General features: G+C 38.7%; 2 protein-coding genes across 7 annotated transcripts; one reads left to right on the top strand and one right to left on the bottom strand.

Annotated features, from left to right (window-relative positions):
* The first annotated feature begins 69511 nt into the window (after positions 1 to 69511).
* SOD1 (superoxide dismutase 1) lies at positions 69512 to 77725 on the top strand. The gene is made up of 5 exons (XM_037832675.1): positions 69512 to 69663; positions 73046 to 73139; positions 75236 to 75305; positions 76158 to 76275; positions 77358 to 77725. The coding sequence occupies exons 1-5, from the start codon at positions 69592 to 69594 to the stop codon at positions 77463 to 77465; spliced, it is 462 nt and encodes a 153-aa protein (XP_037688603.1). The 5' UTR covers positions 69512 to 69591; the 3' UTR covers positions 77466 to 77725.
* A 1143-nt stretch (positions 77726 to 78868) lies between these two features.
* On the bottom strand, positions 78869 to 141113 carry SCAF4 (SR-related CTD associated factor 4). Of its 6 annotated transcripts, none has more exons than XM_037832662.1 (20): positions 140645 to 141113; positions 115283 to 115366; positions 113815 to 113859; positions 112084 to 112245; positions 110735 to 110870; positions 110317 to 110450; positions 109529 to 109702; positions 105527 to 105705; positions 105081 to 105189; positions 103223 to 103390; positions 102781 to 102854; positions 101917 to 102107; positions 100900 to 101000; positions 100355 to 100468; positions 99283 to 99439; positions 97387 to 97544; positions 95550 to 95715; positions 95378 to 95464; positions 95031 to 95156; positions 78869 to 81122 (listed from the first exon to the last, which is right to left on the bottom strand). In XM_037832662.1, the coding sequence occupies exons 1-20, from the start codon at positions 140672 to 140674 to the stop codon at positions 80191 to 80193; spliced, it is 3327 nt and encodes a 1108-aa protein (XP_037688590.1). In that variant the 5' UTR covers positions 140675 to 141113; the 3' UTR covers positions 78869 to 80190. The 6 variants fall into 6 exon arrangements, with proteins under 6 accessions (XP_037688590.1, XP_037688556.1, XP_037688548.1 ...); XM_037832628.1 differs by having other exon boundaries at positions 95031 to 95222; positions 102769 to 102854; positions 109529 to 109696; XM_037832620.1 differs by having other exon boundaries at positions 95031 to 95222; positions 102769 to 102854; positions 140645 to 141112.
* Positions 141114 to 144179: the final 3066 nt, after the last annotated feature.

Genomic DNA, 144179 nt, shown 5'->3' with positions numbered 1-144179 from the left:
GAAGCCCAGAGTCTGCCCCAGAGATGCTAAGAGGGGACCCCCAGATGCTTAGAGAAAAATGCCCTGGGAGAAAGAAGCAAGGATACACAAGTTGCTGACACAGAACAGCAAAGGCAGAAGCCCAGAGACATTTTGGAGAAAGCCATTTTGAAACACAGCCCAGGAGCTAAGGACCAGCTGATGCCAGCCATGTGCCTTCCCAGCTTACAGTGGTGTTCCAGATGCCATCAGCCATTCTTCAGTGAAGGTATCCTCTTGATGATGCCTCAGTTTGGACACTTTTATGGCCTTAGAACATTAAATTTGTAATGAATAAATCCTCTTTATAAAAGCCAATCCATTTCTGTTATTTTGCATAATGGCAGCATTAGCAAACTGTAACAGCATATATGAAAAAAACACAGCTAACCATCATACTCAACAGTGAAAGACCAAAGGCTTTCCCCCTAAGATCAGGAATGAAATAAGGGTTCCCACTATCACCACTGTTACTCAACATTGTCCTGGAAGTTCTAGCCAGATTCGGAAGACCAACCACTAGCCTGGGAATTTCAGCTGAAGTCTCAAATCAAGAATATAAGTGATGAATGAACCTTGAAGACGCCAAGTCAAATGAAATAAGCCAGACACAAAAGGACCAATATTGTATGAACTTACTTATTTGAAACAATTAGAATAAGCAAATTCATAAATTCAGAAACTAAAATACAGGTTACCAGGAGCCAGGCAGGGGTAGGGAATGGGAGATAATGCCTAATCGGTATGGAATTCTTCTCTGGGGTAATGAAAAAGTTTTGATAATGGATAGTTGTGATAGTGGCACAACATTGTGAATGTAATTAAAACAACTGAATGATAAAATTTGAAAGTGGTAAAATGGAAAAATTTAGGCTTATATATGTTATCAGCATTAAACAAAACAAAAACCATGGGACTATCCAACAACAAAAACAACACCAAAAGGATATAATTGACAAGTGACAAGTTCCTGACATCCCAGAGAGGTGAGTGGACATCCCCACATAACCTGCTAAGAGGTGGCTGGACCAGCCTTTGACCTTGAACCCATCATCCTCCTGCCCCAAAACAAAACTCTCCTAGAGGCCAGGGTTGCCTGCCAGGATGGGACTCCAGGGCCATCTGAACTTGAAGAGGTTCAGTGAGTGCTATAGGGAGGGTAGGATGGGAACAAAGTGTTGTGTGATGAAAGGAGATGTTTGCTGTTCACTTTTTGCTCTGTTCTGTTCATTTTTTCTTTAACTGTGACTATGGACACTTGTAAGTTTTAAAAGCTAATTAGATTTATATTAATATTTGTCATCTCTTTTATTGAGGTGAAATTCACGTAACAAAATTAATCATTTTAAGTATACAATTCAGTGGCACTGTACATTCACAATGATGTGCATCCACCATGTCTATCTAGTTCCAAAACATTTTCATCACCCCAAAAGGGAATCCCATTAATAGTCACTTCCAATACCCTCCTCCTCCAGCCCCTGGCAACCACTATCTAGTTTCTGTTTGTATGGCGTTACCTATTCTGGATATTTCATATAAATGGAATCATGCAACATGTGACTTTGTTTCTGACTCTTGCACTTGGCATGGTGTTTTTTGAAGATCATCCACATTATAGCATGTATCAGCACTCCAAGTTCATTCATGTTTACGCTTGTATCAGGACTTCATTCCTTCTTACAGCTGAATAATATTCCATTGTATGTATATACCACATTTTACTTATCCATTCATTGGTTGATGGACAGTTAGGTTGCTTCCATCTTTGGCAATTGTGAATAATGCTGCTGTGAACATTGGTGTGCAAATATCTGAGTCCCTGCTTGCAATTCTTTTGGGTATATGTCTAGTAGTGTGATGGCCAGGTCATATGTTAGTTCTATAGTTAGCTTTTTGGGAAACTGTATTCCACAGTGGCTGCACAATTTTGCATTGCCACCAGCAATGAATGAGTGTTCCTATTTCTCCACATCCTCTCCAACACTTGTTGTTTTCTGTTTTTTAATAGCAGCCATTCTGATATATGTGAGATGGTATCTCATTGTGATTTTGATTTGCATTTCCCTGATGGCTAATGATGTTGAGCATCTCTTCATGTGCTTTCTGTCAGTCTGTGTATCTTTGGAAAGATGTCTGTTCAAGTCTTTTGCCCATTTTAAAACTGATTTGTCTCTTTTTGTTAAGCTGAAAGATTTCTTTATATATTCTGGATGTTTAAACTTTATCAGATATGTGGTTTCCAAATATTTTCTCCCATTGTGTGGGTTGTCTTTTTACTTTCATGATAAAGTCCTTTGTAGAACAGAAGTTTTATATTTTGGTGAGGGCCCATTTATCTATTTTTTTTTTCTTTCGTTGCTTGTGCTTTGGGTGTAAAGTCTAAGAAACCATTGCCTAACACGAGGTCCTGAAGATGCTTCCCTACATTTTCTTCTAGGAGCTTGATAGTTAAAGATTTTATATTAAAAGGTAATTGGTCCATTTTGAGTTGACTGTTATATATAGTGCGAGATAGGAGGCATCTTTTTTTTGCAAATGGAGATCCACTTTTCCTGGCACATTAGTTAAGAGACTATTATTTCCCAAATGTGTGTTTTTTGCCACCTAGTCAAAAATCAGTTGGCCATAAATGTGAAAGTTGATTTCTGAGCTCTCAATTCTTTTTCATTGGCCTATATATCTGTCCTTGTGCCACTACTATGCTGTTTTGATTACTGTGGCTTTGATTGGGAAATGTGAGTCTTCCAACTTTGTTCCTCTTTTTCAGGATGGCTTTGTCTATTTGAGGTTCCTTATTCTTCCATATGTATTTGATAATTGGCTTTTCCATTTCTGCAAAGAAGGTTGTTGGAATTTTCATTGGGAGTGCACTGAATCTAAAAATTACTTTGGGTAGTATGATACTTTTATGATATTTATTCTTCCAATCCATAAACGCAGAACTTCCTTCCATTTATTTAGGTCTTCTTTAATGTCTTTCAGCAATGTTTTGTAGATTTCTGTAAACAAGTCCTTTACATCCTTGGTTAGATTCATTCCTAGATAATTGATTCTTTTAGTTGCTCTTGTGAATGGAATTTATTTTTTTTGATTTCTTCTTCTGATTGTTTAATGCTTCTGTATAAAAACACTACTGATTTTGGGGTGCTGATCTTGTACCCTACCACTTTTCTAAATTAACTTATTAGCTCTAGGAGTTTTGTTGTGAATTTTTCAGGATTTTCTGTATATAGGATCATATCATCTGCAAATAGGGAAAGTTTTACTTCTCTTTTCCAATTTGGATGCCTTTTATTTCTTTCTCTTGCCTAATTGCTCTGTCAGGAACTTCCAACACAATGTTAAATAACAGTGGTGATTGTGGGCATCATTGTCTCATTCCTGATCTTACAGGAAAAGCTTTCAATCTTTCACCATTAGGTAGGATATTAGCTTTGGGCTTTTCATATCTGCCCTTTATCATGTTGAGGAAGTTTCTTCTATTCCTAGTGTTCTAAGTGCTTTTATCAAGAAAGGGCACTGCATTTTGTCAAATGCCTTTTCTGCATCAATTGAGATAATCATGTGGTTTTTTTCCCTTCTTTGTGTTAATGAGGTGTGCTACATTAATTGATTTTCTTGTGTTGAACCACCCTTGCATACCAGAGATAAATGCCACTTGATCATGGTGTATAATTTTTTTAAATTTTAATCATATTTTTTATTATGGAGTAACATATGTACATAGAAGTGCTAACTTTCCAAGTGCAACTTAACAAGTAGTTAGGGAGAAAATTTCAAAGAATTTTATGGGTTATAGTTCCACAGTTTCATTATTTCCTTATTGTGAAATATAACATATATTCAAAAAGGTGATAACTTTCAAATTACAATTTAACCAGTAGCCATAGAGCAAATTTCAAAGAATGCAATGAGTTACATCTCCACTAATTCAATTCTTTCCTTCTAGCTATTCTAGTACCCAAGCAACTAATAAAAAGAAAATTATACAGAGATTCAGTATTCATAATTTTTGTTAAATTCCATCTTGTCTGTTTCTACCCCTTCCTCTAGTTTAATCACTTTCCCAATCTTCAGGGTTGTCTAGGCAGTGACCACCCTAAGTTGTTCATGCTGAAAAGGGGAGATGACATTATGGGAAAAGGGGACACATCTGGCTGATGTTCTTAAGAGGCTATTGCCTCTGTGTTTTGGGACTTAGCTGGGATAGGAATTCTCTGGAAGATTTAAGTTTCTGAAGAAAAAACTTAGTGAGTGAAATTTTATAGTCTCAGATAGAGATCTGGGTATTCTTTAGGGTTTTCAGGACTACTGTTGACTTGGGCTTATCATACTGTGGTAATTTGGCAAATTTAGGTGAAGCTTGCATAGGAGTGACCTCCAGGACAGCCTCTTGATGCTAGTTGAATTATCTTGACCATTGAAACCTTCCTTTTTCGACTTTCTTTTCCCCTTTTTGGTCAAAAAGGCATTGCTCAAGGGGATCATGGGGAATGCGATGAATTTATTTACAGAGTTGGACTGAGAGAGAGAAAGTCCACATTTGGGCAACAAAAGAGGTTTGCTGGAGGTGACTTCTAGGCATAATTATAGGGGGGCTTAGCCTTCCCTTTACAACTATAAGTTTCAAAAGAGCAAACAAGATTGAGGGCTTGACCTAAGAAGTAAGGGGCTCCTAAGTTCACATATGTTATGTACACAATAATCTATCCATATCTCACAATATCACCACTTAGTGGTTCAATCTTCATCATTCTCCATTCTGAACAATTCTCATGACCCAAAACATCCCATAACTCTTTTCGGCCCTTAATTATTTGTCCCTTGTATTCTGTGGTACTAGTAAGGTATTCCTATTAATTATAGTCCCTAGTATGCAATAGGTAGATTTTTTTCCCATATGCCCTTCTGTTTTCAACTCTCTGCACTAGTGTCATACCTTAGAAGTATATCATGCAGACACCTATCTGTATTTGTAGTGCTGATCTGTGGGATATATGCCTTTAAACAACCCCTTTCAAGCCTATTCACCATCAATACAGCTCTGATACTTATACTCCTATTAACAATCATCAGTCCTATCCATACCCATACTGTTGCATTCATCCTCATTAACATATCTGAACATATTATCATTCCCCCTCCATTAGCTTCTGTCTATCACTAGGTCCCCAATATTCTACATTATAATTCATTGATTTTACATTTTTCAGGGAGTTCATGGTAGTGGTAACATATGATATCTCTCCTTTAGTGTTTGACTTATTTCACTCAGCATTATATCTTCAAGGTTCATCCACGTTGTCACATGTGTCAGGACCTTGTTCCTTCTTACTGCTACATAGTATTCCATCATATGTATATAGCACATTTTGTTTATCCACTTGTCTGTTGAAGGACACTTGGATTGTTCCCATGTCTTGGCAACTGTGAACAATGCCGCTATGAACATTGGTGTACAAATGTCTGTTTGTGTCATTGCTTTCAAATCTCTGGGTATATACCGAGAAGTGGAATTATCAGATATTAGGGTAATTCAGTTTCTAGTTTTCCGAGAAACTCCCAAACTGTCTTCCACAGAGGCTGTACTATTATACAGTCCCACCAGCAATGAATAAGAGTTCCAATTCCTCCACATCCTCTCCAGAATTTATTGTTTCCTGTTTGTTTAATGGCAACCATTCTTATTGGTGTGAGATGGTATCTCACTGTGGTTTTGATTTGGATTTCCCTAATAGTGATTGAAGATGAACAATTTTTTCAAGTGTTTTTTAGCCATTTGTATTTCCTCTTTGGAAAAATGCCTTTTCATATCTTTTTCCCATTTTATAATTGGGCTTTTTGTACTATTGTTGTGGAGTTGTAGGATTTCTTTATATATACAGGACATCAGTTTCTTATCAGATATATGGTTTCCAAATATTTTCTCCCATTGTGAAGAAAAGGCCACCTCTTCACCTTTTTGACAAAATCTTTTGATACACAGAAGCTGTTAATTTTGAGGAGTTCCCATTTATCTATTTTTTTCTTTTGTTGTTTGTGCTTTGGATGTAAGGTCTAAGAAGCTACCTCCTATTATTAGGCCTTGAAGATGTTTTCCTATATTATCTTCTAAGAGTTTTCTTGTGCTGTTTCTTATATTGAGGTCTTTGATCCACTTTGGGTTAATTTTTGTATAGGGTTTGAGGTAGGGGTCCTATTTCATTCTTTTGGGTATGGATATCCAGTTCTCCCAGCCCCATTTGTTGAAGAGTCTGTTATGTCCCAGTTCAGTGGATTTGGGGGCATTATCAAGATCAGTCAAACATGGATCTATTTCTGAACTCTCAATTCGATTCCATTGATCAATATGTCTGTCTTTGTGCTAATACCATGCTGTTTTGACTACTGTGGCTTTATAGTAGGCATCAAAAGTCATGAAGTGTAAGTTCTCCCGCTTTGTTGTTCCTTTTTAGGATGTTTTTGGCAATTCGAGGCCCCTTTCCCTTCCATATAAATTTGATAACTAGCTTTTCCAAGTCTGCAAAGTAAGTTGTTGGAATTTTGATTGAAATTGTGTTGTATCTGTAGATCGGTTTGGGTAGAATTGACATCTTAATGACATTTAGCCTTCCTATCCATGAACATGGAATATTTTGCCATCTTTTAAGGTCCCCTTCTATTTCTTTTAGTAGAGTTACATAGTTTTCTTTGTATAGGTCTTTTACGTCTTTGGTTAAGTTTATTCCTAGGTACTTGATTTTTTTAGTTGCTATTGAAAATGGTATCTTTTTCTTGAGTGTCTCTTCAGTTTGTTCATTTCTAGTGTATAGGAACATTACTGACTTATGTGCATTAATCTTGTATCCCGCTACTTTGCTAAATTTGGTTATTAGCTCTAGTAGCTGTGTCGTCGACTTCTCAGGGTTTTCTAGATATAAGATCATATCATCTGCAAACAATGACAGTTTTACTTCTTCTTTTCCAATCTGGATGCCTTTTATTTCTTTGTCTTGCCAGATTGCCCTGGCTAGCACTTCCAGCACAATGTTGAATAACAGTGGTGACAGCGGGCATCCTTGTCTTGTTCCTGATCTTAGAGGGAAGGCTTTCAGTCTCTCACCATTGAGTACTATGCTGGCTGTGGGTTTTTCACATATGCTCTTTATCATATTGAGGAAGTTTCCTTCAATTCCTACTTTTTGAAGTTTTTTTTTTTTAATCAAAAAGGGATGTTGAATTTTGTCAAATGCTTTTTCAACATCTATTGAGATGATCATTTGATTTTTCCCTCTTGATTTGTTAATGTGTTGTATACACTGATTGATTTTCTTATGTTGAACCACCCTTGCATGCCAGGAATGAACCACACTTGGCTGTGGTGTATAATTGTTTAATGTGTTTTTGGATTCCATTTGCAAGTATTTTGTTGAGAATTTTTGCATGTATATTTATTAGGGAGATTGACCTGCCATTTTCCTTTTTTGTAGTATCTTTATCTGGTTTTGGTATCAGAGTGATATTACCTTCATAAAATGAGTTAGGTAGTTGTGCCAGTTTAAATGTATTATGTCCCCCAAAATGCCATTTTCTTTGATGCAATCTTGTGTGGGCAGATGTATTAGTGTTGATTAGACTGTAATTCTTTGATTGAGTGTTTCCATGGAGATGTGACCCACCCAACTGTAGGTGATAGCTCTGATTAGATAATTTCCATGGAGGCGTGCCGCCCCCCCCCCCATTCAGCATTGGCCTTGATTAGTTCACTGGAACCCTATAAAAGCTCAGACAGAAGGAGCAAGCTTGCTACAACCAAGAAGGACACTTGGGAGAACTCACAGGAGCTGAGAGAGGAATGTCCTGGGAGAAAGCCATTTTGAAACCAGAACTCTAGAACAGACCCAGCCATGTGCCTTCCCAGCTAACAGAGGTTTTCCAGACACCATTGGCCATCCTCCAGTGAAGGTACCCAATTGTTGATGCCTTACCTTGACACTCTATGGCCTTAAGACTATAACTGCGTAACCAAATAAATCCCCTTTATAAAAGCCAATCCATTTCTGGTATTTTGTGTGATGGCAGCATTAGCAAACTGGAACAGTAGTGTTCCTTTTTCTTCAACTTTTTGATATAGTTTAAGTAAGATTGGTGTCAATTCTTTTTGGAAGTTTCCTAAAATTCTCCTGTGAAGCCACCCGGCCCTGGGCTTTTATTTGTAGGTAGATTTTTGATGACTGATTGGATCTCTTTGCTTGTGATTGGCTTGTTGAGGTCCTCTATTTCTTCTTGGGACAGTCTAGTTTGTTCATGTGCTTCCAGGAAATTGTCCATTTCCTCTAAATTGTCTTGTTTGTTGGCATACAGTTGTTCATAGTATCCTCTTATGATTATTTTATTTCCTCTGGACCTGTAGTAATTGTCCCCTTCTTATTTCTGATTGTTTATTTGGGTCTTCTCTCTTTTTGACTTTGTCAGTCTAGCCAAGGGTTTGTCAATCTTGTTGATCTTCTCAAAGAACCAACTTTTGGTTTTATTTATTCTCTCTATTGTTTTTTTTGTTCTCCAACTCATTTATTTCTACTTTAATCTTTATTATTTCTTTTCTTCTACATCCTTTAGGGTTAGTTTGCTGATCATTCTCTAGCCTCTTCAGTTGTTCTGTTAGATCTTTGGTTTAGCTCTTTCTTGCTTTTTGATATATGCGTTTAGAGCTATAAATTTCCCCTTTCAGCCACCTTCACTGCATTCCACAGGTTTTGATATGTTGTATTCTCATTTTCATTCATCTCTAGATATTAACCTATTTCTGTTGCAATTTCTTCTTTGACCCACCGGTTGTTTAGAAGTGTGTTGTTTAACCTCCATATATTTGTGAAAGATCTGGTTCTTTGGTGGTTATTGATTTCTAGTTGCATTCCATTAAGGTCAGAGAATGTGTTTTGAATAATTTCAATCTTTTTAAATTTATTAAGACTTGTTTTGTGCCCCAGCATATGATTTATCCTGGAAAACATTCCATGGGCACTAGAGAAGAATGTATACCCTGGTACTTTGGGATGTAATGATCTATATATGTCTAAGTCTAATTCATTTATCGTATTGCTGAGGTTCTCAATTTCCTTATTGGTCCTCTGTCCAGTTGTTCTATCTATAGAAGAGAGTGGTGTATTGAAGTCTCCCACTATTATTGTAGACATCTCTATTGCTCCCTTCAGTTTAGCCAATGTTTGTCTCATGTACCTTGGAGCTCCTTGATTGGGTGCACAAGCATCTATGATTGTTATTTTTTCTTGGTGAATTGTCCCTTTTATTAGTGTATAGTGTCCTTCTTTGTTTCTTATGACATCTTTGCATTTAAAATCTGTTTTGTCCAATATTATTAAAGCTTTCTTTTGGTTCCAGTTTGCATAGAATTTTATTTCCATCCTTTCATTTTCAACCTCTTTCTGTCATAGGGTCTAAGATGAGTCTCTTGTAAACAGCATATCTATGGTTCATAGTTTTTAATCCATTCTACCAGTCTGTATCATTTAATTGGAGAATTTAATCCATTCACATTCAAAGTTATTATTGTGAAGGGAGTTCTTGAAACAGCTATCTTACCTTTGTTTTTTACTTGTCAGATCTATTTTCTATCTCTCTCTTTTTTTCCTGTAAGTTACCCTTACTAATACTCTTCAGCTCTGTGCCTTTCTCCAGACCTCTCTCTCCTTTCTTTTTTTCTCAGCTGGTAGAACTCCATTTAGTATTTCTTGCAGAGCAGATGTGCTGGTTTGAATGTATTATGTCCCCCAGAAAAAGCCATATTCTTCAATGCAGTCTTGTGGGGCAGACATATTAGTAGGGATTAAGTTGGAACGCTTGGATTAGGTTGTTTGCATGGAAATGCGCCCCACCCGACTGTAGGTGATAACTCTGATGAGATAATTTCCATGGAGGCATGGCCCCACCCATTCAGGGTGGGCCTTGATCAGTGGAGCCATATACATTAGCTGACAAACAGAAGGAACTCAGTGCAGCTGAGAGTCACATTTTGAAGAGGAGCTACAGCCAAGAGGGACACTTTGATGAATGCACTGGAACTCAGAGAGGAGCTTCAGCTTAGAGAGACATTTTGGAGATGGCTTTTGAAAGCAGACTCTTGCTCTGGAAAAGCTAAGAGAGGAGAAACACCCCAAGAGCAACTAAGGGTGACATTTTTGAGGAACTGTAGCCTAGAGAGGAACGTCCTGGGAGAAAGCCATTTTGAAACTAGAACTTTGGAGCAGAAGCCAGCCATGTCCCTTCCCAGCTAACAGAGGTTTTCCAGACACCAATGACCATCCTCCAGTGAAGGTACCCTGTGTTGATGCCTTACCTTGGATACTTTATGGCCTTAAGACTGTAACTGTATAACCAGATAAACCCCCTTTATAAAAGCCAATCCAGAGGAGGCGGGGCAAGATGGCAGACTGGTGAGCTGTATGTTTTAGTTACTCCTCCAGGAAAGTAGGTAGAAAGCCAGGAACTGCGTGGACTGGACACCACAGAGCAATCTGACTTTGGGCATACTTCATACAACACTCATGAAAACGTGGAACTGCTGAGATCAGCGAAATCTGTAAGTTTTTGCGGCCAGGGGACCCGCGCCTCTCCCTGCCATGCTCAGTCCCGGGGGAGGAGGGGCTGTCAGCTCCGGGAAGGAGAAGGTAGAACTGCAGTGGCAGCCCTTATCAGAAACTCATTCTACTGATACAAACTCCAACCATAGATAGACTGAGACCAGACACCAGAGAATCTGAGAGCAGCCAGCCCAGCAGAGAGGAGACAGGCATAGAAAAAAAACAACACGAAAAACTCCAAAATAAAAGCGGAGGATTTTTGGAGTTCTGGTGAACATAGAAAGGGGAAGGGCCCTGAGGCGCATATGCAAATCCCGAAGAAAAGCTGATCTCTCTGCCCTGTGGACCTTTCCTTAATGGCCCTGGTTGCTTTGTCTCTTAGCATTTCAATAACCCATTAGATCTCTGAGGAGGGCCCGTTTTTTTTTTTTGTTTTTTGTTTTTTTTTGTTTTTTTTTTTTTTAAATACTTTTTTCTTTTTCTAAAACAATTACTCTAAGAAGCCCAATACAGAAAGCTTCAAAGACTTACTATTTGGGCAGCTCAAGTCAAGAGCAGAACTAGGAGAGCTCTGAGACAAAACGCAATAATCCAGTGGCTGAGAAAATTCACTAAACACCACAACTTCCCAAGAAAAGGGGGGTGTCCGCTCACAGCCATCATCCTGGTGGACAGGAAACACTCCTGCCCATCGCCAGCCCCATAGCCCAGAACTGCCCCAGACAACCCAGTGTGACGGAAGTGCTTCAAATAACAGGCACACACCACAAAACTGGGCGTGGACATTAGCCTTCCCTGCAACCTCAGCTGATTGTCCCAGAGTTGGGAAGGTAGAGCAGTGTGAATTAACAAAGCCCCATTCAGCCATCATTTCAGCAGACTGGGAGCCTCCCTACACAGCCCAGCAGCCCAGAACTGCCCTGGGGGGGCACTCACCTGTGACATAGCACAGTCATCCCTCAACAGAGGACCCGGGGTGCACGGCCTGGAAGAGGGGCCCACTTGCAAGTCTCAGGAGCCATACGCCAATACCAAGGACTTGTGGGTCAGTGACAGAGACAAACTGTGGCAGGACTGAACTGAAGGATTAGACTATTGCAGCAGCTTTAAAACTCTAGGATCACCAGGGAGATTTGATTGTTAGGGCCACCCCCCCTCCCTGACTGCCCAGAAACACGCCCCATATACAGGGCAGGCAACACCAACTACACACGCAAGCTTGGTACACCAATTGGACCCCACAAGACTCACTCCCCCACTCACCAAAAAGGCTAAGCAGGGGAGAACTGGCTTGTGGAGAACAGGTGGCTCGTGGACGCCACCTGCTGGTTAGTTAGAGAAAGTGTACTCCACGAAGCTGTAGATCTGAGAAATTAGAGATAAGGACTTCAATTGGTCTACAAATCCTAAAAGAACCCTATCAAGTTCAGCAAATGCCATGAGGCCAAAAACAACAGAAAATTATAAAGCATATGAAAAAACCAGACGATATGGATAACCCAAGCCCAAGCACCCAAATCAAAAGACCAGAAGAGACACAGCACCTAGAGCAGCTACTCAAAGAACTAAAGATGAACAATGAGACCCTAGTACGGGATACAAAGGAAATCAAGAAGACCCTAGAAGAGCATAAAGAAGACATTGCAAGACTAAATAAAAAAATGGATGATCTTATGGAAATTAAAGAAACTGTTGACCAAATTAAAAAGATTCTGGACACTCATAGTACAAGACTAGAGGAAGTTGAACAACGAATCAGTGACCTGGAAGATGACAGAATGGAAAATGAAAGCATAAAAGAAAGAATGGGGAAAAAAATTGAAAAACTCGAAATGGACCTCAGGGATATGATAGATAATATGAAACGTCCGAATATAAGACTCATTGGTGTCCCAGAAGGGGAAGAAAAGGGTAAAGGTCTAGGAAGAGTATTCAAAGAAATTGTTGGGGAAAACTTCCCAAATCTTCTAAACAACATAAATACACAAATCATAAATGCTCAGCGAACTCCAAATAGAATAAATCCAAATAAACCCACTCCGAGACATATACTGATCACACTATCAAACACAGAAGAGAAGGAGCAAGTTCTGAAAGCAGCAAGAGAAAAGCAATTCACCACATACAAAGGAAACAGCATAAGACTAAGTAGTGACTACTCAGCAGCCACCATGGAGGCGAGAAGGCAGTGGCACGATATATTTAAAATTCTGAGTGAGAAAAATTTCCAGCCAAGAATACTTTATCCAGCAAAGCTCTCCTTCAAATTTGAGGGAGAGCTTACATTTTTCACAGACAAACAAATGCTGAGAGAATTTGCTAACAAGAGACCTGCCCTACTGGAGATACTCAAGGGAGCCCTACAGACAGAGAAACAAAGAAAGGACAGAGAGACTTGGAGAAAGGTTCAGTACTAAAGAGATTCGGTACGGGTACAATAAAGGATATTAATAGACAGAGGGGAAAAATATGACAAACATAAACCAAAGGATAAGATGGCTGATTCAAGAAATGCCTTCACGGTTATAACGTTGAATGTAAATGGATTAAACTCCCCAATTAAAAGATATAGATTCACAGAATGGATCAAAAAAAATGAACCATCAATATGTTGCATACAAGAGACTCATCTTAGACACAGGGACACAAAGAAACTGAAAGTGAAAGGATGGAAAAAAATATTTCATGCAAGCTACAGCCAAAAGAAAGCAGGTGTAGCAATATTAATCTCAGATAAAATAGACTTCAAATGCAGGGATGTTTTGAGAGACAAAGAAGGCCACTACGTACTAATAAAAGGGGCAATTCAGCAAGAAGAAATAACAATCGTAAATGTCTATGCACCCAACCAAGGTGCCACAAAATACATGAGAGAAACACTGGCAAAACTAAAGGAAGTAATGGATGTTTCCACAATAATTGTGGGAGACTTCAACACATCACTCTCTCCTATAGATAGATCAACCAGACAGAAGACCAATAAGGAAATTGAAAACCTAAACAATCTGATAAATGAATTAGATTTAACAGACATATACAGGACATTACATCCCAAATCACCAGGATACACATACTTTTCTAGTGCTCATGGAACTTTCTCCAGAATAGATCATATGCTGGGACATAAAACAAGCCTCAATAAATTTAAAAAGATTGAAATTATTCAAAGCACATTCTCTGACCACAATGGAATACAATTAGAAGTCAATAACCATCAGAGACTTAGAAAATCCACAAATACCTGGAGGTTAAACAACACACTCCTAAACAATCAGTGGGTTAAAGAAGAAATAGCAAGAGAAATTGCTAAATATATAGAGACGAATGAAAATGAGAACACAACATACCAAAACCTATGGGATGCAGCAAAAGCAGTGCTAAGGGGGAAATTTATAGCACTAAACGCATATATTAAAAAGGAAGAAAGAGCCAAAATCAAAGAACTAATGGATCAACTGAAGAAGCTAGAAAATGAACAGCAAACCAATCCTAAACCAAATACAAGAAAAGAAATAACAAGGATTAAAGCAGAAATAAATGACATAGAGAACAAAAAAACAATAGAGAGGATAAATATCACCAAAAGTTGGTTCTTTGAGAAGATCAACAAGATTGACAAGCCCCTAGCTAGACTGACAAAATCAAAAAGAGAGAAGACCCATATAAACAAAATAATGAATGAAAAAGGTGACATAACTGCAGATCCCGAAGAAATTAAAAAAATTATAAGAGGATACTATGAACAACTGTATGGCAACAAACTGGATAATGTAGAGGAAATGGACAATTTCCTGGAAACATATGAACAACCTAGACTGACCAGAGAAGAAATAGAAGACCTCAACCAACCCATCACAAGCAAAGAGATCCAATCAGTCATCAAAAATCTTCCCACAAATAAATGCCCAGGACCAGATGGCTTCACAGGGGAATTCTACCAAACTTTCCAGAAAGAACTGACACCAATCTTACTCAAACTCTTTCAAAACATTGAAGAAAATGGAACACTACCTAACTCATTTTATGAAGCTAACATCAATCTAATACCAAAACCAGGCAAAGATGCTACAAAAAATGAAAACTACCGGCCAATCTCCCTAATGAATATAGATGCAAAAATCCTCAACAAAATACTTGCAAATCGAATCCAAAGACACATTAAAAAAATCATACACCATGACCAAGTGGGGTTTATTCCAGGCATGCAAGGATGGTTCAACATAAGAAAATCAATCAATGTATTACAACACATTAACAAGTCAAAAGGGAAAAGTCAATTGATAATCTCAATAGATGCTGAAAAAGCATTTGACAAAATCCAACATCCGTTTTTGATAAAAACACTTCAAAAGGTAGGAATTGAGGGAAACTTCCTCAACATGATAAAGAGCATATATGAAAAACCCACAGCCAGCATAGTACTCAATGGTGAGAGACTGAAAGCCTTCCCTCTAAGATCAGGAACAAGACAAGGATGCCCGCTGTCACCACTGTTATTCAACATTGTGCTGGAAGTGCTAGCCAGGGCAATCCGGCAAGACAAAGAAATAAAAGGCATCCAAATTGGAAAAGAAGAAGTAAAACTGTCATTGTTTGCAGATGATATGATCTTATATCTAGAAAACCCTGAGAAATCGACGATACAGCTACTAGAGCTAATAAACAAATTTAGCAAAGTAGCGGGATACAAGGTTAATGCACATAAGTCCGTAATGTTTCTATATGCTAGAAATGAACAAACTGAAGAGACACTCAGGAAAAAGATACCATTTTCAATAGCAACTAAAAAAATCAAGTACCTAGGAATAAACTTAACCAAAGATGTAAAAGACCTATACAAAGAAAACTACATAACTCTACTAAAAGAAATAGAAGGGGACCTTAAAAGATGGAAAAATATTCCATGTTCATGGATAGGGAGACTAAATGTCATTAAGATGTCAATTCTACCCAAACTCATCTACAGATTCAATGCAATCCCAATCAAAATTCCAACAACCTACTTTGCAGACTTGGAAAAGCTAGTTATTAAATTTATTTGGAAAGGGAAGATGCCTCGAATTGCTAAAGACACTCTAAAAAAGAAAAACGAAGTGGGAGGACTTACACTCCCTGACTTTGAAGCTTATTATAAAGCCACAGTTGCCAAAACAGCATGGTACTGGCACAAAGATAGACATATAGATCAATGGAATCGAATTGAGAATTCGGAGATAGACCCTCAGATCTATGGCCGACTGATCTTTGATAAGGCCCCCAAAGTCACTGAACTGAGTCATAATGGTCTTTTCAACAAATGGGGCTGGGAGAGTTGGATATCCATATCCAAAAGAATGAAAGAGGACCCCTACCTCACCCCCTACACAAAAATTAACTCAAAATGGACCAAAGATCTCAATATAAAAGAAAGTACCATAAAACTCCTAGAAGATAATGTAGGAAAACATCTTCAAGACCTTGTATTAGGCGGCCACTTCCTAGACTTTACACCCAAAGCACAAGCAACAAAAGAGAAAATAGATAAATGGAAACTCCTCAAGCTTAGAAGTTTCTGCACCTCAAAGGGATTTCTCAAAAAGGTAAAGAGGCAGCCAACTCAATGGGAAAAAATTTTTGGAAACCATGTATCTGACAAAAGACTGATATCTTGCATATATAAAGAAATCCTACAACTCAATGACAATAGTACAGTCGGCCCAATTATAAAATGGGCAAAAGATATGAAAAGACAGTTCTCTGAAGAGGAAATACAAATGGCCAAGAAACACATGAAAAAATGTTCAGCTTCACTAGCTATTAGAGAGATGCAAATTAAGACCACAATGAGATACCATCTAACACCGGTTAGAATGGCTGCCATTAAACAAACAGGAAACTACAAATGCTGGAGGGGATGTGGAGAAATTGGGACTCTTATTCACTGTTGGTGGGACTGTATAATGGTTCAGCCACTCTGGAAGTCAGTCTGGCAGTTCCTTAGAAAACTAGATATAGAGTTACCATTTGATCCAGCGATTGCACTTCTCGGTATATACCCGGAAGGTCGGAAAGCAGTGACACGAACAGATATCTGCACGCCAATGTTCATAGCAGCATTATTCACAATTGCCAAAAGATGGAAACAACCCAAATGTCCTTCAACAGATGAGTGGATAAATAAAATGTGGTATATACACACGATGGAATACTACACGGCAGTAAGAAGGAACGATCTCGTGAAACATATGACAACATGGATGAACCTTGAAGACATAATGCTGAGCGAAATAAGCCAGGCACAAAAAGAGAAATATTATATGCTACCACTAATGTGAACTTTGAAAAATGTAAAACAAATGGCTTATAATGTAGAATGTAGGGGAACTAGCAATAGAGAGCAATTAAGGAAGGGGGAACAATAATCCAAGAAGAACAGATAAGCTATTTAACGTTCTGGGGATGCCCAGAAATGACTATGGTCTGTGAATTTCTGATGGATATAGTAGGAGCAAGTTCACAGAAATGTTGCTATATTAGGTAACTTTCTTGGGGTAAAGTAGGAACATGTTGGAAGTTAAGCAGTTATCTTAGGTTAGTTGTCTTTTTTCTTACTCCCTTGTTATGGTCTCTTTGAAATGTTCTTTTATTGTATGTTTGTTTTCTTTTTAACTTTTTTTTTCATACAGTTGATTTAAAAAAGAAGGGAAAGTTAAAAAAAAAAAAAAAAAAAAACAAGGAAAAAAAAAAAGATGTAGTGCCCCCTTGAGGAGCCTGTGGAGAATGCAGGGGTATTCGCCTACCCCACCTCCATGGTTGCTAACATGACCACAGACATAGGGGACTGGTGGTTTGATGGGTTCAGCCCTCTACCACAGGTTTTACCATTGGGAAGACGGTTGCTGCAAAGGAGAGGCTAGGCCTCCCTATGGTTGTGCCTAAGAGCCTCCTCCCGAATGCCTCTTTGTTGCTCAGATGTGGCCCTGTCTCTCTAGCTAAGCCAACTTGAAAGGTGAAATCACTGCCCTCCCCCCTACGTGGGATCAGACACCCCGGGGAGTGAATCTCCCTGGCAACGTGGAATATGACTCCCGGGGAGGAATGTAGACCCGGCATCGTGGGACAGAGAACATCTTCTTGACCAAAAGGGGGATGTGAAAGGAAATGAAATAAGCTTCAGTGGCAGAGAGAAACCAAAAGGAGCCGAGAGGTCACTCTGGTGGGCACTCTTACGCACACTTTAGACAACCCTTTTTAGGTTCTAAAGAATTGGGGTAGCTGGTGGTGGATACCTGAAACTATCAAACTACAACCCAGACCCATGAATCTCGAAGACAATTGTATAGAAATGTAGCTTATGAGGGGTGACAAGGGGATTGGAATAGCCATAAGGACCACACTCCACTTTGTCTAGTTTATGGATGGATGAGTAGAAAAATAGGGGAAGGAAACAAACAGACAAAGGTACCCAGTGTTCTTTTTTACTTCAATTGCTCTTTTTCACTCTAATTATTATTCTTGTTATTCTTGTGTGTGTGCTAATGAAGGTGTCAGGGATTGATTTGGGTGATGAATGTACAACTATGTAATGGTACTGTGAACAATCGAAAGTACGATTTGTTTTGTATGACTGCGTGGTATACGAATATATCTCAATAAAATGAAGATTAAAAAAAAAAATGTAGCTTATGAGGGGTGACAAAGGGATTGGGAAAGCCATAAGGACCACACTCCACTTTGTCTAGTTTATGGATGGATGAGTAGAAAAATAGGGGAAGGAAACAAACAGACAAAGGTACCCAGTGTTCTTTTTTACTTCAATTGCTCCTTTTCACTCTAATTATTATTCTTGTTATTCTTGTGTGTGTGCTAATGAAGGTGTCAGGGATTGATTTGGGTGATGAATGTACAACTATGTAATGGTACTGTGAACAATCGAAAGTACGATTTGTTTTGTATGACTGCGTGGTATATGAATATATCTCAATAAAATGAAGATTAAAAAAAAAAAAAAGCCAATCCATTTCTGGTGTTTTGCATTCCGGCAGCATTAGCAAACTAGAACAGCAGGTCTCTTGTTAACAAATGGATGGAGTCCAAACTGGGTGGGGAGCCAGTCAGTGCACCAGTTCTCTGTGTGTTTTGGGGAATGCCTGCCCTGGGGGTGCAATGTGGGCCCTATTCGACAGGGAGTCTGCTCAAGGGCCCCCTCCAGATCAAACATGCCCCATTTCCTGCCTGCTGTGCATCTGTGAGCCTCTGCAGTGTGGGAGGGCCTCCTGATGTCTCTGTATGGTGCCCTCACCTATTCCCACTTCTTGCTGGTGCACCCCCCCGACTTCCATGGGGGAGAGTAAATGCTGCCTCCCAGGTTCCCTCATGGGAGCTTCCAGCTGTGTGGATGTGGTGGATCACCTCCCCAGCTAACCGCCAAGGTGAGTGCATGGGAGTGGACATCTGCTGCTGACTCCCTTGCCCATCAGCCATATCACTGCTGCCTGCCTGGGAGGTGGTCCCGCCCCGAACCAACTCACCCCATCACTCAAGGTGCTGTCTCTCCAAGTTTTTGTCCACATCTCCACCAGGTACTGTAGGTGCCCCTCCGTGGCCACTTATACCCTGAAACCGTGGTCCTGGGCATCCTCCAGCCCCTTTCTGGCTTCTTTTATGGAGGAGAAGCCTGCTCTACCTCACTGTCTCTGCCGTCTTCCTGGAAATCCTGAGACTCATATAATTCTTTTAATATGCTGTTGGGTTCAGTTTGCTAGTATTTTGTTACGGAATTTTGCCTCTATAGTCATTAGAGAGATTGGTCTGTAATTTCCTTTTCTTTTATGATATCTTTATTCGGCTTTGGTATGAAGGTGATTTTGGCTTTGTAGCACGAGCTAGGGAGTGTTCCCTCCTCTACAATTTTTTTGGGAGAGTCTGAGCAGAATTAGAGTTAAGTCTTCTTGGAATATTTGGTAGAATTTCCTTGTGAAGCCATCTGGTCCTGGCCTTTTCTTTTTTGGTAGGTTTTTGATGATTGATTCAATCCCTTTACTAGAATTGGTTTATTGAGATCTTCTACTTCTTGAATCAATGTAACTACTTATATTAGATAACCTGTCCATTTAATTTAGGTTATCTAACTTATTGGCATACAGTTGTTCATGGTATCCTTTTCTACTTCTTTTTTTTTTTTTTATACTGTAACTTAGTTTATTTTATTTATTTTTTTATCTTCATTTTATTGAGATATATTCACATACCATGCAGTCATACAAAACAAATCGTACTTTCGATTGTTTACAGTACCATTACATAGTTGTACATTCATCACCTAAATCAATCCCTGACACCTTCATTAGCACACACACACAAATAACAAGAATAATAATTAGAGTGAAAAAGAGCAATTGAAGTAAAAAAGAACACTGGGTACATTTGTCTGTTTGTTTCCTTCCCCTGTTTTTCTACTCATCCATCCATAAACTAGACAAAGTGGAGTGTGATCCTTATGGCTTTCCCAATCCCATTGTCACCCCTCATAAGCTACATTTTTATACATCTGTCTTCGAGATTCATGGGTTCTGGGTTGTAGTTTGATAGTTTCAGGTATCCACCACCAGCTACCCCAATTCTTTAGAACCTAAAAAGGGTTGTCTAAAGTGTGCGTAAGAGTGCCCACCAGAGTGACCTCTCGGCTCCTTTTGGAATCTCTCTGCCACTGAAGCTTATTTCATTTCCTTTCACATCCCCCTTTTGGTCAAGAAGATGTTCTCCGTCCCACGATGCCAGGTCTACATTCCTACCCGGGAGTCATATTCCACGTCGCCAGGGAGATTCACTCCCCTGGGTGTCTGATCCCACGTAGTGGGGAGGGCAGTGATTTCACCTTTCAAGTTGGCTTAGCCAGAGAGAGAGGGCCACATCTGAGCAACAAAGAGGCATTCGGGAGGAGGCTCTTAGGCACAACCATAGGGAGGCCTAGCCTCTCCTTTGCAGCAACCGTCTTCCCAAGGGTAAAACCTATGGTAGAGGGCTCAACCCATCAAACCACCAGTCCCCTATGTCTGTGGTCATGTTAGCAACCATGGAGGTGGGGTAGGCGAATACCCCTGCATTCTCCACAGGCTCCTGAAGGGGGCACTACATATTTTTTTTTCCCCTTGTTTTTCTTTTTTTTTTTTTTTTTACTTTCCCTTCTTTTTTAAATCAACTGTATTAAAAAAAAGTTAAAAAGAAAACAAACATACAGTAAAAGAACATTTCAAAGAGACCATAACAAGGGAGTAAGAAAAAGACAACTAACCTAAGATAACTGCTTAACTTCCAACATGTTCCTACTTTACCCCAAGAAAGTTACATAATATAGCAACATTTCTGTGAACTTGTTCCTACTATATCCATCAGAAATTAACAGACCATAGTCATTCTTGGGCATCCCCAGAACGTTAAATAGGTTATCTGTTCTTCTTGGATTATTGTTCCCCCTTCCTTAATTGCTCTCTATTGCTAGTTCCCCTACATTCTACATTATAAACCATTTGTTTTACATTTTTCAAAGTTCACATTAGTGGTAGCATATAATATTTCTCTTTTTGTGCCTGGCTTATTTCGCTCAGCATTATGTCTTCAAGGTTCATCCATGTTGTTATATGTTTCACGAGATCGTTCCTTCTTACTGCCGCGTAGTATTCCATAGTGTGTATATACCACATTTTATTTATCCACTCATCTGTTGAAGGACATTTGGGTTGTTTCCATCTCTTGGCAATTGTGAATAATGCTGCTATGAACATTGGGGTGCAGATATCTGTTCGTGTCACTGCTTTCCGATCTTCCGGGTATATACCGAGAAGTGCAATCGCTGGATCGAATGGTAACTCTATATCTAGTTTTCTAAGGAACTGCCAGACTGACTTCCAGAGTGGCTGAACCATTATACAGGCCCACCAACAATGAATAAGAGTTCCAATTTCTCCACATCCCCTCCAGCATTTGTAGTTTCCTGTTTGTTTAATGGCAGCCATTCTAACCGGTGTTAGATGGTATCTCATTGTGGTCTTCATTTGCATCTCTCTAATAGCTAGTGAAGCTGAACATTTTTTCATGTGTTTCTTGGCCATTTGTATTTCCTCTTCAGAGAACTGTCTTTTCATATCTTTTGCCCATTTTATAATTGGGCCGACTGTACTATTGTCATTGAGTTGTAGGATTTCTTTATATATGCAAGATATCAGTCTTTTGTCAGATACATGGTTTCCAAAAATTTTTTCCCATTGAGTTGGCTGCCTCTTTACCTTTTTGAGAAATTCCTTTGAGGTGCAGAAACTTCTAAGCTTGAGGAGTTCCCATTTATCTATTTTTTCTTTTGTTGCTTGTGCTTTGGGTGTAAAGTCTAGGAAGTGGCCGCCTAATACAAGGTCTTGAAGATGTTTTCCTACATTATCTTCTAGGAGTTTTATGGTACTTTCTTTTAAATTGAGATCTTTGGTCCATTTTGAGTTAATTTTTGTGTAGGGGGTGAGGTAGGGGTCCTCTTTCATTCTTTTGGATATGGATATCCAACTCTCCCAGCCCCATTTGTTGAAAAGACCATTATGACTCAGTTCAGTGACTTTGGGGGCCTTATCAAAGATCAGTCAGCCATAGATCTGAGGGTCTATCTCTGAATTCTCAATTCGATTCCATTGATCTTTATGTCTATCTTTGTGCCAGTACCATGCTGTTTTGGCAACTGTGGCTTTATAATAAGCTTCAAAGTCAGGGAGTGTAAGTCCTCCCACTTCGTTTTTCTTTTTTAGAGTGTCTTTAGCAATTCGAGGCATCTTCCCTTTCCAAATAAATTTGATAACTAGCTTTTCCAAGTCTGCAAAGTAGGTTGTTGGAATTTTGATTGGGATTGCATTGAATCTGTAGATGAGTTTGGGTAGAATTGACATCTTAATGACATTTAGTTTTCCTATCCATGAACATGGAATATTTTTCCATCTTTTAAGGTCCCCTTCTATTTCTTTTAGTAGAGTTATGTAGTTTTCTTTGTATAGGTCTTTTACATCTTTGGTTAAGTTGATTCCTAGGTACTTGATTTTTTTAGTTGCTATTGAAAATGGTATCTTTTTCTTGAGTGTCTCTTCAGTTTGTTCATTTCTAGCATATAGAAACATTACTGACTTATGTGCATTAATCTTGTATCCCGCTACTTTCCTAAATTTGTTTATTAGCTCTAGCAGCTGTATCGTCGATTTCTCAGGGTTTTCTAGATATAAGATCATATCATCTGCAAACAATGACAGTTTTACTTCTTCTTTTCCAATTTGGATGCCTTTTATTTCTTTGTCTTGCCAGATTGCCCTGGCTAGCACTTCCAGCACAATGTTGAATAACAGTGGTGACAGCGGGCATCCTTGTCTTGTTCCTGATCTTAGAGGGAAGGCTTTCAGTCTCTCACCATTGAGTACTATGCTGGCTGTGGGTTTTTCATATATGCTCTTTATCATGTTGAGGAAGTTTCCTTCAATTCCTACCTTTTGAAGTGTTTTTGTCAAAAAGGGATGTTGAATTTTGTCAAATGCTTTTTCAGCATCTATTGAGATGATCAATTGATTTTTCCCTTTTGACTTGTTAATGTGTTGTAATACATTGATTGATTTTCTTATGTTGAACCATCCTTGCATGCCTGGAATGAACCCCACTTGGTCATGGTGTATGATTTTTTTAATGTGTCTTTGGATTCGATTTGCAAGTATTTTGTTGAGGATTTTTGCATCTATATTCATTAGGGAGATTGGCCGGTAGTTTTCCTTTTTTGTAACATCTTTGCCTGGTTTGGGTATTAAATTGATGTTAGCTTCATAAAATGAGTTAGGTAGTGTTCCATTTTCTTCAATGTTTTGAAAGAGTTTGAGTAAGATTGGTGTCAGTTCTTTCTGGAAAGTTTGGTAGAATTCCCCTGTGAAGCCATCTGGCCCTGGGCATTTATTTGTGGGAAGATTTTTGATGACTGATTGGATCTCTTTGCTTGTGATGGGTTGGTTGAGGTCTTCTATTTCTTCTCTGGTCAGTCTAGGTTGTTCATATGTTTCCAGGAAATTGTCCATTTCTTCTACATTATCCAGTTTGTTGCCATACAGTTGTTCATAATATCCTCTTATAATTTTTTTAATTTCTTCAGGATCTGCAGTTATGTCACCTTTTTCATTCATTATTTTGTTTATATGGGTCTTCTCTCGTTCTGATTTTGTCAGTCTAGCTAGGGGCTTGTCAATCTTGTTGATCTTCTCAAAGAACCAACTTTTGGTGATATTTATCCTCTCTATTGTTTTTTTGTTCTCTATGTCATTTATTTCTGCTTTAATCCTTGTTATTTCTTTTCTTCTACTTGGTTTAAGATTGCTTTGCTGTTCATTTTCTAGCTTCTTCAGTTGATCCATTAGTTCTTTGATTTTGGCTCTTTCTTCCTTTTTAATGTATGCGTTTAGTGCTATAAATTTCCCCCTTAGCACTGCTTTTGCTGCATCCCATAGGTTTTGGTATGTTGTGTTCTCATTTTCATTCGTCTCTATATATTTAGCAATTTCTCTTGCTATTTCTTCTTTAACCCACTGATTGTTTAGGAGTGTGTTGTTTAACCTCCAGGTATTTGTGAATTTTCTAAGTCTCTGATGGTTATTGACTTCTAATTGTATTCCATTGTGGTCAGAGAATGTGCTTTGAATAATTTCAATCTTTTTAAATTTATTGAGTCTTGTTTTATGTCCCAGCATATGATCTATTCTGGAGAAAGTTCCATGAGCACTAGAAAAGTATGTGTATCCTGGTGATTTGGGATGTAATGTCCTGTATATGTCTGTTAAATCTAATTCATTTATCAGATTGTTTAGGTTTTCAATTTCCTTATTGGTCTTCTGTCTGGTTGATCTATCTATAGGAGAGAGTGATGTGTTGAAGTCTCCCACAATTATTGTGGAAACATCAATTGCTTCCTTTAGTTTTGCCAGTGTTTCTCTCATGTATTTTGTGGCACCTTGATTGGGTGCATAGACATTTACGATTTTTATTTCTTCTTGCTGAATTGCCCCTTTTATTAGTATGTAGTGGCCTTCTTTGTCTCTCAAAACATCCCTGCATTTGAAGTCTATTTTATCTGAGATTAATATTGCTACACCTGCTTTCTTTTGGCTGTAGCTTGCATGAAATATTTTTTTCCATCCTTTCACTTTCAGTTTCTTTGTGTCCCTGTGTCTAAGATGAGTCTCTTGTATGCAACATATTGATGGTTCATTTTTTTTGATCCATTCTGTGAATCTATATCTTTTAATTGGGGAGTTTAATCCATTTACATTCAACGTTATAACCGTGAAGGCATTTCTTGAATCAGCCATCTTATCCTTTGGTTTATGTTTGTCATATTTTTCCCCTCTCTCTATTAATATCCTTTATTGTACCCATACCAAATCTCTTTAGTACTGAACCTTTCTCCAAGTGTCTCTGTCCTTTCTTTGTTTCTCTGTCTGTAGGGCTCCCTTTAGTATCTCCAGTAGGGCAGGTCTCTTATTAGCAAATTCTCTCAGCATTTGTTTGTCTGTGAAAAATTTAAGCTCTCCCTCAAATTTGAAGGAGAGCTTTGCTGGATAAAGTATTCTTGGCTGGAAATTTTTCTCACTCAGAATTTTAAATATATCGTGCCACTGCCTTCTCACCTCCATGGTGGCTGCTGAGTAGTCACTACTTAGTCTTATGCTGTTTCCTTTGTATGTGGTGAATTGCTTTTCTCTTGCTGCTTTCAGAACTTGCTCCTTCTCTTCTGTGTTTGACAGTGTGATCAGTATATGTCTCAGAGTGGGTTTATTTGGATTTATTCTATTTGGAGTTCGCTGAGCATTTATGATTTGTGTATTTATGTTGTTTAGAAAATTTGGGAAGTTTTCCCCAACAATTTCTTTGAATACTCTTCCTAGACCTTTACCCTTTTCTTCCCCTTCTGGGACACCAATGAGTCTTATATTCGGACGTTTCATATTATCTATCATATCCCTGAGGTCCATTTCGAGTTTTTCAATTTTTTTCCCCATTCTTTCTTTTATGCTTTCATTTTCCATTCTGTCATCTTCCAGATCACTGATTCGTTGTTCAACTTCCTCTAGTCTTGTACTATGAGTGTCCAGAATCTTTTTAATTTGGTCAACAGTTTCTTTAATTTCCATAAGATCATCCATTTTTTTATTTAGTCTTGCAATGTCTTCTTTATGCTCTTCTAGGGTCTTCTTGATTTCCTTTGTATCCCGTACTAGGGTCTCATTGTTCATCTTTAGTTCTTTGAGTAGCTGCTCTAGGTGCTGTGTCTCTTCTGGTCTTTTGATTTGGGTGCTTGGGCTTGGGTTATCCATATCGTCTGGTTTTTTCATATGCTTTATAATTTTCTGTTGTTTTTGGCCTCGTAGCATTTGCTGAACTTGATAGGGTTCTTTTAGGATTTGTAGACCAATTGAAGTACTTTTCTTTAATTTATCAGATCTACAGCTTCGTGGAGTACACTTTCTCTAACTAACCAGCAGGTGGCGTCCACGAGCCACCTGTTCTCCAGAAGCCAGTTCTCCCCTGCTTAGCCTTTTTGGTGAGTGGGGGAGTGAGTCTTGTGGGGTCCAATTGGTGTACCAAGCTTGCGTGTGTAGTTGGTGTTGCCCGCCCTGTATATGGGGCGTGTTTCTGGGCAGTCGGCGGTGGGGGGGGGGGTGGTCCTAACAATCAAATCTCCCTGGTGATCCTAGAGTTTTAAAGCTGCTGCAATAGTCTAATCCTTCAGTTCAGTCCTGCCACAGTTTGTCTCTGCCACTGACCCACAAGTCCTTGTTATTGGCGTATGGCTCCTGAGACGTGCAAGTGGGCCCCTCTTCCAGGCTGTGCACCCCAGGTCCTCTGTTGAGGGATGACTGTGCTATGTCACAGGTGAGTGCCGTCCCCCCAGGGCAGTTCTGGGCTGCTGGGCTGTGTAGGGAGGCTCCCAGTCTGCTCAAATGATGGCTGAATGGGGCTTTGTTAATTCACACTGCTCCACCTTCCCAACTCTGGGACAATCAGCTGAGGTTGCATGGAAGGCTAATGTCCACGCCCAGTTTTGTGGTGTGTGCCTGTTATTTGAAGCACTTCCATCACACTGGGTTGTCTTGGGCAGCTCTGGGCTATGGGGCTGGCGATGGGCAGGAGTGTTTCCTGTCCACCAGGATGATGGCTGTGAGCGGACACCCCCCTTTTCTTGGGAAGTTGTGGTGTTTAGTGAATTTTCTCAGCCACTGGATTATTGCGTTTTGTCTCAGAGCTCTCCTAGTTCTGCTCTTGACTTGACCTGCCCAAATTGCAAGTCTTTGAAGCTTTCTGTATTGGGCTTCTTAGAGTAATTGTTTTAGAAAAAGAAAAAAGGATTAAAAAAAAAAAAAAAAAGGGCCCTCCTCAGAGATCTAATGGGTTATTGAAATGCTAAGAGACAAAGCAACCAGGGCCATTAAGGAAAGGTCCACAGGGCAGAGAGATCAGCTTTTCTTCGGGATTTGCATATGCGCCTCAGGGCCTGAGCTCTGCTCTTCCCCTTTCTATGTTCACCATAACTCCAAAAATCCTCCACTTTTATTTTGGAGTTTTTCGTGTTGTTTTTTTTCTATGGCTATCTCCTCTCTGCTGGGCTGGCTGCTCTCAGATTCTCTGGTGTCTGGTCTCAGTCTATCTATGGTTGGAGTTTGGATCAGTAGAATGAGTTTCCGATAAGGGCTGCCACTGCAGTTCTCCCTTCTCCTTCCCGGAGCTGACAGCTCCTCCTCCCACGGGACTGAGCCTGGCAGGGAGGGGCGCGGGTCCCCTGGCCGCAAAAACTTACAGATTTCGCTGATCTCAGCAGTTCCACATTTTCATGAGTGTTGTATGAAGTATGCCCAAAGTCAGATTGCTCTGTGGTGTCCAGTCCACGCAGTTCCTGGCTTTCTACCTACTTTCCTGGAGGAGTAACTACAACATACAGCTCACCAGTCCGCCATCTTGCCCTGCCTCTAACTTAGTTTATAAATCTCTACTTCTTTTTATTTCAGTGGGGTTGGTAGTAATGGTCCCCTTTTGATTTCTGATATTCATTCTTTGTATTCTCTTTTTTTTTCTTTGTCAGTCTAGCTAAAGGTTTGTCAATTTTATTGATCCTTTTAAAGAACCAACATTTGGTTTTGTTGATTCTCTCTACTTTTTCTCCTATTTCATTTATCTCCACTTAATCTTTGTTGTTTCCCTCCCTCTGCCCACTTTGGGTTTTGTTTGCTCCTCTTTTTCTACTTCTTCCAGTTTTGAGGTTAGATCTCTGATTTGAAGTCCTTCTTCATTTGTATTGTAAGCATTTAGTGCTATAAATTTCCCTCTCAGCACTGCCTTTGTTGTTTCCCAGAAATTTTGGTATGTTGTATTTTCATTTTAATTTGCCTCAAGATATGTCCTAATTTTGCTTCTGATTTCCTCTTTAACCCTTTAGTTGTTTAAGAGTATGTTGTTTAATTTACACATATTTGTGAATTTTCTATTTCTCACTCTGTTATCAATTTCTAGCTTCATTCTGTTGTGGCTGGAGAATATACATTGTATTATTTCAATATTTTTTTAATTTATCGAGACTTGTTTCATGACAGAACATATGGTCTACCCTAGGGAATGATTCATGTGCACTTGAGAAGAATGTGTATTCTGTTCTTATTGGGTGTGGTGTTCTATACATGTCTCCTAGGTCTAGTTGGTTTAGTGTTTCATTCAAGTCCTATATTTCCTTATTGATCTTCTGACTAAATGTTCTACCCATTATAGATTGTGTTGTATTAAAGTCTTCTACTATTAATGGAGAACTGTCAATTTCTCCCTTCAAATCTGTCAGTAAATTTGCTTCATTTATTTATGCTGTTAGGTGCATATGTATTTATCATTGTTACATCTTCCTGTTGAATCATCCCATTTATCAGTATATAATGACCATCTCTGTCCCTTGTAGCTGTTTTTGACTTAAATTCTATCTGATACTAGTACGGTCACCCCAGCTCTCTTTTGGTGACTACTTGCATGGTATATATTCTTTTCCATCCTTTCACCCTTGGGAAAGGCACTAAGAACCCTTTTCATGGCCCCCTAGAGCTCTGCCCTCTTGGCCTGCCCAGCAAATGCAGCCCTTCATGCAACTGTCCCCACTGCCCCAAGGAAGTGCAGTGTCTTGAAGTCTCCTTCATGGCGGCCTTTGTTGGGGCAGGTTGAAACAATGGCCGCCTGCAGAGCCTGGCCCCAGCAGTTTTGGGTCATGTATGTTACTAGAATGAAAGTTAGAAGATAGCCCATGGGACTGTATAACACAGTGAACCCTGTTGTGGATGATGGATGGGGTTAATAGCACAAATATAAGAATGTACTTTCATGAACCATAACAAATGAACAACACTAATATAAGGTGTTCATAATGGGGTGGTAATATGCAGAAAAAATACACCTAATGTAAACTATGGACTACAGTTAATAGTATTGCTTTAATATTCTTTCATCAATTGTAACAAAGTGTCAACAATAGCTGTGTATATGGGAACGCTGTATTTTTTACAAGACTTTTCTCTGAACCTACAACTTTGCTAATTTTAAAAATAGTAATAATTTAAAAAAAAACCTTATGCTAATTGAAATAAACCAGACACAAAGTACTACATATTCAATGAGTCCAATTATATAAAATATCAATATAAATAAATCTATAGAGACAGAAATAGATTAGTGGTTATGTAGGGATAGAGAAGAACAGAGGAATTGAGAGGTGACTGCTAAAGGCTAGGGGGGTTTTCTTTCAGGAGTAATGAAAGTGCTCTAAAATTGATTGTGGTGATGAATGCACAACTCTGAATATACTAAAAGCCTTTGATTGTACACTTTTAATGGATTGTATGGTATGTGAATATATCTCAATAAAACTGCTTTTTTTTAAAAAGGAAAAAAAACCCACAGTGAGATATCATTTCCCACCTACTAGAAGGGCTATTATTTAAAAAGGGAAAAACTGTAAGTGTGGGCGAGGATGTGGAGAACTGGAAACTGTCACGCGTTATTGGTGGGAATGTGAAATTGTGCCACCACTGTGGAAAACGGTTTGGCGGCGCCCCAGAAAGTTAAGTATAGAAATACCGTTTGACCCAGCAATCCCACTTCTAGTTATATACCCACAAAAACTGAAAACAGGGACTCAAACATATTTCCACAATGATGTTCATACCAGCATTATTCTGCATATCCCAAAGATGGAAGCAACCCAAGTGTCCAACAACTGATGAATAGATAAACAAAATGTGGTTCTACATGCAATGGAATATTATTCAGCTTTAAAACGAATAACGTTCTGGTACACAGACATTGGCTCAAGAATGTGCACATGATCCAAGCCTGGCCAATAAGATACAATTCTAGTAATTTCACTGAAACTACTATATTTGGAAGATGGGAGTCCAGGGTACCACAGCCATCTTGGCACTATATGGGGAAAGCCTGCCTAAAAGTGAAACCGCCATCAGAGAAAGGAAAGCCAGGACAGCTGGTGAGAAATGGATTCCTGAAGATACTTAATTATATGGATCCAGTCACTCCAGCTTTGCCAGTTATTAAGCCAATAAATTCTCTTTGTTCCCTTTATCCAGGGTGAGTCAGGTTCTGGTTACTCTCATTGAAATAATCCTAATACAGATTGATTTCTTCAAAGAATACAGATGTAGATTTATGGGAAAACTATAATGTAATAGGACCAATCTATTAATGTTACATTTATTACCTCATAGATTTTCAAAACACTCGGTTGCTACCTCTTGAAAGCAGTGGCGACTGAATGGTTTTATTCACATGGGTCCTAAAACAATTTTGAAAAAACTGTTTCCTTCTGTATGCTTAAATTTTAATGTTGTAACATATATACAGCAATACAGCATATAATTTCCCTTTTTAATCACATTCAAGTATGTAATTCAGTGGTATTAATTACATTCAAAATGTGCTGCCATCAATTAAAATCCATTGACAAATTTTTCCATTAATCCAAACAGAATCTCTGTACCAATTACAACATTGACTCACCATTACCCACCCCACCCCTGCCCCAATGACCTATATTCTAATTTCTTACTCTGTGAATATGCAGATTCTATTTATTTCATATAAATGAGATCATACAATATTTGTCCTTTTGTGTCTGGCTTATTTCGTTCAGCATGATGTCTTCAAGGCTCATCCATGTTGTATCCTGTACAAAAACTTCATTCTTTGTTACAGCTGAGTAATATTGCATGTATAACTGAGAAAAGGCTTCTTGGGCTTTTATTGTCTTTTATCCTCTTCACAAAGGACTCCAGTAAAGGATTAAGACCCACTTTGAGTGGGCTGGGTCACATCTCAACTGAAATAGCCTAACCAAGAGGTCCTACCCACAGTAGGTCTGCACCCACAGGAAAGGGTTAAAAGAACATGGTATTTTCTGGAGTACCTAACACATTCAAACCAGCACAGATGCCTTTGCTCATTTCTTAATTGGGTTGTCATTTTCTTTTTGAGTTGTAGCAGTTCTTTTTTTATACTAATATTAAGCCCTTATCAGATGTATGGTTTCTAAATATTTAAATATTTTCTCCCATTCTGTAGGTTTTTTTTCTTTTCTTTTCTTTTCTTTTCTTTTCTTTTCTTTTCTTTTGATAATGTTCTATGATGTATACGAGCTTTTAATTTTGATGAAGTCCAATTTATCTATTTTTTCTTTTGTTCCTTGGGCTTTTGTTGTAAAGTCTAGGAATCCATTGCCTGAAACAGGATCCTGAAGATGTTCTCCTGTTTTATTCTGGGAGTTTTATAGTTTTAGTTCTTATAACTGGGCCTTTGATCTATTTTCAGTTAATTTTTTGTGTGGTACATTTGTAACAATTAATGAAAGTACATTTTTATAACTGTGTTATTAACTGTAGTCCATGGTTTAACTTAGGATTCACTGTGTAGTTCCATGGATTTTAAAAAAAAATTTATTCTAATACCATATATAGAACCTAACATTTCCCCTTTTAACCACATTAAAATATATAATTCAGTGCTGTTAATTAATTCCCAAAGTTGTGCTACCATCACCACCATCCATTACCAAAACTTGTCCATTGTTCCAAATAGAAACTCTTTACATTTTAACCCTTAACTCCCTATTCCCTATCCTACCCCATCCCCTGGTGACCTGTATTCTCAATTCTGACTCTATATATTTGCTTATTCTAATTATTTCATGTCAGTGAGATCACACAATATTTGTCCTTTTGTTTCTGGCTTATTTCACTCAAGAAGATTGCCACATGTTTCAGAACTTCATACATTTTTATGGCTCAATAATATTCCATTGTGTGTATATACCACATTTTGTTTATCCATTCATCAGTTGATGGACATTTGGGCTGCTTCCATCTTTTGGAAATTATAAATAATGCTGCTATGAACACCACAGTGCAAATATCTGTTTGTGTCCCTGCTTCCAATTCTTTTGCATATATACCTAGTGTGTGATTGCAGGGTCATATGATAACTGTATACTTTTTGAGAAACGGCCAAACTGTTTTCCACAGCAGCTGCACCATTTTACATTCCCACCAGCAATGAATGACCATTCCTATTTCTCTATATCCTCTCCAACACTCATCATTTTCCATTTTTTTAAATAGTAGCCATTCTATTGGGTGTAAAATGGCATCTCATTATGGTTTTGATTTGCATTTCCCTGATAGCTAATGACGTTGAGCATCATCTGTTCATGTGCTTTTTTGTTTGTTTGTTTTTGTCATTTGTATATCTTCACTGGAGAAACGTCTATTCAAATTGCTTGCCCATTTTTTAATTGGGTTGTTTGTCTTTTTGTTGTTGAGTTGAAGGATTTCTTTGTATATTCTAAACATTAAATCTTTATCAGTTATGTGGCTGCCAAATATTTTCTCCCATTGTGTAAGACGATGTTTTACTTTCATGATACAGTCCGTTGATGCACAAAAGTTTTAATTTCTGATAAGGTTCCTTTTATCTATTTTGTTGTTGTTTGTACTTTGAGTGTAAAGTCTAAGAAACCATTGCCTAAACAAGGTCCTGAAGATGCTTCCCTATGTTTTCTTGTAGGAATTTTATAGTTCTAGTGCTTATATTTAGGTCTTTGATCATTTTGAGTTGATTTTTACATATGGTGTGGGGATTTCTTCCCTTTTTTCTTTTTTTCCTGACACATGAAATTTTATTCAGGGCTTACCAACAGTGTGAGAAGTCTCAGAGAGATCATGGCAGTCACCCCATTCACAGCAAAGCCGACCACGCCGATTTCTTCCATTTTGCAAATGGAAATCTACTTTTCCCAACACCATCTGTTAAAGACAAAGTGTCTTGCCTAATATTATACTTGCTCATGGATATTACTATGTGGGGCAGAATTTGGTTTGAAATGTGCTTTTTTCCAAAACTTTATATTAACATCATCACTATCATTTGATAGCTTAATTGAGGTATAATTTTATGTATATAATCCACCTACTTTTAGGGTAGCATTTAATGAGTTTTGTAAATGTAGTTGTGTAACTACTGTATTTGTTTAAGAACACTTCTATCTCCCCAGAAAGTTCCCTCCTGCCTTTTTGCTGTCATCACTGCCCCTACCCGACTCCAGGATATCAATGATCTGCTTTCTGTCCCGGTAGCCTTGCTTTTATCTAGAATTCCAGATGAATGGAATAATTTGGGATGTAGTCTTTTGTGTCTGGCTTCACTCAGCACAATATGTTTGAGAATTTCCATGTTGCATGTATCAGTAGTTTGTTCCTAATTTCTGAAGAGCAGTGTTCTGTTGGACAGATACCATCATCTACCTGTCGATGGCCACTGGGGGTTGTTCAGCTTTTTACTATTTTGAATAAATCTGCTTAGAAATCGTATTTAAGGAATCTAACAATTATTTTTTTCCATAAATACAATCCTTGAATTTTTTGTAACAAAGCAAAGGGATATCAAATTCAATTAAAAATTCTTACATCAGTATATAATAATAACGAATAAAGTATAATCTGAGTAATCCACATGCAGTTTAGAGCAGTCACCCTGCAGGTACAATTAAAAAGGCACTTCATCTGCAAAGGAAGAGAAGGAGACGTGGAAAACCATGGTTCCAACAACTGCTTCCTTTTCTGAGGCTGTGAACCCCCAGGGGGTAGTGGTAACTAACAGTGATGGCCAAGGATAAGGCAAAGCTCATGGAATGCTTCTGTGCACCTGGCTCTGTGCACGTTGCCTTAGAGAATCATCCAAACAACTCAATGTGTTGGGTGCTATTATCTTCCCATTTTGTGAGTGAGGAAACAGGCAAAAAGAGGTTAAATTTCTTGCCAAAGTCACATAGCTAATTTTCTTCTTATTTTGAAGTAATTTCGAACCTATAGGAAATTGCAGAAATAATTCAATAACAAAACAGAGAACTCAAAAACACCCACCACCCAGATATCCTGATTTATCAACTTTTAATACACTGTCATATTTGTTATATTGTTCTATCCATCCATCTATGTATCTATCCTCTATGTATAGAGGATACATGCTCTACAGTCTCCAACACTTAATATTTTTATGCATATTTCCTAAGAACAAGGATATTCACTTATGTAACCACATTAAGTACAATTATGAAATTCAAGATATTTAATATTGATATAAATCATACAATCTATATTCCAATTCTCTAAATTGACCCAGTAATGTCCTTTTAGTCATTTTCTCCTCCATCACTAGATTCTGTCCAAGATCATGTATTGCATTTAATTGTCATTGTCTCTTTAGTCTGTCTCTCTCTTTTTAAAATTTGGTGCCATGCATACAACCTAAAACTTCTTATCCCAAACACTCCATGCAATTCAGTGGCATAATGACAGTCACATGCATGTCTATTTGAATGGCATGGATGTCACTCAACCTCAGGCTGCCTGACTCTAGAGCTTGCATTTTCAAAAAATTAAAATTATTTTGACAAAACAATGTAGATTTAGAAAGAGTTTCAAGAATGTGACAATGAATTCTCATATAACCTCTATTTAGATTTACCCATTGTTATCAGTTTGCCACATTTCCTTAATCTCTATTTATATTTACACTATTTAGTATCATAGTATACACATTGTATTTTTTATTTTCATCTTTCCCTCCTCCCTCTTTCCCTTCTTTCCTGTTTTTCTTTCTTTCATCTTTCCTCTTTGTTCTTTTTTTCTGGAACATTAATTTGCAAACACAGCATTTTACCTCTAAACACTTCAGCATATATTACCTAAGAACATGACATTCTCTTACATAACAGCACAATCCACAATTCAAGAAATTTAACATCAATCAAAATTCATTTCATAATGTAGTCCCTTTTCAAATTTCACAAATTGTCCCTACATTCTCTGTTATAGCATCTTTTCTTTTTAGTCCAGAATCCAATCCATTGTCATTAGTTGTCACACGTCCTTAGTCTTTTAAAATCTGAAACAGTCGGTTGGGCTATCTTTGCCTTTCAAGACATCAGCATTTTTGGAAAGCAGAGGCCATTATCTGGTAGGATGTCCCTCAATTTGGGTATATCGGATTGTTTCCTCAAGGTTCAGTTCATGGTGTGCCCTTTTGGCAGGAATATTATATAAGTGATGCCATATTTTACCACATCACATCAGAAGGTGAGTCATGTTATTTGGCTCATTATTGGAGATGTTAATCTTGATCTCTTGGCTTAAGTGAGGTCCTCTTTAGAAATAGTAAATTTGTAACTAAGTAATCTGGAGTTTTTGTTTGAAGATTGTGTAAATAGCGTGAATATCATTTTGTCTAACAAACTTTAACCCAAATGTTTTAGCATATATTGGTGATTTTACCCAGAGTTAATGATTACTATGATGGATACAAAATGGCGATTATTCTGTATTATTCCTTCTACATTTATGATTTTCCATTTTACTTTGAAGAAGACCTATCTTATCTTCTCCTAGTCGTTCTTTGGTATCATGATTCATGGATTCTTTGGAACTGTTATTACCTCTATAATTCACTTTGATGCACTTTGGTTTTCTTTTCACCTACAATACATTTTGTATATCACTCCGTATCAGTTCATAGAGGTTTTCCTTGTTGGTTTTTACAGTGACATGGTATGTCATTGTGCAGATATGCCACAGTTTATACAAGAAATTTTTACATATGTACATTTAGGTAGTTTTAAATATAGCATAATTACAAATCATGCTGCAAAGAATATCTTGTGAAAAAAAATGCGTATTCATATACATACACTCAAACACACATACAGTATTATTAGATGTAATGCAAAATAAGTACCCAGAAGTAAGATTTCTGGGTCAAACAGTAAATGATATATAATTTGGTTAGATATTAATAAAACCTCTCAACAGGGGTTCACCATTTTGTATTCCCACCAGACATGTATGGGGTGCCCACTTCCCCACAGCCTCACCCTAGAGTGGTCTGTCAAGCTTTTGAGTTTTGCCATTCTGAAAGGGATAGTTGCCATGTAATTTTAAACTGCATTTCTCCTGTTATTCCTACACAATGTGAATGGCTCTCAAGCCCTTATTCCAGAGAACTGGCTTCCACTCTGGTTCCAGATACTGAAATTCCAGATTCAACCCCTCCTGCCTCCTGCCCAGACTGAGATGAGGTTAAATCACACCGGAGGACCGGGTCCACCATCACCATCTAACCTGTGAAGGGGGAGTGGGCACTCGGTACCCTTGTGCCAAACGGTGGCTTGTGCACGGAGCTGGACGCCCTGCATGGCACTTTCACTTCCACCTCAATCCTCACGGCAACCTCCTCCAGTGGGCACACAGGTAAGACCCTCCCTATTTAGTCATGAGGAAGAGACGGTTCAAAGAGAGAGACGCCACATGTTCCGATCCCTAGTCCATGCCTGTAAAGTTAAGGAACCGGCCACAAGGTCATTCTCACTTCTGACACCAATTGCAAGTCTGGCGATGCCCAAGACCTCTCCCAGTCTCGATAATATGCTGGAAGTAATCACAAAGCTCACCGAAAGCCATTAGACTCATGGCTACAGTTTATTACAAGGAAGGGAAACAGATTCAGATCAGACAGGAAGGGATGCAAGGGGCAGAGTGCAGGAGAGCTTCCCGTGTGGAGCTTCCAGCTGTGCTTTTCCAGGGAAGAGTCATTAAGTCACTCTTAATGGGAATGGAACTGGACAGAGGTGGTGGTTCTATAATATTTCGAATGCACTAAATGCCCCTGAGTAGATCATTTTTTAAATTAAAATCCATTTTATTGAGATATATTCACAAACCATACAATCATCCACAGTGTACAATCAATTGTTCACAGTACCATTAAATAGTTGTGCATTCATCACACAATCAATTTTTGAACATTCTCATTATCACACACAAAAAAAGAATAAGAATAAAAGTTAAAGTAAAAAATAACACCCAAAACATCCCATACCCCTCAAACCTCCATATTATTCATTTACTTTTTGTCCTCATTTTTCTACTCATCTGTCCATATGCTGGATAAAGGGAGTGGATGCCACAAAGTTTTCACAATCATACAGTCACACACTGTAAGCTATATAGTTATACAGTCATCTTCAAGAATAAAGGCTACTGGGATTCAGTCCAACAGTTTCAGGTATTTCCTTCTAGCTATTCCAATACACTAAAAACTACAAAGGGATATCTATATAATGCATAAGAATAACCTCCAGAATGACTTCTTGGCTCTATTTGAAATCTCTCAGCTCCTGAAACTTCATTTTGTTTCATTTCTCTTACCCCTTTTGGTCTAGAAGGCTTTCTCAATCCCATGGTGCCATGGCCAAGCTCATCCCCATGAGTCATGTACCACATTGCCAGGGAGCCTTACACCCCTGGGAGTCATGTCCCATATAGGGGGGAGGGCAGTGAGTTCACCTGCAGAGTTGGCTTAGAGAGAGGCCACATATAAGCAACAAAAGAGGTTCTCTGGGGGTGATTCTCAGGAACAATTTTTTTTTAATTAATTTATTTTTTTTTTTAGGCACAATTTTAAATAGGCTTAGTCTCTCCTTTGCAGTAACAAACTTCATAAGGGCAAGCCCCAGGATCGAGGGCTCAGTCTTCAAAGTTTATAGACCCTAATGCTTATGAGAATATCATTAATTCCCCACAAGGGGATATTTAATATTCCCACCTTTTCCCCCAGTCTCTCAAGGAGGCTTTGCAAATACATTTTTATTCTCTGCCCAAATTACTCTGGGATATTTTGGGGCTTCACATGAACCTGTACAAACCAACCAGATTTCACTCTCTATTCAGTGTTCTATGTAATTATGGTGTTTAATAAACTGGCCATACAAGTTAAATTATATGGTGTGTTACAAAAGTATAGATTTTGGACCTAATAAACATCTCTTCCTTCGGTTTCACACAGAAGTTGAGGTTTTAAAACACCATCAATATGATCCTTTACCCTTTAATCTGATTTACCTTAGTCCTAACCAAGTCCATTTTGTTCATAGCTCTAATTGAAGTCTGATCCCTTTTTCAGATTCCTTAACATTTGCTGTATGGGGTAATGCTGACATTCATAGCTATCAGCCTGGCTCTGAATTTCAGGTGTCACACAGATACCCACAGTTCCAGGGACTGACCAGGTTATAAACGAAGAGCTCAGCATTCAGAATATAGAAATAGCCGTTATATCTCAGGAATAGATGTAACTGCTGTAAGAGCTTACAGTCTAGGAATCTTTACAATAAGGCTTCCCCTGGTAACTTGTGCTCTCAAATTCAATTCTCAGAGTTTACACATTATAGTTAGTCCATATTAGTGAGGCAATATAATGTTTTCCTTTTCATTTCTGGTTTATCTCACTCAACATACTGTCCTCAATGTCCATTCACCTCACAACTTCATTCCTTCTTGTAGCAGCTAAATATTCCATTGTATGTATACACCACAGTTCACCATTCTGTTCATCAGTCGATGTACCCTTAGGCCACCTCCATCCACTGCAAATCGTTGAATACTGACACCAGAAACCCCACTGTAAATGTCCATTCGTGTCCCTCTTTTCAGTTCTTTCAAGTATATACCCAATCACAGAGTTGCAGACCATATGACAACCCGATGTTTAGCTTCCTGTGGAACCACCACACTGACCTCCTTATGGGCTGCACCATTCTACTTCCCCACCAATTGTGATTAGATACATTTCTTTCTCCACTTTTTCTCCAGCACTTATATCCCTCGGTTTATTTTTTAGATGGTTTTATTCACACACCATACATTCCATCCTAAGTAAACAATCAATAGTTCCCTGTATAATCACATAGTTATGCATTTACCACCACTATCTATATGAGGATATTTCCATTTCTTCCACAAAGAAAGAGGAAGAAGCAAAAAAAGAAAAAAGAAAAAGAAAAGACAACTAAAAAGTAACAAAAGAAAAATTAAAATAAAACACAATAAAAAAGTCAGACAACATTATCCATGCCAAGAATCCCATTCCCCTCCCTTATATCCCCCTCTTATAGACATTTAGTTTTGGTATATTGCCTTTGTTACAATTAATAGAAGCATCTTACAATGTTACTATTAAGTATAGAGTCTAGTTTGTATTGATTGTATTTTTCCCCAATACCACCCCATTTCTAACACCTTGCAAATTTGACATTCATTTGTTCTCCCTCATGTAAAAACATTCTTATATTTGTACATTTAATCACAATCATTGACCACTCTAGGTTTCACTAAGTTATACCGTCCCAGTTTTTATCTTCTATGTTTCCTTCTGGTATCTTACATGCCCCTAACCTTCCCCTTTCAACCATTGAGTAGATCATTTTAAAATGGTGAATTTCATGCTCTGTAATGGTTAACTCTTCCTAGAAACTATGTCAGACACATGCACAGCGTATTGTCAACCAGGTAGGCTCACCTGAGCCCTGGTGTCTAGAGTTCCTCCCGGCGCTCTGTTTCAGTTTCCTTGTGGCTAAAGCAAATCCCATGCAATGAGTTGGCTTAAACCATGGGAATTTATTGGCTCAGGGTTTTGAAGCTAGAAGTCCAAAATCAATGTGTCATCCAGGCAATGCTTTCTTCCTGAACACTTGTGTCGTGGGGCTGGATGGGGGCTGGTAGTTCTTGGCCCTTGGCTCCTCTGTCACATGGCTCATGTGTCACACGCACAGGGAGCCTCCCCCAGCCACCCCCTTCCTTCTGTGTTCCACTGACTTTCAGCTTTTGGGTTTTTTTCTCTCCTTCACTATAAGGCCTTCAGTAATACAATTAAGACTCATCCTGAAGCCACACCTTATCTGAAGTAGCCTCATCAAAAGTCCTACTTACATGGGTTCACACCCACAGGAATGGATTAAGCTTAACAACATGTTTTTCTGGGTTGCATGGCTGCAAGCCACCTCGGTATTGGTCACGTAGACATGGTTGTCTTCCTCTCTGGCTGACCTCATTCTTCAGGCCCTCCGGAGGTTGAGCTGATACCATGGATGCAAAGCTCTCGCCATAAGTCACTCTGACAGATTGTAATGCCAAGATCCCGGGTAGACAAAGACAGTCATGCGACAGGACGTTCCAAGGGCTCGTGATCACCTCCCAGGAACCCGGGGCAAAGGCCGGACCCCTCTCTGGGCCAGGGGAAGGTGAAACTTCACTACTCAGGGCCCTTTCCTCTAATACGTTAACACAAGTGAGGATCCCCTGCTAGCCTCACAAAGGGAGAGCTCCGTCTCTGCACCCACACAACTGTAACCAAGAGCATCCGATGGCAGAAAACAGGAGAGGGGGACAGAAATGAACACCCCAGAAAGGAGAAGAGTGGTACTGGGATAGAGAGCCTAAGGGAATCCAGCGAAGGACAGTCGGCAAGAAAAAGTGCAACACATCCCGGATATGGAGACTTCGCATCCAATATTTTTCTCCAACCATCCAATGTGGAAAAAAGTGCTAGTTTCAGTCCACTTGTCTCAACTTGGGTCAGGCCCAGCTGGTGCCGTCATCCTCTGATGACTGCATAGGGAACCCCCAGATGGCACTGATTTTCACTTTGGGAGGTAAATTTAAAAAAAAAAAAAAAAAAAAAAAGGAAGCTGAAAGGTCACAAAAACTTTTTTCCTATCAAATTACATTTCCCAGTGAGATTACGTTACATTACATGCTGCCTTGCAATAGGTGTCAATTCACCTCTTAATTCGCTTTTGTGTCTAAGCTGTAGGACTGTTGCATACAATTGGAAAAAAATATTCCACCCCCAAACAGGACAGAGTTCAACAGGGATGGGGCCAAGTCGTACCATTTTGTGATGAGGGCTGGAGGGAGGGGAGGGATAGACACGTACCGGACAACAGGGGCATGGAATAAATACAGTATTTCTCCAAAGGGCGTGGGATTCTTGCAAAGCCAACAAGTGAACTGTCAGCATGAAGCCTGAGGGAAGGAGGAGGTTGGAGGTAGGAGAGCAAGGAGATGGAGCTTTTTCACTTCACTCTCACGGATTCTCTACACCAACTGGGCTATCTTCAAGGAGGAAGACAGTTCCCCAAGCCCATCCCAGCTGTCCTTTTCACCAGCTCCTTTTCCCTCCAGCTTTCCTTGGGTGGGAAGCAGGAGCTACAAGGAATTGTCTTATATCTTTGTACCATGGACATAAGCTGTTTAAGCTCCAAGCCCAAAACTTGGGTCACCAGAGCTTGGTGGGGGCTTAACTTAGGCACAAGAGTGAAGTAACCAGAAGCTTCTGGTTGTGCCCTGGCTTCTTTCCTCTCTCCTGCCCCTCCTTTCCCACTTTACTTCCAGTTGCCTGCCTCATTCCTACATAGAAACTGGTGCCTCTTAGGGAAATTTTATTTATTCAGTAACAAATATCTACTATATGGCAGGCATTGACGGAAGTGATGACAGGGACACACAGGCAATAAAAGATAAACAAAAATTTCAGAGGGTGATGATTGTTCACAGAGAATTGAAATAATAGTATGTTTGATAGAGAATGACAGGGTGGCTGTTTTTAGTTTGTTTGGCCAGCGATAGTCTCTTTGAGGAGGTTGTTTGTATGTAAAGACCATCCAAAAACCGTTGAATTGACGAAGGAATCCCTGACGTGCCCCAGCAAAACAAGGAACCAACTCAGATGAACTGAACTAGCTGAGATTTGCTTCTACGCCCAGTGGAATGGGCACTCAAATAGGAATGAAGTTACGGGAAAATTAGGAAGCTGCTGTCTTCACTTCCCCATTACAGGCCGGTTATGGACTGGGTCTGGGACCATCTACTGGAACCTACCAGAAGGACTCCAGGGACTGACTCCTGGGTTTGCCCCTTCCTTGATGACCCACGTCATTGTCAGCTTAAAGGAAGGTTGACAGCAGGGACTCAGGTGTCAGAGAGACAAAGATTTGAATTCCAGGTGTGTGACCTCAGGCAAATACTTAATGATTCGAGCCTCAGTTTCCTCATCTCTAAAAGGGGTATAACAGACCTTTCCACTCAGCAATATCATGAGGATTAAATGCAATGACATGTGTACAGCATTGCCCCAGAGGCTAGACATGGCAAGCAAGGAAGAGGCATGAAGGACATCTGGACCCCAAAAGTGGGTGCAGAGCTGAACTTTGGGTGTTCTTAGGGCAGCCCAGGAGGATTGCTCAGTGGGATAAGAAAGTGCCTTCTGTCAGCTGGCTTCCCTTTGGGGGCTGAGGTCTCATGAAAGGAGGGCTCTTTTCCAGCAAACTCCTTGCAAGAGACCAACAACTTCATCTTATACTGCGGTTGCACAACTGGTTGCATAACTGCTTAAGGGGAAGCATGAATCTGTTGAGGGCTGAGATTTAACCAAATCAGCTGTAAGCATTTTAAAACAAGCCATTTTCCCCCACCTGTAAGGAAATGGCCAGCCTAACAGTCAGTACAGGTGGCTTGCCACAGTCGATGAGGTTCTGATTTCCAGTCGGTGGTCAACATCTACTGGAAGAAAAAGGCAAGAGTGAGTCCATCCTGTCTGGGGAGGCAGCAGATCCTGACTGGTGACTAACTGGTTGGTTGGGTTTGGACAAATCAGTTAACTCTCGTCAATCAAAGTGTGGTTCATGGACCAGCAGCTTCAGCAGGACATGGGAGCTTACTGGAAATGCCGAGTCTCAGGCCCCAGTCCAAGATTGCTGAAACAGAGCCTGTGTTAAAACAAGATCTCCAGGTGATTTTATGCACATGGAGAAGCACTGATTTGATGTCTCCCAACCTTTTTCCCTACATGAGGGGCCAAAGTGACTTTTAAAAAAATCTGATTCCAATCTAGGTATTTACCCAGAAATTTGAAAATAGGAATGCAAACAAATACATGCACACATGTTCATAGCAGCATTATTAACAATAGGCAAATGGTGGAAACAACCCACATGCCCATCAACTGAAGAATGGATAAATGAGTTGTGGTACACATGCATAGAACAGAACATTATTCAGTCATTAAAAGTAATGAAGTGCTGATACATTCTATAATGATGATGTATTCCAAGACATGCTACGGGGAGAAGTCAGACATAAAAAAGTCATATGTTGCATGATTCCATATATATGAAATATCCAGCATAGGTAAATCTCTATATAGAGAAAGCAGATAGTGGTTGCCAGGGACTGGGGGGAGGGGGAGAATGGGAAGTGACTACTTAATGGGTATGGGGTTCCCTTTTGGGGTGATGAGAATGTTTTGGAACTAGACAGACAGTGATGAGTGCACAGCATTGTAATTGTACTAAAAGCCACTGAATTGTACCCTTGAAGATAGTTAATTTTGGGTTACATGAATTTCACCTCAATAAAATATATGAATGATATGAATATAAATGTAATTAGCTTTTTAAAAATTACAAAAGTAGTGCATATTTTTGGTTAAAGAAAAAAATTAACAAAACAGAGAAAAGTGAACACTGAAAGTCTCCAACCATCCCACAACACCTTGACCCCCTCCTTCTCTCCCTGTAGCCACTCCCTGGACCTCCTCAAGTTTAGCCTGCCCTGGGGTACATCCTGGCAGGCAACCCCAGTCTGTAATTGGGATTTGCTTGAGGCCTGTTACTTGCCTTGAGTTGGAGTGGGAGACAGGAAGATCACCCTGTCCCCAACCATGTTCTTCACAGAAACCTTCACCCTGATGTCACTCTCTTTCTCCTTATAGAGCCTGCAAGTGGATGATGGGTTCAAGGCCAAAGGCTGGTCCAGCCACTTCTTAGCAAGTTATGTGGGGATGTCCCCACACCTCTCTTTGGGAAGTCAGGAACTATTACTTGTCACTTATATTCTTGATTTGGGCTTCAGATGAAAATCCCAGAATCAATTCTGTTACAGTCTTCAAAATCTGAGGGTCTGTGGATTGACCTCACCTGTCCTAGTGAGTGTTTCATTGTCAGTGTACCCTCTGTCCCTCCCGCCCCTCCAGAGTGAATAGGGACACCACTGAAATATGACTTTTCTTCACAGGGAGCCATTGTGGGTTCTCTAAAGGGAATCTACCCACACCCTGGGCTTCCAGGACTAACCGCTCAGACACTTACCATCTTTTTACAGTTTTAAGGGTCTGGGTATCCTGGTGAAGTCTAAACTATTGAGGATCTCACCTATCATCTCAACTAATGAGCAACATTATTGTTCATAAATATTATGTTCTCTGCTTACTGCTATTATCCAAATATCCTTTAGCAAAATGCAGAATTGTGGAATGCAAGCAGCCCCATTTGGTTTTGATTACAATGGCACATTGAATATTTACTAAATTTGCTAAGGGTTTGCTATGTGCCTGGAGGTTTGATGATGAAAAAGACAGGTAAGGTTAAAATGGAAGATAGGCCATTCTCTGAGATGAGTTTCATTTATCTTTAATGACAGAAGAAAAAAAAAATCTCTGAGAACTGCAAATCTTACCTTATTCTCAACCAGAGGTAAATCTTACATCTCATGGTAAAATTTGACTTAGTAATATTTTTGAAAGTTAAGAATTTTTAAAGTCATCATAAAGTATTTCTGTTAAGTTAATACAATATGTGAATAGGATAAATTCAAACAGCACAAAAGGCAAAAGTAAGTTTCTCTCCTTCCTGCAATCCGTTCTCCAGTTCTCTTCCCCAGAGTTGGCACAGGCTATCCTTCTTTTCAGACCTTATCTAAAGCTTTGGACCAGAGGACTCTGGCTTGCTGTACAGAAGGAGGACATCAGGTAAGGGGAGCAGGGATGGAGAGAGCAAACTCTAAGAAAGGCCTTGAGCTCACGTAGCCAACCACCTGCTTGGATTAGAGAAGGGAGTCCCTCATGTCAAGTACTTATCGTCAACTACTTACTGATCTAGGTGCTTGGAGAATATCAGTAAACAAAACAGGCAAAAGTCACCATGCTCACGGGAGCTTGTATTCCACCATGAGAAGACAAAGAGTGGAAAACAAACATGAGCAGTAAATTTTGGGAATTAGCAACTATTCCTTCTTCAAGAGGGATTGCTGGGAAGGGGGCAGATGAGTGTCTGATGTGAGAATCAGGGCAAAAACATCCATCCCTGTTGGTTAGAGTTCTCCAGAGAAACAGAACGGACAGGATATGTATATATGTCAATATTGACACATTTATTACAGGAATTGGCTCACGCGAGGAATTGGCACATCAGAATTCCATAGGGCAGGCCACGACTCAGGAGCTTGACGATGGTGATGTTGAATTCTCCACGAGAAGCGGACTGGCTAAAGTAGAGACAGAAATTCTTCTTTCTGACTGCTGAAACCATCAGTTCTCACTAGAAGTCCTCCAGATGATCGAATGAAGGCAGTATCCTTTGCTAATTGTAGATGTAATCAGCCATAGATGCCATCGATTGACTAATCGATTCATCCACAAAATATCCTCACAGCAACAACCAGGTCAGTGCTTGCTTGACCAAATGACCGGACATCATAACCTCACCAAGTCGACACAAGAAATTAATCACCACACTCTCCCTCACTATTTTCAGCTACAAACCAAATAACTTCATGTTGGGAAGAACAGGTCCTTCATTCCTTAATCATTTGCCATGCCAGGGATTTGGGACCACCATTTATGCCTTTTATGAATAAAGGATCCCTATGAGATGTTACAATGTGAGGACCCAGGGCCCCACCACATCCTCCATTTTCAGAGCAAGTCGCACAGCTGCCCACATGACCAAGACAGACGTTAAAAAGTCATCACACGGAGGATTCTGGGAAGTAGGGAGCTCAAGGACTCAGTCCTTCCACCAAAACAACTATTAAACAGGCAGGAGCTGCCTAAAACAGCTATTTTGAAACTCTAGAGGCCAGAAGAACACAGTACAACATCCAAGGAAGAGTGGAAAGAAAGGCTGATAATGTCTGGTAAAGAACAGTAAATTGCTCCCTCCATGCGGTAGCTATGGGCCCCCATCCTCCACTCCTGCAACAGGCTGCCATGGAGCCTGCCCCTGGCTAGCTCATTAGTGAAAGAAAGGGTCGTAAAAATCCTCTTCCCAAGAACAAGGATGGGCACAGTTGATCACTGATCACGGCTTTTCATTAGTAAATTCAGATCATGGGGGCCTGCTCTGAGTGCACGCATTCTTTAAACCCGCCCTGGACAAAGGCAGGGGCAGCCATTGTTCCAACCTGCCCTGTTTAGGTGTCCGTGGCTTTGAAGACGTCAGTGGAAGGACTGCATTTGCGGGGCCAGGAAAGCTCAGCTTGAGGGCCATCTGAGGAGCTGTTGACATGCTTCCTGACCTCCAGGGAACACTGGAGGGGGTCTGCGCCCCATTTGTGAGTCCCAGGCCCTGTTTTGGCTGAGAAACACTGACCTGAGAATGCCATCTCCAGTGTGCCTTCCCCTCCCAGAATTTGCTCTCCAGGGAAAAGCAGCCTGAGACAATGAAAAGAGTGTAAGAACCTCCAGAGGCCGTCTATAGAGGACCTGGGACAAAGTCCTGAGTGCTTCAAACACCCAACAGAGGCGACAACCAAACTTCTTTGAACAGGGCAACTCCAAAACAACTAACAACAGAAGTCCAGGACAAGACAGGGGCCCAGAAAGACAGGGAAAACCCTGGCCACTATATTCACCTTGGGCAGACCTTCCTGAAAGGAAGGCTGAAGTTCAAGAAAATCTCTATTTTATCACCAGTTGGTTACAAAACCAAGAAACAGACATCTCAGGGACTAAATCTCATCGTCAAAATTTTAAAATATTGAAATGTACAGTGTGCAACAAGAGTACAGGAAAAACAAGGAAACAGGAAATGATGGCACATCAAAAAGAAGAGGATAAAAATACAGAAAACGCCAATGAAGCAGGCAAGAATGTGGATGTACTAAACAAAGCCTTTGAAAATGATCTTAAAAATGCTCTAGGACATGAAGGAAAATACATAGAAAGAACTAAAGGATATCAGGAAAACAATGAATGAGCAATGCGAGTCTTAGTAAAGAGATTTTAAAAAGGAACTAGACAGAACTACTGGTATTGAAGGCCACTATAACTGAAATGAAAAACACCAGGAGGGTTTCAAGAGCACACTGGAGCTGACAGAAGAATCAGTGAACCTGAAGAAAAGACAATTGAAATGAGTCTGATTAAGGAACAGAAAGAAAAAAGAAATATTAGAAAATATTGACAGAGTACTTCCCAAAATTAGCAAAAGATGTGAATATGCATATCTAAGAAGCCCAGAGAACACCAAACAGGATAAACATGAAGAAAAATAAACCCATCAAATATTGACCACACTATCAAATGCAAAGGACAAGGAGACAGTTCTGAAAGCTGCAAGGAGAAAGCAACGTGTTAGATACGAGGGAGTCCTAATTAGACTGAGTTCCGATTTCTCATCAGAGACCATGTAAGCAAGAAGGCAGTGGGTTCTGGCTTCAGTGGCTCTTTCAGCTGCTATTTTAGACAAAGAGCCTCTTGTAATTTCTCATTAAGACTTCTAGGGCTGGTGGGTTGGAGACGGGACATGGAAATGAAAGGAACAAGGGATCAATTCCGTTATGGGTCCACTGTCCTTGGGGATTCTCCTTCTGTTGGAAATCCCCTGGAATAAAACAGAACAAAACATCACCCTCCCTCACTACTTTAAATTGCAAACTAAATAACTTCATTTTCAGAAGAGCAGGTCAAAATGGACAGGCAGTTTGCTAGATGCTTCTCACCAGTTTGATAACCCACCCAAAGCGCTCTGTGATAGGTCATTTAATGGGTGAACTTTGGCTAACCCTTAAAGTGAGAACTGAGGAGTTTGGCAGCCAAAAGGGAGAATTTCTTTTTCTTTAAATCATATTTTTAAATTGTAGAATATACCATATATACAAAGAAGTGATAACTTTCCAAGTGCAATTTAACAAGTAGAGAGCAAATTTCAAAGAATGTTATGGGTTATAGTTCTACCATTTCAGTTATTTCTTTATTATGAAATATAACATATATATAAAAAGATAATATCTTTCAAAGTATGGTTTAACAAGTAGTTATATAGGAAATTGCCAAAGTTTTTATGAGTTACAGCACCATAGTTTCAGTTATTTCCTTATTGTGAAGTATAACATGTATACAAAAAGGTGATAGCTTTCAAATCACAATTTAACAAGTAGCTATAGAATAAATTTCAAAGGATGCTACGGGTTACAGTTCCACCATTTCAATTCTTTCCTTCTAGTTATTCTGATACTCTAGCAACCAAGAAAAAGAAAATTATATAGAGATTCAGTATTCATAATTTTTGTTAAGTTCCATCTTGTCTGTTCTACCCCTTCCTCTAGTTTAATCCCTTTCCCAATCTTCAGGGATTTCTAGGCAGTGACCACCCTAACCTGCTCATGTTGAAAAGGGGTGTCAACTTTATGAGCAAAGGGGACACTTCTGGTTGATGTTCTTTAAGAGGCTATGGCCTCTGGGTTTTGGGACTTAGCTGGGATAGGAGTTCTCTGAAGGATTTAAATTTCTGAAGAATAAACTTAGTGGGTGAAACTTTTATAGAATCTCAGATAGGGATATGGATATTCTATGAGGTTTTTGGGACTATTGTTGACTTGGGCTTATCATACTGTGGTCATTTGGCACATCTAGGTGAAGCTTACATAGGAGTAACCTCCAGGTCAGCCTCTTGACTCTATTTGAATTCTCTCAGCCACTGAAACCTTATTTTGTTGCCCAAAGAGGAGAATTTCTATCTCTCCTTCAGCCAGTTTTTCCTGGGGAACTCACTGTCACCTTCATCAGAGTTCCCAACTTGTTTCTTTTCCTGGGGTGTTCAACACCTTCATTGTGTTTCCAACTTGCAACCTGAACTTGCCCTATAGAATCTGAACTTGCCAATCCCCATGGTCTTATTAGGAGATAATAAATCACATAATAGTTACATACATACCTCCTGTCAGTTCTGGAGAACCTAACACACTCTCTCATTTAAAAAGAGGGAAAGGGACTTTTACCTTCTCACAGAATCAGAAAAAAATCCAATTGCTGACATACTTTCAAACACCACTCTTTTCTGGTCTAACTCTTCACACTAAATATGTGTGTGTATCCACAAATTGCACCCATCATTGATACCATAATCTTATTAGCTGATTTCCATAGTCACATCACACCTTCATCATAGTATTCCAACAGTGAGATGCTAATACTCCATTCAGGTATATAATTTCACACAATTTGTTGCCTTAGGTTTATGTAAAAGATCAAGTTCCATTCAAGTGAGAGAACAACAAAAAAAATATGTTGACCTAAAAGAATAGGCACTTGAAGTGCCTAAAATGGATTAAATAAAGAATAGACCAGCTGCCAAAAGGGGAGGCAACCATTAGCAATCCACCTGCACATAGAGAGTCAAGAAACACACAGAAATGTGCTCATTTGCATAATTAATCAATGAAATGGAAATTAAAAGTGAGATCTTATTTTTCACCTCCCAGAACGGTAGCTAAAAAGATGGGTATTACAAAAGTTTGGAGAGGATGTAGGGAAATAGACACAAGGGTGGGAGTCCCACAAGGGTGGGAAATATACACAACCTTTTCTGAAGGACAATTTTGCAAACATCTTTGACTCAGCATGTGTATTTAGGAATTTGTATTTCAAAGCATTTCACAAGTCCACAGAATATACATTCAATGAGGTGCTCTGAAGCTTCTGTTCGAACGGCAAATAATTGAAACATCCACCTGTTCATAGGTAGGGACTGGTTAAATAAATGATGGCATGTACATTTGCTAGGGATGAGGGTGAGACTCTCAATATATTCCTTTTTATGTCATTTTGGTTTCTGAACTGTGTGAACATAGTTCCTTTCATAAAAACAAAATAAAGTGTAAATAATAAAATACTTCTTTCCCTCTAACTTAGCAGTTTGGGTTTTACTTACTGTACTTTAAAGCCAAAAAGCACAGACAATCATATTAATTCATTTTTATAAAATTTTGTATTGGATTGATCTAAGAGATTACCTAGCATAGTAAACAGAATAAAGTTGCCCATGTGCTAATTCCCAAAACCTGTGAATATGTTACGTTACATGGCTAAGGAGAATTAATGTTGTAGGTGGTATTTAGGTTGCTAATCAGTTACTTTTAAAATAAACAGATTTTCCCAGATTATCCAGTGGGCCCCTTGTAATCAAAAGGGTCCTTGGGCCCCTACTCAGGTCCAAACCACCACTATCTCTCACCTGATTGCTGTAACAGCCTCCTCATTGGTTCCCTGCTTCATTCCATGCCTTCCAGCCTGTGCTCAACACAGCAGCCAGAGTGTTCCAGAACTTTCCCCTGCTTCTCATTTCACCAAATAAAAAGTGAAGTCCTCAAAATTCTACTTCTCTGACCTCATTTCCTACTGCCGTCCCTTTCATTCATTGATACACAGGGACAGGAAGATTCATGTTGCAAGGAGAGCAGGGGAGGTAGGTGGAAAAGGATTGAGATGGGTGGAATGCATTTCTTATCTTATATCCCACCTCCTAGGCTGGATGGTAGAGTCTTGGGCCAGAGGAGTGACCAGGAACAGAATGAATTATGAGATTCTAGGCAAGAGTGAATGGCCAGGAGCTTACAAACTTGTTTAAGAGAGAAGCTCTAGGAGAGCAAGTATAGAGTGACTTGGGGCCCAGGACCCAGTGTAGCAGGCAGCTGGGGGAAAGGCTAGCCTCTCTGCTGCCGCGTAAAACCCGGCCATGTTCTGGTACCAGAGAATTAGGAAGCATATGGAGACAGTGTCCTTGGCATAGAATTGGGTGTCCTCATGATGGTCAGAGATGAAACTCTCCAGGTGGCTTTGTGGACAACCAGTGGGAACAAGAAGCCACAGCAGAAGAGGAAGACGCCACGTGAACACTGCAATGGACATTCTGGTTTGTGGACACATGTGAGCTACTACTTTGGATAAGCTCAGAAATAACCAAGGATACCTGGGGATGGGGAGAGCTAGTAGGGCCTATGCAAGGAGGAAAACGAAACCTGACTTTATTTTGTGGCTTCAGGCTGGTTATGTTCATTGGAGTTACAGGTGGATAACTCCAAATACATATAAGGGATGATGACTTGAAACAATCTTTGAATGATGTTTTGAATTTTGAAAACATTAAACCTTTGTGTTTTTGTTTCCTTCTTAAATTACAATCCCTGACAGCCTCCTACTTCCAAGTTTGAGCCATGGGCCTTTTGATTCAGGAAAGGAGTTTGTTCACCCTTAGAACAAAGAAGTAATTGCTTTTGAGTCCCAAAGATTACTTTTTTGAGGCCTTAGCATAAGATGACTGTGCCGGTATGAATGTATCATGTCCCCCAAAACACCATTATCTTTGATGTAATCTTGTGTGGGCAGACGTATCAGTGTTGATTAGATTGTAATTCTTTGAGTGTTTTCCTGGAGATGTGGCCCACCCAACTGTGGGTAATGACTGTGGATAATTTTTATGGAGGTGTTACCCCACCCATTAAGGGTGGGTCTAAATTAAATCACTGGAGCCGTGTAAATGAGCTGACAAACAGAAGAAACTCAGTGCAGCTGAGAGTGACATTGTGAAGAGGAGCTACAGCCAAGAGGGACACTTTGAAGAATGCACAGAAGATGAGAGAGTAGCTGCAGATGAGAGACAGTTTGAAGACGGCCATTGAAAGCAGACTTTTTTTGTTTCGGAGAAGCTAAGAGAGGACAAATGCCCCAAGAGCAACTAAGAGTGACATTTTTGAGGAGCTGAAGCCTAGAGAGGAACATCTGGGGAGAAAGCCATTTTGAAACCAGAACTTAGAGCAGACGCCAGCCACGTGCCTTCCCAGCTAACAGAGGTTTCCCGGACACCATTGGCCATCCTCCAGTGAAGGTACCTGATTGCTGATGCGTTACCTTGGACACTTTATGGCCTTAAGATGGTAACTGTGTAACAAAATAAACCCTCTTTTATAAAAGCCAACCCATTTCCGGTGTTTTGCCTTCCAGCAGCATTAGCAAACTAGAACAATGACCACACGTTCTGGTTTGCCTAGGACAGTTCCACTGGTCCTGATGTTATTATTAATATCAATCCATTTTACTATCAAAAGTGTCCTAGTTTGGACAACAGATTATAGAGTCATCTGACCTTAGAAGATAAAACTTTAGACAAACTTTTATTGAGAGAAAAGGATTTTCAAAGTTCCTTTAGCTTTCATTAACAAATCAAGAGTCAGATCTTATAAAAACATTATAGAATTTTACTTTAAATCAGTGGTAGGAAGAAATAGGATATAATCTGGACTAGTGATTCTTAAAGTGTGGTTAGCAGACTAGAAATACCAGCCTTCTCCTGGGAACTTGTTAGAAATGCAAATTCTCAGGTCCCTTGCAGACCTACTGAATCAGAAATTCTGGGAGTGGGGCCTAGCAATCGGGGCTTTAACAAGCCCTTCAGGGGATTCTGTTTCAGCTCAAGTTTGAGTCCTCTGGGGAAGAGGAAGTTCAACACCTTTTATTCAGGATTATGGGACAAGAGGGAAAAGGAGAGAGCTGTAGAGGAAGCAAATGGTGTGAGCCAATGGGTCCTCCCTTTCCTCTCTCTTTGTGGAGTTCTGAAGATGTGAGATAGAAACATCTAGATAGAAATGGAATTCATTGAGAACTTTAGGAGAGCTTGTGGCACATTTCCCTAGGCAAAACCAGAGAGGTACAGGAGGAGGAACAGACTTCTAGGAGAGGCTGCACTTCAACATGGCACTGGTGATGGGGCAGCAGGTGTGGAAGGAGATTCCCAGACAGGGAAATCTGAGGAGCATTCCCTGGCCTATGCCTAGCATCAAGTGCTCTCTGAAGTTCCTGCATGTCTCAGTGTTGGGATATGGAAATGCAGAGCGGACTGGTTGACCAGCAGGAGGCTGCAGTGGGTGGGGACTTGGTGACAAGAGGAAAATCGTTGGCCCACAGATGACAGTGGTGGGATCAGTCACATCACAGAGGCCATTACTCCAGAACCGGATTGGACCAGGTGCTCTGGAGCAGAACCCAATAGAGACCCTGAGGATACTTCATGGATAGCAAGCGCCCATGCCCAGTGATGTCCGACCTCAGCCAATTAAATGCCCAGAGTCCATCCTTGTTTCACTTTGCTAAAGCTGCTGGAATGCAATATACCAGAAATGGGTTGGCTTTTAAAATGGGGATTTATTAACTTACAACTTACAGTTCTTAGGCCATGAAAATGTCCACATTAACACATCAAGAGGATGATACTCGGACACTGAAGAAAGGCTGCCTGCATCTGGGACACCTCCGTCACATGGGAAGGCAAATGGCTGGCATCTCTGGTCCTTTGCTCCTGGGTCTCATTGCTTTCAGCTCCTGGTTCCAGTGGCCTCCTGTCTGAGCTTCTGTGGGTTCTCTCTTAGCATCTCGGGGGCTTTTCCCTCTAAGCTTTCTCTGGGTGTTTCTCTCTGAGCTCTCTGGACTTTTTTTGTGTTTTATTCTCTCATAAAGAACTCCAATAAAAGGATTAAGACCCACCTTGAATTGGGTGGGTCACATCTAAATTGAAACAATCTAATCAGAAGGTCCCACCCACAATAGGTCTGCATTCACAAGAATGGATTAAAAGAATATGGCCTTTTCTGGGGTACATAACAAACCAGCACAATCCTGGAGTAGAACAGCAGGAAGGGGAGGAAATGCTGAGCATTTTCCAGTGATACAGAAAACTGTCCAAAATCTGAGAAAGGCAGTCTAGAGAAGAACTGTGAGACTTCGTATAACTAGCAACCTCCTCTGGGAAGTTTCTAGCATTTATGATAAAATAATTGAGTAATTTTCTGATAGACGTGGATGAGATTAAGAGTCCCTTATGGACAGTTAAATTCACCTGCACTGTTTTGTGATGAATAAACTGAACTGCTGACTGTCATTCTGGTGCTGAACATATAATCCTTCACCTGACAGACTTTTCTTGAACCTGCTGTTAACAATATTATTTAGTTATCTTTATTTCTTTCAAAAGTTGCTACCATAAAAGAAACCTCTGAACCAGCTTTCTTATTGTCCCCTTGCAGCAAGTTTAAAATAACACTTCATTTGTGTTTGTAATGAATTCATGTCTGAGCAGGTTGTTTTAACACCCAAAAGAGACTGCGTTAACTTAAAGCAGTAGTTTTCAAAGTGTGGTCTCTGGAGCAGCCGCATTAGCATTACCTGGGAGCTCATTAAAACTGTAAATTCTCTAGCAGCACCCCAATTCTAATAAATTAGAAACTCTGGGGGGTGAGAGAGGAAGACTATGGCTGAGTGAAGAATCATCAAATCCTCTCCCCAGAAAGCAACTAGAAAGCTGGACAAAACTGACAAAAGTAATCACCATTTCAGCACTCTGAAAATTGACCAAAGGCAGGCGACAATCTGAGAAGTGTGTATGCTTGGAAAAACTTTTGAACTCTGGCTCAGAACGGTGGGAGTCTGTGTCTTCCTGCCTAGGACATTCCCTCTCCTCCAGCCTGGTCCTCGTCTGCTGTGAGGACTGGCAGCTGCATGATTGCACTTGATTTGGTGCAGTGGGTGATACCCATGACCAGTGGCACTGCTGATTGAAGTGATGACAGCCTGGCCTTACAATAATCCTAAGGGGAGACCTTCAGATTGAAAGGAAATGACACTAGATGACAACTCAAACCCTTGGGAAGAAATGAAAAACACTGAAAATGGTAAATGTGTGGGTTAATATAAAAGACTCCATAAACATATCCTTCTCATTTCATGTCTTAACTTGTTTAAAAGACATTTATATATGTAATATATATGACAATAATAGTTCCAAGGAGATGGAGAGAACTGAGCTATATTGGAACAAAGCTTCTATATTTTACCAGAATTAAGTTAGTATCAATCTAAACTAGATGTTGATAAGTTAGTATGCATATTACAATCCAGAGAGCAACCACTAAGAAAGTTTTAAAAATATAATAAAACAAAGTCAAGAGAGTCATTAAAATGGTATACTAAAAAAATATTTATTTAACACAAAAGAAACTAGTAAAAGAGGTATGGAGAAACAAAAAGATAGGATATACACAGAGAACAAACAGCAAAATGGCAAATGAAAATAGAACCATATCCTTAAATTACATTAAATGTGATTGGTCTAAGCACCCCCAATTGAAAAGCAGAGATGTTCAGATTGGATAAAAAAGCAAGATTCAACTATGTATTATACACCAGAAACACACTTTGGATTCACAGGCACAGAGAGATTGAAAGTAAAAAGATGGAAAAAGATATCCAAGTGTGGTATATCTTTGGAGCTATGTACCCCAGAAAAAAACACGCTGTTAACTTTAATCCGTTCCTGTGGGTGTGAACCCTTGCAAATAGGACCTTTGGATGAGGTTACTTCAGATACGGTGTGGCCCAGGATGGGTCTTAATGCTATTACTTAAGGCCTTAAAGGGAGGGTCACAGGGAAAGAAAGCCAGAGGGAGCATCTGACATTCAACAGAACCTGGAAGAGAAGCGGGAGGTCAGGAGAGGCCTCCATATACCTTCTCCAGTAAAAAAGGAGCAAAGGACCAGGGATCACTGACTGCCAGCCCCAGAACGCCAGTCTCTGGGAAGAAAGCACTGCACTGATGATGTCTTGACTTGGACTTCTCTTAGCTTCAAAACCATGAGCCAATAAATTAGTATTGTTTAAGTCAACCCATTGCATGGTATTTGCTTTAGCAACGAGGAAACTAAAACACACTACAAACTGTAACCATAAGAAAGTTGGAATGGCAATATTGGTATCAGCTAAAATAGGCTTTAAGACAGTATTACAGAAACATAATGATTAAAGTGTCACTACATTAGGAAAATGTGGTGGCTTGGCACTATGTACCCAAAAAAACAAGTTCTTAAACTTAATCCATTCCCGTAGGTGTGGACCCTTGTAAATAGGACTTTGGATGAGGTTATTTCAGTTAAGGTGTGGCCCATCTGAGTCAAGATGGGTCTTAATCCTATTATTGAAAGCCTTATATATGGACAGAAGGCCACAGTGGGGAGTAGCCAAGCTGGAAGTCAATAGAACCAAAAAAGCCAAGAGAGGCTGCCACGTGTATTGCCATGAGAGAGAAAAGCTAAAGACCAAGATCATGGGCAGTCGGCCCCAGAATGCCACAGACTTTTTTTTTTTAATAATCATTTTTATTGAGATATATTCACATACCATTCAGTCATACAAAGCGTACATTCAATTGTTCACAGTACCATTATATAGCTGTGCATCCATCCCCCAAATTAATTTTTGGACATTTTCATTACCATACACCCAAAAGTCATAAGAATAAAAATTAAAGTGAAAAAGAACAATTAAAGTAAAAAAGAACACTGGGTGCCTTGTTTTTTTTGCCCCCATTTTTCTACTCATCCATCCATACACTGGACAAAGGGGAGTGTGGTCCATATGGCTTTCCCAATCACATTGTCACCCTCATAAGCTACATTTTTATACAATCGTCTTCAAGATTCATGGGTTCTGGGTTGTAATTTGATAGTTTCAGGTATTTACTGCTAGCTATTCCAATTCATTAGAACCTAAAAAGGGTTGTCTATATTGTGCATAAGAGTGCCCACCAGAGTGACCTCTCGGCTCCTTTTGGAATCTCTCTGCCACTGAAGTTTATTTCATTTCCTTTCACATCCCCCTTTTGGTCAAGAAGATGTTCTCCATCCCACGATGCTGGGTCTGCATTCCTCCCCGGGAGTCATATTCCACATTGCCAGGGAGATTTACTCCCCTGGGCCACAGACTTTTGAGTGAAAGCATCACCTGGATGATGCCTTGCTTTTGGACTTCTCCTAGCCTTGAAACCATGAACCAATAAATTCCCATTGTTTAAACCAACACATCGCATAATATTTGCTTTAGCAGCCAGGAAACTAAAACATAAGGTATGACATTCATAAATGTACACACATCTAATAACAGAGCCTCAAAAACATGAAACAAAAATGGAGAGAACTGGAAGGAAATGCAGATAATTCAATGATAATAGTTGGAGATTTCAATGTCCCAGTCACAATAATCGATTAAAAAAAAAATCTAGATAGAGAATTAGCAAGGATATAGGAGACTTTAAAACGCCATCAACCACTGACTCTGTTTTAAAACTTCAACTTCCGTGTGAGACCAAGGGAAGAGATGGTTATCTGGAGCAAGATCTATATTTTCTGTAGTACACTAAATAATTTAACTCGTACAGTCAGCTTGCTCAAACACCACGATTAAATGGAACTTTGAACAGGAAATGAGATCTTCTAGGTTTGCACAGGTTAGTGTGAAATAGCGACACATTCCAGAGTAATTCAGGCAGAGAATAAAAATGTATATGCAGGGCCCCCGTGAGAAGGTAGGGGAAAATGCAGAAGTGTTGAACTTCCTCACTTGGGTTGTTGCAGATGTTCTCATAAACACTGAGGACTGACAGTTTAGTACGCTGAGCCCTCTATCTTGAGGCTTGCCCACGTGAGGCTCGTTGCTGTAAAGGAGAGGCTAAACTTGCTTATAACTGTGCCTGAGTGCCTCTTTGTTGCTCAGCTGTGGGCCTCTCTCTCTAGCTAAGCCAACTCGGCAGGTGAAATCACTGCCCTCCCCCCTACATGGGACCTGACCCCCCGGAGTGTAAATCTCCCTGGCAACACAGGATATGATTCCTGGGGATGAACACGGACCCAGCATCACCAGATTGAGAACATCTTCTTGACAAAAGGGGAAGCGAATGAAACAAAATAAAGTTTCAATGGTTGAGAGATTTCAAATGGAGTTGAGAGGTACCTCTGGTGGACATTCTTACACACTATATAGATATCCCTTTCTAGGTTTTAGAGAATTGGAATAGCTAGAAGTAAATACCTAAAACTACCAAACGCCAACCCAGTGGCCTTGGCTCCTGAAGACGACTGTATAACTATGTAGCTTACAAGGGGTGACAGTGTGATTGTGAAAACCTTGTGGATCACACTCCTTTTACCCAGTGTAAGGATGGATGAGTAGAAAAATGGGGACAGGGACTAAATGAAAATTGGGGTGGGATGGGGGGGATGATTTGGGTGTTCTTTTTTACTTTTGTTTTTTATTCTTATTTTTTATTCTTTCTGGTGTAAAGAAAATGTTCAAAAATCGATTGGGGTGATGAATGCACAACTACGTGATGGTACTGTGAACAGCTGATTGTACACCATGACTGATTGTATGGTATGTGACTATACCTCCATAAAACTGAATTAAAAACAAACAAACACACAAACACCATCAACCCACACAACCTAACTGATAATACTTCACCAAACAAGTGCAGAATACACATTCATTTCAGGTACACATGAACATTCTTCAGAATAGATCAAATGCTGGGTCATAAAACATGTCTTACTAAATTAAAAAGGATTGAAATCCCCACACAAAGTCTATTTTTCAACCATCATGGGATTAAATTAGAAATGAGCAACAGAAGGTCATTTGGGAAATCCACAAATATTTGGAAAATAAGCACTACACTTCTAAGTAACTCATGGGTCAAAAAGAAATCACCAGGGAGAACCTAAGATGGCAGCTAGGTGAGACAGGGCAAAAAAACACCTCCATGAAAAATACTAGATATAAACCAGAAGGTGACCCAGAATACTTGTTTCAGCGGTGCACCAGCTGGACAAAGTCTGCTAGAACCACAGGGGCCGTATACTTGGTGAAACCAGGAGTCTGCATTCTGAAACGAGTGAGTAAGCTGGCTGAAAGACCCAAGGCTGCACTGTGGTGTGGGGAAGCCCGGGGTTGGCGTTTGGAGATGGACTGGTTCTTTAAAAAAAAAGGGGGGGGGGACCCAGGAGCAGCTGCAGTTGCGTCGGTGAGAACTGCACAGTGAAGCACGGCAGGAGTGGGCTGAGCCAACCTCTCGGTGTCTGGCGTGGAGGATAGCCTGCTGTAGATTCCCTCAGGGCCAGGGGAGCAGAGGGGAGAGCTGGAAGGAGAAAGAAACACTGCTGCTTGCAGCTGGCTCCCCGGTGGGCTGGAGACACTCCTGCCCGGGGCCGTGACCACAGCCCAGAGCTGTGCCAGTAGTCCTGGAGCTGGGAAGAAGGAACCGTGCAAGGAGGGGCGGAGGGTTGAGACGCCCTGTTCAGCCATCGTTGCATCAGGCTGAGAGCACCCCTGCACGGCCCGGCAGCCTGGAGCTTCCCTTGAGGGATGGCACGCACTTGTGACATAGCATAGCCTTTCCTCAGCAGAGGTCCTGGAAGATCACAGCTGAGAAGGGGGGCCCGCTCGGAAAACCCAGGGACGCTACGTCAATGCCGGTGGTTTGTGGCTCAGCGACAGAGAGGGTTTGAGGCAGAACTGAAATGAAGGCTTAGACTCTTGCAGCGGCCTTGAATCTCCGGGAACACCTGGGGGGTTTGAATATTAAATCTGCCCTGCCTCCCTAGCCACCCAGACACATGCCCCACATTCAAGGCAGACAGGTCCAGCAACACACCCAAACTGAGTTCACCAACTGAACCCCACAAGAATCATTTCCCCACACACCACAAAGACAAAGTTGAGGAGAACTGACTTGAGGGGTATAGGTGACTCACAGATGCCATCTGCTGCTTAGTTAGAGAAAGTGTATGCCACCAACTTGTATTTCTGAAAAATTAGATTTTTTTTTTTTTTTTTTTACAACTTGAAAGAACCCTATCAAGCAAAGCAAATGCCAACAGGCCAAAAACAACAGAAAATCTTAATGTATATGATAAAACCAGATGATATGGAGAACCCAATCCAAAACACCCAAATCAAAATATCAGAAGAGACACAGTACTTGGCACAATTAATCAAAGAACTAAAATCGAGGAACGAAAACATGGCAAAGGATATAAAGGACATGAAGAAGACCATGGCACAGGATATAAGGGACATAAAGAAGACCCTAGAAGAGCATAAAGAAGACATTGCAAGAGCAAATTAAAAAATAGAAGATCTTATGGAAATAAAAGAAACTGTTGGCCAAATTAAAAAGACTCTGGATACTCATAATACAAGATTAGAGGAAGTTGAACAACGACTCAGTGTCCTAGAAGTCCACAGAACAGGAAATGAAAGAACAAAAGAAAGAATGGAGAAAAAAATCGAAAAAATCGAAAGGGATCTCAGGGATACAATAGATAAAATAAAACGTCCAAACTTAAGACCCATTGGTGTCCCAGAAGGGGAAGAGAAGGGTAAAGGTCTAGAAAGAGTATTCAAAGAAATTGTTGGGGAAAAGTTCCCCAACCTTCTACACAATATAAATACACAAAGCATAAATGCCTGGCGAACTCCAGATAGAATAAATCCATAAACCCACTCCGAGACATATTCTGATCAGACTCTCAAATACTGAAGAGAAGGAGCAAGTTCTGAAAGCAGCAAGAGAAAAGCAATTCACCGCATACAAAGGAAACAACATAAGACTAAGTAGTGACTACTCAGCGGCCACCATGGAAGCAAGAAGGCAGTGGCATGACATATTTAAAATTATGAGAGAGAAAAATTTCTAACCAAGAATACTTTATCCAGCAAAACTCTCCTTCGAATTTGAGAGAGAGCTTAAATTTTTCACAGACAAACAAATGCTGAGAGAGTTTGCCAATAAAAGACCTGCCCTACTTCAGATACAAAAGGGAGCCCTACTGACAGAGAATCAAAGAAAGGAGAAAGAGATATAGAGAATTTTAACAGACATATATAGAACCTTACATCCCAAATCACCAGGACACTCATCTTTCCCTAGTGATCACGGATCTTTCTCCAGAATGGACCATATGCTGGGACATAAAACAAGCCTCAATAAATTAAAAAAAAAAAAATTGAATATATTCAAAGCACATTCTCCGACCACAATGGAATACAAATAGAAGTCAATAAGTTTTGAATTGTAACTCCACTATTTACTTCCTACATGATATAAAATACACAAACTCTAAGGACAAATCAGTGGTTTTGAACTCAATGTAAAATATGTAATTTTTTACAAGAACTATATAAAGGTGGGGGAATGGAGGAGTGTAGGAACATAGTTTATGTGTCCTATTGAAGTTAAGTTGGTATCAAAGAAAAACAAGATTGTTATGGATTTAAGAGGTTAACTTTAAGCCCCACAGTAAACACAAAGAAATTATCAGAGAATATGACCAGAGAGATGAAAAGTAGAGTATGGGTTAAGAGAAATGGGGGAAGGGGCAATGCGGAGTTAAGAAATGAGTGTAGGGTTGCTGTTTGAGGTGAAGGGAAATTTCTAGTAATGGATGGTGGGAAGGTGATAGCATTCCAACATTCTAAATGTGATTAATCCCACTAATGGAATGCTAGGGAGGGGGTGGAATGGGAAGATTTAGGCTGTATATATGTTTCCACAATTGAGAAAAAAAAAAAAAAAAGTCTAAATAGATGACAATTGAATGCCAAGGATGACCCTGGATGGGATCTGAGAATGGAGGACAGGAGGCTCAAGGGACACAGTTGAGACATAGGAAAAAAAAAAAAAAAAAGAAAAGAAAAAAAAAAAAAGGAAATATAGAATATAAGCTTTGTATCAATGTTGAATCTCTTGTACTTCTTAGCTGTGTTTAATGGGATTGCATAAAAGAATGCTCTTGTTCATGGGAATTGTATATGTGAATTATAGTGTTTGTTCAAGGATGTGTGCAGCTAGCTGTCATATGTTCAGAAGACAGAGGAATAGATGATGGATGATACATAGGGAGGGAGAGAAATAGCAGTGTGACAGCATGTTAAAGTTGGTGGATTGGGGTATCAGGGGAGGGGGGTCAGGGTGTGCTGGAGTTCTGTGTATGGGGTTTGTATTGTTTTTGCAACTGTTCCTATAACTTTGAATTTATTTCAAAATAAAATAAAAATAAAAATAAAAAAAGAAATCACCAGAGAAATTAGAAAATATTTTGAACTGAATTAAAATGAAAACACAACATATGCTTGGAGAGAAGTTTATAGTTTTAAACATCTATGCTGGAAAAGGAGAAACAATGAACAAAGCTTTGACTGGAATCTAGAAAAAGAAGGGCAAACTAAACCTAAAGCAAGCTGAAGGAAAGACATACTAAAGAATAGATAAGAAATCACTGAAATAGAAAACAGAAGCACAAAAAAGAAAATCAATGAAACCAGAAGTTGGTTCTTTGAAAAAGTTAACAAAATTGACAAAACCTTTGCTGGACTGACCAAGAAAATCAGAGGAGCACACAAATTACCAAAATTGGGAATGAAGGAGAGTTCATTACCAACCCTATATAAACTACCAACTCTATGCCAATAAGTTAAACAGCTCAGATGAAAATGGACAAATGGAAAGACCACAAATTACTAAAACTTACTCAAAAAGAAGTAGAAAATCTGAATAGACTTCTAACAAGTAAAGAAATTGAAATATAAATTAACAATATTCAGGTGATATTCTATCAAAAATTTAAAGACGAATAATACCAATCATTCACAAATTCTTTCAGAAAATAGAGGGAGCGAAAATGCGTTCCAACTCACTTGATGAGGCCAGTATTATTCTAGTACTAAACAAAGGAATCACAAGAAAATAAAATTACAGACCAGTATCCCTTAACAAAATATTAACAAACCAAATTCACAACATATAGAAAAGATTATATGCTCTGATCAAGTGTAATTTGTTCTAAGACTGCAAGGTTAGTTTCACATCTGAATCTCAATTAATGCAATACACCATATGAATAGAATGAGGGACAAAATCCACATGATCATCTTAATAGATGCAGAAACAGCATCTGACAAAATCTTACACCTTTTATGTTTAAAAACTCCCAAAAAACTAGGAATAAATGGAAACATCCTCAATTTGATAAAGGGCATGTATGAAAACTACAGCTAACATTATACGTAATGATAAAAGACTGAATGCTTCCTGCCTACTTTTAGGAACAATGAAAAGACATTAGTTCTTGCCTCTTGAATTCAACATTATACTGGAGGTTGTAGCCAGTGTTACAAGGCCATAAAAATCACAAAAGACTTAAATAGATATTTCATCAACAAAGATACGTCAATTGTTAATAAGCACAAGAAAAATTGCTCAACATCATTATCGTTAGGGAAATGCAAATTAAAACTACAAGAGATATCATCACACACTCACTAGTATATGGCGATAATCAAAAAGACAAACAACATCAAGTGTTGGTGAGGATGTGGAGAAAGTGGAACTTCATACATTGCTGACGGGAATGTAAAATGATGTACGTACTTTGAAAAACTGGCATAACTTTAAAAACTGGAACAAAAGTTAAAAAATAGACCAAGGAGAAATGAAAGCATATGTCCATATAAAGACATGTACATACATGTTCATAGCGGCATTATTCATAATATTCAAAAACTGTAAGTATGCCAAATGTCCATCAACCAGTGAATAGAAAAACAAAATGTGGTATATCCATGCACTGGAGTACTATTTAGACATAAAAGGAATGATTGCTGATATGTGTTACAACAGGGAGAAAGCGCTATGTCATTATGCTAAGTAAAAGAAGCCAGATGCAAAAGACTTTATACTACATATTGATGGATTCCATTTATACAAAACATCCAGAAAAGGCAAATTTATAGAGACAGAGAGCAGATCAGTAGTTGCCCGGGGCTAGAAAAAGGGCTAAAGTACACACCAGCAAGAGGGAACTTGTTGGGCTGATGGAAATGTTCTAAAACTACATGGGAGTGATGTTTGCCAACTATATAAATTTATTAAAAGCCTCTGAAGTGTACACTTCAGTGGGTGAATTTTATGAAACATAAATTATATCTTAATAAAACTGTTGGAAAAAAAGAAGAAAACTGGGGTTGGGCACCACCAATCTGTTGTCTGACAGATCTTCCAGCTGATTCTAAAATACACTGAGGTTTGTGAATCACTGCTTGCTCTAAATAGACTGTTTTAATCAGAGGAATCAGAGATAACATCATCAACCCATCTAAGCCCCCACCTGATGCCCCTCCAACTAGTGTAGAGTGAAAAAAAGAAAATTGTATCCATTAAGGGGAATAACTACATTTCCTTTGTAAACCTGAATAGCACGTGTGTTAAGGTTGCTATACAGCCCAGACTGAGGAGGGTCTGGTCTGTGCTCAAATGGACACTTCCAGCCCCACATTTCTGGGTTCCTCTGGCCCCATGTCCTGAATTAAGCTCTTAATCCTTGGTAAACAGCACCATTTTTCACCTAAATCACCCAAGCCCGAAACCTGGGAGCTACCCCGGCCTTCCTCTCCCCGTCCTGCACATCTCTGTAGCCGCCAAGGCTCTAGGTTCCATTTCCATTATCTCTCTCCGTTTTCCCAGTAACTGCCATAGTGCATGTGGGTCCTTATCACATCTCCCAAATGCCTCTCTGCCTTCAGCCTCACCCCACACCCTTTCAATCCACCCATTCGATAGCCAAGTGATAATTCTAAAATGTGAACGTGGTCGTGCTGCTTCCGGCGAAAATCCCTTTGCTGGCTTCTCATCTCTACCAGTTAGAGAAGGCTTTTAACCACTTTTCCTTCTCCAGCTTTCAAAAACGCCTCAAAAAGTTCGTAAGCCTAGTCACTCTTGTTGAACAAAATAAAGGATTGTTTTTCTCACGTAGTGAAAAGTGCCAGGGTCAGCAGCCCATTTCCAATGAACACCATTGTTAATTTCTTATGTATTTTACAACAGTTTCATGCGCATTTACAGCAGAAATATAAAGTTTAGAAAACAGATGGATGGATGGAGTGATAGTTTGAAGCTGTTATGTACCCCCAAAAAAGTCATGTTCTTTAAATCTATTCCTGCAGGTGCAGACCTATTATAGGTGGGACCTTTTGATTAGGTTATTTCAGTTGAGATGTGACTCACCTCATTCAAGGTGGGTCTCAATCCTTTTACTGGAGTCCTTTATAAGAGGATAAAACAGAAGGAGAGATGAAATTAAGAGAAGCTTACAGAGAAAAGCCCCAGAGAAGCTAAGAGAGGCTGCTCAGAAGCTCAGAGAGGAAGCCACTGGAACCAGAAGCCAAAAGCAATGAATCCTAGGAGCAAAGGACCAGCAGACACCGGCCATGTGCCTTCTCAGGTCACAGAGAAGTCCCAGATGCCGGCAGCCTGTCTTCAGAGTCCAGGTATAGTCTTGTGGATGCCTTGTGTTGGACATTTTCACAGTTTATAACTATAAACTGTAAGTTAATAAATCCCCATTGGAAAAGCCAACCTTTTTCTGGTATATTACCTTCAGGCAGCTTTAGCAAACCAAAACAGATGGATAGGTAGATAGATAAATCAATAGACAGAATGACACGGCAAATGTGGCAACACATTTGAAGCTGGTGGATCTGGGTATCTGGGTAGGGAATATGTTGGAGATCCTTGCATGGGGTTTGTATTATTTTTGCAACTGTCCCGTATGTTTGAATTTATTTCAAAATAAACACACACACATACACACACACAGTTCTAAAATTTTAATATAAATGGAACCAAGCACAGTGTTTTTTAAAAAAGCTTCTTAGGTGAGTTTAATGTGCAGCCAGGAATGACAACCACTGCAACCAGACCAGTGGCCACTGATGTACAACTGGAGTCCAGAGAGAATTATCTGCGGTGACACAGTGGCCAGAGGTGGTGACAGCTGGGGCTGGCTGGGCCCCGGTTATTAGACAGCTGTTTATTCTCTTACACCACGAAGAGTATAAGTGCTGCTAAACAGACAGTATATCACAGATACTATTGTCAGGATTATTAAGTACACAACTAACTCACAATTACAGCCTGCAAGCTTCTAATCCCAGGCCATCCACTCTTGCCCACTAACAATCTAAATTACATTTTATACCTTTCCCTCTCCAACTTTCAAAATGCCTCAAAAAGTTCACAACTCAGTGGTAACAGTTTTGGGTATTTGTCATTGACTTACATCATATATTCAGGTCGGGACTAGCTAATGCCACTTTTAGAATGTTTTCAATTTGCTTCCTAGTTATTAGTATGTGTTTCTTAACATTAAAAAAAAATCTATTTCCTCGTACTTTGCTTCTTTTGGATTTTGCTTAGTTCTGACATTCTCCTACAATTCACATGGAAAATACAGTAATTGGGGAGGACTTTGGAGCGAGGGCTTTGGTGATAACCCCTTTGCGTTGTGTGAGATGGAGATTAACAGATAACCACATATTTACAGAGAATGACTAATGTGTAAAAAGGAAATCACCTTGGATCACAGAAGAACAGATTTAGGGAAAGAGAAAGGTGAGATAAAGGGAAGAAAAGAATGAGGGATAAGAAAACAAGAGGAAGAGAGGGAAAAGAAAGGAAATACAAGACTGAATTTATAGTCTACCTTCTGACTCACCCCTTAACCTCAGAATTATAACCCTAAACTCCAGTTTTCACTCTCAGGAATGCCAGTATGACCCACTGTAAATTGTTTAGTTATCTGCATGTGCAGTCTCATCAGAGGCAACTACACCTCAGCATTTCCTCCAAAATCAGGATGTCTCTCTGGATTATTTATGCCACATTTGGACTCTCGGATTCAAACCAACAACCTAAGCTTCTGTAGGATTCTCTTGACTTCTTGGAGATTATGACGCTTAAAGGCACGGACAGGTACAAGAGGGAATTTTTCACAATTACATACCTGAGTCAGGATACACCCCAGTTTGAAACCCATGACTCTGAGTCTAGATTTTGGGGCAGGAGTACCCCCAAACCAAAGCATCATGGAATCTTATGGTTGGAATGAATAGAGCTGCCCCAACATTTGCAGGACGGGGCAAGAATAAAAATTGTGGCCCCCATAGTACAGTCTAAATATTTAAATGCTATAAATCAAGATAACTTGGTTAAATGAAACGCATTCTAGTCTCCTACCTTGACAAATAAACGTTCATGAAGACCTGGAAGGCAGGTTCCAGTGTGGAATTCTTGGAAGATGTTGAGTTCTGCCCAGGCAAGTGGCTGTCCATTGGACGTCAGGCCCCTGTCCCTGGCCTTGGCTTCTTCTTTCCCATCGCCGGCTCCATCCTGCACTGGAAGGGGCCTGTGGTCCAGCTTAGATGTGTACACACTGAGGGCACCATCAGTCCTTTGTCAGCCTGTTCAGGCCTTGAAAACTGGCTTGGGGCTGTCTAGACAGGAAATTCCAGGGGCCTGGGTGTAGCCAATACATGCAGTGGTTCTCAACTGGGGGTCATTTTGCCCCCAGGGGACATGTGGCAATGTCTAGAGATGTTTTTGGCTGTCACACTGGAGGGAGGGGTGCTACTGGCATCTTGTGGGTAGAGGCCAGTGATGCTGCTAACTACCCTATAATGCACAAGACAGCCCCCCTATAACAATTACCAAGAATTACCCAGCCCCAAATGTCAAACCTTGCCTAAGGAAGACACAGACGCTGTTAAATCACATATTTAAATTCCTTAACCCTGTGCTAAAAAGAGGGGTGCAGGGCTCTTGGTGGAGTGCCTTCTTGGATCCAAAGACTCTTCTCCCCACCCGGCACGTGGCTGAGGACTAGCAGGGCCTTCTAAAGTGCAGGGGCTCCGGGCCGGGGGTGGGGGTGGGGGTGGGGTCCCTTGCCCATGTCTAAACGCACTGCCCAGACTGAGCCTCAGAGGTTCTCTGATCCTGCCCGGCCCCCAACAAGAGGCTGTGGAGGCTTCGTCCGGATCTCTCCAAGGAGGAATAACTCATTGTCCCAAGGCAGTGCCTCGGCAGCATGGCTGCTTTACCCGCAAGCTCTTGCAATGAACTGATACCTGCTTCGCCAGCTTCCTGGAACCCAAAGAAACTCTGGCCTTGAGCAAAGGCCCTTTGGCCAGGATTTGCAGATTTATGTAACAGTGTAGCATATGCCAGTTGTCTGCGGAATACCAGTAGGCCCTGACAAGACAAATTGCAAATACATACACTTTCTGGAGGTTGAGAAAAAAAATGTGGAAAGTGGATCTCTGATAGAGAACGCACTAGAGCCCAAGGGACTGCAAAATAAATAAATAAAAGCACAGCCTGGAGATGGCTGAAGGAGCCTCTGTTCTTGTTTCACGCTGAGCTTGAGTTAGGACTCAGTATTTTCCATCCTCAAAATGAAATCGTCTCCACCAAATATTGCGGGGGAAATATAGGTTGTATCAAAGAATTTGCAGGGAGTTGGGGGGGGGAGGGTTTAAGTCACACAGCAAACACAAAAATCTCCAGAAGGCAGAGCTTTCCTCTCTCAGATCTCTCCTTTGTTGGCCCCCGCCGGGGTCTCTTTGTCTGTTTTCTTTCAGGACATGTCCCTATTTCCTCTTTCCAGTCAAGTAATTCCAGCTTTTGCCCCAAATTTGCACGCCCTCTGGGGATTGGAGGGTAGGTTCTCTTCCTTTCACCTCTTGGTTTATCAAAGTATTCAGCCAACAAAAGTGTGTATGTATGTTTGGAGGCTTCTTATTCTAGGAAAACTTAAACCACATTGTTGTGTACAAATACACGTTCACTAACATTTTCTAAAAGAAGGGCATTAGTAAAAGTGTCCAGGCTCCTATCCATCCTTCTAGATATTTCTATGCACACAAGTAAATCTGTTTACACTTTCTTTGACACAAAAAAACTGGCTTTGTTTATTTCATAATATGTTTTTGAAATATTTTCCTTTAAGGATAAGTAACATTCGTCACATACAGGTATTATAGTTACATAACCCTTCTAGCATTCTCCTTGGGTACTGGGCAGTAGAGCCGGAAACACAGGAGGGGGACTTAAAAATCGATCACTGGTATTCAAAGTTATGGCCTTGTCAGACAGGAAACACATGAAAAAATAAAAACCAACCCAGAATTCTGTCTAGTCAAGTAAGTCTATGTGCTAAGAAAACTGCACCGAAGAGAAGGCCAGGGACTGAGACGCGCTGACTTTACACACTACCAAAAATCCAAGCAGAAAATGAAAACCACAAAAAGCCCAGTGCCGGATGCGTCCCAGTTTCTAAGTGGCAAATAAGACAGTGTTGGGCCAAAAGTCAGTTTGCGCCTAAGGACATTTCTAGACACAGTGACTTCAGATCTTCCAGACGGGACTGCAGAGATCTCATTTTCTCAGTTTCACGTACTGCGATCCACGGATTACACTGTGTGGAAGAAAAGGCTGTGTTTTTCCACGGTTTCATTATTTCTGGACGTTGCACCGCTGAAGGGTGGGAGGGAGCCGCAGGCCCCTTGGCTCCGCCCCCGGCCCAACCTGACCAGTTGCGATCCGAGGTCCCGCGGAGGGGCGGGCGGCGATTGGTCCCGGCCGGGGTGGGCGGGACCCGGGGGGTCCGGCCTATAAAACGTCCGTCCCGCCGCCGTCTCGCTTTGCGCCGGCGTCTCCTGCAGCGTCTTTCGTGCCGTCCGCGTCTCCGGGCTCCCCCGCGAGTCATGGTGGCCAAGGCCGTGTGCGTGCTGAAGGGCGACGGCCCGGTGCAGGGCACCATCGAGTTCCAGCAGGAGGCAAGGGCTGGCGCCGGGGTCCGCGCGGCGAGGCCGGTCCGCGCACCTGGGCCGCGAGCGGGCGTCGGGCGGGGGAGTGTTGGCCGCCCTCGCCACGCCCCCGCCGCGCTCGGGTCTCTGCCCCCGGCCGCCGGCGCTCCCGTCGCCTCCCGCGCGCGGCCGCCGAATGCTGAGTCACGGGGCGGCGGCGGCGGCGGCGGCGGCGATGATGCGTGGCCAAGGCCGCCGCGGGGCTGGGGCTGGGCCTGCGGGGGTGGGGGGTAGGGCGGGGCGCAGGCGGGGTGATCCGGGGCCTGCCCCGCCGCGGGCCGGGGAAGGCGGCGGTCCTCGGGGCCTCGGCCCCCGCTCCGTGGTCGGTACCGGCCGGGGTGGAGGTTTGGCGTTTTTGTCGAGGATGAGGCCCCACCTCGCGTGGACCTTTTCTTGGTCTGGAGTATCCCACGCACTCCGAGGCCCGGGGCCCGCGAGGAGAACCGTCCCCGGGGCGCACACGTGGGAGCCGGCGGTGGCAGGTGCGGCCGGGCCGGCGTGGGTGTTGTCGCACCCACGATGCTTTCGGGGCTGCTTTTCCAACTTGCTCGCTCTAGGTCATGGGTCCGCAAACTACGGCCCGCGGGCTGGCCCAGGCGATTTCGTGGCCGGTTTTTGTACAGCCCGCGAGCTAAGGATGGTTTTTATATGTTGAAAGGATTGGAAAAAGCAAGAATATACGGTAGGGACCGTATGTGGCCCCCTAGAGAAAGTTTGCTGACCCTTACTTTGGGTCATCAGGCAATGCAAAGAAAAGGGCCTTTGGACAAAGCTTTTTTAGTCGTCAGTGTCCCAGAAGTCAGAGATCTAATTGACTCAGTTACTGAGGTGTTTTTTTTTTTCCCCCAGAGCAATGATTCTCGTCCCTGGGTGCACTGTAGACTCATTTGGGGGAGCTTTTAAAAAAATACAGCTACTAAAGCCTAGGCGAAACAAATAATCTCTCAGAATAGGGTCTGAGCACTGCTTTTTAAAAAAGTTCCCAGGACGATTTAATTGTGCACCCACGTAGGGGGTAGTGGGTGGGGTTTGGGGTTTGAAAATTAGGGAGACCTGGAGGATTTCCGTTACATTGACTTTTCACGTAATAACTTGGATCTTGGAGATTCCTTTAACCAAATCCTCTGTAAAATGACTAGGGAACTGCTCTACCGATAGGCAGGTTGCTGAGACGGTAAGACAAACTTCCAAACAAGTCTTGTAAAATGTAGAGAAATATTTTCAACCGTATTGGAAAACACCTGCAAGATACTTGTGCTCACACCCTTGGGAGGTTACCAAGGGGGGAGGGGGAGAATTGAATTGATCATACTGTACTTGGCTTAATAATCGTGTGAGAACTTTAAAACTTGAGTGAAATTTAGTCTTTAAAGTGGTTTACAGAAATGTGAGCAGGCACAAGAGGTAATCTAGGTAGTTGCCCAACCCATGATTTGGTGCAAGGAAGAGTAATTACATTCAAGTGTGATTTTTTTTTTTTTTTTTTTTTTTTTTTTCCCCTTCAAGTGGTTCCCACATTTTCTGGAAAAGGCTCATTGGCATTTGACTAAATTTTGCTGTGTTCTCATTTATCCGACTTTGTTTTATCTCCTTTTCTTCCTCCCCATATAATTCACTATGGGGGATCCTTACCTCTGCCATTGGGAAATGACTCTTGGCTAGATAATGCACAAGGCAGGCTCTGAATCCATATGTGAACCAGGAAACCTCTGCCCTGAGCTCCTTGCAGGTTTTCCTCTTTTAAGTGCCAAACTTAATTTGATGGTGCCGTTTGTACCTGATAAAGATCCTTGGAGAGTTAAGCAATACAGCTCTGTAGATATTTACATGTAATAAACCGGCTGTAAATTGCATTTGGTTTGGCCTATTCGGTTTTTAAAATTTTGGATTAGTTGCCAACTTTTAAAAATCAGAATTTTTCACCCCAAACTCCAAATTCATAGTTTCTCTTTAAAATTTTGGTCATCCGTCCACACTGAACCATCCTTTGCTCAGGGTAACACTGCTGAGGAAGTATGTGTCCCTTTTTGCTTCCCTGACCCATTTTGCTCATTCTAGGCGGTTCTGGTACGGCTCACTGTTGAAGAACTGCTTGTGTGTGCTGTATGCTGTGCTCTCTGAGGAGTTTTGAAAGACCCCGTCCTTTAAAATAATAGGCTCTAAGTGCTCTTGAGAACACATTGTCTTTTGGAGGATGAAATTCACATTTGCATTTTTCTAAAATTAAAGGTTGTACTTCAGAAGAATCATAGAATCTATTCTGGCGAATTTTAAAAAGGCAGCAGTTGCCAGAGTACTTCCTTGGAGCGGTGGTATTTATCCAATGGAAAGGCAAATCTTAAGGCCAGTGATGTCTCCTGTGACTGTTGGTCCTGACCATTTAAAAACAAACCAAGCTAAAAAGACGTCAGCATCTGTATTACTGTATGACGTGGGTGCTGTGTTTTATTTTTGTTTTTAAGATCTCCTTGTGGCTGTCAGTAACTTCCCTGATTTCTGAACGGAGCCAGGCTGTGATGATTTTTATCATCTGCTTTGTGTTTTTATTGTTCTTTCTTTTTTGGTCTCAGTGGTTAGAGTGGAAGGCTATCTATCTAGTTTTCAGTAACCAAGAAAACTTCAGAAAACAGTTCATACATACGGTTCAGCTAGACTCATTCCTCCTGGGGGCAGTGGGATGGAATATATTCTGGCTGCTAACCAAAAATACCGGTATGGAAACCCCCTGGAGAGGGACACAGGGCTCCTAGAGCAGCTGTTGACCATTGTCAGTGTTACGTTTTTTTTCTTTTTCCTTAAGGCAGATCTGTATGTTTTTCATATGGAACAGTGTCCGATGAAGAAAGAGTAAGGTGCCGAAAAGTATATGTTGGGCTAAGGTTTGGGTTAAAAAGTTTGATGTATACATGTACATGCACCATGTGCAAAATGACCTACTCAAAACTATTTACAAAGTAAATAGGACTATATTCATATTTCATGTTTATTGTAAGAGTCAAACCCTTGTAAGTTATGTAAGTCTCCTAACATTTAAGTGCTGTCTGCACCTAGCACTCTGTTAGGTCCTTTTCATATGCTGTTTCATTTCACCACGATTCCTGACCCCAGGGAGTCAGGGAGTGTCCGAACAAGGCCATCGTCTCCCTTTCCTTAGGGGCACCAGGGCCTGGTGCAGCCAGCAGCAGCTGACAGTTCAGTTAGGAAGTGGTGGGCCTGGGGATTGGATGTAGGTTTTTTGACTCCCAAGTCTGCTCTTTTCACTTTACAGAGATTGATGAAGATAAATCAAATGTTTTCTTTGTTCAGAACATGTGCTCTCTCTTGAACTAAATGTGCTTCTCTTTGAATAAAGGAAACCGGGCCAGTCAGGGTATCCGGAACCATCACGGGCTTGACTGAAGGCCTCCATGGATTCCACGTCCATCAGTTTGGAGATAATACACAAGGTAGGGGGTATGCTGCTTTGGCGACCCTTCCTGTACCTAACCTGGTAAGATAATAGGGTTGGGTAAGGTAATCCCTAAACTTTAAAACTCTCAACATTTTCTTTTTTAAAAGAGGTTGAGTTAAAATGACTATTAAGCTCAACCTTAAGAAGATTAGCTGCAGAACTAGTTTGATGCCTAAGTGTGGAAAGAAAGGGGAAGGAATTGATGCTTTTAATCGTGATTATGTAAGAGTCTCAGGTGTGCTTTTCAGAAAATAGTGAACAGTTAAGCTACTTTCTTACCCTAGGCAGTGATCCCAGGTGTTGGTGAGCTGAGGGTTGAGGTGGGTGTGCAGTATTGTGTTGGGGACTAGCTCCTTGCCCTGTTCCCAACACAAGCTCTTTAGTGAGACAAAAGTGTGATACCCACTGAAAATGGAATGTAAGCTATTACTTCTTTGAAATGAGTTTTGTTTTCTTAGTTGGGGATTAGAAGCAAGTTAATGAAAGATTAGGCATTGAACTGCATTTAATGATTTTTTTGCCACCTTTGAGTAATAATCTGAACTAGTGTATACAGATTTTTTATGACGGGAACTTGATTGATTTTGCTAGAATTTGTTTTTACTGTTCCAAAATTTGGTTCCCAGTAGTGATTTGATGACCAGATTTGATCCATTTCAATAATTGACCAGAATTCCCCAAGTTGCTTCTTGGTTTTCCTGCCCCTGGTTTGGAGGTGATGACTAGGTAGGTTTGGCTTACTATGCTACCTCCTCTAACTTGCACATCCATCTCCCTGTGGGGACTCCCAGGGGGCTGCTGGGTAGGAAGCTATAAATAATGGAAACTTTCCATCAGCCACTGAGTGAAGAAAGCCATGAAAGAACCTCCTGCCTTGTTGTGATTGTGTTTTATGTGGTGGCACCCCCAAGTGCACAGGAGACAACCTGAAAGCTGCCCCCGACATTGTGCGAAGCAGCAGCCTTGGCTCCTAAACTTAGTTGCTATGTTAGATTCTGCACTTACAAGTAAAGGCCTTGAACAGGAGAGCGCTTGGTAGTGTGTTGCTGCGGAGATACAGTTTTGTAGTTAAGGTGCATATCTTCATATAAACTTGGATCATTATAGGATTTTAACAGTAGAAGAACTGTTGAAGATCAAATCTGGTTCCTTTATTATTATTTTTTTAGAGGTCAGTTTTTTTTTGTTTGTTTTTAAATTGTTTCATTGAGATACTTAACACACCATACAGTCATCCACAGTGCACAATCAACTGTCCACAGCACCATCACACAGTTGTGCACTCATCACAATCCCCAAGCGCCCCCCCCACTCCCCCAGAAATAAAAACAACAAAAATAAGAGTAAAAAAGAACATCCATAGCAGTCCATCCCCCCACCCCACCACCCCATTTTCTACCTAATCCTTGTCCCCATCTCTCTACTCATCTGTCCATACACCAGAAAAGGGGAGTGTGAGCCACGAGGCCTCCACAATCACACAGTCACACCATGCAAGCTACACAGTTACACAGTCGTCCAAGGCCACTGGGCTGCAGCCTGACAGCTCCAGGCACCTCCCTGTAACCAATCCAGGGCACCAAAAGGGGGTATCTATGTAGTGCATAAGAATGTCCCCCAGAGTGACCCCTCGACTCCACCCGAAATCTCTCAGCCACTGAAGCTCGACCCTGCCTCACTTCGCTTCCCTCTTCTGGTCAAGAAGACTCCCTTAGTCCCATGATGCCGGGTCCAGGCTCATCCCCGGGAGCCATGTCCTGCGTTGCCATGGAGATCCACACTCCTGGGAGTCCTGTCCTACATAGGGGGGCGGGCAGTGAGTTCATCTGCCACGTGTGGCCCCTTCACAATCAAGAAACCACAGCCCAAAGAACGGCATTAGCTTTACCAGTGTCGTTCAAAAGTTAGAACTTGTCTCTGCTCCTTCCCTACTGTTACGCTGAGGTGTCGCTCCCTGTTTTTATTGGCCCAAAAGTCATGATATATTCAGGTCAGTATTTTCTCCATTTGAGGCTTTAGCAATGGTCAGTTTTTTTAAAACTTATTTTGGGATTTTAATTCATGGCTTAGCTGCCTTTTTTTGGTAAATAGGTTGTACCAGTGCAGGTCCTCACTTTAATCCTGAAGGCAGAAAACATGGTGGACCAAAGGATGAAGAAAGGTGAGTGACAAAATGTTTATCTTATTAAAATAACGGTGATGGTGTTTGGGGGTCAGTGTGGATGTACTACGTCCACATTGCATGCAAAGATAATTGAGTGGTCTCCCCCATCTCTGCACCTAAACTCTCTGCCCCCACCCTTGAATTATCCCTCCCCACCCCCAGCCAAGTGTTGGAATGGCTTAATTACTGGGCCAAGGAGATGACAAATGAAACACTTGATCTGGCTTGGTAGCATTTATTGAATATAGAACTAACACAAGTGCCAAAGAAAATGATACAGAAAATGTCATGAATAACATTACTGTCAACCACTGGCAAAATAAACTGATATTATTACCATTGTGAAACATGGGAATCTTGTGTAGATAAAAATTTGACATTGGAAACTAGGTGAGGCTCCATTGGGTGTGTGTGTTTTCTAAGAGCCTATCAGGAAATTTAAGGACAAGGATTAATCTGTTTTTATACTAGAGGCTTGGGGGATATACCTTTCTTAGCTGTGCCTGTAACAGATAGGCATAACTCATAACCAAGAGTTTACCCTTTGGTAGTTTACTGTAAAATTAGACCCACCTTACCCCACCATGACTCTTCCCAAAGGATTACTTTGTATACTTGAATACTTTTATGAAGAGCTATGGATCTAGAACATCTAGGTACTTGATTTCAAATTTGCATGTTTTCAAAATTTTGTCTATTTGGAAAAGTGGGCCTCATTTGACACATACTGTATATACCTCTTAGCCCACTCTTCTATGTCAGTGAAATTTAAATTTAGCTCATGTGCTATCCTGATGTTAAGGTGAATGGAAATCAGTTCTAATCCATCTGATGCTTTTTCAACATCAGGCATGTTGGGGATCTGGGCAATGTGACTGCTGGTAAAGATGGTGTGGCCAAGGTGTCTATTGAAGATGCTTTGATCGCACTGTATGGAGAGTTTTCCATCATTGGCCGCACTTTGGTGGTAAGTTTTCATATAATGAGGATATGTGTAGTTTCTTCTAACATACAGGCACGTTCTTTCACAGTTTCAAATTATTAATCCTGGTTTCTAAGGATCCGCATAAATCGCACCTTTAGTTCAGATTAGGAAAAAAGCATGTCACTTATTGGATGATAAAGTGAAAATGAATCTGTTATCTAGATCAGTTAAGAATATGCTTCTGCTAAGATGCAGGTTATATGTGTGTGTGTGTGTGTGTGTGTGTGTGTGTATTATTAGATCTGAATTGGGGAATTAGAAGTAGTGTTTTTCCAGTTTTAATACTGCTAGATTTTCTTACCGACTGGGTTTTCCCTTTGTAGTTAAACAGAACAATAAGTCTTAACTGACCTCAGTATCAATGTTCAAGTCTGTGGGTTATCCTCACTTGTTTGACATGTGCAAGTGGTTTGCCCAGTTAACCTTGGGAATTACAGCTGGGTCATGCAAAGCAAGTAGTATAACCTCCTTTTTGCCTATCCCTGAGAACAGTTACAAATCAGTAGCTTTATTCTTTGAACTTTCTTCAGCGTTGTGAAGCAGAAAAATCCTATTTGTAAAGGTTTAAGGAACAAAATTTAAAATACTGTTCTTTAAGGTATTTTTAGGGGTTACCTCTTATTTGTGGGCATATAGCTTCATTAGGTGTAAGCGTTTGAAGTTTTGTTTGTTCACTTTCACTTTCTTTTTGTCAGAGCAATTTACATTATAAAGAATGGCTACTGTTAATTTAGGTTACTATTCTTTATCACATGTAGTATATTAAGACCAACATGTGGTGGCCTGTAGTTTGAAGTTTTAATATTTTCATTTAGAGGCCGCGACATTTACCTAGTGTTTAAATTAAAGGTAACTTATGTCCAAGATTTGCACCATCAAGAAGAGGCTTTAAGTAGTAGGTTCTGCTTTTTACTACGTTTAAATATATTTCCTTACTAATAGGTTTATTTTAACATGTTATTTTCTTAACTAAAGTACTATTAAGTGGTTCTTAATGGTCTTTTGGGTATTATTGGGAAGAGGTAATTGCTGGATAGCTCAAAGTTGCAATCTTTTTTTTAAAGGTTCATGAGAAAGAGGATGACTTGGGCAAAGGTGGAAATGAAGAAAGTACAAAGACGGGGAATGCTGGAAGTCGCCTGGCTTGTGGTGTAATTGGGATCGCTCAGTAAACATTCCCTAGGTTGCAGTCTGAGTCCTAACTCATCTGTTAATCTTGATAGCTGTAGAAATTTACCTTGATAAACATTAAAACACTGTAATCTTAAAAGTTTGTGTGACTTTTAATTGCTTTAAGTACTTGTGAGAACTGATTTGTTGGAAGATTTGTATATTTTATAAAACTCATATTCAATTAAAATGCTTGTTTCAGTGATCTCTGTATTTTGCCAAACTTGATCACACATAGACATATTAAACTTAATTGTCTGAATTCAATTCTCATTGAAGTCTGTAAATAAATACCCTATGTGGCATTGTATTTTAAGCCTATTAAAGTATCTAAATTGAAGTTCAAATTGGCTGATAGTATAGACCTTGAATAGACCTTGAATGGAACAAATTTAGTAATATGTTAACAGGTATTAACTAGTTCACAGAGCTCTTATGAAAGTGTTTCAGATAAGACCATCGAAATATATAAATTTTGAGCAGCTGGTCTTTTAGTTAAGACTCTGAACTTTACCAATCAGCATTAGGGAAATTAAGATGGTTTTCCCACTTAACATCGTGGTATTTTGATTCTTGCAAAGTAAGTTTATTTTTTAAAATATATGTTATGGTAAAAAGAGCCCCTTGATAACTATTAATGAAATGGTCAAAGGCAAGCGGTAGTCTCAGCTAAAAATAAGATTTACCTACCTGCTTAAGTGGCATGCATTCCACTTTTGTAGACCTGTGAATATTGTTTATAATAAAAGTATAGGTTGGCACAATCTTTCAGATTAGCCCTTTAAGAAAATAAACAATAGCACTGTAACAGGGAACCAATGAAAATGTTTATGGAACTTCTGGCCATTTAAAAATGATTTACATACCCAATTAGTGTATTCATGTCTTTCTTTGATGTAAATATGTGCATACCCGAGAAAGTTTAAATGAAATGCTAATCATATAGATTAGCTGTTCAATTCAAAATTGTATATTATTTGAGAAACTAGGAATCAGCTACAATCCTTTTCCTTAACATCATAAATATATGAGGTACTTATCAAATGTGGGCAATCCTTCAGTAGGTAAAGCTAAATTGGAAAAAGACAATTTGTAGTGTTTTCAAAGTTTTAAATTGGTAACATATCATGGAAAGTGGTTAAAATCAATTCAGAAATAATTTGTTATGTGGTAGGGGGAAGGTGCAAGAATAAGGACTCACCTGGGGCACTTAAAGGTCTCGGCGTGTAAACACTACCAGTTACTTTTGGGGTTTTCTCACGTGTAAAGTTTGGTCTCAGTATTTCAATTGGAAATAATGTGTCACAAGTCCTTGAAGTTTGGCAGTTTCAGGCCATTGACTAAATTTTAAACTTCTCAGTGGACCAACATGAAACAAGGACAAATTTCATAATTTAAGTCTACAGATGATAAGAAATGGGATTTCTCTTTTATTTTCCTAAGCAGGAACACAAGCACATTTTCCTGATAGTCTCCCTGTCAAAACAAAGATCTTGCTACAAAGTACTATTTAAAAACCAGAGGAATAAAGCAGCTGCACCTGGAGATGAAGGCGAAGAAAAAAATTAACTGCCTGACATAGGGAAACTAGGACAGTTAAGAGAAAACCTCATTTAAGAAGGAAAAAAGCTTTCATAGGACTAGAAACATTTGGACTGTAACAAGTCTTTTCCTTAGCACTGAGTAAGCAATTTTATGTAACTTTTTCTGTACTAAGATAACAGGTTTGATTTGGCTTTGGATGTCTTTCTGTAATAATCCTTGGTTTACCTACAACTATTTTTCCTAGTGAACTCAACAATTTCAAGTAAAAGAAAAATGTGGCAAAAAGTTCAGTATACCTCTGCCCAGCAGGGGAGTTAAGAAAAAGAAAGGTAAAGGCAACAAGCTAAGATTACAGCAAACAAGAGTGCATTTAAGTCCTTAAACATATAAAAAGGGCTTTTAGATTGCAAATGTTAACCTTGATTTCTTTTACCCTTTTGAAAAATTTAATAGGATGGTAAAAAAGACACCCAACCTCCTAAATAGTTAATACCCAGACAAATCAGATAACTTAGGACAGTATAACATTGAAATCCATTTTTTTCTCCCAGCAAAAGGGGGGTGGGGTAGGGGGGTGTCCTTGATTGAATAGCAAACACTAACAATGAGCTTTTCAATTAACATTAAAACCACTGAACTTTAGTTTGACTGAAATGCTAAAAATCAAAAGTATTACAAATGGAAGTGTTTCAGAATAACTACAAAATGGATGTCTATTTCCATCAGTCCAGTTATAACAGCAGTAACAGTTCAAACGTTATATTAAACAATCCTTTTCCACCTTAATGCAGTGTAGGAAGAATAGCACACATTAAAGTTTGTTACGAAAATAGAGTTTATTAAAAACATCCCTATTGTTTTGAGGAGCTCTTCACCGTTACCTTGTCTTAAATTAAAAAAAAAAAGAAAAAAAAAATACTTCTAATTTTGATTTGTAAACTTTTTAAAGTCAAAACTTTTAAAAAGTTACAGCAAAAAGGGTAATATTTATTCATATTTTCAGTATTTTTTGTTATTTTGTGGCTATTTTTAAATAGAAGGGAAGCAATCAAATTGCTTACAACTCCCCACCCACTACTGCGGGGCTGTGGTATAGCAGGAGCAAATATAATACAGCATCTGTACACCTCAAGCTCTACACTCCAGGAAGTGTCACTGTCACATTTTGACAAATTCCAGTCTCTAACGAGGAGCCTCTGCTGCTGAGCCAGGATCCTTTTCAGGTTCATCAGATGAGGTAGTCTCAGCAGGTAACTCTTCAGATGGTTTTACAACTGTGGACTCAGACTCCCCCTTACCAAGTTCTGAAACAGTGTCTACATTTCCCACTTGGCTAATGGGAGGTTCAGCGGCTTTGTTACCACCTGCCCTGTCTGTCACCTCCAGCTTTTCCTTTCCTCGGGTTTCTTCCTTCTCTCTACGAGACTCTCTATCTCTAGAATCTCTCTCTCTGTCTCGATGCCCACTAGAGCGTCTATTTCTCTCTTCCAAGTCTCTGTGCCTGTCCCGGTCAGGGCTCCTCCTTCCCCACTCTCTCCTTTCACGGTTACTATTATCTCTATCATCATTACGGTTCCCATACCGTTCCCGATCATTTTCCACCCTATTTCCAAAAGATCTTCTTCCAAACCTTTCTTGGTCTCTACCTGGATTGAACTGCTGCCTAGTATCATTTCTGAACTGCTGTGGTTGCTGCTGTGTTGGCGGTGGCTGTTGTGATGGTGGCGGCTGCTGCGGTGGTGGCTGTGGCGGCGGTGGCTGCTGCTGCTGTGGCTGCTGCTGCCTCCCATCTCGGTCTTCAGGACCCCCCGGGCCTGGCCCTGGGCCCCCAAGCCCTGGCATTCCCCCAGGCCTGACAAAGGGGCCGTGAGGTGGGAAAGGGCCTTTCATTCCATGAGGTGGAGGCATTCCAAAGCCCCCCGGGCCCGGTGGTGGACCTCTATGCATCATATGCGGTGGCATAGGCCGGGGCGGCATCAAAGGAAATCGCTGCAGATGCGGGGGAGGCATTCCTGGAGGGCGCTGGAGTGGGATCAGGCCGGGTCGGGCACCAAGAAGCCCAGTAGATGGTGCTTGGAGCCCAATTACAGGACCAGGTGCAACTCCTTGAGTGCCTAAAAAGCAACAAAAATAAAAACGTAAGTAACCAAGCTGCAGACATTCTATTTTCAACTATTTCCTATGGAGCTTAAAGCAAAATGAAAGTTAATTGTGAATTTTTATATTGTTTGCCAATTTACCTGTCAAACTCAGTGTGAAGTTCCAGTAACAATTATCCATTTTAAAGACTTATTTTCTAGTATCTAATACAGGTAGTGGTAAAATAAGCTGGAAAAGGAAATGTAATACAGTAATTTCTGGGAAGTGTATGTCAAAATCTCCTTTTTATGGCTTTCATTAACTGTTTATACCACTCAAAATACTTCAAACGTTTGAGAAACACCATGTGCTGTCTTAAGGACAACTTATGATCAATTACCATCCAAGTCAATTGAAGCACATTCCGTGTGCACTCGTACAAAAATTTTCACTCTGATTTTAAGTCTTAATTTGACTTATTACCAGAAAAAAATGGAGCCACTGGCCCAGAAAATCCAGTAACAATGAGCACATAAAGAGGGAGGTTTCTTCGATTCTGTTACACTTAGTCTGTATCATTAAAATGCCATGTGGTTATGTAATGGGCATAATTTAAACACTAATGTTTACAACATAAATATCTACACACAAATCTAGAGTTTATTTTTACAGTTCCTTTTTCAAGGCACAGCGTAATGTTTAACTTGCTAGACCAAAATGACTGCTGAATACTACTACTGTCCAGCCATTGACATGCATCCTTCCAGGGGTGGCAAGACTGATAAAGCTGGTGCCTCTGAAATAACAATGACTTACTGCTTTTATTTTCCCACTTGAGGGTTTGCTCACTTTTTGTGCAAGGGCCATATAAATTCAACAACATATATCATTTATAACGATACAGAAAAGAGATAAGGATGTTTTGGTTCAACAGTGATGTAACAGAAAGTCATCACACTAGATCTCTGAATTTTTTCTCAGCAAATATGAGTATCACAACGCAAACTACAACCAACATGAATTATTCTGATAACGGGAAATGTTCCAGATATAGTCAGAATTTGCTATAGTCAGAATTCTGCAGACATCCTTTGAGCAAGTTATGGGTTTTGACTGATCAACTGGCAATGGTAAGAGAAACACTTGTGTGACAGACAGAAAAACCATCTGAGTGCAAATACAATACTTAGGCACTTCTCATCATCCTTTTTCCCCTTGCATCACGTTCTTTTACGTTTACAGCTTGAACCAACTTCTTCCTACCCTGGGTAGCAAACAAATCCTGCATTACCTGATGTGCCTAGATTTTCTGCATGAACAAGAATTTCTATTTCAGCTTTTGCTACTCATAATGTGTGGCCCAATACTAATTCTGTCATTCTTAACCGCTTAATACATGGTATCTGAAAATGTACATATACCAGTTTACAACCTTTTAACATGAAGACTCACCAGCTTTGGTATTTCCTTAAACAAAATACCATATAATCTTCTCAGTATGTGTCCTTGGATGTGTGCATAAGTATTATGGTTTATAAAATGGGGACACTAATAGTACCTGCCTCTTGTTAAGATTAAATGGGATAAAGTGAGCTTAGTGCCTGGTACATAATTAAGGGCTCACATTATTATTCCACATATCTACTTATACAGGTGATAAGTATTCCAACACTAAATATTTGACTTTAGTAAAAACAAACAGATTTTCATTTCTGAGAATTAAGATCATAGTGGCTTCTGCTCCCTATTCAATACCCACCATAGTTAAAGTCAAGCACTTTGGCAGTCGGGGAACAATATAAATACACTGAGCTTCCGCATGTCAAGTCTGGAGTTGAGAAATGTTAACTACCACAATGAAAAGCCAGAAATTGTGAAGTGGATGAATGAGGCCAAAACTGCCCTTCACAGACTCATTAGCAAAATGCCAGAGAATGAACCTACAAAACCACCACCTATATCTTAGCTCAGATCAAAATGAAATTTAGTGACAGTTTGAGACACTCTTTACATCACTTAGTGAGCATATACTGAGCATATGCCATCTACCGGAGTGACAAAGACACCTAAAGCATGTCCCTGCTCTTTTTAAAGGAACAGTATATTCCCAACATTTGTGGACTCTGAATATTTTAAACATTATATATAACCACTTTAAAAAAATCTATTTTCCTGCCAACTTCTATTAGAAAAGGTTTGTTTTCCTGAACTCACATGACCAATGCTCATTGTTCTGAGGGGACCCTATCTACAGGCTCAAGGGGCCAAATGCCAGATTTCTAGGTAACACCACAAAAATGGGAGGAGGGAGGTTTTCTAAGTTTATCATAAAAATAGGTCAATCCTGCAGGGCAATGGAAGTCCTATTCCTGACTTTCCCAGGATTCCTCCTCTAACCCACAGCTGTGGTTGAAGCAGCCCTGCCCTGCCCCCCACCAATCTGCCAGTGGTCAAAGAACCCCAGTGCACCTCAACCTGCACAGAAGAAATGAACTGGCCAATGATATTTTTCCTTATAAAATATACAGCCCAGTTCTTAGAAACAATCTCTTAAATCCTCGATTTGAGAGAATATATAGATTGATATGACACCATCAGTATCAGTAATCACATCCTTAAAACTCCCATAAAGCATTTTTTTTTTAAATAAAGAAATACTGCCTAGTCCATCTATTCCTTACATAAGGATATTTGTATTTCGGGTTTGCTTAAAATATTATACAAATTCCTTCCCTCATTTGTAAATAATGCTAGAAAGACACGTCAGGCTGGATTTCCCTTGAAGCCTTTATGAACCAGTAAAACTCAACGATTCTCCTGAGAATATTCTCTTAAGTCCAAACATTGGCCCTTCAGGCCACAGAAGTGGTAGGACTACGAATCTTTTTAAACCTGTATTTGAAGTGAACATGTATTGCTTAAAATGAAAATCATATTTAATTAAAAAATATATCAAGTGGCAGAAGTCCTTGGTATGCAGATTAGCGGAATATATTAGGAAAGCTGACATTATGCATACAATAATGGAATATATAGAAAGTTACCCAGGTGGAAAGGGCATTCAAAGCAATTACTCATTAACTCATTCACACATATATTGAACACCTGAACTTTACACTATTAACTCATTTAATATACCAGGGATATAAAGATAAATAAATCATAGTCCTTTCCTCGAAGCAGGGCATAGTCTAACAGAAACAGACAAATTTTAATTGCTGTAAGAGATGGCACAAGCTAGTATGGTGACACAAAGGTGGAAATGAGAAAAGCTGAGGTGTGATTCTGAGTGGGAGTCACAGGGGTATCTGAGTTAGATCTCAAAAGGAAAGGAAGAACATACATGGCCAATATGAAGGACATTACTCATCAAGAGAGCAGCAGCTTTTATAAGGGTTTAGCACGGTACAGCAGCAACGTATTCAGAGAACTGCAACAGAATGCCTTTTGATGAAAACTAAGAGAAGAGACTCCAGATAAGATTTAAGATGCTGACAGATGGACTGGGGAAACTAGGAGGCCTTACACGGTGAGAGAAGGAACCTGGACTTTGACCTGAAATGGAACCACCGAGGAATTTTTAGTAGGGATGGTCGAGCCTACAATGGTTTTTGAAAAAGTCTTCTGGCAAGTAGTACAAGCAAGGAGGGGAAGACACTGGAGAGCAGTCAGGCTTCTTATTCCAAGAATCCAGGGGGCAAAATGAGAGACTGAACTGAAACAGAAGTGCTGGACATGAAGGTCACTTTTTTTTTTTTTTTTTTTTTTTGTGCTCCACAGAGAAATCTTTATTTTTTGCTCTGGCATATGATAAATACATCTTTTTTTTTTTTTTTTTAATCATCATTTTATTGAGATATATTCACATACCACGCAGTCATACAAAACAAATTGTACTTTCGATTGTTTACAGTACCATTACATAGTTGTACATTCATCACCTAAATCAATCCCTGACACCTTCATTAGCACACACACAAAAATAACAATAATAATAATTAGAGTGAAAAAGAGCAATTGAAGTAAAAAAGAACACTGGGTACCTTTGTCTGTTTGTTTCCTTCCCCTACTTTTCTACACATCCATCCATAAACTAGACAAAGTGGAGTTTGGTCCTTATGGCTTTCCCAATCCCATTGTCACCCCTCATAAGCTACATTTTTATACAACTGTCTTCGAGATTCATGGGTTCTGGGTTGTAGTTTAATAGTTTCAGGTATCCAATGAAGGTCACTTTTAAGGCATGTAGTAGGCAGACTGACAGATGAAAAGATGGAAGAACCTAGGTGTTTATTCTGAAGAAGCACTTCCACTTCCTCATTAATACTTTATATATTGTCAGATATTTCAGTATTTCTAATATGCTCAGTGTATTTGTATCTAAATATGAATATTTGCATACACATATAATATTTGTATATATACCATTGTGTTTCTAAGTTTTAATGACTGAGTGGATAGAGGTGCCCCTCAAAAATTTGGGAAGAGAAGCAGTTTTTTGGCAAAAGATGATAAATTTCACACGGTAATGCTGACCCCTAGAGGGGCCTGGGTGACAACCAGGTGAGATGTGCCGAGGAAGTTGCACACACGCCTGCAGCTCACAAAGAGGCATGGTGGGGTATCTGAATGAACCCATCCAGAACATAGTGAAGTAAAAAAGGGAAGAGCTCAGGTTTGAAGAAACATTACACTTACTTAAAAGACCATGAAATTTCTATTACAGCAAAGTTTTAAGGCATATAAAAAAGTTGGCAGCCCTAGATATCTGTATTCAAATTTGAATAGGAAATACAGTGGAGTTCAACTCAACATAACCAAGACTTAACCGTGGAGCGAAAAAAGGATTGTTTCACAACGAAACAAAAGACAAGATTAAAGGAGAGGTGCCACTGCCATCTATAGCAGATGCTTGGAACTACGGAAATAAAGAACAAACAAGTGCATTATGGGGTTGGGGCTCGGGAAGAAGGTTGATATTATGGTTACGAGTAGTCTGGACCCAGAAATCTCAGATACAAAAGGTACTTAAATGAATGGGGCAGCATTCTAATGCCAAGAAGGACCAGAGGGTGCAGTCAGGAAGACTACAAAATGGAGATAAAATGTAAGCTGTGGGAGTGACCAACTACATGGATCAGTTAGATGACATGGAGGGATATGAAATCGAAGTGGGATCTCTGAAGAAAAGCAGGGATTTGTTATGTGAAAAGGGGAGGATGGAGGCAGGAAGAAAGGAAGTCTCAGTTCCCTTAACTTTCCTCCAAGAACTTCGTCTTCCATTCTAATACTGCCACCACTTCTAGGAAGCCAAGGCTTCCATTACTACCTGTCATCTTCCCCACCACTTCTCAATTTCAAGAACCCCACTCTTTGGGACCCCCTTCCCAGAAAAATGCCATTAGGATCACATCGTCTGTGCCCTTCATGTCTTCTACTGCCTTCCTTACCTGATTCGGAGTCCATGATTCTCCCTCACCACTTGTCTGGAAAAACCTCAGCACTTGTTTCAAACACAACTCTTCTACCAAATCTGCACCCGAACATGGCTGCAGGTCACCACCCCTAAACCCCCATACATAATGACTGGTCTCATTTTAAATTTCTAACCACAACCACTATTGTGCCCTTAATTCTGATCACAACCCTACATTTCCCTAGTCAATTTATGGTCTCACGTCCCTAGATAACTATTTTACATATGCTTCTTTCTCCCGTGCATTCTTATCTGGTTTATTTTGCTTTGTAACAACTTTAGTGAGATGTAATTCACTCAGCCTACAATTTACCCAAAGTTTATAATTCAATAGTTTTTAAAAATATATTTAAGAGTTGTGCAACCATCATCACAATCAACTTTAGAACACTTGCATCACCCTGTATCCATTTCTGTCACTCCCCCCTACTCCCCCACTCCCAGAAACATGTAGTCTACTTTCTGTCTCTACAGATTTACCTCTTTTGGATATTTCATATAAATGGAATCATACAATTCATGGTCCTCTGTGATTGACTTCTTTCATTTAGCATGTTTTCAAGGTTCATCTGTGTTGTACCACCTATCTTTATTTTTTATGGCCAGATATAATCCAACTATATGGATATTACATTTATCCTTGTTGATTTAATCATTAAAAAAAAAAACGGTCTTTAGAAAAAGAATTTCTCACCCACCTACCTACCACCAATCTACCAATTTACCTGCATCTGTATCCATAGTCCTTCTGTGAACATCTGTGCTCCAAAGGATAAATCCTCCATGGCATATCCTCTCACCTACATAGGATTATCAACTTAGCAATTATCCTTTTTCATTCCTGCATGAAAGTTCTCCCCCTCTACTAGGTATTCCAATAACATAGTGTAATTTCTTCCATCCTTAAAAACAAAAACTCCTTTACCTATTTCCATTCAGCTATCACCCCCATTTTACTGTTTCCCTAGATACCCCTTCAAAGATCAATAATTTTTGTATCCATTTCTTTATTACCCATTCCCTCCTAACCCTATCTAAAAGGGCTTTTGTACCCATCACTGCAATGAAACCACTTTTCTCTAGCTCACCAGGAACCTTTATTTTGCCAAATCTTGTTGACTAGTCTCTTCTTTGCTGCATCAATGGTATGGATTGTTGATCTCTGGTTCTCTTCTTTGCGGCATCAATGTTATCTGATAGTTGTTCTCTCCCTCCTTCCTACAAACTCTTATTTGGTTTCCAGAATACCTCCCTCCAAGTTTGCTCCGTGGTACCTTCTCAGAATCCTTTGCTGGATAGAATGGTATAGAATAGTGGTTAAAAGCACAGGCCTTGGAGCCAGACCACCTTGAATCCCAGTTCTGCCACTTGTAGCTATGTGACTTTGGGCAGATTACTTCATCTCTTTATGCTTCAGGTTTCCCATCAATAAAATGGGGATAACTGTACCTACCTCTTGTGGTGTAAGGCTTCATGTGTTCATATATACCAACTGCTTAGAAGAGTGTGTTTCCTGGCACTTGGGAAGTATCATGTTTTGTCTTAGCTCTATCAACTGAGAGTGAAAGGCTGAAGTATTCTAGGGCTCAGCCCTCTACTTCTCTGTTTACACTCCCACCTGAGGCACCCTCACAGGCTGTGGCTTTAAATATTAACAAAATTACTATCTACATTCTCTCCCCAAACCCACTCTTCCTACGAATGTGTCCATCTCAGGACTAGCAATTATGTTCTACCAACTGCTCAGGCCAAAAGCTAAGTCATTCTTGACTCCTTTCTTTCATATTCTTTATTTTCAGTCATAAGGCAATTCGTTCAAAATATATTCAGAACCCAACTACTTACTACCTTCCCTGTACCACCCCAATGCAAGTTGTTAGCTCACATCTCACTGCAATAGCACTCAAATGAGTCTCCCCTTAACACTCTTACCAACATCTACATGCTTTCCATACAATGGCCATAGATACCCTTTAAAAACACAAATCAGATCATGACATTCCCTGCTCAAAATTCTCTACCACTTCCCCACTGCACCCTAAACTGGCTCTTGACAACCTTCTCTAAATTCATCTCTTGCCACACTCTTCCCACTCTGCTCCAGCCATAACAGCACCCGTGCTGTTTCTCAAATAAACCAAGTTAGTGTTCAATTCAAGCCCCCTTACTCTTGTTCCCCTTACTTGAAATGTCTCTCCTCTGTCTCTGCATGGCTTACTTTCTCCCCAGAGAGGCACTTCCTCAATGGCCTCCTAAGCCATCCTATTTAAAATGCACACCCCTCGTGACACCCATCACCTCTCAATCATTCTCTGCTTTATTCTTGAGATGCTTTATTTCATTTCCAGGCAAAAATAGGTATTCATTTACTTGTCTATTACCTATTTATCTCTACATAGTATAAACTCCAGGAAGACAGGCTGTTATATTCATTCTGATATACCAAGTACCTAGAAGAGTATCGGCATAAAGTAAGTATTGAATAAATATATGTTGAATGTCTGAATAAATGGTGGAGGCAGAGGTAATAACCAAGCTCGTCAAGGAGAAGATACCTCTCAGGAGACAAGGGAAAATTCTACAGTCCAGGTCTCTCTCCCAGGGCAGTGAGTCTCCTTCCATTGCAAACCTATTAGAACCTTAACTTTATTTGTAGAGACTGCAATTTTCTTCCAATCTCCTCTTCTGGTTCTAATCACAGTTACACCTTTTTAAATTTGATCCCAACAGAATGAACGGCACTATGGCACTTTGCGTGAACGAAAAACGTAACCTTCCCACATGAGGAGATATACCAACTGTTCTTATCACCCCTCCCCCAATGCCCTGAGATCCATAGGCATATGTGCATTTTTAGTCATGAAAAATGTTTCTCTTGGATTTCGGACAGAAAATTGAAATTACCATACAATTAATACCTGAATTTCTTCTGCCTAGATTCACCAATTAATAACATTCAGGACATATTTATTTTGAGAAGACACCCAGGTGACTCATAGTATGTGTGGTATTGTGATTGCTGGGGAGAATAGCAGAAGGAGCTAGTTTACAAAACAATGAAACAAAGCACATTTGAGTGCATTAAACATTAAGATTATATCATACTTGGAAAGTTAGCAGGAGAAGTTTGAATTTTCAATAATACGTAATGCAAGTATACTGAGATGTGTATCCATTTTCAGCATAGCAGATGTTGTTTTGATAATACATGAAAACCAGGATTTCAAGAGGATAAATCAGATTATTATCTCTTTAAATTGACTCCTTGGTTTCTTGAAAAATAATGTACAACAGATTTTTGTGTGGTCAATTTCCCTGTAATTCATCTATATATGTTTGAAGATTTCAATCTGCATACTAACTGCTAACTATTTTATTCTAGTAGGCAAAGTAGAACAGCTATGTCAAGAATTAAGAGTTGCAGTATTAGAGTCAAGAAGTTTGGGATATACAGTTAAACTTCTATCACTGAATTGAGATTATCCATAGGGAATATTATTTGTGATGTTAGCTGGAAACAAATCTTACCTGAAAATCTTCACAGTAATATCTTTATCTACCAAAATCAATATAAAGCCCAGAGTTTCTGTCCCTCCAAAGAAAGGTAAAGGTGATCACTTTCCTCAAGTCCAAAAAAGATGCCTGTCAGAGATGCAAACTTGAAAGATACTCTTCAGGCCTGAGTTCTGCAGCAGCTTAGGAACTGAAGGCCCAGGGGAAGACAGGAGACAACATGATCAACCCCTTTCAAGTTTCTTTCGTGCAAGCCACTTCCCATGTTTTGTTTGAAATGCTTCACCTTCTAAGAAACTATAATGTATTGATGCATAAATTTACATCCAAGGCAAATATCTGTTGTGGATTAATTGCTATTTTGAATAAACCACTTGCTATGCTATACCCACTAAATTAAAGGCACTGTGATGTGTATATAGAAACCATTTCAACTACAGGAATACAAGTGGCATATTTAGAGTACCAATTCAAATATTTTAAAGCTTTCAAAGAACACTTTTATAGGATAAAGAAAACCAACAGGCTTTTTTGTACCAAACTAGACATCTGGTAGGTTCCTCAGGCTTACAATTTAATGTAACCAAACTCTAGTAAAATTCACATAAAAAATACAGAAAACGCAAAAATTGTGTTTTTTTCTATTAAAAAAAAAAAAAAGTCATAAAGTCATTATCAGTTTGACCAAAAAAACTACTTTCTAGAATTTTCTTCAGGTTTCCTTTAAATGTTATTCACACTGGTAGATTGGTGCTCTAATGTTTTAATTTAAATGCTGTTAAAAATTACTAACTGTAAAATTCTAGATGGAGACTGGGAGAGTAATCCAAAGCTAAATCAATCCATCACAAATCAAACACCAATTTAAAAATAATTAAAGAAATCGATGGCAAAATCATTATTTTTCTAGGCAGGACCATGACTACTGCATGAAAGAAAACATATCTGTATAAAAACAATAATTCACAAACCAACTCAGTCCATGTTAATTTCTTGAGGTGTCCAAATCTTGATCAGGCTACATAGGGTACATGTGTGTACATCAAGCCTGAAGTGGTATTACCACTGTCTAGCAATTTCAGCTGCAGGCCACCTATTTGTGACTCTTGCTTTAAACCTTTGGTAACAAAAATATTGATAAGCAGGAAACACAATTACAAATTCCCGATTCTTATTTGTAAGGTTCACCATCATCTACAGTAGTGTGACAAAAATTCAGAGGGACTCTGCATATTAATAATTAACAAATAATGTATTTGGCAGGGGAGAGGCTTTAATTCTCCACAGAAGAAATGAGTCCAACTTAGAAGAGTTTGTCTTTGAATATATTTTAGATACACTGGTAACACGGTAGAGATAGGTAACACAAACAAACATTTTTTTTTGCGTATTTTTTTATTGTTCGGAACACCAAAGTAACCCAAATTTCACATTTACAATGATTTTTTAAATAAAGAATATGCTATACATATTATAGATACATGTTACACAAAAGTTTTAAAAAAGTAACCAGACATACAGTGTTAAACAGAATGCACTGAATTGCTATCATCTTTAACATTCCTTCTCTCCTAAGTGACCAACAACTGGAGAATGTGATCCTCAGCTTTTGTGAAGCCACCACTGTTCTACTAGCTATTTTGGAGTGTGTAGTACTAAGAACTTGAACAAAGGGTTACAAATTTCTTTTAAATCAAGCAACAGTGAGTTAGTATGGCATACCAAATAACTTGATATTTTCAGGTATCAGTATTATTAAAAGAATCCAAGCCTCTCAAAGACAGAGGGGTTTAGTTCTCTCCAAATTCAATAGTGTGGGCTAACCCAGCCAAACTCCAGAAACAGGCATCCATCACTCCCAAACTTACACCCATGCTTAAGTCTGATCATACCGAACATTCTTTAAAACAAACTCTCCTTAAGGGACCCCACTGTCTTTTCCCGCTATAATTAGCCTCTTTATAGAATTTTTTGAGAGCTGTTCAACAAACAGATTTGAAAGAATGTTTGGTCCTTGCTACTTTAAAAATAATATTGCCACATTTCAGAAATTAGGATCCAAGAGCTCAGTTAAGTTGCAACGTTATATTTACCATCCACTGTAAGAAAACTATTTGAGTTATCATTAACGGTAAGAATATCAAGTTATGCTAAGATTAGCATACAGGTTTTCTCAGTAAGCCAAATGATGGGAACTTTAAATATATGGAAACTTATAATCTAGTCTACCTTGAAAATATCTGAGGTAACTTTGTCAAGATACACTTTTTCCTAAAAAGCCTACTTCCTCTGTCTGCCAACAAACAGAACTGTTAAAAATGAATCAAGCTAATAAATAATCTTAGATTTGCAAAGTATAAATATTCTTCACTAGGAGTCTTAAATATCATCGACACTACTTCTTACCTGTCTTAAGTGCCCCCAGTCACTGAGTGCCTGCCCTGTGCCAGCATCTTACATGTGCTAGCCCTCTCAGCACCCTGGTGTGTCATTTATATTCCCTGTTTTACAGATGAGGAAACTGAAGTTTAGTTATCACCTTCTAGATTTTGATACAGCATAGCATTTCCTATTATTATCTCAAGCGAAAACATTAGAGCACCAAGAGGAAACTTGAAAGCATCTTAGTTTTAGTATTCTGTTAACTTAGTTAATGCCAATAATAGCTCAAAGTAATTACTGATCTTTAGTACTGCAACATTGTCATCTGATTACTAATTTATCAAAATGGTGGAACTGTGATTAGGGTCTTTTCGATGAATCCTATTTCCATGTACATTGAAAAATATGTAATTTCTCTAAAAGGTCAAAATTCATGGAATATTCAAGATTCCTGATTGAAGGCACATGGAATGCATTCCCTCTCATGACTGGAACTAAACTGCTGCATTTTAGTTAAAAGTGTTTATTTTTATAACACAAGTTTTCATTTGGATTTTATGGGGTTTGGAGCAGCTTTTAATTTTTAAATTATGCTTTAAAAGTTATGAAGATAATCATCAGAGGTAAAGCAGAAACAACCCAACACTGGGAACCATCCATACAAATGTAACAAATGCTCATTTCTCATGTAGCTTCCATTCTAGTGGTGGTGGTGGGAGAGGGTAAGGGGGTGGATACCCAAACAGATAAATGTCAGGGAGTGATAAAGGCTAAGCACTACTTGGAATTTAATTATTTTCCTAGTTTAGCTTACCAAGTTTATTTTTCAAGCTTATCAACTTTTGATCTTTTTAAAATTCTGCTTCACATGCTAGATGGAGAATTTAAACTGTAGGTTTCAGAACTGATTAGAAATAAAGGGCAGAATCTTCAAGAACTAAATATTAAATAAGAAGTGAGCTACTTACTCCTTCAGAGTTGTTTGAAAGCAATGGTTCTTAAACTTTTGGAGATCATGAACACTCTTCACCCATTCAACAATTTTACTAAGCATATACAATGTGGTCTTCTAGCCCAGAAAAATGGCACAAACACAATTTTGTAAATAGTCTAAGATGGCCTAATATCCATGGACGCTAGCCTAGGAAATTCCATTTCACAGGGAAGCTACATAATCAGGGGTGCAGATGGAAGGTGGAGTAAAGGGGTTGACTAAAAACTTGTATTTGACCCAGATTTGGTGAATCCTTGTGCAAACACCTTATTAAAACCCGGAAAAAGGCAAAACCCCCCGAGATCCAAGATGTCAAGGTCTCACACAGCTCCTAGTCCAATGTTCCTTCTACTATTTGATTTCCATTAGGGTGTAGACCTCTTAAGCAACTTCATCATTAAACAAATTATTTCCATCATTATGACTACATTACCGGTGATGAATTTTAATTCCAAATTCTCTTTCACCATTACCCAGTCTATGTACTGAAGGAAATAAAAATCAACTTTATTATCAGCCTAAGCTCAGTCTTGGAGAGGGCAGAAGACAGCATGCCATTTAAAAACAAATTGATTTTTATTATAAATGTAATGTATGCACAAAGTAAAAATTTCCAACAGTATTGAAAGGTACAGGGTAAAAAGGAAAGGTCTGCCATCACAAACCAATGTACCACAGTTCTATTTCCCAGAGGTAACCAATATGCCTCTTTCCTAAAAAAATACCTAAGATGATAAAAGCATACACGTATGCTCCTTAAAAATACCAATGGATTCACAGGACTAGAATGTCATAATGCTAAGGAAGTATTAACTCCCCATTAGGAGAATCAAACGTTAATCGTATTTGGCAATACCACTTCAAAGGTAAGAATTTATTAATTAAAAAGATGGTCTACTATAACAAGTATGTGATACATTTATTTGTAATTCAAGCAAACAAGGGTCAGTCTCCTTTAAGATGTAAACAATCTAATTAATTCACACCTCCCTTGATGGTATTAGTAAAATTGTGATAATCCTTAAAGCTGTGTAAAAAGTACAACAGATAAACCCTAGCAGGAGAAAAGTGGGGGTTGGGGGTGGGGTGGGAAAATGTTAACCGAGGCTATGCAACCATCACTTCGAAAACAAAGCCATTTTAATGCAGTATCAAAGATGATTTCTTTGCAGTGCACAAAGAATGCTACCAAAGCTTAAGGGTTTTAGATATATAAAATTTGACTCAGACAGAAAGAAAACTATGTTGTCAAAGGGATGATACCCCCTTAAAAAGCTGTGGAGTCTCAGGTTGTGTTAACCAGGGACTTTGTACCAATTCGCTTTCACAAATCATTTTCTATAACAAAATTAAGATGTGAAAATTCAAACTTTTATTCAAGAAAAACAAAGAAACAGTGTATCATCTTTGAGGCTGTACTCTTGGTAAAGACTAAGGGCACATACATATTTGATTTAAGTGGGAGATCTTCCTCAAAGAAAAATATCAGCCTTAGAGAATATTTTATAAAAATTAGCATTGTTTTTAAAAAATCTAAGTTGTGGGCAAAAAAAACTAATGATAAAAAAATTAACTTACCAAGAAGTGAAACAGGCTGGGTTACAGGAGGGGTGGGCAGATTCGTGGGTGCAGCAGGTGGCGCAGCAGAGCCATACATTTTCACACTGTCACCAGATTCGGCATTTCCTCTAGCCCCAGACACCACTGTTGGAATGGGATTTCCAATAGATAAGTCTTTTGTAGTGTCTTCATTTATACCAGCGATAGTAGCTAAGGAATATAATTATATCAACATGTGAAGCTGAATAATGAATCACCTCCCGGTCAACATTCTTTTGCCATACTCGGACCCTATTACTGGTCCATCTTCCCTCCTACCCCTACCTCCACGAGGACAAGCAAATGCAAAGAAAAAATATGCTTACAGTTTGGGATGCTTATTGGTGGAGTGTGAGGAGGAGGAATGGATACTGGTGGAGTTATAGGAGGTGGGGGTCCAGGAGGAAGAAAACCTACAATAAGGAAAATAATGTCAATTTATGTGGTTCAATTCATTTTGGGCTCTGAAAGAATATCTTCTCAAACAACTTAGCGTACCTGGTGGCAAATGCATTGGGTTGAATCCTGGGCGCAAAAATGGTGGTGGAGGAGGAGGAGGAGGAACTCCAGGGCCAAAGCCAGGAGGGGGAATTCCCAAAGGTGGTGTGAAAGTAGGTGGCTGGAGGGCACTAACTACAGGAGGACCTGGCTGATGTGGTGGGACCTAGAAAGAAAGAAAATGGAAACTACACATCCAGCTACAGCTTCCACACCCACATAGTGAATACAGATGAAGAAAATATCAAAATTCTGAAAAAAAAAGGACTGTTTCTGAATTTGTGCTTACTACACAAGCCAACTTATAACATCCCAAACCACAGAAATCAAATTTTTGCTTTCCACTTTATGACAGCAAGTTTACACTGCATTTCACCTGTTGGTATTCTGACAGAATGATACCTTAAAAATAGTCCACATAAGCTCAAATAAGTTTAGGAAATACAGTTCTAAGAAAGGATACCTGGAAATTTACAATGTGGTTAAGACCACAGGTCCTGAAGAGCTAGACGTAAGCAAGCTCTTAACTAGCTGTGTGACTTTGAACAAGGTATTAAACCTCTCTAGACCTGAGTTTAGTTACTGGTGAAATGGGAAAAGTGCCAACCTCACAAAATTATGGAGATTACATGAGTTAATACGTGTTAAGTGTTAGTGTCCAGCATTTAGTAAGCACTCAAATAAATCAGGCATTGTTTAAAAACAACAACGTGGTCAATTTTAACAGATGAGTGAAGTTTCTCTGAGTGTTGATATTCACTGAACCTTGTTTAGAACCTCCAATGGAGGAACATATCCAAAAGGTCAATTAAGGGGTTTGCCAATTTGGAGAGTGCATTTATAAAATATCACAGTTATTTATGTTTAGAGGCATATAATTTTTTCCTTATACTGAGAAAATCAAGAGGTGAGGCACTCACTTTTGTGGTAGCTCAGATATAATGTGAGAAACAGAAAGGAAGGTATTGACAGACAACAAAAAACACACATAAAACTTTGGGTCAAGTTTTTATAATTTTCACCAAATGGTTTTCCATTATTCAGCTCTTACGTAATAGAAAACATACTGAGTACTTAACATACATTATCTTATTTAATCCTCAAAACAACAATGACATAGGAGGAACACCAGAGCCAAGGTTGGGAGGGGAATGGCCACCCTTATAGATAGGAAATGGATACTCTGAGGTTAGGTGATAACACCTAAGTCACATTGCTGAGTGTAAACATCAGAGTTGGGATTCAAACTTTCTTCTACTATAATCTGGATCCTTTCTTTTGAAGTAACAGACTGGTTGTCTAGAAAGCAAAGGGTCTATACACGAGAATGTTCCTTCATGTTGAATGGCATTCAATTTATTAAATAGCTTACAATCATCCATTAAAAATAATTTATGATGGCGCCACCCAAATTCAGGATTAAGAAGCTCCCCTTCCCTCAAAACAACTGCATGTTGGATACATAGCCAGATTCCCTCAGAACATAGAGTCCCTGAAGAATAAATGTCCAATAAGAAAAAAAAAATAATAAAGTAGAATATATGGAATTGATAGGTTCTCATCTCATGTTTGGGACATGATGATGTATGGCATACTGAATTGTTTAGATAGATGAGAGGCAATATGGATTTATTCTCAATTTATTAACATTTCTAGAAAAAAAATGTGAAGAGTTTATTAACAGAATAAACTGATATACAAAAATATGATAAACTAATACACACATTTATGTACCCATACTTTTGACTATGAATCTAGATTCACATCTACAAGAAGATTTAGATGGGGATCTTTCAGACACGTAAAAGTTTAAAAAAATGCTCTGAAATATTCTCACCTGTGGAGGCGGTACCGTTATAGGTGCAGGGACAGGAATAGGAGGGACCGGAACAGGTAGAGCTTTAGGTATGGGTGATATGGGTTCCGTGTGTGAGGTTTCTGCACCTCCATTTTGAGCAACTTCATTTTCAGGCTTCTTGGGAATTCCTTTCCAGTCTACGAAAGTGGAAGAAATTTAACAAAACAGGCCTATATAATTTATAACACTAAATCTAGAAATTACTTTTAAAATGTTGATTATAAAAAAAAATGTAAGAACGTTCTTTCATGAATTATAACAAATATATAATACTGATAGTAGTAATAAGAGTTATATGGGGAAAAAGCCTAATGTAAATAATGGATGACAGAATTATTTTAATAATCGTTCATCAACTATATGTATTTGTTAAAAAAAAAGTACAATTATAAAAAAAGTGCTATCATCAATTATAATAAATGTTCCACACCAATGCCAAGTGTTGGGGTGTACGGGAATCCTGTATTTATGCACGATTATTTTGTAAACTCACAACTTTTCTATTGGAAACAAACAAAAAACAAAACCAGCAACCTGATTATTAAAGAGATTCCTACACTAATTTTATAAATAATAATTACTTAAATTAATGAACAACAGCTAACATAAAAGAATGCATACCTATGTGCCAGGCACTGTTCTAAGCACTTTATGTACTAATGCATTTATTTCTAACAACCATATAGGCAGATACTATTATTCCCATTCTACAAACGAGGAAAGCAAAGCCAACTAGTCCAAGGTCACGGGATAGTCTGGGTTCTAGAGAGCTGTGCTCCTAACCACAACAGTGCATAGTGCACTATCTCGATTGAAGTGTTTAAAACAAACAAACAAATAAGCAAAAACAAAAAAAGAAAGAAAGAAAACACCTAACATCTACTGAACAAACTTTCCCTAATATTAAATAATAACTCAGTTAACCTTCCACCGATTTCCACATATCTTCTGTTCAAGTGAAAACCAAAACCATTCTTTCTGCTCTGTCCTCTGGGGCCTCGCCCTATCTGAGATTCTTCTATGTACTGACCTCTTCAATAAACCCTCCACTGGACCATGGGCTGCCAGAAGGGAGAGAAGGGAGAGTCAGGATTCCACTGTCTTGTCCTTTTGACTCTGGACCAAATTCCTCTAGCACCTGGCACATAGTAAGCCCTTGATACCCATTTGCCTGCACAGAAACCTAAGGCTATCCTTAAGTGAAGGCATCTTGCATTACGGAGGGAAAGAGATAGGGTGTGGGAACAGCACAACTTTCATCTCATCTCCTTTTGGCTCTCAAATCCATGTTCATTCTGTTTTGCCATGCTATCCTGTACTCCTCCTCATTCTTGCTATCTACCAATCCCCAGGGTCATGCCCAGATGTTCTGCCATTCCTCCCACTCCGATCTCAGTGTCAATGTAGCATTTTAAATATTCATACCCACATATAACTATACCTATTCCTCTTACACGTTCACTTTTTGATTGCTACTCTGGACATTTAAATGTTTCCAAAAAAATTATGAAGCGCTGGACTAGAACACAATGCCATGATGCTTAGTTTACGATTCATTTATCTGTTTAAGTTTTGCACAGTGAAAACTTCCACTTAAGATCAACTTGACACCGTAATTAATAATTAACACCACACTCGGTAAATTACTTCATTTGTGTCTGTGTCTCTCCCATTAGGCATAAGATACATAAGGGCAAAAACCACATTTGTCTTACTCATTATCATATCCTCAATTTGAAATCTAGAGACTAGCACATAGCAGGTACTTGAAAAATCTCACAAATTTCGAATGCAGTAAATACACAGAACACTGGATCTGCCACATATATTACCAAGTAAAAGATGAATTTTAGGATAAATTCAATACGATTTTACCTGGGTTAAGTGTATCACTGTCCAACATTCCTCCTTCACAAAAACTTTCCAGTTCCTCAGGCTTGACTTTGTCCCATGGAATATAAGTAACACCAAGTTCTACATCCCAATACTGCTTATAATCTGCCTTTATTCCTTTGTTTAAGGCCCAGGCAATCTATTTCACCAGATTTAAAACATAAAAAGAAAGGGAGAAGAAAGTTGTAAGTCTTGAGAGTTAGCAATTCCTCACTCAGTCTTAGGCAGCAAGGGAACAATCTGAACTGAATCTTACTCAAGCCCTATTCAGCACTTTGGAACTGGTTACCCTTTTATCCCACTTAGTCCTAGGATGAGAATTTGGTAACTGCTCCTGACCAACTACCCCAACACCCACTGTCCTTTCCAGCCAGTATAAAACTCAGAAAAAAATGGTTTATAAGAGACAGGCTGGGATTCCCTGCACAACTCAGCAAACTAGGGATACTTCTGGAAGTCTGTGGGTACCTTGGAATTACTCAACAACAGATAGAATCCTTTCATCAGGGAGAGGGGAGGTGGGTGGGCAGTTGTCCAAGAGGAGAGGGTTTTTATAACTTCAAGGAAATACTGACTTTGGCCTCTTTAACAATTTCTTTATAAAAAGCGCAAGTGTGTTCTAGGGGGAAGAATGCCTATGTACCTACAACTTCTTCTCTATTGTTGCTGAATATTATTCTTACTTAATTCTAAGGTGAAATGGCAAGCTTAAAGAATAAACTGTGGGAAATCTACAATGTTTGAATGACAAGATAAAATATTTTATTGAATGGCATTACATTTAAAGCACCAATTAAAGTATCTTTGATGAACCCACCTACATTAAAAAAATCCTATTATTCATTCAACATCTAAAATTTTATGTTAAACATTTTAGTCCTTTTAGGATGACCTCAAAATTAAAAAAAAAAAAAATTTAAATCACAGTAGGCAAGATGTATAAGAAAAACCTCAATGTGAAAAGTCATTTGTTAAGTACCAAATTAGTTTTTTTAAAAACCACATAATATTACGTTAATTTTTTAAAAATGAGTTTTAAGGCATAAAACTGTACCTTTATGGATTTCTGGTTCACTTTATAGTTTCCTCGGCTCAGTTTCTGCAGGGCACGGTAAGCATCCTGCCTATGAACCATAACAATATAGGCACAACCTCTGGGAGGAATCATCTGCTCCAAAATATTTTAAAATTACAAAATATAACAAGAAAAGCCAAGCACAAGATAAAATCTTAAGTAATCACTTCCAACAAACTTTATCCCAACCCCCTTAGCCAGTTTAATTTAATCTGAGATTAAATTCAATTGTTGCAAGCAAGTAAGCTGGCATTTTAAGTCTGGTCTCAAGTGACAACTAGTTAGGAACAAGCTCCTCCAAACTTTGTTCTGTAAAGACTTTACAAGTAAAAGGTTTTAAATTAAACTTGGTCATCGAAGAAAAGCGGTTAAATGGAAAGAATGCCAAACACGGAATGAGAACATCTAAACAACAGCCACATTTTCCATAAGTGGACAAATTGTAAGGTCTCAGAATCTTAATTTCTTACAATAACATTAATAACATTTGTCCACTGCCATTAAATTATTTAACAAACACTTACATTAATTGATTCAATTGGACCAAACTCCTCCAAAAGACTGGCAACATCTTGCTGAGTAGTTCTTTTGTCCAGCTGTCCCACCCAGAGTGTAGTACTACAAACTTAAAAGACAAAAATATTCAATTTGATAACAAGAATCACTGTCTCTTACATGAAAAACACATTATACAAAATGTGCATACATTACATAAAGATATCACAAGTTTAAATAGTAAGCTCCATGTGTATTTAAATTTTTAATTAAAAAACAATCAAGAAAAATTGCAATAGTACTTCCAGAAATGGAACCAGGATAGTAAAAGGTAAAAGCTGGAAAAACTGGTCTTTTTTGTGTATGGATCTAAAAATTTCATCTATGAAAATGAAGACCAGAGCCAGTGAACAGCAGAGCTAGTACCTGAACCCAAATCTCAACCACCAACCAATTAATTCAGTGCTTTTAGTCACAATACATGCAGCTGTACTTCTCAAAGTACAGCTCACAGAGTCAGAGGTTTTACATATGTCCTAGTCATATTATAAATTAGAATCCTAATAATAGCTACTATCAAGAATGTATCTAGCACACCATACCAAACATATTCTAACACATTTGGTGAGATTCAGGAGATATGTAAGTCAATATATTCTGTAAATCGTGAACTTTTTTTTTTTTTTAAGAGAGCGTACTAGTAATTCTGGCTAAAAAAAAAACAAAAGGAAAACGCTTCCCATTGTGTACAGGAGAAGGCAGTTAATAACTTTTAATACTTCACACATTAGATCCCAAACACGCTATTACTGACCCCCAATATTTTGGTTTACTCCTTAATGTTGATGCTTTAGAGCTGCTTTAATGTACAAAAATAAAAATAAAGTCTATACACCAATGCATGAACAAGACATGATAAGCAGTATTTAGAATAAAAATCAATGTAGATACATTTCATTTATAGCTTTGCTAAGAGCTAGAAAACATTTTAAATGCAAGACATGAAAAAAATAACACAGAAAGGTTGAATGCAAAGGTTAATTTACCACTTGCAGTTTCAGGTTTGATTTGAGGAAGACCTTTTTGTCGGCGTTCCCTCTCTTTTTCTCGATCCCGTCTTTCTTGGGATCGAGATCTAGGAGAATGTCGGCGTCTATCCCTGGACCGGGATCGAGAACGTCGATGCCGAGACCTTCGAGATCTAGAGCCAGATCTAGATCGCCTCCTTTTTGGTGACCTAATATTTTAAGGAGTAAGGAGAAGGGGTAGCACATAGCGAAAATAGAAAATGCTTCTTACATGTATTAATTTGGATAAAAAAAAATTCAACTAGGTAATTTAATGTTTAGATGTGTAAAAATAGCAAGGAGTTCATTTGAAAGATTTTACAAAGCACGAATATAATTATAAACCAGATAAATAAGGTTTCCACTTTTTAAGTATCTCTTATCTTTAGCAACTATACTATACTAAATTACATCCTTGTAATGACAGCTGTTTTACAATGAAACACACTGAGAATACTCTTATTTATCTTCTGAGTAGTCTTTTCTGCATCATTTAAAACAATTAAAAACACCACCTGATTATAGCATTATTTATTATCTTTCTACTTTAGTTGGTTAATAAAGTGCTAAAGGAACTTTGAAAAAATTATTTGCATAATTCTACATTGTCTACTGACATATAGGCACTAATAAAGGGGGAAAATGTGGGTGAGATGACTGACCACTGATTTGTTTGATCAGTACTGCTCCTGTCCCACTCCATACATGTATACATACAAATATGCCAAGTGTTATTTTATTAACCCTGCAAATCTGAAAAGAATCCGAACTGATTTTAATCTGTATGTTTCTAAGACATACAGGGTTGGAAAAGCATTTTCTATAAATTACCTGGATGCTGACCTAGATCTTGACTTTCTGTTATCAGATATATGCCGCTTAACCTCTTGAATACAAGATTGTTCCACTTCCATTTCCTTTAAAAAAAAACAAACAAAAACAAACATAAAATAAGAAAAGTGATCATAAGAAATATTTCCTCAATTCTTGAAGTTACTCTGAATAAGTTACATTCCATTTTAACAAACCACCATAAAACTCTGTGAACTAGATACTGGTTAAGCACTCTACACTCTACCTCAGTCCTCATAAAACTCTATGGGAGTTGGTGATATTATATCCATTTTCCAGATGATAAACTTGGACATACAGAGGGTTTATTATGTGACCAACGTAACACTCTTTCTTCAAATTAAAAAATGAAGATAGCAAGCAAATAGGCAGTTATCTGCATATAATCAAGGCAACCAAAAAGATAATCAATGATGTGGTAATGAAGTGTTACCTGCTGATGTGCCTTCTGTGTAAGTGGTTCAGTTTGTGCCTGAAAAGAAGCTTGGAAAGACTGCTGTACTGGTGGAGTTGGAGGAATCACAGGCTGAGCCATGGGAGGAAATGGAGGTGTAGGAAGAAGTCCAAATCCCGGCATCTGTCCATTAGGAGGAAGTGGAACCTTTTGTTTTTAAAGAAACCGTATGAGTAGTTTTTAAGTGATAGCTACCAAAAATAATTGAGAAAACCCTTAGCTACTTTATATCAAACTAAAATATCCTCAATAAACTTTGATAAAGGAAAAACCATGCATATGGTTTGCACATGATCCCACAGAATCATGAAATATGTAACGCTGTGTAACAATTGACATAATTACAGTCTTTATCCAAAGAACTGTTACATATCCAAGTACATAGGTTAGAAATCTTAAAACTCACTTTATAATAACAAACACAGCTTCATTTATATGAAGACACAATATGACAGAATGAACTTAAAAGTCCGAGGTACTCTACTGCAGTGTTTTTTTCAATGTCAAAGGCCTCCTGGGAGGAGGAATGGCCAGAGGCAATGACGTCTAGGTTCACAGTGTTTTATTTACTCCAAGGGGAGTGTCAACTAACACATCTTCTTTGGGGGTTCAAATATCATGAGAGAGTAAACTACAACCTAACATGTTTTTGCATGTGCAATTCAAATGCAATACAATTAGAATTAATAAAATCAAAAGTACTATTTCTAAATTACATATCAACTTTCAGTAATTAAACATTTAGAAATAATTCTATAGACTCTCTTATTTTAAATAGACTTATAAACAGCTTTCCAAACTTCATTTCCCTATCACCTAATATATAGAATGGACTGAACATGATACAGATAAGAAAACGAATATACTCTATAAAGAAATTTCTCAAAACCCTTTCTAAACTAAGGCTATAAGTAATACTTTCCAAGCTTGGTTGTGCAATAGAATCACTGTGTGATTTTAAGAGATTGACTACAGCTCTGAAGTGGGGTCCAGGATTTGTATTTCTTAAAATGGCCCTCCCCCGAACCCTACAATTTCAATGTAAAGCCAAGTTTAAGAAACTATGAATTAAGAGGATTTACTAAAATAAATCCAATGAACAAATCTCTAGTAACTTCCTACAATTCTCCAGTATGCTAAGCTCCTTCAGATTTCAAACCATATCCCTGAACGTCGAGAGCTGAAAAAGTAAAGAATTTGATGAACATGAAATGTTTAATAAGGGAGAAAGTCCTGCCTATTTGAGAGGGAACTCATGAAGTTAACAGATTTTCACAATAACTGCTACAAAGGATTCGAATGATTCTGTTAATTCAAAGGAGCACAAGAGGCCCTAGTTCCAAAAAACTACATACGGTTCTAAATTTGCAAAACCAGTTCATCTCTGGCAATACTTTTCTGTTTGGTAACTGAGAAAGCCCTAAAGGTCTCATTCATCAAATATCAAAAAGTCTTGTTCATACAAATATCAATGTACTGCCTTAGAAAACGCTCCAAGGCATCTGATAATACAACATTTACAGAAAAAAAGTCCCCTGCAAAGAACTGTTGAATAACTAAACAGGCCAGTTTCTAGAAATAGAACCAAAACCTCTCTTTAAACTATTCTAACTAAAGTCCCTATTATTTCAACAGGAACATGTAATAGTATTTAGCATCCTGGTTTTAATTAAAGGAAAAAGCAACTCAAAGTTATGTGCTCAACAGCTTTTACTGGAATTGTAGTACTACTTAGTCAATCACAAAGCTAGATAATAGTGGTCTGAGCATAAACCATATGCTCTAACAAATAGTGTCTTGAGTTAGTAAAAATCAGCTGCAGGAAAAATGCCTGTACCTGATGGTGCATTGAATCCTGTTGTATTCCCATCATCCGAGGCTGAAATTGATCCATATTTTGATGCTGTGTATATGCTGGCTGCTGCATGCCATCTCCAGGAAAGCCGCTAAGAAAAAGATGAGTAATCTTTGTACCCATTTAAAAGCACATAGGATTCTTAGCCATGTTTATACTACAGACACAGAAAGAATGTTGCTTAGGAGTCCTTAAAAATCGCCTTGACTGAATCACATATTTGCCCACATATTCATCATTATTCCCAACATAAATCTGACAGGGTCTCCTCCTTATTCAGGAGAAAACCCAAAATATCACATCTATTTCACAAAACGGCTGTATATGAAAACTGATTTTGTTGCTAGATGTTACTTACATTTTTGTTTTTACAATTTACCTATTTTATATCCTCCAAAGAATTTAAGGGGAAAAAAAAAAAAGCTTACAATGGTGCCTGTGGAGGAGGAGGAGAAGCAGCAGGTGTGGTGGTAGCAGGTGTGGCAGCAGCAGGTATAGGAGGTGCAGTGGCAGCAGCAGGTGTTGTGGCCGTGGTGGCAGCATCTTCTTTCTTTGATTCTTCCACAGCTTCTGGTTCATCATCATAATCAAATCTATCAAGCAGCTTCTGGAATAGGTATGTCAATATTCCATTTCAAAATTGAGATTGTGATTCACTGCACATGCACATACACACTAAAACTGTCAACTAAAAGTTCAGATGTTTTGCCATCATCTATCATCAATAATCCTACATGTTGCCATGTACAATGTTATTTTTCCACATGATCCTCAGAACCTCGGTTCAAAGACACAAACAATGTTCACACAAATACAATTTTGGAAAAGATACAATTTTTTATTCTGTCTTCCCTTTCCTAATTATAAGTGTAGTGCTTTTAACTATTTTCTATATGCTTATTTCATAGTTAATTTAGCAGTATAAATATTTTACTACGATATTCATTTTTCTAGACTAAAACCTTCTACAACTTTGTGCACATACATGAAAATGGGCTTACACTTTAAGTCACCTGTAAAATGTACATAAAGACTTATCCAACACCATAAATGCCTATAGAAAAAATGTGCACAACGAGTACACTAATGTGAAAAAGTAAAATATTCCAATATAACAAGAGAATGGCATATAGAACAAGGGCACAAAGAAGTTTTATCACCTGTGTATGAGCTTTTTTCTTAAAACTTCACAGAGCTCACCTCATATTACCATAAGTTTTCATTAAAAAAAAAAAAAAAAAAAGAACATTTCACAAGCTCACATGTCTAGAAGAACAGCTATTTAAAAATATGGTTATATCTATTCACAAAGGAAGGTAGGTAACATAGTGAACACCTACTATTATGTTAGGTGGATTATAAGATACTTACATCACACATATAATCACAAGGATCCTGCAATGTATAGTTTCTTTTTTTTAACAAACAAGGAATCTAAAGCCCGTGTGATTAAGTAACATAACCAAGATTATGCAGCCAGTAAATGGTGGCAGAATCAGGATACAGACACTGGTTTTTTATTTCAAAGCCCTCTGACTATCCTTTAGCAAGCAGCCTTTGCTCTAAAACTGTGCCCATTCTGCTCATGGAATTCAATCTCAAATTCCTACATTGGTGTCGTTCTGACAGTACTGCTGGAAAATTTCAGTTCTACTTTACTGAACTGATTTCTAAATAATGAAGGGAAGTTGCCTCCTTGGACAACACAGTACATAGGACTGAACAAAATGAAAATTCTGTTTTGGAACAGAGCGAACCTCTGTTTCTTTCTGCCAATTAAGGCCAGGTGATGAAAAGTTCTTATAATAGAGTAATATTTTCTGAATACCCAATATGGCTCAGGCACCTTGCTGTTTTACACTCATTAGCTTATTTAACCCTCATGAAAACCATAAAATATATGTACTTTCATCACTATTTTACAGTGATGACACTGAACATTTAAGAAATTCAACAAGATAGAGCTAGTAAGTGATGGGAACCAAAATGAAATCTCAGGTCTAAATTGTCTAAAAAAACAACCTGAAAAAACTATAATCTTTGCATAAACACAAATAGATATGTTCTTTACGGCTTTAATATTTATACCCTTGCTTTGAAAAAAATTAAACACTTAAACTGGGGTCTATCCAAAATAATTTCTTACTGCTTTTTAGTAAACTGAGGATGTATATGAGGCAACAGAAATAAACAAGTTGTTCCCACTTTCCTTTAATCAAAGGAAAAGCAAAGAATTCCTTTTTCTAAACTTGGGACAAGTAACAAATATCTGGTCAAACCAGCAAGGAAAAACACTAAAGGAATTATAATACAAATTAAGAACAAGGTAAGGATGCCCACTAGCACTGCTATTACTCAACATTTTTCTGGAATCCCAGCTGCCAGTGCATTAAGAAATGAAAAAGAAACAGATTAAAAGGAAAAGTCAAATTTAGTAGGTACCTACAAAATCCAAGAGAACCAAATACTAAAAATTTAATATCATGATCATTTATATGATAAAACAAAGTTCTCCTCTACAGCATCAATAACCAAATGAAAAGTGTTATGAAACATTAAATATTAAAAAAGACTAAATACTTAAGAATAAATGAAACAAGAAATCTAGGTGAGATCCATGTGAAGAACATTACAAAAGAAACTTGAATAAATGGAGATTCTGTGTAAGAAGTTATCAATCCTTACCAAATTAACCTATAACTTTAAAAGAATTCTAAAATGTGTGCTCAAGTTCATCTGGAAAAATATGCCCACAAACTGCCAAAGAAAGTCTGAAAAAGACTTAAGGGGGTGGGGGAAATGAAGACACACAGGATGACACACCTAACAATGAAATATAGTATGCAGTTACAAGCATTTTTGTTATGATGCAGGAATAAACAGATATATTTGTGGAACAGAACAGTGTCCAGAGACAGACATAGAAACATATGGGAATTTAGTGCAGGACAAAAATGGGGAGAATTGGCTATTTCCAAAAATAAAAGATTTATTTTTTATTTATCATGTACCGTATTTTAAAATAGATTCCAAGTGGATTGAAGAGACAAAGTACTAGAAGAAAATATAGAATTCTTTTATAATGCAGATAGGGAAAGTCTCCCTAAGCATTAACACAAAATGAATTCCATTATTCAATAATTTTCAGCAACTGTATAGCAAAAGCCTCCATAAATTTTATGGCACATGAAAGGAGAAATACTTGCAACTTTTAATTACTAATACGAAAAGCATTTCTACAAATTAATAAATAGAAAACATGGGCAGAGATAAAGGCATGCAATTCAGAAAAAAAAATGTAACAATTATAAAAAAGGAAGCAACTTCACTCTTAGATACCATTTTGCAACCTATGAAATGGTCAAAAACAAAAACATACAAGACAAATAAAAACTGATCACACCCACATTGGCACAAATGGAAGATGAGCACTTGATACTATTCACCATATACAGTGAGGCAGCTCTGTATGTACTGATTTGGAAGGATGACCACAGTACAGTCTTATTTGAAAAACAGTTATTTAGGAAATACACAGTATGATACCGTTTTAAATAAAAAAAAATTAAGCAAAAGCACATAATTGAGAATTATGTACATGAAAATAGGTTGAAGGAACACACACAACTCTGTTCAATGCAGAGTGGAATTGTTTCTCTTTCAACTTTATAACTTTCTGTCTGTGGTTTTTCCCAAAAACACACAAACCCAATAAATAGACAAGACATAAAACAGACAAAAAAGTGGAGCTGTTGAGTTAAAATTTCAACAGGAAGCTCTGAGCTGTGCATGGTCGTCACACTCAAATCCTGGATGGCAGCCTCTTAAACATGCCCAAGGAACCCTTAACGCTGAACAGAGCAGCTGGAAGACAGTGAACCAGCCCAGCCGCTCATATTACCCTTATGGTATCTCAGGTTTTTTAACAGCAAACCACTGAAAGTAACTCAAATTTCTATCAATAGTGGAATGGCTGTAATCTGTCTATGTAAAAGAACACGACTAAAAAACATTCAGTAAAAAGAGAAGCCTAAACCTAGTGACCTTAACAACAAACAAAAAAGATGAGTATTAAGACCAAAATATGCAGGTTAAAAAATAGTATATATATTATGGCCAATTAAAGAAAAGCTTATATCCATAGGAACTTAATTCTGAAAAGATACACAGCAAAATGTCAAAGTACTTTTAATACAGGAGTTAATGTGAATTTTATTGTCTACTTTGGAAATTTTCTGCAGTGAGTATAAATTACATACACAACCAGAAGAAATAATAAATGTTTCAATTTTGAGGGGAGGAAGGAAGAATCCCTCAAATCACAAAACTATGAAACAAACAATCCAAAGAGAAGCTACTGAAGGGATAATTTCCACAATCCAATGCTGAGTGATATAATTGGTAGAATGAGTTATGGGAGAGAAGCGTACCTTGTCAAATGCAGTTTTTTGTTCAGGCTGGGGGAAAGCAGCTTTTTGTTCAGGCTGTGTAGGAGCTGTCTTTAACTGAGCTGTGATAGCCTGAACCTGAGCCATCACAGCATTGTCAATGGTGGGAGACTGTGGTTTTGGAGGTTGCTGGAAAGTCTGAAGGATCTGCTGAAGCTTAAAGAATGGGAAAACTGATAAACCGCACAACAAAGTATAGTCATAGTATCAGAAGTTAATTTATTAAAAACAAAAAAAGTGAAAGGTGACTCAAAATAGCACAGGCACAGAGTAAACTGGAAAAAAAAAATCCACCTTCTATTAATGGTTAACACTGTCGTGAATGACTATATGTGGAAGATACATTGTGCCATCACCTTAAGGTTAAAAATGTATGCTGACAACCCAATGACATAAAATGGTGGCCAAGAAGAAGATAGAATACACTGAATCATCAACAGGTTAAGGTTAATACATGTTTACTAGACAAATGGAAAAATACCCCCAATTCAAATGATTTTGTCATTAATTGGAAATGCTAGAACTGCTAGAAACAATACCAGCTGCCCAGCAGTTCAGATGTTCTCAAAAGGTACTGATATTTCTAAGTGTGTTGTTTCCTTGTTTTTCACCCTCACATTTACCCTATGCCATTACCTCCCTAGTGAAGGCTTTTCCAATTAAGAGGAAAACATATTTCCTCGCTTGAACATGCCCATTAATAATGAAAAACACGAACTGAAAATAGTACACAACCCTGCAAACAATTTAATCTTTGGCAGGTAGTTTACCTGTTGCCCTTGAGTTGTCTGAAACAGCTGGGCTACAGCAGCAAAAGCATCAGAGCTGGGCAGCTGCGGCACAGTTGGTACAGAGTTTGCAGTGACTTGGGGTTCAGAAGCTTTCATTGGAGGTGGAGGTGAACCTAAAAAGAAAAGGGCATTAAAGGCCTAAGAAAATGTTAACCTTTACATTTTTCTTTTTAAAATTCCATTAAGCATCTTAACAAAATAAAATTCAATCCAGTTTAACATGTAATAAAATATATGCATGCACTGTGGTTCTAAAGTTAATACCATAACAAGTAATGGAAGAGCATGCTTTTATTATAAAGTTTCATGGAAAAATTTCACCAAATAAAGACTCCAACGTTTTCATGTACATCAAAGTTATACCTCCATCTTAATTCACAGATTTACGTGACCATACCTTCATTATTAGTAACACTTTCTGCTACTGGGGCGGTATTACTGGTTCCTGCTGCCATGTCCAAAAGAGGCTGAATAATTTCAATTTTGAACACTCCATTTTTTTGCCAAAGGTTCAGCACACGAACTATTTTACTCTGTTACAAGTAAGAAAACACGAATACACAATAAATACTTCTTACACCACTTACAAAAATAACATCAATTAAAAAGAGTGAGAGAGAGAGACAGAGAGAAAGGGAAATCCCCTAGGCTAACATTTTCATACTAAGTTGGTGTCCTAAGCGGAAAAAAAATGCCATCATCAGAATTACAACCTGGTCAAACCACTCTAAACCTCTGTTCTTCAGTGGTGCAATCTAAAGTAAGAAATCGAGAGGGAATATGGACCTAAAGGAATTAAGAAAAAGAAATATATTTAAAAATATATTAGAAATTTTCATTATATTTTATTTATGGTAACAGACTCTATCACTGGCAAAAGCAGTTATCTTAGAGAAGTAGATAAAGTGAAGGAGAATTTCTTAAGGATGAGTATAACAGTTAAAATATTTAAGAAATTGGCCAGCAATAGATACGTATGTAATTTTATGGACAAGTAAACAGGGAAAAAGAGGTCCACAGAAGATTTGTAGTTCATGGGTACAACTCTTTTCTCCTACTCAAGGAATTACCTTCTTTTCTCTTGTACATTTTCCACACAAGAATGCTCCTAGGAGAATATTAACACAGTATCTACCACCCCTAAAATTATATGCTGTTCACTGTAAATGTTTCCTCTCTTCATTATTCTGATATATTTACTAGTGTAGTTTGCCTACCTATTAGAGTCAAATCACCATGTCTTCAACGTTTTTCTACCTTTTTATAGTGCATAGTAAAAACAGTACATGAGAAATTAAAAACTGTGGTCTGATTGGTAATGAATATCATTTTTAGACACCAGCATTTCTAAATGTCAGGTTCTAGAAGCCATCAATTGTTGGTCCTTTCCTTGTGGAGTAAGCAACAATCTAGGATGAGCATGACTTTCTCTACTGCAGAATTCCTCTATTACTTCAACTACAAGTAAATCTTGCCAACAATGACTACTTCAAAGCAAGATGGTGCTCTTTCCTTCAGATTTCAAAAGTACAACATTCCTGAAGGACTTTACAAGAAAATAAATAGAAAATGACCAACTGTAGAAAATACTGGGTTTTATTTCAAGTTCACAGATCACCACCACACAAAGATCTATCTACTAAAGGCCTCGTATATTTAATATACATTTAAATTAGATATAAATACAAAAATAATAAAAAACAAAACCAACAAGATTCCAAATTTCAATTTAAAAATTAACCATACCTTATCTTCTGAGGGGCAAAGATATAAATATTGGAATGTGGCAGTTATGTTTTTAGAGAATCTTGGCCCAAAAACATCTTTATCAGTTCCAAACTGATGACGAGACTGTCGCACAATTGAGTCAATTACATACAACCCTGGAACCTTGTATTCTGGCTTACACTGCAAAGATAAAGATGCAAAGTCAGTACAGGAAAAGCAAAATCACAATTTGACACTGATGACTCTAACATTTATGAAACTTTATATACTCAATCATTGTTTCCATTTCGAAAATGCTCGAGCCGTTCTGGCTCTCTAACGATCTTGTCTAACTTACTACAGGTTTAGAGAGAACTGCCATTCTCTTGATACTTAGGACCCTCAATACTCTTTTCTTATCCCTCTACCTCCCTCCACACAATTTTCCAGAGTTGATATTACAAATCCCTAAATCACTTCCATACAAAATAAGTCACTTATTATGACAGTCTCTACTCTAATTCATCCTGCCCAAAAAGATAATTATCAAAAAACTAATTTTTAAAACATAGCAATTTTAATTAGATTAAAGAAACAGAGAAACTAAAATTAAAAGGAGAGTTCACTTTTGGTCTATCAAAATTGACCAAGCTAAAAAGACAAGCAGAGAACACAGGCAGCTAAATACATTTCTGGTGATAGCATAAACTGGTACATACAACCCTTCATGGAGGGTGTTTAGCAATAAAAATGAAGACTTATTTAAAAAGCTTTTTATCCAACAATTCTACAACTAGGAATTTCACTCAAGGAAGTAATTAAGATGTGCCTGATTTTTTCCAGAAGGTTAGCCACCAAAGCATTATCTATAAAATGTAAACAATCAGAAATATATAAATATCCAACAATAGAGAAGTGAGTGAATGAGGTAACAATCATACAATGGAATACCTTGCAAATGTTTCTGAAAAACTCAGTGGGAAAAGGTTACCAATCAGCATGTCCCCATTTTTACTTTTATAATTGTACATGTACATAAATCAAAGATAAGTAGATCCAAATGTAAATATTAGTAATTTGGAGGCAGTGGCATGTAAGGTAATTTTAACTTTTTTTCCATTCTACTTATTTATACTTTGATTTGTTAACAGACCATTTTGAGCATTTTTGATCTGTTGGAGTTCTAACTTCTATCCTTAAGTCGGTATTCAAAGGCCATAGTTTAGAAACATTTCCACAAACATTTATGTGTGTGTGCTATACAGCATAGCTCCAGGTCTGGAGAACAAGACAAAGATGTATATAGTCTCTGTTTGTCAGTCCTCTACTGAGACAGATGGGTGTTCATCACAGGTGTAAAACAACATAAAACTGTAGAACTAAAAAACAGTTTAATTCTGATGAAGGCAAGGAAAAGTTGGGAAACCTTTACAAAGTAATATCTGAAATAGTATTCGAAGGTGAGCTAAATGTCAACAGGATGACAGGGGGCACATTAGACTTATGGAAAGGCCCTGCCCAATAAACAAGAAACAATGTTGTGAGGCCTGACAAAGTTGAGTGCCTAGCTCACAGTAAGGGCTCAATCAATTGAACTGTTGTAAACAGAATGTTTTATTTTTAAAAAGAGCATCAGGTGACTAAAATAACCTCTAGTGACTACTTTTCAGTAGGGTGGCTTTAGAAACAAGCACCCAAATTACAATTTACAAAGTAAATCACAAATACTAATCATAACAAAAATGAGGTAATAACGAAAAGGATAATTACCTTTTTGATGAACTTTTCTACTATTTGAACGACATGCTTATATAACTGAAAAGAAAAGAAAACTACTATCATTAGTAATTAGGGATTACTAATTATCAAATCAAAACCACGAGATGCCACTTCATACCCACTACGAGGACGGCTATTACAAAACAAAAAAACAAAAAAACAAAAAAACAAAAAAAAACAAAAAACTAAAAGCAGTGTTGTTGTGCATGTAGAGATACTGGAAACTTGGTGCACTGCTGGTAGGAATGTAAAACAGTGCAGCTGGCGGCTCCTAAATACATTAAACACAGAATTACCATATGACCAGGCAATTCCACTTCTAGGTTTATATACATATCCCAAAGAATTAAAAACAGGGATTTAAGAAACACTTGCACACAAGTTTTCAAAGCAGCACTATTCATAACAGCCCAATAGACACAACCTAAGTGTCCATCAGCAGATAAATGTAAAAAATGCAGTATATACATACAACAGAATATTACTGAGCCATAAAAAAAGCATGAAGTTCTGACACATGCTACACGTGGATGAACTCTGAAAACATGCTAAACGAAATGAGCCAGACACAAAAGGAAAAACATTGTATGGTTCCACTTATATGAAATATCTCCAAAAAGCAAATTCATAGAGACAGAAAGTAGAACAGAAGTTACTAGGGCCCTGGGGAAGGGGAAAAGTGGAGGTATTGCATAAATGGGTCTGGAAAGTTCTGGAAGCAATGGTGATTTACACATTGCTATGAATGTACTTAATGCCACTAAGTTACACACTTTTAAAAAATGGTTAAATAGGTAAGTTTTGTGAAATTTTGACAAAAGGGGAAAAACAGGAAAATTACTGTTCAGCTTAAATATTTCTACATTCCATGTAATTAGAAAATACTTAAAACTCTGGAATTTGCAAAATTTAAATAATTCTCAAGATAATACTGAACGAACCAAAAGAAATGATCTATTACAAACAAGTTTTTAAAAAATTAAAAACAAATAAAAAAGGAACGAATTAAAGCAGAATACTACAAAACCCAGAACAGCAGACCCCTTTCTTAGATTTTAATCAATAAATCTTCATAAAGCAGGCTACTGCTATAGGCAATATGGTATGAAAAGGACAAGAACAATGGATTTGGAACTAAAAACTTGCAGTTTCTAAAGTGAGTCACTTACTGAAGTGTGATCTTGGTAACACTAAACCTCAGGGAGCCCTTGTTTCTTTTATAAAAATGAGACTAACACTCGGCTGGTTTATTACCTAAATTAAATGAAATTAAGAAAAACACTACTTTGAAAAAATATGTTGCAATGCAAAGGCATGGGATCATTTATTGTCAGCAAAAAATGGTTAGTGTTCTTTGATTCAACTATGAACTAATCACAAGATTTATGTTCACACTAAAAAACATTTTCCAAATTTCAAAACACATTTCTCAAATTGAATATATTTATTTCACTCTTACCTTAATAGCTTTAATAGCAGCTTTAGTAATGAGAATCATCTTGGCTCGAGAGATGGGAGGTTTCATATCCATAAGTGAAAAGAGCTTTAAAAAAGCAAAAAAAAAAAAGCAAAAAAAGAAAAGAAAAGAAAAGAAAAAATTAAAAGAAAATGTAAAAAGAGAAAAAATTCAAGCAATATTCTGAAAGGTTCTTTTCAATAATGATATCCCTCCTCAAACAAAGTCCTTACAAACTTAGAGGTCAATTCCCCAGTTCTACAAAGATTGTTGCAACCTAATAACTAAGATAAACTTCTGCAATTAAGAGTCTAACAATTTGGCCAGTACACGAAAACCAAAAGCTCTCCTAACCTACCTATATCACCACTTAGAAAGAAAATACAATGGGAAAAAAGATCATATTGAAAATACGAAAAACAAAACAAAACATGAACTTAAAAACATTAAGAAATTTGCAAATCCATAATGGTAAACATTATAAAACTTCATTCAAGAACTCAAAAATGATTTAAATGAAAAGAAACACACCATATTCCTGGATTGAATGTGCCAATAGTGTGACTTTGTAAATATTTAATGTAATTTCAATCCAAATCTCTGAGATTATGGAGAACTTCAAATAATTCTAAGGTTCATTTGGACATGTATAAGATCAAGCAAGGAATTAAAAATGCCTTTTTAAAGCTCCAGTAATTTTGTAATGTTAGTGTACAGATTCACAATTTCCTATTCAGTCACAAGTAAAAATGACAGTCCATTATAAAAAGATCATCAACATATTCAACAAATCTCACAACAGTAAACCCAACAATCAGGTGCTCCCAAGGGACCTAACCACACATTTCCTCCTCCTAGAAGTTTAAATCCAACCAAGAAATGAGAGCCCATCTCAGAGAATATAAAGATAAAAAAAAAATTCTGTTATCAGAAAGCTCACCTCCAGCTTCTTAAATTCTTGTTTTTGTTTTATTTTGTTTAATCATATGCATATACTAACCTGGGACTTCTAAAAATGCTTTGAAATTAAGTTTCAGGCCTTCCTGAGCATTATCAACTTCATATGCAACACATTTCCATTTCTTTTCAACTCATGTCGACATTTCAAATAAGCACCCTCTAAGATAAAAAACTTTACTAGACCACGACTAAGAAGCTAACCCAGAAAACAAAAGTCTCTTTTCCCAGAGAAAAGAGACCCACCTGGCACATATCCTAAAAATTCAGAGAATTTTTAGAGCTTTTCAAATCTATACACATGTGACTACAGATACCAGGAACAGTAATTTTAGGAAAGGTATGGAATGCCAAACACAATCAAATAAGGACCAGCTACTCTGGTGTAAGCAGGGAAAGGGAAAATTTTTCCAGAGAATATTCAGATACATAAAATGGGAGAAACAAAAATATTCTCCTTGAGAATAACTGCTGGCTAACTGAAAAGCAATTGAAAAGAATAGAGACAATATTTGAAATTATTATGTGAACCAACAAGAAACTAAAACCATTTTAAAAATTTCAATTAAAACAAATTCTGAAAAATATCAACACTGCAAAATTCATGAATATATGACATACATTTATAAAGGGTATATTCTGACAATTTATAAATTACAAAACAATTAGAGTTGTTATTATTGTTCTATTTCTTTCACCTTCTCTTAAGCAAAGAAGGGGGATGTAAAAAAGTTAATACATGGACATTAAGAATGAGTCATAATGAGAACTACTTCTGAAAGCTTGGAAAATATTTTAATGCCTAACCCAGAGCTAATGTTCATCTAATGCCCCCAAATAGCTCTTGATCATTTCTTTTTTAATGCAACTTATTGAAATTTATTCACACACCACAAAAACCATTCAAAGTATACCAACAGTGGCTCACAGTATCATCATATAGTTGTGCATTCATCGCCACAAATCAATTTTAGAACATTTTCATTACTTCAAAATAAAGAATAAAAAAAATAAGAACACCCAATACATCTCATATAGCCCTTACCACCCCCCTCTCCATTATTTATATATATTTTTTGTGTTTACTTTATTACTCCCATACACTGGATAAAGGAGGATCAGTCACCAGCTTTTCATAATCACACAGTCCCATGGTAAAAGCTATAAACTTGTACAATCATCAAGAATCAAGTCTATTTACAGTTCAACAGATTCAGGTATTACCTTCTAGCTATTCTAATACCCTAGACATTAAAAGGAGTATCTATATAATACATAAGAATCACCTCCAAAATGACCTCTTGACTCCCTTTAAGCCACTGAAACTTTATTTTGTTTCATTTCTTTTCCCCCTTTTGGTCAAGAAGGCATTCTCAATACCACAATGCCAGGGCCAGGCTCATCCCTGGAAGTCATGTCCCATGCGGTGGGAGTGTAGTGAGGTAGTGAGTTTATTTGCAGAGTTGGGGAAAAGGAGGCCATATCTGAGCAACAAGAGGTTCTCTGGGGGTGACTCTTGGGTATAATCTACTTTTTTCAATTTTGTAGCATTTTTATTACTCTAAAAAACTAAAATAAAAATCACCCAAAATATCTCTTACCCCTCCTCCCCCTCTATTATTCATTTACATTCCCCCCCCTTTTTCTACTCTTTTCATTCACCCGATAAAGGGAGTGGGAGCCACAAGGTTTTCACAATCACACATTCATACCTTATAAGCTATACAGTTATACGATTGTTTTCAAGAATGAAGATTACTGAGTTGCAGTTCAACAGTTTCAGGTATTTCCTTCTAGCTATTCTAATACACTAAAAATTAAAAAGGGATATCCATATAATGCAAAATAACAACCTCCAAAATGACCTCTCAGCTCTTATTTGAAATCTCTCAGCCACTGAAACTTTGTTTCATTTCTCTTCCCCTTTTTGGTCCAGCAGACTTTCTCAATCCCATGATGCCAGGTCCAGCCTCATGCCCAGGAGTCATGTCCCACATTGCCAGGAGATTTATACCCCTGGGAGTCACTGGACTTACATTATTGTGCTACCACCTCCCAATACTGTGCTTCAAACATCTCTCTCCTGTCTTTTCCTGTCTGCCTGTAGTGCTCCCTTTAGTATTTCCTGCAGAGCAGGTATCTTGTTCACAAACTCTCTCAGTGTCTGTTTGGGAATATTTTAAACTCTCCCTCCATTCTGAAAGACAGTTTTGCTGGATATAGAATTCTCGGCAGTTTTTCTCTTTCAGTATCTTGAATACATCACACCACTGCCTTCTTGCCTCCATGGTTTCTAATGAGAAATCTGCACATAGTCTTATCGAGCGTCCCTTGTAAGTGATGGATCACTTTTCTCTTGCTGTTATCAGAATTCTCTTGTCTTTGGCATTTGATAATCTGATTATTAAGTATCTTGGCATATGTTTATTTGGATCCATTCTGCTCGGGGTCGTATGCTGCACTTCTTGAATCTGTAATTTTATGTCTTTCATAAGAGATGGGAAATTTTCAGTGACTATTTCTGCCCCTTTCCCCTTCTCTTCTCCTTCTAGGACACCCATAACACATATATTCTTAAGCTTCATGTTGTCATTCAGTTCCTTGAGACACTGCTCATATTTTCCCATTCTTTTCCCTATCTGTTCTTTTGTGTATAGGATTTCAGATGTCCTGGCCTTCAGTTCATGAATGTTTTCTTCTGGCTCTTCAAATCTGCTATTGTATGTTGTATGTCTCCACTGTGTTTTTCATCTCTTGTATTGTGAGTTTAATTCCCATAAGTTCAGCTGTTTTGTTTTTTTTTTTTTTCAAATTTTCAAGTTCTTCCTTATGTTCCCCCAATGTCTTCTTTATATCCTTTATCTCTTTTGCCATCTCTTTCCTCAACTAGTTGATTTGATTTTTGGATTGATTTAGATGTGTTTGATGAATAATTAGTTGTTCCAATTCCTGTATCTCAGTTGAGGTGTAAGTTTGTTTCTTTGACTGGGCCGTATCTTCATTTTCCCTAAGGTGGCTTGAAACCTTTTGTTGTCTAGGCATCTGGTTTCCTTGATTACCCCAAACAGATTTTCCCAGACCAGACAGGCCCAGGTCTCAAGAAGAAGGTGTAATTAATATCAAGTTTCTCTCAGGAGCAGGCATGTAAGGCCTCTAGACTCAGTGCTTTTCCTATCCTGTCCAGCAGGTGGCACTTGTCAGCCTGCAGCTCCCCACTGGTGTAAAAAGGTGCAGTACCTTTAATTTATAGGGGACACTGTCCTCACCAGGAGCCAAGGGTGTCAGAAGCCAAGCTTGAGTTGTTTGTTTTATTCTCCCCCAGGCCCTGGGGTCTGAACTCTCTGAGGAAGGGCTACCACTTGAGCTGGGCCCCACCCTTTCTTAGGGAAGATACAGCCTTTAGGGAGCTATCTTCTGTGCTTGACTACTTCCTTTCTCTGACCGTTAACTCCACCCTTGCCTGGGTCAGTACTGACAACTGAAAATGCCTGAGGCTTTCTCTAATAAGCTGCTTAGAATTACAGGGAAAAAAAGGAAAAAGAGCAAAAGCCCTTTTTCAGAGCCAGTCCCCAGCCCCACTTTCACCAGTCAACCATGTTGTTACCCAGTTCTCTGTACCCCTTTTCTTGGGGCACAGCCATTTTCCAGTATTCTGAGCTCAGCTGTCTCCAAAAGCCTGTTTTTATTTACTTACTTATTTTTTTTCCTTTCCATCAGCCCTGCCCTCCTCTCTTCCTGGAGGAACCTCAGTTTCCTTTCCTATTTGCTCTGGGTTTATCTGTGCTTGTAGCTTGTATTCAGTAGTCCAAATTTGTTAATTAAAACAGCAATTGGAGCTTGGTTGAGCTACATTCTCACACTCATACTCTTACACAATGCTTCTTATAGAGTACACAGATGCAGAGACCATTAACTATAAGGGAGATACAGGCAAGTAGCTATGTTTGTGGGTATACTATATTGGTTCAGAGATAACAATGAAACACATTGAAAATAATCTGGGTTGATTATCCAAGCAGAGACCTAAGATGGAGTCTGAAACATGGATCTGGACCAAAGAAGAAAGGTCCAGGCTAAAAATAGAAAGGTCACAGAATCAAAGCCAAAAGAATTAGTGAGATCACAGAGAAGGAGCTTGTGGTGAACTAATAAGGGGGTGAAGAGCATACATAGCCAGGTTCTACCCCAAATTCCAATGTGGCAGAACAAAGGAAACGAAAACCAAGACAAAGTGGAGCCCCCAAATTAAAGGCATCTGGCAGGGGCATATGCCACAAGAGGTTAATTAGGATGCAAACCAAACGTCGTTCATTCACTTTGGCAACTAGGTAGCTGCAAATGATATCAGTTTTTAAAATTGAATCCAAATTCCGTTCTGTTAAGAAATGAGTGGCAGGTGAGGACACAAATGCAGTTTTGGCTCATTTTCCATTCATTCAACAAATATTTGAGAGCTTAGTAAAGTGTTTGGCAAACAAAGAAAGAGATCAGCTCATGTTTTGATGCTTTATAGATGACCACCCTCATAATATCTCTTACCTGTTAGCACTATAAGGCTTCCATCATATTTCAAGTTTCTTTTTAGATAACCGTATTCTCTTTTACCAATGCTTTTCTTAAATTTTAAAACTGTATTGATACAATTTATGAAGAAAAACACTACAGAAAAATATAGAAGTTTCAAAAATGGATGTTTAAAAAAATTACCTTTTAAGGTTCAATGACAGATTACCAGGGGCCAGGGTGGGGATAGGAAATGGGAAGTTACTGCTTAAACGGTGCAGAATTTCTGTTTGGGGCAATGAAAATGTTTTGGTAATAGATGGTGGTGATGGCAGCACAACACTGTAAATATATTGTTTGGTTTGCTAAGGCTGCCATTATGCAAAATACCAGAAACGGATTGGCTTTTATAAAGGGGGTTTATTCATTACAAAATTACAGTCCTAAGGGCATAAAAGTGTCCAAACTAAGGCATCAACAAGATGATACCTTCACTGAAGAACAGTCAATGGTGTCCAGAACACCCGTCGCCTGGGAAGGCATGTGGCTGGCATCTGCTGGTCCCTTGCTCCTGGGTTCTTAGAGATTTCAAAATGGCTTTCTCCAAAATGTCTCCGGGCTTCTGTCTTCCCTTCTCTCTCTCAGATCCTGCATGTCCTTGCTTCTTTCTCCCATGGCATTTCTCTCTAAGTATCTGGGGGTCCTCTCTTAGCTTCTCTGGGCAAACTCTGGGCTTCATCTTAGCATAGCATCTCCAAACATTCTTCTGTCTGCACCTCCAAGTGTCAGCAGCTGTGTCGGTTCTTGAGCTCTCTTAAGTAGTCCACTGAACTAATCAAGACCCACCCTGATTGGGCAGGTCACACTTGCATAGAAATAATTCAGAGTTCTCATCCACAGTCAAGTAAGTCACATCTTCATGGAAACATTCAATCAAAAGGTTTCACCTTAATCAAGACTAGTAAGTCGGCCCCCCCCCCCAAGACTGCATTAAGGAACACGACTTTTCTGGGGGACATAACAGATTCAACCCAGCACACATATTAACAGCAGTGAATTATACACTTGAATGTGGTAAAAAGGGAAAAGTTTAGGTTGTATATGTTATTAGAACAAAAAATTTAAAAATAAAAACAAACACCATAGGACTGTACAACACAGTGAAACCAATGGTAAACTATGGACAGTTAATAATACAATTATAATAATATTCTTTCATCAATTTTAACAAAGGTATGACACTAACGCAAAGTGTTACTAGGGAAAAGTGTGCATGTGAGGCAGCGTAAATGGGAATTCTGGTTTCTGCATTATTTTTCTGTAAACCTACGTCTCTTAAAAAAAAAAAAAGGCTCAGTGAATGGTACTAAATATTGTACTTCCTTTTCAAAACACAAATTTATCAAATGGTCTCTCTACCTTTGTCAAGGCAAAAAGGCCCCTTGATATCTAGCTCAATGCCTTCTTGGATATAGAGAGGCTCAGAAATTACACTGAAATTGAATACTTTACTGGTAACCACATACAGTGACACTACCCACATGGATAGAAATACTGACAGCCTTTACAGTGAGGTAGACATTGTAATTCTATTTTACAAGATGAGGGCACAGAAGTTCAAGAATTTGCCCGAAGTCATAAAACTAATAGTCAATCTGTGACCTACCATTTCCCAAAGCTTGAGCTCTCGCCAATAAGGACGTTAACAGTAAGGAAATGATTTGATTAATACAATACATTAGCACAGAGGGTGACAGTAAAGATGGTGAAAAGGACTACAGCTATATATTTAGTGAAAAAAAATATATATGCATGTAGACCCAAACTAGAAGTTAATTAAGATACTAACATATATAATTGTTATGGTGAAGACTGGACCCAATGTTGGGGGTGGGGGTGGGGGAGTTAATGATTTTTCAATAACAAAAATAAAATGTGGCACAGAGGTAAAGTGAAGTACCCAGCCAAGCAACATATTGGAGGCAATGTAAGTTACTACAATATATAGTATCAATTTTGGGGGAATACTTAAATGGCCCTGCAATTTAATAATGAAGGTGGTGACTTGGGAAAAAACTGTCATCATGGGTTAGATGGTCAAAATGGTAAGCTATACACCAAAGCAATCATTCAATTTCACATACTTAGGACCAATAAATTATTTTACTTTGTAAACCTCAACTTTACCTGTGAGCATGAGAGAGAGCTTTAAATAGCCAGCATGTTGCACAGTAAAATTCTACTTTCTGAATACTGGCTCAGCCAATATTTCTAGGGAAGGTCAGGGAAGGCATGGGCCCTCTATCGTAGCTATTGCTAAGCTTAATCCCCCAACTTTAAAATAAATTCAGTACTACCTTCTTTGTGAAATTGTGAGAATAGATTACGAATATGAACACATTTAAAACAGTCAGCGTTTAATAAATGTTGGTTCCTTTCTTCTTTGCTTCTACTCTCCCCTTCTCCCACAACATACACCATCCACTGACTTGTTTCCTTCAACTGGAAATCAATCGTGCTGTTCAATATATTCATTCATGTTTGTTTCCTATTTATGCGTAGTTTATTTTTCTCATACTAAAACAAAATGAACTTGTTAGATGTAGACGATTTATTACTGAGTCCATTCCTATATTTAGAGCAAAGTTGCAATTTAATAACCATAAAGAACTGTCACAGTCACCAATCTCCACTGAAGAAGCTCTGAGAAATATACAAACTTGCAGTGATCTAAGATTTTGGTTATTGAATATTGGAAAACAATAATTATCTGTTAGTCTAATAGCTAGAATGCAGGCTAAATAATCAAACTCGCTGGGGAATCTTGCCTATAAGATATTGTTTCTTCATCTGTATAATGGGGAAAATAATGACCCTACTTATTTAGGAAAGTTTTTAAAAATTACATAAAACAATTCATAAAAAAAGCACTTAGTGCAGCACCTAGCACAAAGAAAGCATACAATAGATGTAAGGAATCCTGGAGATAAACTAGAGCAGTGTTTTTCAAATTGTAATTTGAGACACATCAAATTATAAAATCTCAATGGGTGGTGATAGAACTATTTGCGTGTGCGTGTCAGTGGAAAAGACTAAAAATAAAATAGTACTGCACACAGAGTAAATCCTGTTTTGTGAAAATTCTCAGTTTTGTTTGTGGGTATTTATGTACAAGCACCCGAGTCTCAATGTAAAATGTAATGTTTACCGTGTGGGTCACAACCAAATGTTACAAGAAAGATCCTTTGTTTTAGAAATGGGAAATAAGGCCCAATAATGTGTCAATTCCTTCAAACCATTAATCCATTTCTTATAGACAGGACTGGGGGGAAAAAAAAGCAGAATCATGATCCAAGTTGGAAAAAAAAATTCTTATTTTTCCTTTAAGTTACAGAATGCATGTAACAGTATAGAGATATAAAGATAATTCAAGCCCTCAAGTTTTTTCTGACCAACATCCAATCTCAGCCAACAAACCTACAAAAAAGAAAAAAATAGCTTTATATATAAAAACAGCAAAACTTAAACTATAAAATTCTAACAAAATCTACTAGTGGAAAAAAAAATCAGACATTATGGTATTCCGGGGAGAGAAAGATTTGGTTCAGAATCTGGATTCAACTAAGATGATTCTGGGCAAGTTACTTAACCTCCCTAAGCTGCAATGTCCTTATAAGTAAAAAGAACATAGTGATATCTACTTCATAAGCATCAATTTCACTGAGAACTAAATGAGTTTTAGCATATGAAATGACTAATCTGTCACCTGACTGGGCAAGTGCTCAATAAACATCATTAGTGCAGTGCTCTCTTCCCTACCATTATAGCCTGTGTTTACAATTATTGCAATCTGTCAATGAGAACACTTCACGGCAGTCATGAAGTCCTCCTATATAGATTAATAGCAGCAGCAGCGGCCCCAAAAGGTACAAGTCTTCCTTAGAAGGTATAAGTTTGACTCTTTGCTCTGCCACCAGCTGAAAGACCATAAGAAAGTCTAAATATGACCTGTGCTGCTGCATAACATAGAAGCCTGGGCACAACCTCTGAAGCACAGAACCAGTGATCCTCTCATATGATAACTTAAAATATTTGAAGATGCCCTCCTCTGATCAAAATGGCAGAGTGAGAAGCTCCAAAGAAGCTTTGAATCAGCAACTGGCAGAAATATCTTCCTCAAAGCTACAGGAAACAGATAAAGGACCGAAGTACAGGGCACACACCTAATCATACAAAGAAAAAGGAAGTGATGGTCTGGCAAAGGAGAAGATTAAAGAATTAGAAACCATCAATGAGGCAGATCAGACCCGGGACATTCCAAAGACTAAAAATAAAAATGGTCCTAAAATTCTCAAAGAACTAAAGGAAAACATGTTCAAAGAACTAAAGGATATCAGTAAAATGACAGATGAACACAAAATGAGCATCAATAGAGATGGAAATTATGAAAAGGAAGCAAACAGAAAACAATAACAGAAACCTAAAATTCCCTATACGCGTTTCAACAGCAGATTGGAGCTGGCAGAAGAATCAGTGAACTTGAAGATAACTGAAATCATCCAGTATGAGGACCAGAAAAAGTAAAGAGCCTTAGGAATATGTAGGAAACCATCAGGCATACCAATATATACATTGTGGGAGTCTCAGAAGGTGAAGAAAGAAAAGGGGGCAAAGAGAATATGCCAAAAAAGAATGGCAGAAAACTTCCCAAATTTAAAGACATGAAAACACACATCCAAGATGCTCAATGAACTCCCAACAGGATAGACCCAAATAGGCCCATACCATGTCACACTAAAATCAAACTGGCAAATGTCAAAGATAAAGAGAATTCTGAAAGCCAAGAGAGAAGTAATGCATCACATACAAAGGAGCCACAATATGTTTTAAGTGCCAATTTCTCTTCAGAAACCACGGAGGCAAAAAGGCAGTGGGAAGACATATTTAAAGTGCTAAAAGCAAAAAAAAAATGCCAACCAAGAATTCTATATCTGGCAAAACTGTCTTTCAAACACAGAGGGATTAAGACATTCCTAGATGAAATGCTAAAGGGAGTTTTGCAGGTTGAAAAGAAAGGACATTAGACAATTGACTGAAGCCATATGAAGAAATAAGGATCTCCAGTGAAGGCAACAGCATGGGTAAATATAAATGCCAGTATTACTGTATTTTTGATTTGTAACTCTACTTTTTACTTCCTACAGGATCTAGAAAATAAGGGCACAAAATGTAATGATAAATTAAAAAAAAAAATTGTGAAGACATGTAGCATGTTTCTCCTGTTATTTTTCTTCAACTATGAGCCAAAAGATACAGTTTCAAGATCTGACTATTCTGCTAAGTCTTGCTATAGACTCCTTTTAAGTATGACACCCAAAAATGAAAAAGGGTCCAGATTTATCTCTGTGTTAATGGACTCTAAAATTGAGTTGGCCTTTGTATTAGTTTCCCATCGCTGCTGTTACAAATTACCAGAAAGTAGTGGCTTAAATAGAACACAAATTTATTATCTTACATTCTGGAGGTCAGAGGTCTCACTGATTTAAAATTAAGGTGTTAGTGGAGGCTTAAAGGGAGAATCCATTCCCTATTTTTTCCAGATTCTAGAGGGCACCTACATTTCTTGGCTCATGGTCCCATTCTTCTACCTTCAGAACCAGCAGCATAACATGGTCTCTACTCCCTGACCTCTGCTTCCATCACACTGTTTGCTCTGTGACCCTCCTGCCTCTCTAAGGACCATGGCTAATCAACCCATCTCAGACCCTTAACTTAACCATACTTGCAAAGTCCCTTTTGCCATGTAAAGTAACATATTCACAGGTTTGAAGAATTAGAGCACAGACATCTATGGATGCGCCATTACTCAGCTTACCGCAGCTTTACTAACTTTCAGAAAACAAAAGAGGCATTTCAGTCCTTAAATCACATGTATAAACAAATAAAGCCCTCAGACAATTTTCACCAGCATCTGTATGTATAATACTTGATCTTCATGCTGACTTTAAGCAGACTTTAATGGTTTCAGTCGTTTCAATTAGGTAGTACTGAAATAATATTCTGCTATTTCATGTGGCAGCTATTCCAATCAGCCCGTAAATTTCATGAACCTGTTTTGTTTTCTTCCCTCCAAGACAAGGGTTTTTAAAACATTTAAACAGAACAGAACCTACCTGGAGGAGAAGCAATTATCTGATATTCTTTGGATACTGCCAACCAGCTAAAATCCATTTAACAATACTCATCTGCCCATATTTTCCTAATTTATTCATGATGTAATCATATAAAATATCTTTTTGAAACAATCGGTTTATAAAGTCACTAAACACTTTATACAACAACACACTTTATAAAAGAATTTTTAATTAGTCTACTGTAAATTCTGAGTGACTGTTCTGGCTCCTAGTGACTAAAATTTCTAGAAACTCATAAAACAAACTGTCTAACAAAAGTGGCAGAGACCAAAGTTACCTCTTGAAATGTGAATTGAGATGTCAAGGCAATCACAAGAATTAGAAGGCTAAGTATTAGTCTAAATAAATAATTTTTTCAACTGTAAATCCCTCAACAGTACTTCCTTTTAGAATCTCTCTCAATGGGATACTTAAACTTCCCATTCTTTTTCTCTAAGATTTTAAAAATTTCCTTTCCTTAAATTTTCTTTATAATGCACTTTCTACTGGATTATAGGCAAGATTTCCTCCTTTGCTATTATGACTCCAAGATGACAAAGTAATTTTCTCTTAAGCGCCCATTAATACTTAACTATAAAGTTTAATTTAAAGAAAAAATAAACATGCTTCCAAAGGGAAATACATAGACACACAGTGATAGGCTAGTATGCAAATCCTCCTTCAGATTGACAAAGATATGAAAGCATTTAATCCTATAGTATTTCCTCCTCTTTTGTTCATTTGACTTAATGTATCAGGCCCACTTGGCTTGACCAAATTAAGAGTTAAGTGTAACACAACTCTCATGTTTACTAACAACATAAACACTTAAAAAAAAAAAACTTTCAAAATACTCCTTTCTGCAAAGACGCTTTGTCCAACTAATTACAGCCTGAAGGCAGCAACTCCATAAAATCATTATTATTGCTAGAAAAATTAGATAAGGGATAGTTTACAGTTCCTTCATACCTGGCATTTCATTTTATGCATTTAACATACAAACAAAGGTTTATTAGGTCAATACTTTCTTAATATTGGGCAATTTAATTTGATGGGGGGTGGGGGGAATATGCATGCAAATAACATGTTAAACAAATACCATTATGCTATATGACCGGAAAACAGAATACTGTACACAAGTTAATCAACAGCACATACAAACAGTAAGAGTTAGTGAAGATGAAAAATACACAGAAGCGATACAACAAAGGAAATGCCAATGGTTAATTAATAAACATAGAAAAAATGTTCAACCTTACTAATAATCAAAGCACAAATTAAAATGATGAGATACAATTCTTCAATTATCTAATTGGTAAGAGTGGCTTAGCATAAAGCAAAAAGGGCACTAACATACAATGCTGATGAGGCCTAATTGGGGAGTTTTAATTGTGAGGAAAATTTTTAAATCTGTATCAAGAACTAAAAATATGTCCGTATCTTTTAAACCAATAATTCTACATCAGAAATTTATCTGAAGCAATAACCAGATGTTCTCAAATTTTCTACAGACTATTTTAAAACCAGAAAATAAATCCATATTAAAAAAGATCAAGTAACAACGAGGTACCATCTCACACCCACTGGAATGGCTATTATTAAAAAAGAAAAAATGGAAAATAACAACTGCCAGCAAGGCTGCGGAAAATAGGAATCCTTGTACATTGTTGGTGGGAATGTAAAATGGTGTAGCTGCTCTGTAAAACAATGTGGCCATTCCTCAGAAAGTTAAACACAGTATTACCATATAACCCCACAATCCCACTTCTAGGCAAATACCCAAAAATTGAAAGCAGGGAGTCAAACAGATATTTGTAAACCAATGTTTGAAGCATTATTCACAATAGCCAAAAGGTGGAAGCAATTCAGTGTCCATCAACAGATGCATGGATAAACAAAATGTGTTTTGAACAGAACAGAAATATTACTCAGTTGGAAAAAGGAATGAAGTTCTGATACATGCTACAACATGGATGAACCTTGAAAACATTATACTGAGTGAAACATGCCAGACACAAAAGGAGAAATATTGTATAATCCCACTTATATAAGGCAAATTCAAATAGACCAAGTAGAATAGAGGTACCAGGGCAGAAGAGAGAGGGAATGGGTACATAATGCATAACGGGTGCAGGGTCTCTGCGTGGGGTGATGGAAGCATAGCACTGCGAACGAAATTAATGCCACTGAACTGGACGCTTGGGTGTGGCTGAGACCTGAAATTTTATGTTGTATATCTGTTGCTACAATTGGGGAAAAAAATAGAGACTAAAGAGACGACGACAATCAACTGCAATTTATGACCTTGGATTGGATCTAAATGGAGGACAAAGTGCCCAAAATACATTATTGGGACAACTGGGGGGGGGGAGGAATATGGACTAAACATTTTATCAATATTAACTTTCTTGAATTTGGTAAGTGTACTTAATGTAGTCACGTAAGTGAATATCCTCATTCTTAGGAAACATGCATTGAAGTACGAAGCGGTAAAGGAGGAGGATGTAATGCAAACTACTCTCAAAATGTTTAGAAAACGGATAGAGAAAAAGGATAGATAGAATATCATAAATGTAACAAAATGTTAAAAGTTGGTAAATCTAGGTACCTGGGTAAGGGGTATATTTAAGTTCTTTGAATTACCTTTCTGTTATTTTTGCAACCTTCCTGTTAGCTTGAAATAATTTCAAAATAAACAGCTAAAAAAAAAAAGAATCTGGTAAACATACAAAAATTTCCAAACACAAGCAGAAGGGGGAAAAGGGACTGCAATATTCTAAAATGTTAATGGTATTTAAAAGGTGGGACTCTTCTCTGTTTTCTAATTTAAATTTAGCCCATCTGCACTAATTTTAAAACAAAAACATAAAAATTCATGGAGTTAAAAAAATGAACTTTAACTTTGCGTGCTTGAGATACAAAAATGTATCTTTCTCAAACTTTTGATTATAAATTTAATTAAGTGATAAATCATGGTTATCATTATCATGTATGATTTGTCCATGGAGTAAATACTGTCTTTGAAGTTAATAGTCTCTATGCTTAAATAAACGATCTGAAAATCTTTAATAAAACTTTCTGAAAACACTGAATTAAAAAAAAAAAAAGATTTAGAAATTTCTCCTTTAAATCCTTACGATAACTGGAAGCCCTTGAAGATGTAAAATTCAAATTTGGGAAGTCATCTTCAAATATATTTTTAAATCAACATCTGGGTATAAAAGAAAACATCTCTTTAATTATGGATATAATTTACTCATACGTAAATTCCATTTATACCCCCCGAGTCAAATCCTTTGAAGGGCAAACATTTAGCCACTTTTCCACTTGTTTAGAGGAAGGCATGGAGACAAGACAGCTCTGATCAACATGAAATAACCCCATTGTAAAATACACAATTTGCAAGGCTTTTTTCAACAAAGAGACAGGAAAAAGAAACTGTCATGCTTCCTTGCTCCTACTGAGCAGTCTTCAGTTTGACTTAACAGTACAAAACAAAAAATCAGTTCTATTTCTCCATAAATATCACCCCTCAGATTTCTAAAGATTCAAAACCAGATATTTTTACAAGTTGCACATAACAGTCTCAAGTTCAAGGGGCTGAAGTATTTTAATACTTACTTCTTCCTAAATTTCTTTGCCTTATCACATTTTCCCACAAACTGAGTGACTTTCTCCTAGTTCTAGAATTTGGAAAAATGTTTTAAAAAATACACACATTTAAGTTTAAACACAAAATCATTTTTGGGTTAACTACTTAAGTGAATTAAAAAAATTTAGAAAGTAGAGTACAAGTAATAGAGTAAACAGTTTTTAAACTTAGTTGTAATTTGTCCTAGACTTTATATAATCAACACCTTCTTCTGTTACCATTTGCTGCTGGCAGAACTAATTTTCTAAGTAGTTAATTTCTGACAACTTATCCTATAAAATAGGCCCTAAAAACTTCATTTAAGTCCACCTTTCAAGGCCTTACCAAGGCTGCTTCCCTCCCAAGGGCTTTTTAACTCATTCAGTTCAAGCTTTTCACACAGGTCATTTTCCATTCCTTAACCTCCATTTTGGTTCACCGAACTCCACAACTCCTTCCTTTTCACTTACTCAAGAAAAAGGCCAGCAGATGATTTTAGGAAATGGCAAATGTTTAATCCATGACATAGCTCTAGTTTAGTAGCACAGATGCCAGATTTCAAAATCAGTTTTATTATTATGTCTCACTAGTGAAATCTGTGTCCCCTAGAAGTTGGCTGTAAAACATTTTGTGAATTAAATATTTCCCCCAGATTTCAGAGTTAAATAAGTTGGTTTTAGAATTTAAAATTATTAGATTAGAAGAAAAAAATTAAAATAATACATTTTAGTTTATGTATTTAAATCCAGCTATTTCCACAGCATTGTAAATACTAGATCTATGCACAAGCATAGAACTAAAATCAAAAGTAAGCCTCTAATAAATTAAAAATTTGAATTCTGAATATAAACTAGTAAAAGAAGCCATAATTCTTCCTAAAGTACATAATTTTGATAGTGTACTTATCACCGTGCTTTAAATATACAATATCCACAAAAGTTGTTCAGTGACACTCCTTCCCCTCCCCACCCCCAATAAATGATCTAGTGGACACTGATCAAAAAACCACAGACCAGGCCTGTGCAGCTATGAACAGGGTTCAGAATGGGCTTGAGTCAAATCTCCAAACTTCTACTTTGACCTGGGACAATTTGTACCACCTCTCCAGTTTCCTTTACCTTAAAATGGAAAGAATGCATAGACAAAAAACAACACACCTAACTCTAACCCATTAGCTGACACCTGGTTGGTGTTTAAGAAGCCAAAGTAGGATTCTTTTCCTTGTCCTTCCTTTGAACTGTTCACTGGATTTCTTCTTAAAATATCATGTAAAAACTAAAGATATCCTTTGAACAACCTTAGGATTCAAGAACAAAATAATTTACAAAACCACTCAGTAGCTACTGGAGATAGTTTCCAATCTGACAGAAAATCGGAACAAGCAACAAAACAATAAAAATGGTTTGTTAAAATCTAATCTTTTTGTTCTTTATTAACAGCTTTGAGATATAATTCATATAAAATTCACCCACTTAAAGTACATAATTCAGTGGTTTTTAGTATACTGACAGAATAGTACAACCATCATGACTTTTATATTTTTATAATCACCTTCAAATGAAATCCCATATTTATTATCAGTCACTCCCCTTTCTTCACCCCCCCCACCCCCACCTCTGGCAACCAATAATCTACCTTCTGTCTCTTTTGCCTAGTCTGTATTCTGGGCATTTCATACATATATTTTTAAAAACCTAACTTTCTGAAGTTTACATTAACTTTATAAAACATGGTCTTATATTTATAAAATTAGAAAATGGTAAAAGGCCTTCTTGAAAATTTGGACATTATCTCCAACTGAACCCCAAACTTGGCTGACACTTCTAAAGTGATTTATCATTCAACAACTCTTAATTAAGAGACATATGGCCACTAAAGTTTAAGAATATTTATCTATTTCCTTACGGCTTAAAAGATACATTACAGTAAATTTCCATATTGTAGGATTCCTTTAGGCATTCCTAAGTTTTAGGCATCTAAAACTTAGCTCTGACATACAAAGTAAAAAGGAGGAAATGAAGTGGAATCCTTGTGCTAAGGTGCATACAGACATACTGAGGATACTGTAGATGGAGATTTACAGACTTAAAGCAACAGCATACCTAGAGGAAGGCAACAGGAGCAGTCTACCCAGGTGTAGGCAGTTAAGTGAACTGTTTCTAAAGACTCTAAATACAATAATGAAACTATAAGGTCAGTTTATTATTACCAAGCACTGACAACTCTAAATAACATCAAGGATAAAAGGTTCCTTCCCCAAAAATATTTTGTTAACTGAGACTCTAAGCTGTAAACAATTGCTGTGGCTTTAACAATATCTATTTCACGTGGCAGTTACATGGCTGGAGCCCAACACATGGGGATCTGCTATATATACTCATTTTGGAGAATAAGTTCAAAGAGGTTCAAAATTGCCTGAGCTCTCATCAGTTCATGTCTCCGATCCTGTGGTACCTATATAAATTCCTGTATTAAACAATACATTTACAACATGATGGCTGTGTGCAATTTTTCTTTTCTCAGAGATCTTTTTGGTTCTGGTATGAAGATTTAGGTGAGGTTAATCAGACATAGACATATCTGTGAACAGCCAGAATTGGCTTTGAGTAAAGCTACAGTAAAACACAAACTTGAAAATTGAAGATCCAAGAACAAAACTTACAGAGAAGGCCATTATTAGGTAACAAAAAAGGAATGGACATTTACATAGGACCTCAAAAGTGTTTTACCAAATATAATAAAAATTTATACTGGATTTTCCGGTGAAAACATTAAAAAAAATTTTTGTTTTTAACTGAGGAGACATTTTAAAGTCACTAGAATCATGCTGAAAAAAGACATGGAAAGAAGCATTATAATTTCTAGAATTTATTATGATATAAGATTTTTGGCAAATCTCTATAAATTTCTTAAACCCCTACATTTAAGACTTTCCTTATTGTCTATTTATTGCTTTATGTAAAACTTTTTTTGTAATTAAAACTAACAGAAGTGCTCTTCAATACATTATGGATGAAGATAGATGGATAAATCCATTTTTACCTGTCTACTGAACATGACTATGAGAAGATGATCAATTTTGAGAGTAATTGACAAATCTGCAGAAGTTAAGGTCTAAACAGAAACTGGATTATCCTTCATTATTCTGAAAGACCAGTGTGCAGGTTTTTCCTGTTTCAAAAAATATATATTACTGCAATTGATGAAAAATAAAAATCCATTACTTTTTCCCAATGTAATGTGTTTTATTATTTTGGTAACTGGCATGATTTTATAAATACAAAAGAATGAAGTTCAAGTTTCTTATCTGGCTGTTTTTATTCTTCATTTCATTTCATAATTATTTCTGAAAATAATTTTGTTGTAGAGGAGGGATGTGCTAAAAAGAGAGGCGGGAAAAATCTGCTCTGGACATCAAATATGCTAGGTACAACACTGCCCTCTATTGTCTGTTGCAATTGGGATTACTGACCACATGGATTTACATCAAAACCCACCAATTTTCCAAACACAAATTAAAACTTGGGTGGCTCTCCACTTTTCACTGGAGGCCCCCAGTCAAAACCCTGGCTTTTGAATTTTAACGCCACTCCTGAGTTACGTTTGTTTTCTTGCTGAATACACTAGTAACCTGTACAATATTTCACTGGAACTTCAAGGTATCCAAGTCTTCACAAGCACCAATAGAGCTCTAACTGTAAAGCAATGAAATGTAATCTATATACCATGCAAATATTGAACAATAAGAGGGCAATCAGGGTATAATTATAAAACTGCTTGGGATATCTAGTTATCAAAAAAAGTTATGACAGCACACTGTTAATTACACTTTGTAATATTAACACAAAATTTAGGCATGTCTCTCCTAGTCTAAGTTGTCAAAAGATCTTGGTAAGGTCTAATCCTAATGCAAATTTAACTATTACATCTCTTTACCTTTCCTATGGTTCAACAGGAACAAAATAAGCAATAATTAACCAACCAATGTTACCAAATTTTAAACTGTTAATAGGTAAGCTGCTTGTTTTAGATATATGATACCATTGTATAGTTTCATTTCAGCTTATTATTAAAGTTGAATGCTGCTGCTGTGAACTTAAAAAAAAAATTCAACTAATCTCAATAAATTGTTATGAGTAATTTTCGTCCTGCCATGCTGTCAAGGTATGAAATCTTAATATGTGTAGATACTCACAGAAATCTCTACATCTACAGAAAAGTTAGCCGGAATGTAAAAGTAAATTATATTCACTTGTGCTCCATGGCAGAGGAAAATAATCTACAACTTATATCCAGTAAAACAAAAGCAACTACCATTTTGTCAACTTTCTATTAGGTACATTTTATGCTGAATTCTGTTTTCCAAGATTTATAAACTACCTTTTCCATCATTCCAATTTTTCTCAGAATCAATTCTGAATCGTGTGTCCAGGTAATTTTTTCTGAAACAGAACACTAAACAAAATGATGGATTAGGGAGGAGGATATTTTCAAGAAGACTATCAGTGATAAATGCTGCTCTAAAAGCTGGAGCTTTAGCCCAGTCACCACAGAGCAGACTCTTACTGTTGTCAGAAATTAATAACTCCCTGAAAGTGAAGAAAGAGCAGAAGTAGTAAACTATAACCAACTTTTTTTTTAGTGTCCCGAACTCCTGAAATAATAGCATAGCATGGTAAACTGAGGCAAGAGATTCCTCCCTGTTTACTTCAATCGTTGATCTGGTGCTCTATATGTCTTCCACACAGTAAGAACTTTTTCAATTCTTTGTTCACTTCTTTAGATAGAGCTCTCAGTGAAGAAGGGAAGGATCAAAAGCTAACAACAAAAAAGAGGAACAGTGCGAGTTAAAAAAATACTTAGCAAGGTAACTTCATCAAATGATCTAGATTCTAGAAAACAATCACACCTAGTAATCAACAAGCAAAATGTACAATAGTCTTATAGAATGATTTCCAGTGGGAATATGCAGGGGCAGCAAGCTCCACACTGCGATGTGACACCACACTGCGATGTGACACTTGACTCTTCTTTCAGGATAGCAAAGTGGTTCAAGATGGACAGCCCAGCCTGAGAGGATAAGCGTACCAGTGTTAATTCATACATTTAGTATTCCTAAACCCTAATTTCTAATTTTAAAGATAAAAGAATATAGAAGCACTAATATTTTCTTCCTGTGCATTAAAGTAGCCTCACATGCACATCATTTCAGCTTCCCATGCACTAGTGCTGTTCTCAAAAAGTGGTATGAGGACCCCCAGGAGGTTCTTAAGTCCCTAATCATTGGTCTGTGAGGGCAAAACTGTTTTCTTATTAATAAGAATACATTTTTTTCCATTTTCACTCTCATTGTCTTACAAGCATACAGCAGTGGTTTCCAGAAGTTACCTGATATGATATCACAAGAGACTGAATGAAGAAGTAGATATGAGGATCCAGCTTTTAGCAACCAGAAGTTTACGAGATCTGCAGAAATGTAAACCACCACCACTCCTCTCATTATCTGTCATAAAAGTTATCTTCATTAAAAATGTTGTTTGTATTAACATATAATGGGTTCATTGTTCTTTTTAAGGAATTAATATTTAAATTCCTCAGTTTTAATTTTTATTATGGTAAATATCAATAGATATAACCCATAGATACAACCACTCTGTGGGCCTCAATTTATTTTAACAATGTAAAGAGGATTTAGACCAAAAAGTTTGAGAACACACACGTGCAACGAGAAAGTTCACTGCAATGTTTGTCAGTGAAAAAATGAGGAAAAAAATGTTCATTAATTCGAGAACCAGATAAAATATGGTTTATTCAAATGATGGTATACTACAAAGCAGTTATAAAAATGAATTAAATCTTAATGTTTGAACTTTTAAAAAAAGCACATTGCAGAATATGTACAATATATCACTCATGTATATCAAAACATAGGATATTATATACTGTTTATGATCCAGAGAGCCTGATACCCAATTCATGATCTGACTGCCCTGACTAGACAGGGGAATGGAACTGAAGATGGGATGACTTTATTTGTATTTTATTTTTAAAATGAATACACGCAAAAAAAATAACAAATGTCAATTCTTGTGGCAAGTATATAGATGTTATCTATTTTTTGTACTTTAATAAGATGCCTTAAAATAGTAGCTGCTGTAAAAATAGTGGGGGGGGGGGGGCGGCAAGAAATACTTTGGATTGAGAAGATTAAAGGCTAAAAATGCAACCAATGGTTAAAAGGTCCAATCTATAACTTTTACTCATTCAACAAACTTTTACTAAGTACCAAACTCTTCACATTAAGGAGTGTACATACAACACAGCAGAATACAATTAAGTATTGGCCATAATTGGTAACTGATTCCTTTCCACTCATCTTTTCATCTTTCACAACACTTTTATACAGTGTCAACATAAAAGTCCTCCAAATAGGTAGGTGTCTTTAATAACTCATCTTTCTTATCTCCTTTCCCTTCAGTATTCGAGATAGTGATCTCTTCTTTTAACTGTGCTTCCAATCTGTCCCTTTCCACTTATCCACAATTTTGCTCCAAGTTAACTAACCCATCTTGCAGCTTTTAACTATACTTTTCTACTTCCTCCTCTCCCAACAAGCCCAAGCGTCTACCCTCATCTAACAGAGGGCAGGGTTTAAATACCACTTACCAACTCTGAGACCTTCACATATACAAGATAAACACATAAACCCCTCTTCCTTCCCTTCATCCTTAAGGTAACTTTTCACTCTAATTCCTCACTACCAAACCTCTCAAAAGACTACTTTGCATAGTTCCACATATTTCCTTATCTCCCATTACTATTAACCCCTAAACTACACTTCCTGTTAACCCCAAGAATTTCAAAGACCTTTTCCTTAAGTATTTAACCGCTGACAAAATATTAGGCAGCAATTAAGATGGAGAGGCAACATTCAAATCCTAGGTCTAACATTAGCTAACTGGGCCCCTGCGTAATATTATTTAACTTCTTTAAGAACCAGTTTCTTCATCTATTAATGGATGTCTAGGCAGAAGTACGAGACTATTAAATTAGATATGTATATATAAAATGCTTGACATGCCACAGATGCTTATTAAAATATTAAGCCCTTTTCTCTTCCCCTCTCACTTTCCTCCAGGGCACATCTGAGGATGCTTCCCAGATGTTCCCTCAATCTCCTGGTTGCTTCCAAGTTTGAGTTCTACATGCCCAACCCCTTGCCCAAAACTTCCACATGATCGTTCTACATATAACTCAAATTCAATCTGTTAAAAAAAAAAAAAAAAAAACACATTTTTCTCTCCACTAAATCTGCTTTTTATGACTGCTTGTCTTCTGTTAATGGCACCACCGCTCTCCTAGCACGCAGAATGTAGGGGCAAGTGGAGTTTAAAACCCCATCTGATGCCAAGTCCATGGATTCCTCTGGCCTACATCCTCTTCCCCTCCTCTACTTTCCCATTATGGCCTGCCAAGTTCAAGTTCTACTTGCTTTTCTTAACCCAGTCCCCACCTGGCCAACCTTCCCCAAATCTCTGCCTTCTACAATAGATCCTACATACTACTACAATCAAGCAGAATTAATTTGATTATATCATCCAGCTACTCAAAATCTTCACCGTTTAAGCAAAACACATTAGATAGCCATGAAACTTGTAAATCTCAGGCCCCAAACCTTACTTCATAACCTCCTTGTTTTCAGTAGCCTTCCCGGTCAAACTACTACTCACTTATTTCTCAGCAATTTGTCCTTTGATCACTGTTGCTCATACCTTCTTAAATCCTAAAATTGATACCTTTTTCTCTTCCCAAGTCTTCACTGACTGTCCACGGCTAACTCACAGTTCTTTATTTAAGAAGCTTTCTGTCATATATTGAAGCTATTTGCTTAAGCCTTATGTTCCCTGTTAGATTGGTCTCTTTGGAACAGAGACCACTCACTGTGCCACAGTATTCAGGAGACAGCCTTGCAGCTGAGCAGGCACGCAAATGTTTGCTAAATGAAGATTACAGTTAGACAATTCCAGGCTAGGGAGAACTAATCAGTAACATTTCACGAATGGGAAGAAATAGTTCAGAAGCACTACAAATCAAGAAGGCATAAGAAAACAGATTTTGAAGTCAGACTGAATTCTCCAGAATAAAAGTTTAAATTTAACTGAAGATAACTAGAATTCAGAACATAAACCTAACACAATGCAATTTTAAGTTCATCAAACAAAGACTAGGAATAGAAATTAAAATTATTTGAGGAAAATGAGCAACGATAAGAAAATTTTCATTTTGCCCTTTTTAAAAGGTTAAAATATCACTTTCCCTTTAAAGTCAATAACATTCCTAATTTTGCTTTTTCAAAGTAAAAACAGTTGATGGATTGCACATTTTCAGGATCAACAAAAGACACTTTGCTTAATAATGTGTGTAACATCCACTTCCATAATACCTAAATCAGAATTACATACTTTGATCGAGTACACTAAAAATCCTCTTCCTTGTTCATTAAAAATGGCCATTAAAATATTCTAGAGTTAGGTTTTATTTGGGGAGGGAAATGTACTTCAAGTTTGTAAAAAATTTATCTGCATTCCTATTTAATATTCATTCATTTAACAAGTATTTACTGAGCACCTGTTGGGTGAGGTTAAGAGAATAGAAAGGCCCTGCCCTCACCAAACCAACATTCCAGTGAATTATACCTTCAGTAAACAAAGTAAACTTTCAAACCTGAAATACTTGGGAGTATTATCACAAACTCTCTGACCATCAAAAATTAGGAAATATTTTGTTACTTTGAAAATCATCACTAGCGAACTTTGCAAGACACGGTTCAATACCAGCTGCAAGTACTGCTAAGATAGTTTACCTACCCATTAATTGAAAACAAATCATTTCTGAAGTAATTTAAGGTAATAAACGGTCTTAACTGCGGCATAACTGGAGGGTCTCATTATGGCACGACAAATGGAAAGGAAAATTACCGCACCACAATTCTCATATAAACAGAACTATAAAAATCTTAGTGTGAGATGCAGGAAGCTTTTTCAACGCCGTTATCAAGACATCTCGAAGTACTACAGCCGATTTTCTCAAAGTTGGTTTATCTTTAGTGGAAGAAAATTAAACTCAACACAAAACAATAGTTAATTCTGTAACTGCATTTTAAATCATCAATGGTCAAGTCGTCCTCCCAACCCCAATCGATTGGGCGCTTCTCTCCAAGAGCAGCACCTGGAATCAGTTGTGATAGAACTAGAGCTTTAAGGCGGCAGACAGCTTTGTTCCCGGTTTGGGGAGGTTTTCACATGTAAATGTTCCCTAGAAAAGAGCGGAGGATTAACTACCTCGGAAGGGGGGTGGGGTGGTGGGACTGGAGGCCAACGCCGGATTTCTAGCGGACTAAGGCGGAGCAAATACTCTTTCCTCACTCAACTTTTGAAGTGTCACGTTGAGGCCACAGAGCCTGTAAGAGGGTTATGTTCACTACTCGAAATAAGCAGCCAGCCCCCGTCCATTTATTAACCCCATTTCCCAGCTGTTCGCATCCCGGAGGAGAGGGGTGAACACCCTCTCCAACTCCTCCCCGACCCCGGGATCAGAGTCCAGCCGCGACGCGCGGCAGCGGGAGCAACAGGAGAACCGAGGCCGCCGCTCCGCCAGCCCCACGACCCGCAGATGCTCCCGCTTCCCCGCCCCCAACCCCACTCGCCCGCCTGCACCGCTTTCTTAGACCCTTGCTGGCTCCCGGCACTGCGAAGCTAATAACGGGGCGGGAGCAGAGAGCGAGAGCCTTTGGACACTTCAAGGGGTGAAGTTAGAGGAACCGGCGCCGACGCGGGCTGGGGGAAGCCGGCGGGGGGTGAGGGGGGCCGCCCGAGGTCGCCGCCCCGGAGCGGGCGGTGGGGGAGGGGTGTGGGGTCAGTTCCTAGGGCCGCCGCGACCTCTCCCGGGCCCCAGGCCGCTCCGCGCAGGCCCCGCCGGCCCGGAACCCGGGCAGGAAGCATCCCCACCCCGACCAATGCTTGAAACCCTCCGGCGGCGGGAGAAACAGCGCCCCGGCCCTCACGGCAGGCCCGGCACCCCCCTGCCCCGAGCACCCCTCACCTCCTGGTTGAAGGCGTTGACGGCGTCCATGTTCGCGCTGCGGCGGCGGCTGCTCCGGGCCCGCCGGTCACATAGACCTCGCGCCTCGGCGAAGCGGGGCCGGAGAACCGGCTGGGCCTGGGAAACGGGGTGGGGGTGGGGGACAGGCGGCGAGCGGCGGAGCCTGGGGCCGGGGCAGGAAGAGGCTGCGGCCCAGGCGGCGGGTCGGGCGGCTGAGGCAGAGGCGGAGTGGGGGGCCCCTTCTCAGTCCCGTACGGAGGGTGAAGAAAAAGAGGCGGCGGCGCTGGGCTCCAACATGTCCGTTTGGTGGTGGCGGCTGCGCTCTGCGTCTCGCTGACACGGCCCCCGCGCCCTCACACACTGGCTCACACTGCCCCGACCGGCGAGCGGGAGGGCCTCTCTCTCCCTCGGCAGCGGGATGGCGGCAGCGGCCTGAGTCCACGCCGCGCGGGGCACCCTGGGACAGCTCGGGCCTCCCAGCGCTTCCTGTGCCCAGCTCCCGCCCCGCCTCGCCTGCGCTGGCCCCGCCCCGCCGCGCCGCGCGCCCGGCCGCTGGCACGTGATAGCCGGACGACCGGCGCTTTCCCGCCGGCTTCGGGGCAGGCTTGGCTCAGAGTGGCGCGGAGAGCGCTGGGGAGCGCGGGAGCCCGGGGCCGGGAAGCTGGTCCCATCCAGACCCGCGCACATGCGCGCCCCTGTTCGACTCGGCGCTTCCCGGGTGCACTTTTGTATGCCGTTCTGCCCGAGCAGACCTTTCACCCGTCCAGTCCGCGGACACCGAGCTGTTCCCCGCGACATCGGACAAAGGACGCAGGATTTAATCTCAGTGCCCTGGCTGTGCCTTTACAGGCTTCTGTGAACTCTACTGGAAAAACAAAAAACAAAAAACCGCTGCAGATGCAGCCCTGTGTCTGTTCTAATTGTGTGGGTTTATTCGGCCGAGCTGAAACACCAAGAAGGACATGAAGGCCTAGAGGAAGCCCTGCGCCGCCTTGCACCACTGGTGGAGGGGATTGGCGAAACCTTGATATTGATTCCCCAAATAAAGTTTTCCTTTTTGGCGGAAACACTTTGCCCTGTTTCTCTTTCCTTGAGTACTTAACTGTGTCAGACACTGTGCCAGATGCTGGGAATATGGAAATAATTTCTCCGTCTGCCCACCACTCTGTTTAGAGGGGAGGACAGGCAAGTAAGCAGACAATTACCAAAGCAGAAGTGTTAGTTAGAACTGAGGCCTTGGGGAACAAAGAAGAAAAATACTGGCTCTGACTGGATGTCCAGGAAGACTTCCCAGAGGAAGAAGTACCTGAGCTACATCTGCAAGGAGAAGTAGCCATAGTAGAGGACACTCCTATAAGACTGAGCTGAGGTGTGGCATCACCCCCTGCTGACAAAGGACCAGCTGGAGCTTAGGGAGTTAAGTGGACTGTGACTGAGGCCAGGACTGAGGTCCTGAAGAGCCTTCTCTGCCCTTCCACCGAGTTTGGATTTTGTCCCCAAGGCAGTGGGGAGCCATAGAAAGACTGTAACAAGAGGGTAGTGTCATGAAACATGCTGTTTCAAAAGAACGTTCTGAGCAGTGTAGGGAGTGAAGAGGAGCAAAACTGGGTCAGGGAACAACTGGCCCTAGTCTCAAGGTTTAATGAGAGCTCAAAGTGGTGGCAATGGAAGAAAGACAAGGTCAGATCTTCAGGAATGGTAAACAACTTGTAAATCTCCTACCATATGCCAGGGTCTATAGGAACATGCTATTCTGTGTTATTTCAGTAAATCTCCATAATAGGCTTCTGTATGAAATGGCTGTTAGTAATGCCCCGGCTTTATGGTTGAGGAACTGAGGCTCAATTCAATTCGCTATGGTGCCCAAGGTCACACAGCCAGATGATTTCCGTCTGGCGCCTGTGGAGTTTGAGCCACCCCTGGGATGAATAAATGAGGATGTCTAGGAGGCAGTTGGGTAAACAAGTATGGAGTCAAGAGAGATGGCTGAGTGGAGGTAGAGATCTGGGAGTCATTAGTGCACGGCTAGAGGTTGAAGGAGCTGAAATAGACAAGGGAAAAAAGACCATGCAAGTAAAAACCTGAGAACACAGGTATGTAAGGGGTAAGAAGTTGGAATAAGAAGAGATGGAGAAAGCTGGGAAGAGTGTTCAGCACTTTAAGGAACAGAGGCTCCAGAATCTAAATTCCAGTGATAATACATTAAAATATCAAAACATCCAGGTTTTAACAAAAGATTACAAAACACACAAACAGGAAGTGATGGTCTGGCACAGGAGAAGATTAACGCATTAGAAATGTCAATAAGGAAGATCAGACCTGGCACATTCCAGACAAAGACTTTTTTTAAATGGCCCTAAATATACCTAAAGAGCCAAAGGAAAACATGTTTGAAGAACTAAAAGAAATTAGGAAAACTATGGATGAACTCAAGGAGAATTTCAGTGGAGAGACGGAAATTATGAAAAGGAGCTATGCCAAACTGAAGGCCACAGTAACAAATCAAACACCAGCAGTTTGGAGATGACAGAAGAATCAGGGAACCTGAGGATAAGACCATTGAAATCATCCAGCCTGAGGACCAGAAGGAAGAAAGAATGAAGAGAAGTGAACAGAGCTTGAGGAACCTGTGGGACACCATCAAGCAAACCAATATACGCATTGTGGAAGTTCCAGAAGGAACAGAAAGAAAGAAAGGGACAGAGAGAATGTTCAAAGAAATAATGGCTGGAAACTTCTCAAATTTAGCAAAAGACATGAAAATACACATGCAAGATGCTCAATGAAACCCTAAACAGGATAAACCCAAATAGGCCCATTCTGAGCCCATGTAATAATCAAACTGGCAAATACCAAAGGTAAAGAGAATTCTGAATGCTGCAAGAGAGAAGCAACATGTCACCTACAAGAGAGCTTCAGTAAGATTAAGTGCCAATTTCTCATTGGAAACCATGGAAGCAAGAAGGCAGTGGGAAGACATTTAAAGTACTTAAAGCAAAAAATTGGCAACAAAATTTCTGTATCTGGCAAAACTGTTTTAAAAATGAGGGAGGGGTGAAAAATGTACAATGTTTTATACTGTAGAATGTAGGGGACCTAGAGATACCAATTAGTGGAGGGGGAATGATATTCTAATAAGAACAGATAAACTATGGAGGGTAATCTCAATGTTATGGGAATGCTCAGGAATGATTATGGTTTGTAAACTTTCTTGGATATAGTAAGATCAAGTTGGAAGCAATAGAGTTATTTTAGGTTTTTTTTTTCTCTTATTCCTTTGTTTTCTTAGGGGTTGTTAATTTTCTTGGGGTATGGAAGGAACATGTTGGAAGCAATGTAGTTATTTTAGATTATTTGTTTTTCTTACTCCTCTGTTTGGACATGGTTTATTAATTTTCTTGGGGTATGGTAGGAACATATTGGAAGCAAAGTAGTTATTTTAGGTTATTTGTTTTCCTTAATCCATTGCTTTGTTTGAAATGTTGTGGGGGTTTTTTGGTTGTTGTTTGCCTGTTTGTTTTTAATTTTTTGATAA

Source organism: Choloepus didactylus, chromosome 1, assembly GCF_015220235.1.
Source record: "Choloepus didactylus isolate mChoDid1 chromosome 1, mChoDid1.pri, whole genome shotgun sequence".
NCBI classification, from domain to species: domain Eukaryota; kingdom Metazoa; phylum Chordata; class Mammalia; order Pilosa; family Megalonychidae; genus Choloepus; species Choloepus didactylus.
This window is presented reverse-complemented; position numbering and strand designations above follow the sequence as displayed.

Excerpts from the sequence above, each read along its gene's own strand:
- SCAF4 (XM_037832620.1), bottom strand. The coding sequence starts at position 140,674 with ATGGACGCCGTCAACGCCTTCAACCAGGAG. Across the intron at positions 112,246-113,814 it reads TAGAAAAGTTCATCAAAAAG|TGTAAGCCAGAATACAAGGT; the intron begins GTAATTATCCTT and ends TTATCTTTGCAG. Across the intron at positions 95,223-95,377 it reads ACCAATAAGCATCCCAAACT|CTACTATCGCTGGTATAAAT; the intron begins GTAAGCATATTT and ends TATATTCCTTAG.
- SOD1 (XM_037832675.1), top strand. The coding sequence starts at position 69,592 with ATGGTGGCCAAGGCCGTGTGCGTGCTGAAGGGCGACGGCCCGGTGCAG. Across the intron at positions 69,664-73,045 it reads CCATCGAGTTCCAGCAGGAG|GAAACCGGGCCAGTCAGGGT; the intron begins GCAAGGGCTGGC and ends CTTTGAATAAAG. Across the intron at positions 73,140-75,235 it reads GTTTGGAGATAATACACAAG|GTTGTACCAGTGCAGGTCCT; the intron begins GTAGGGGGTATG and ends TTTGGTAAATAG.